Genomic DNA, 133,503 nt, shown 5'->3' on the forward strand with positions numbered 1-133,503 from the left:
GCCTTTAAAGAGGTACTTAAGTTCAAGTGGAGTTGTTATGATGGACCCTAATTCAATGTATCTGGTGTAGTTATGGGAAAAGATGAGAATCCACAGAGAGACACCAGGGGTGTGCATGCACAGAGTAAAGACCATGAGCACACAGCAAGAAGAGGGCTCTCTGAAAACCACTGAAGAAACCAAACCTGTCGGTACCTTGAGATAGCCTCCAGAACTGTGATTTTTTTTTTTTTTTTTTTTTTTGAGACAGGCTAGGGTGCAGTGGTGCAATCTCAGCTCACTGTAACCCCCTCCTCCCAGGTTCAAGCGATTCTCTTGCCTCAGCCTCCTGAGTAGCCGGTACTACAGGCACACACCACCATGCCTGGCTAATTTTTGTATTTTTAGTAGAGACAGGGTTTTACCATATTGGACAGCCTGGTCTTGAACTCTTGATTTCTCGTGCTCTGCCTGCCTGGGCCTCCCAAAGTGCTAGGATTACAGGGGTGAGCCACCATACCCAGCTATGTTAAAGGTATTTTTTAATGACAGCCCTAGCAAACTACAGGTTGAGTATCCTTTATCTAAAATACTTGGGACCAGAAGTGTTTTGGATTTTGAATTTTTTAAGAGTTTGGAGTATTTGCACTATACTTACCAGCTGAGCATCCCCTATCAGAAAATCTGAAATCTGAGCATCATGTCAGCACTCTAAAAGTTCCCAATTTTGAAACATTTCAGATTTTTAATTTTCAGATTAGGGCTGCTCAACCTGTTTTATATATATGAGTGTGTATGTGTGTAAACATATATGTGTGTGTGTATATATGTATATATATAGTGTGTGTGTGTATTTAATTTTATAAGAAATTGTCAAGCTGTTTTCTAAAGTGGTTGTGACATTTTACAGTCTCACCAGTAATACATGAGAGTTCCAGTTGCTCTGCATCCTTGTCAGCACTTGGTACTGTCGTAATTTTTAATTTTAGTCATTCCATTAGGTACAGTCATTATTCAGTGTTCACAGGGAATTGACTTCAAGACCCCCTGCAGATACCAAAATTTGCAGATGTTCAAGTCCCTTATATAAAATGATGTAGTATTTGTGTAAAACTACACACATCCTTATACTTTAAATCATCTTTAGATTACATATAGTACCTAATACAATGTAAATGCTAGTAAATAGTTGTTATAATATATTGTTTTTAAATTTGTATTATTTTTATTGTCTTGTTATTTTATTTATTTTTCAAATAGTTTCAATCCAAGGTTGGTTGAATCCACAGATATAGAGAGCTGATTATATGCCGTAGGATTTAATTATGTTTTAAATTTGTGTTTCCCTAATGCCTTAATAACATTGAGCATCTTGTATTCTTATTTGCCACCCAATATGGTTTTAATTTGCAATTTTCTGATGATTAGCAATACTGGACACATACTTATTGGCCATTTGTAAGGTGCCTGTTCAAGTCTTTCACCCATTTAAAAAATAAGATGTCAGTCTTTTTCTTTTGGAGTTGTAGCTGTTCTTTACATGTTCTGGATACATGTACTTTTTACAAGTACTTTGTTGTATATCTGTATTGCAAATGTCTGCTCCCAGGATTTAGCTTGCATGTCACTCTCTTAATGGTGTCTTTTGATAAAAAGAATTTTAATGAAGTATTATTTTCCATGTATAGTGTTATGCTTATTTTTTAATCTTTGTATGACAAATTTTTGTCTATATCAAGATTTTAAAGGTATTCTCCTATGTTTTCTTCTAAAACCATTATTTTATTCTTCATACTTAGGTCTATGTCCATTTCAAATTAATTTTTTGTGCATGTGTATATGAGATAGGCATCATATTCCCTTGTCCAATTGATTCACCACTATTTACTAAAAAAATGCACAAAATTTAACTATGGATAATATTTGCAGAATGGAAGGTGGTGGTATTCCAACATGAGAAAATGGAAGGCATTACCAGTGAAATTATATATTTAGGTCTGTTTAAGGTGGATGTCAATTTATCTTTTTTTTGTGTGAGACAGGGTCTTGCTCCATTGCTTAGACAGGAGTGCAATGATGCAATCATAGCTCACTGTAGCTTTGAACTCCTGTGCTCAAGCGATCTTTCTGCCTCAGCCTCTTGAGTCACTGGGACTACAAAGGTGTGCAACCATGCCCAGCTAGGATGTCAAATTTTAATATCCATACATATTATCTATTATAAATGTTGACTCCTGGATATGCCTCCATTCTTTTCTCTCCCTCCCTACCCCTGCAACATTCAGACCAAGAAGTCTGGTGTGGATCACAATTTGTCAGTTACCCTTTGAAAAATGCTGGTAAAATCAGGGTAGGTGCTGTACTGTCTTTCTTTCTCAGATCAAGCTAATATAATTACCTTAAAAACTTTGTGGACTTTTATAATCAGTTTATAATCCACCCATCATATAAAAGCCAAGCCCACAAACCTCTTGATATAAGTATTTATCTTCCTTAGACTCTCTGAAGCTGTTGTGGGACAATGACCTTATATTCCTGGAGGCCCTGCTGTTTAAACAGAGAAAGTCTGCAAGATAAACTCTTAAAATCCCAAGAAGACCTTCTTCTGTCTGTCTGCAAGGGCCTAGGAGATGCCACCTTAAATTTCCCTGACTTCTTAATAAAAGATCTCACAGCTCTATGCTAGATTTGGTTTCGCTCTGAAGCTATTTGATAATAGTTTCCTGCCTAACGTAGACTCCTACCACTGATGGGACAAGAGTAACTAAAAGATTTGTGAAAAGACACTGGGAAAAAAAAACGTTTAGAAATCATTCAACCTGAAGACTTGTGTAATGCTCTGGCTGTTAATTTGCACTCCTCCTTCTAATAAAAACTTTCTTTGCAAGACACCTGTTATTTTCTTTTCTCAATAATAAATGACTTTTGACAAAACTATTTATAGAACTTAGTGGAGCATTGATGCTTGAGTCTGGTCCTTTTAGCACTCTGAACATTATATCCTCTATTGTCAGGCTAGAAGCTGAAAGGAGTTTGTTGTTGCTAATCTTGGTGCTTCTGTAATGCCAATTTCTTTTCAAACTCCTGAACCAGTGGGAATTGAGATCTCCCATAACAGTCCAAATACACTCAATCGAAGAAAATTAAGTTATAAAATAATAACTTTTAAACCCAAAGAAGGAAAAACGTGGTAAAAAATATTTTTCTTTAGAAATCCCCTTCTTTGCTGGCAATTTTACAGGAGGTAGACTCTGACAAACTGGAGTGAGACTCTAAGCATAATGAATATCTTTTGGTTACAATTTAAATGGTGTCACAAATTCTGTTCTTCTTTATTGCTAACCTCAAAAAATTAGAGGACTGATTCATGAGAGCAAAATGCAAGACCAGTAGTCTATTTACCCCATTATTTGACTGAGATTAGCACCAGTGGAAGATTTGTGGGATGGCATTGTTTTATCTCAGTTGTTTCTCATATGAAATGAAATAAATCTTAATCTTGGTTTTGAGTTCTACTCTGTGGTTGGTGCTGTAAGCCGGGTCCATATGGAAGCAGATTTTTTGACAATCACGGATGTTATTACCAAAACACAATAGAAAATGGGACTTAGCAGACCAACGTCCTCATCAACAAGCTCTCATTGAGTAGTGATTTTTGATGAGATGCTAGAGAACACTGAGGTTTTGAAAGTCTGAGTTTACCATCATTATACAAGCAAAAGTAAATTACTCACTACATCAAATGTGCAAGTGTAATTTTTGGTCAGTTGAAGAAATGAATGCCTGGAGAACATGGCAAATCATAAGCCAAAACAAAAATAACGAAGTTTTAAATAATAGGGCAGTTGCAGATGAACATGAAATATTTGGGTTTGGGTTAGATGATTTCTTGATCCCTTCTTGAACATAGATTTTCCATGGTGCTGGAAAAATCAGATTAATGAGAGAATTCATTTAAAAAACTAAAGATCAAGTAGTACATCATTCTGGGAGAATATGAGTAAAGAACAAAAATCAGCTCAAGTATATGACATGTAGGGTTTTCCCTTCAGCTTGCCAGGGAAGCACTACTCCATCCTCAAAGGCATACGAGCCACTGAGGATGATGTCTGTGGATAGAAGTAAGCCAGTGAAGGAGCAAGCCAATGCTATCTGCAAACATTTCTCCCTGGGATGCAAAATAAGTTTGCATGTCATCAAGGATCTACTTTGCGAGGATTGGGATGGATTCTGCTTGAGTGTCTTCAATGTCCTAGTGAAGCTAGTTGGGCAACCAATTGTCCCAAGTTGCCTAGGAGTAAGGGATTTTCCAGCATGTGAGATTTTGAGTGATAAAACTGAAAAAGTCTTAGACGAACTGGTATGAGATGGTTAACGTAGTTATGAGAAAACTAAGCAGGGTCAGATCCCCTTGGTAGTACGGATCCACGATTCCAGTAAGAAGAGTATGTCCCTTCTCTATCTGTTTGGTGGCTGGAGAAACACATAAACGACCACCTGGAAGCCTCGACTTTCAGATCAAATAGGACATATTTATCTCCTGATAGAAGTCTTCCTCCCCTGGCAACCAAGACCTCTAAATATGCAGAGATCATTAGGTATAATAATAAGAGCCGGCGGGGTGCAGGGTGCAGTGGCTTATACCTGTAATCCCAGCACTTTGGGAGGGCGAGGTGGGCAGATCACCTGAGGTCAGGAGTTCAAAACCAACTTGGCCAACATGGCGAAACCCTGTCTCTGCTAAAAATACAAAAATTACCCAGCGTGCCGGCATGCGCCTATAATCCCAGCTACTCAAGAGGCTGAGTCAGGAGAATCACTTGAACCCGGGAGGCAGAGGTTGCAGTGAGTGGAGATTGCACCACTGCACTCCAGCCTGGGAGACAGAGTAAGACTCTGCCTCAAAAAAAAGGGGGAAAAAAATTAAGAGCCATTCTCACTTCTTCCTTTTGGTTTCTGCATCTATATATTTTGTCTACAGATTTTTTAAAAAGTCATACAGTTTTGTAGCTGATTTGAAGCACATATTGCATCTGGTAGAACAGCACTCTAATGCCATGGTCTCTGTCTCTCATTTGTCACCAAAGCTGTTTTTTTTGATAGCCATTCCAACCATTCTGTAATGTTAGCTGCTTCTTGTGAATTCTTTGCCCATTGCCTCACTCTGCTGTGAAATCAGTTTGTCAGAAGCAATGTTGTATGGTGTGTCAGAAGAGCCATGTGGATGAGGTTTCCACTGAAGTCAAGGAAAGAGAAGCATTTCAAGAAGTGATCAGTGGCATCCTATGTAACAGAGAGGTTCTACCAGATGGATGAAGACTGAGATACTTCCCTAGAGTTAGCAGCAGGAATGTCATTGATGACTTTGGTGAAAAGTGTTTCAGAATCTAGTTGTGGGTACAGAAGCAGACTACCATAATATGAGGAGTGAATGTGAGTGAAAATACTGTCAAGTAAGTGACTCCTTTTTTTTTTTTTTTTAAGAAGAGGTCTCACTCTATCACGAGGCTGGAGTGCAGTGGTGCAATCTCAGGTTACTGCAACCTCCACCTCTCTGGCTCAAGCAATCCTCCCACCTCAACCTCTGGAATAGCTGGGACTACAGGCACACACCACCATGCCCAGCTAATTTTTGTATTTTTTTTGGTAGAGATTGGGTTTTACCATGTTTCCCAGGCTGGTCTCAAACTCCTGAGCTCAAGCGATCCACTCACCTCGGCTTCCCAAAGTGCCGGGATCACAGATGTGAGCCATCACACGCATCCTAAGTAAGTGACTCTTAACTAACCAATCAGCTAGCCAACCAACCAACCAACCAACCAACCAACCAACCAACCAAAAACCTGGCTTTGCAAGAAATGAGGTAGATGGGGTGATTTGGAGTTGGAAGTAACTTTTTTTTTCCCATTTAAGTGGAGAGAGCTCTCAATGCACTAACGACTGACAGAGAGGGAGAGGTTGGAAATACAGACAGAATGGGCATTGCTAATGGAATGAGGTCCCTGAGGGGGCTGAAAAGGCTGACATCCCGAGTTCTGTGTCATGAGACTTGGCATCTAGAGAAAGTATTCTACAGCCTTCATGGAATAATGATTTGTAATGGAGCTTGGAATCTATTTACCTTTTCTCATAAATAGAAAATTTCCAAAACAATATACAGAAGTACCAAAAGGTGCCTTTAAAAAAATTGTTGACTCAGATCAAAGAAATTGGTAAGTTGGAGATGTGGTCAAAAATAAATGGAACAAAGCCTGTGAAGGTTAATCACAGAGCTGTCATACTACAGGGGGGGAAAACACTGGGTAAGGGCTGGCTGGGATACAAGCATTACCACAAAGGAGCTGAATAGGAGTCAGTAAACAGGAGCGAGGTTTAAAATGTGAGCACCACTTTGGAGCACAAAAATTTTTGAACGCGTGTTTTACATTCAAACACCTAACAGGATGCTATGCATGTTATAAATATTTGCTGACTTGATTTGATTTGTTGCTACTGATCTGCCCTTGCCTGGTCATATTAAGAGTTATTTGGACAGCAGTGGTGATGGTTTATGCTGACATATCCACATTCTCTTGCCTGATTCCTCAGGCCAGGTCCCTGCAACATAGCTGGTCAGGATGAAGGTTGTGCAGGCAGTGGAAGAGAACTTTTTTGTTTTTTGTTCCTCTCTTATATGACACGTATATGGCAGCCTGTTGCCCGTATGTTGACCAAATTTCTTATTTAGGCCTTGTTGAAGAGCTAATACTGATCAACTAAAACTGATCTAACCTTCCAAACAAATAAGACGTGTCAAGTGAGGACTAAAGAACTACAAAGTAACCTTCCCTTACTGGGAGCATTCTTTAGGGATCTTACTAGCAAAAATGTAGCATTCACTATTAAAGAGAGCCATGGAAAACCTTCCAGACTTCCCCAGCTGCACCCCAACGCCCCAAAGGCGAGGAGAGCACTGGCAGCATAAGATGCATGGGTAATTGGATTAGAGGATGAAGGCTGCAAGGTTGATTTTTAATAAACACGTTAAAGTATTTACAGAAAAAGTAACCACCACAGAAGACACAAGAAAAGGTTGCAAACCACTGGGTTTTGCTCTTACATTTTTTTTCTGCAACTTTTCTACAATAGCCATAGTTTTGTTTTCTTCTTCTTCATCTTCTTTTTTTTTTTTTTTGAGATGGAGTCTCGCTCTGTCGCCCAGGCTGGAGTGCAGTGGCGCGATCTCAGCTCACTGCAAGCTCCGCCTCCCGGGTTCACGCCATTCTCCTGCCTCAGCCTCCCGAATAGCTGGGACTACAGGCGCACGCCACAACGCCCGGCTAATTTTTTGTATTTTTAGTAGAGACGGGTTTCACCGTGTTAGTCAGGATGGTCTCGATCTCCTGATCTCGTCGTCCGCCCGTCTCGGCCTCCCAAAGTGCTGGGATTACAGGCGTGAGCCACCGCAGCCGACCTCAATAGCCATAGTTTCCTTTTGGATTTTTCCCTCAGTATTTTATTGTGAAAATTGGGAAGCATGCAGAAATGTTGAAAAACAGTGCAATGTACACCTGCACACCTACCGCTTAGATCCAACAACTGTTGACATTTTTCCATGTTATCTTTATCTATCTATATATATATATTTACTCAATTATTTGAAATGAAAGTAAGTTACAGACATCATTTACTCCTAAGTACTTAAATGGGTGTTTCTGAAACACAAGGATATTGTACATAATTCTGTAGTATAAGCACACATATAATTCCCAAGAAAATTAACAAGTCCTCTAATATTATTCAATATTCATTCCATATTCAAACACCTCCCATTTGGACCAAAAACATTTTTCATAACTTTGTTTTTTGTATGGGGATCCAATCAAGGGTAACTTACCATGTTTCTTTATTCCGTCTGTTTTAATATATATTAAGATATATAAACAGTCTTCCCAAATTTATTTGTTAATTTTAAAGTCAGAAAGAAATAGATGTTAAAAAAACCCCATGATATTATTTAAAAGTTTGGCGTGTATTACTTCATTTAGTATTTACTATCACAATTACAATAAAAGTATGCAGATATTTAAAAAGAAAGAAATAAAAATGTTACTCAGGGTTATCTCTAGATATAAAACTATAGGTGATTTTTCAAAACTTCTTTTTAATTTTTAATTTTTACTTTTTTTCACAATGAACATGAAATTTAAAATGTTTATAAGATTGAAGCCGGGTGCGGTGGCTCAAGCCTGTAATCCCAGCAGTTTGAGAAACCGAGGGGGGTGGTTCACTTGAGGTCAGGAGTTGGAGACCAGCCTGGCCAGCATGGTAAAACCCCGTCTCTAATAAAAATACAAAAAATTAACCGGGCGCACTAGCAGGCATCTGTAATCCCAGCTACTTGGGAGGCTGAGGCAGGAGGATCGTTTGAATACGGGAGGCAGAGGTTGCAGTGAGCCGAGGTTGCGCTATTGCATTCCAGCCTGGGTAACGAGAGCGAAAATCCGTCTCAAAAAAAAAAAAAGTTTCTGAGATTGAGTTCAGAGTGATAGAAGAATTACATAACTGTGAAGGACATTAAACCTTTAAACACTGGGTAAGTAGCTGTTGAGAAAGAGTGTTGAATTATATGTAAAATTTTTTAAAAATAAGGGCTGGGCTGGGCATGGTGGCTCACGCCTGTAATCCCAGCCCTTTGGGAGGTTGAGGCGAATGGATAGCTTGAGCCCAGAAGCTGGAGACCATCCTGGGCAAAATGGCGAAACCCTGTCTCTACAAAAAATAAAAAAATTAACCTAGTGTGGTGGCATGTGCCTGTAGTCCCAGCTATTTGGGGGGCTGAGGTAGGCAGATTGCTTGAGCCGCAGAGGTTGAGGCTGCAGTGAGCTGAGATTGCGCCACTGCACTCCAGCCTGGGCATCGGGAGTGAGACCTTGTCTCTCTCCCCTGCCTCCCCGCCACCCCTCTAAAAAAGGATTCCCCCCTATGTGGTGAGGCTAAGAGAGGTTTGGGCTAAAAGTGAGAAGAAAGAGATCAAATCTCCCTTTTTTTCCTGCTGTTCAAGCAGCTTGTAAACTAGCCTGTTAGCATGTAGGGAATAGTTTGGTAGAAAGGAAGGAGCTTGAACTTTGGAGTTCCAGTCCCAGCTCTGCCACTTAGTAGCCATTTGCCCTTACGCAGGTTATTTCATTCATTCTTTCTATTTTTTCCTCCTTTTGCACACTTCTCTGTTGTGAATTATTTCCTTTCCTAAGCCTGAGCGTAATTACATCCCATGAGGTTGTTACAATTTGTAATTATATGTAGTATATGAAAAGTAGCTACTAGGGTGGTTATTATTATCAGATACATTATAGGTTAAATAATGCCTATTTATATTTAGACCCTATAATAAGGTGGACTCTGTTATATAGTTATATGCTATTTTGTAGCTTAAAAATATTTTAAAATACATTATCTCATTTATTAATAATTCTCACACTAACTCTTGGAACTAACTCTTGGCCTCCATTAATTAGTGAGGAAACTAAAGCTCTGGGAAATGAAGTAACTTGTCCAAAGTCTCATTACTAGAAAGGGGCAGAACCGGGAGGAAAATCAGGTTTTGTAGTTGCAAATTCAATACCTAAAAAGAAAAAACAAATTATTATAAGGAAGTGTATAAAAAATCACAGAATCAAGCATCCAAGTGGCTTGGATTTTTCCTTCCAATTGCTAGGTGTACTTGGACAAAAATGTACACATTTCAATGCTACATTCTGTTAGAAAAATTTACATGAAACTGGTTGATAGTCAATATAATATTGCTGATTTAAAGTTACATATCTTATTATTTATGCAAGTGACAAAAAAGATATCATAAGCAAAAATTATGTATAAATGAAACTTCACATTTTAGTTGTTTGTGTACCTAAAGATTTACACCTTGGGAGTGAACATAGTATTGGGGCATGTACATGGGAATTGGAGTCAAACAGCTCTAGGTTCAAGTACCAGTTTGTGAGCCTTGTGTCTTTGCACTAGTTAGTTACCCGTGTGAGCCTGTTACTACAATATGGGGTTGTTTCGAGGACCACATGAGCTAAGATATGTTAAATACCTGGCACAGTGCATATGCACAACAAATACTAGTTTCTCTGTCATCATTTAATACATTAGCTTCTATTTCACTGGCAGCCTTTGAGGATGGGAGACATTAAGGTGGTTTTAATCATGTTAAGTAATGTTACATAATAGCTTTACCTCTCCACCTACTTCTGCCTAAATTTCCCTTGAAAGACTACAGGGATGTCTTGAGACTGCATGAACAAAGTAGAAATTTCCTTCTGCTTGAATAAGATTTCTTGCAGCTATTATTTTAAAAAGTGGAAGAAGGCTGTTCCATTTATCTATTACATGACAAATTATTAAAAAAATCGCAAAAATTATTTTATTTGTATGGGGTCAGAATTCGGAGGGTTCAGAAACTCAGGCAGTGCTTGGTTAGGTGATATTTTTGCTCCATGTGGTATTAACTGGGGTCGCTTGGTGGCATTGAACTTGTAGCATGGATGGTCTGGAGTTCAAGAAGGCTTCATTTATATTTCTGCCATCTTGGTGGGAACAGTTGGAAGATGGTCCAGCTGAACCCCTCTCCCACCCAGTGTAGTCTCAGGGCCTCTCCACACGGTTTTTCCAGCAAGATGTATGAACTTTTTACATGGATCTAAGAGGCAGTGAGTGGAACTACCTGTCTTGTATAGCCTGGACCCAGAAGTTGGCAAAGCATCACTTCTGCCATATTCATTGGTCACAGCAGTCACGGAATCCTTCTAGATTCAAGAGGGAGGTCTATAGATCCCACCTGTCATGCAATGAGTGGCAGATAATTTTCAGTCACCTTTAATCTGTTATGAAGGCACATGCTTGAAGATACAGGTCAAAGGAGCACAGTGCAGACCTTTATGAAGCACCTTTCTGTGACAGATACTTTGCTAGAATAGCTGATGACCTCTAGATCTGCAGCCGAAGAAGTTTCGATGAACTTTCCCTCTCCATTACTTGGGTGAAAGTGGACCTGGAATCCTCCAGTTGCTTCCATCATACTTTCATTTCTGCCATCCCTGATCTTGTGGAGTCAAGAGATATAATCTGTTACTCATGCATTACTCAAATCTCTACACAAGTCACCACTTATGGGAAAACTACCCTAGTCAAAACAGGAATAGTCAGCTTGTCCTCCATCTGCAGGACAGGAATGTATTATTTGTCTTTAAAACTTTCCCCAAACTCAGAAGAAAGCGTTGTTACATGCAAAAAATTCAGAAGACAGTCTTCAGTAAATTGCAATTTTGTTAAATTAAGAAAAAAAAGGATGTGAGCTCTTTAGGTAACAGTATTTAGACTTTATAGTTTTCAATAAAATTTAATTTATTAGTTGTTGCAACTAGAGGTACCTCAGATGCTGGGTGTGTTGCTAATCCTTTTTAACAAGTTAGTTGTTGGTTTCAGTGGCATTGGAGGGTAGTAAATAGCAGGCAAAGTTAATTATATCTTAGGTTAATTATATGTGTTAACTATAGCTAATTACATTATATTATACTACACTTCAAAACCTGGAGGGTTGGTGTTAATTCATAATAGGGCGTGCCTATTATGCATAACACTAGAGATGCATAGTATTTCTAGTGAATCTTTTTTTTTTTTTTTTTAAGACAGTCTTGCTCTGTTGGCCAGGCTGGAGTGTGGTGGTGCCATCTCTGTTTACTGCAACCTCCGCCTCCCAGGTTCAAGAGATTCTCCTGCCTCAGTCTCCCTAGTCGCTGGGATTACAGGCGTGCACCACCATGCCCGGCTAAATTTTGTATTTTAGTAGAGTTGGGGTTTCGCCATGTTGGCCAGGGTGGTCTCGAACTCCTGACGTCGGGTGATACGCCCAGCTCGGCCTCCCAAAGTGCTGGGATTACAGGTGTGAGCCACTGCGCCCAGCCTCTAGTAAATCTTTTTGTTTTTATGTGAATAAATAGAAAGCTTATAAAAAATAAAGCATTCAACCACTTCCCTTTCAATAGTCAAAGTTCAAACGCCAGAAAAGCTGAAATAGGTGATACAAAGTCATCCTTTAATATAGGCAGCAGTATATTTTGAGAAAATCCTAAACTCCACTTACTGTCTGTCTTACTTACAAGTGCACCAAAATATTATTGCCTGTAACTGACATTGCGGTTTTACTGGTCAGGAAAATATGATTTTTTAATTCTAATCTAAAACCTGCTTTAGTACTAACCTGAGGAAATTACATGGTTGTCTGTAAGCTAATCAAGAGCCCTTAAACTCTATTACATAAATGATACACTTCCCCTTTGTATTAAGGGACTAATGGCTTCGCTTTTCAACAAAGCTGGATCTTCTGGCACACGCTCAGAAGATAGCCAGTACTTCAGAGATAGATTGCTTTGAGGGCTCTGGAGCCGCTGAGGGGCACAGTAATCCTAATGAGAAAGGAAAAAGAGGACGCCTCTGGAGTTAAAATAAGACAGAATGCATCTGTGGAGAACGGTGACTGAAGACTGGCAGAATTCTCAATATCTCAGGCCACTTACACAGCGCGCAGTTTTCATTTGTATTTTGGAGGTGCTCTAGAAAACTTAGAAATGATTAGAATAAAAAGTATAGATACTTTTAACCAGCCCATGTGCAGGAAATTCTGTTGGTGTAGAAACGGTTCTGCTGTTCATTTCTTAATTGCTTCTGTTCCGACTTTGTCAGATGTAGGGCGAGGTGGTGGTGGTGGTGAGTCCTAATTTTTTGTATCTCTATGCAGTCTGGAAGCGTTTGGATTATTTTAAACCTTCATAACATTTGCGGAGAGCTTGGAGTGTTTTGTACATGTAGTGGGGCAGTGCCTGGCCTCCTGTGAGAGATTGATCATCTATAAACAATCCACACAAAACTCACTTGCCAGTGGACCGGGAGGATCGCTGCCATCCTTTCAGCAAAGAGCTAAACGAATAAGCAGAGATCCGGGCCCATCCATCCTCGCGCAGCAGTTTCTAAATTTTTACCTCGGCTTTATGAATGGCTACCAGCTGGCAGACACAACACTTTCATAATATTTGCACACAATTTATTTGGGTCGCTGTCTTTTCTTTCCTTTTTTTTTTTTTTTTGAGAGAAACGGAGAGTCGCACTCTCTCGCCCAGGCTGGAGCCCAGAAGTGAGATCTCGGCTCACTGCAACCTCCGCCTCCTGGATTCATGCGATTCTCCTGCCTCAGCTTCCCAAGTAGCTGGGGCTACAGGCGTGCGCCACTATGCCCAGCTAATTTTTTGTATATATGTGTTTTTTTGTAGAGACGGAGTTTCACTACATGTTGGCCAGGCTGGTCTCGAACTCCTGACCTCAGGTGATTCGCCTGCCTCGGCCTCCCAAAGTACTGGGATTACAGGCGTGAACCACCGTGCCCGACCATTATGTGGGTCGCTTTCTAATTTCTTTCTCCGTTTGTAGCTAGCGTTGCCCGAAGGAGATTTCAGAGATCCCCTGGAGAAAGGGACGGGGGATGTCGTTTTCCAGTAATTTCAGGGGGTAAATCTAGTGCCGTTTGCTTAAGTTAAAAGAAAGGCGTGGGGAGCCAGGTGGTGCCCTGGAAGGAGCGTCGCGCAAGACGAGACCAATCTCCGGGACAGGGGAGAGCGGGGCTACTGAACGCAGGAGATTCCGCGGAGCCTCCAGCTCCTGAACGTCCACCTTCGGCCCAGCTTTGGGACGCGGTCTCGGGAGGAAAGCCCGGAATCCCGAGCCGGCCAGCCGCGAGCTGCGGGTACCGGAGCGTGTGGGCAGGCGCGCGAAGGCAGAGGCGGGCCGGCGTCTGTCCCTTTAAGGGGCCGGTCTCCCGGCGCCGCCGGCCCAGACGCCGGGACGTGCCGGGGCCGCCCCGCCCCGAAGCCGCCCGTTTCCTGCCGAGCGGCGCGACGGCACCTGAGCGACTGCGGCGGCGGCGGCGGCTGCGGCGCCTCGGAGCGGGCGGCCCGGGCTGTAGTGCCGGCGCCGCCGCGTCTTCCCGGTCTCCTTCCCCGGCCGCACAGGGTGAGGGAGAGCAGGCCGCACCGGGCCGGGCACCGGCGGCAGGGAGCGCGGGGGGAGGCGGCGCCGGCCGCGGGGTCCTGGGGCAGGCGGGAGGGCCGCGCCGGGCGGGGGGGCGCGGCCGCGGGGTCCGGACGCCGCCCGCTGGGTAGGCCTCGGGCATCCGGTCGCCGCCGCCGGGCTCCTGCTGGGGCCGGGACGCCGCAGGGGGCGGGCTCGGAGGGACCTCCTCGTCCTCGCGGGGCCGCCCCGGGTCCGACCCCGGCTCTGTCGCGGCGCCCGGGGCGCGGCCGAGGGATACCCCCCTTCTCCCCAAGGACGACTCTCCCGAAGGCGAGGTCGACCCAAGAGGGCAATGGGGTGACCGAGGCACCTATTTTTAGCCAGGCCTGAGGGCCCCAGGAGGGAAGGCGGATTACCGCCTCCTCGGTCGGTGGACGGAGGCAGCGCGTCTCCGGCGGCGTCCCCGGGCCGGAGCTGGGCCACGCTTACGCCATGCTGGAATTCCAGTCTTCGCCGCTGCCTCCGGCGGCCTGGGCGCTCGCCCCCTTCCCCGGCGCCCCTCCCGCTGCCCTTTGCGAGTCCCTAGGTCAGGGCGGGAGGCGGTTGGGCACGGAAAGCAGCGTTGCGGGGACTTTGGAAAAATCCGTGGACCACCCTCGACACCGGCGAAGTTATCCCTTCCTCTCCCCGAGGGGTGTGTCTTCTTAGCGATTCGGCCTGACCCCTTCAGTTTCCAACAGTGAGACTTTTGGCCTTGGGGACCTCGCCGGAAAACTACACGGGAAGTCTAGAGAAGTCGTCTGGCTCTCAGCCATACGCCTGGTGTGGGATGTGCAGCCCCGCACGCTGGCGGTGAAGGCGCTGGGTGCACTAGAAGTGGGCAGCCCCGGACGCGGGCAGCGGCGTCCCAGCCTGGCCCAGCTGCACCTTGACTAGGTTAGGTTAAAAGTAAGCTGTTCGATGTTGGCCCTTCTTTCTTCTGGGAGGAAGGGGGAATCTAAATTCAGAACTGTGTTGTCAGACGAATTCCTTAGCAGCTATTTAAGTTAGTAGTGCTTAAAGAGCTACAGTTGAAGTTAACTGTTTAAGTTGTGTGTGTGTGTGTGTGTGTGTGTGTGTGTGTGTGTGTGTTTTGAGATGACTTTGTGGAAAGCCTTGATAAATGTAGACACCCATAGCCAGCCTAGCCGAAGATAAGCATCTTCCGGTGAACTAAACGTTCTGAATTGTATAGGAGTTAACTTAAAGCTAGAAGTTTTGCTAAATGAGGTTGCATTTGTTTTCCTTAGCTTACTTACCTAGCAGGCTAATGGCAACAGTGTCTCCAGTTTGGTCCAGAGCAATTGCTGGTGAGACTGGGGATAATGTTCCCAGGAATAACACTAAATTACTCTTTGAGTATTTTGTGTAGACACGCCTTGCAGTAGACTTTCATATTTGATGTGTTGCCTGTTAAAAAAGGCTCTTTTTTTTTCTCCCCCTTTTTCCTTTTGTCTTTATTTTAGGGATCTAACCTGAAATAGCTGGGTCTGTTGATGAGTTCCCCTTCCACCTCAACATTGAGTTTCAAATGTCTCTTCTAATTTTTTAGCCTTCAGCAGACATAACAATACCTTGGCTAGTGAGCTTAGAGAATAAGGTGTTCTACTTAATTTACTTGAGGCTGATAATGAATTTGAAAATATAACGAGATATATTGAAAAATTTTCTTAATACTTGAAAATTATAAAGAATATCAAGTATTTAACTCTTAATGATTCAGGGTCAGCATTATGAAGAGACATTTACAATTTTGTTTCCAATTTAGATCTTTATATGTTCTTTTAATACCAGTAGTCTCTTCTGTTTGATATTGTGTTTTTCCCTAAAAATGCCTCACTTCAGGCTCCCTTCTAGTTTATAGACGTTAATCTGCTTTTGGTAGGGAGATCGTTTTAATAATTATATTTTTAATATCAGTCAATATGACTTTTTAAAAGAGCCTAAAAAGTGAAAACCTTTTTGAGGCTTAACTTCTAAAGAACCCATATTAAGATTGTCGCTGTTGTTAAGTTCTTAACTTGAATTTTAAGTTATGGTTAAAAGTTCTTAATCAGCCTGTAATGGTTAAGATGACACGTAGAATACTGAATCATAATTTTTTAAATAAAAGTTGAATGTGTCTTATACATTTAATATGTGTAAGTTAAGTTCTTAACTTGAATGGAAGATGTATTTTTAATTGTGTGCTTATAATTTTTATAGCAAATGAAGTTTTAACCTAAAAGATCTCCAATGCTGTGTTAAAATATAAAATGGTTGATGAACTTAAATGGTTCTAGGAAGGTTTTGGTTCTCTTGGGAATCTGACCTGCTATGTAATAAGGAAATGAGAAAAATCATGCTTTGCAAGATCATTCATATATTTGAGAATACACCTTATGACTTGCTTGTTCTCTGTACTGTTTTTAGTGACTTTGAAGGTAAATCCAGAGTATACTTAGAGGATAGAAGCAAGTAACTATTTCTCTAGAAGTGACATTGATGATCACTCATGCCCAAAGAGAATTGCATTTCATTGCTTCCTCTTTCAGTTCCTGTGAACATGACTTTGAGTGTTCCAATCAAAAAATGTAATTCATTTTCAAATCACCGGGAAAACATTGGTCTAGATGAGATTATAAACCCTTTCCCCACCTCTGTAAATAGAAAATTAATCAGTAAGGGAAGAACGTTATGTGCTGTGAACTAAGGAGTTTAATATAACCTGTGTCTGAGGTCTAGAGAAAGAGAAATAATGACAGTTTACAACTGTGCCAGGCTGTTGTGCTTGAATGTGTTTTTGGTCTTTGACAGAGGTAGCAGTGAAAACTAGGCTATTTTTCTTTTTTAAAAAATGGTACAAGCTTTTAATTGGTTTTATGTTAAAATAGGCAAGATATACTTTTAATTCTAACAATAGTTTTGTCGATACTCTGATAGGAAAAATAATATTCCTAGGAAATGTATAAGACATAACCTAAAAAAAGTTGTGATTTAGTATTTTACGAGTCATCCTAACTACTACAGGATGATTAAAACTGTTCCATAACTTAAATATGGTTTCAGCAAAGTGATTTATACACTAAATTTAATTTGTTTGTGCTCTTCTTCCAGGACATTCTGCTTTTTGGGCTGTCTCATTACTAATTGCTTTGTTAGTTCTGTCTTACGTCTTCTACTCTTAAAGTTGACTTGCTCAGTCCTTGTTTCACTTTTCTTTTTATATTCCTCTGACAGTCTTATCCAGTGTCATGGTTTTAAATACCTATATGCTGATGGCTCCCATATTTATATTTCCAACCCAGACTTTCCACATATCCTGTTAGGCCTATCCACTTGGATGTGCAGTGGTCAGCTCCAACTAAACTTCCATATTTTTCCTCAAACACGTTTGATGTTTCCATCAAACATTCAGGTAAAAAAACGTTGGAGTCATCCCTGACTTACTTCTTTCACACTTGGCATTCTGTGCTTTGTCTTATCTTGAAAATATAACCAGAATCCAGTCAGTACTTATTGCCTCCACTGCTCACCAGCCTGGTCCAAGCCATTCTTATCTCTTACCTTGATTTCTGTAATTAACCTCCTAACTGATCTCGCTGCCTCTGTACTCTCTACAGTCTTTCCAACACAACAACCGGATCATATCACTTATTTTCTCAGAATGCTACAGTGACTTTCTCTATGCAGAGTGAAAGCTGAAGTTCTTATGTCCTTAAGGCCATACAGAATCTGGACACTTCCACTCTCCCCATTCCCCCTTACCTCTAAAATTAGCTACTATCTTCCCTCTGCTTATTTCCTCTGGCCCCATTGGCTTTCCTAGGGGCAGCTACATGTCAGACACTGCGCTAAACACTTAGGCTCCATCAATAAACAAAACAGACGAAAAGCGCTGCCCTGATAGAAGTTATGTAATAGTGTGTGTTTGAGGGCAAGGGGAAGAGATAATAAACACAATCAATGAGGAAATTATATACTGTTGACTTATATGGAGGAAACAGAGCTGTGTTTTATACTGGCTGCTGCCCCTCCTTAGATCAGTGTTTTTTCTGAAGATACATGCATGACTTGTTGTCTCCGTCCAGTCTTTGCTTTTTAAATGTCACTTTCTTAAAAAGATCTGCCTATTTTATTTAAAACTGCACTCCCCTAACGTCTGATTCTTGTACTTTGCTCTTTTTTCTTTATAGCATTTGTCACCTTCTGTTGTACTGTATAATTTCCTGGTTGTGTTTATTGTCTCTTCCCCATAACCCCCAAACAACAGTATTACATAGCTTCTATGAGGGTAGGCTTTTTCTCTGTTTTGTTTATTGATGACTCTTTAAGAGTTCAGAGCAGTGTCTAGCATGTAGCAGGTCCTCAATAAGGATTTGTTGAACGCAGTAATTAAATCCTGGCTGGGTGTGATGACTCACATCTGTAATGCCAGCACTTTGGGAGGCCAAGGTGTGTGGATTGCTTGAGCCCAGCAGTTTGGGACCAGCCTGGGCAACGTGGCAAAACCCCATCTCTCAAAAAAAATATAAAAATAGCCTGGCATGGTGGCGTGTGCCTGTGATCCTAGCTTTTTGGGAGGCTGAGGTGGGAGGATTGCTTGAGCCAGGAAGGTAGAGGTTGCAGTGAGCTGAGATCATGCGGACTGCACTCTAGCCTGGGTGACAGAGTGAGACTTCGTCTCAAAAAAACCAAAAAATCTCGCATTCCTTCCTTTGATGGATACCTCATTATTGGATACATGTGGTTTTCAGTTTGCTCCTTTACTCTTTCAGGGATGGTCAGAGCGGAAGAAAGTGGCATGGAGCCTTTGAGAATGATGTTAGAGTGTGGTGGAGACCGTCTTACATACCCCACATAATTAGGACCATTCGTTAGTTAATTCAAAAAATTGGTTAAAGCAAGGACTCAAAATATATGTGCACCTTAAATGTTTTCACTGAAAATATTTGATTTTGCTTTTATTTACCTTTTTATTTGTACTGATTTCTTAAAATAAAGATTATCCTGATTTTCCTTTCATAGATTGTACTCTAAAAGCATTATCTATGATATCTAGTATTGGCTTCTTTAAAGTGCAATGAAAAGGTAGGAACTGGGAAACTCTCCAAGTACAAAATCTTTATAGATTTTTGCAGTTATTCGTCAAGGCCTTCCAAAGGATTTAATGCTGTTTTAATAGAAATAACACCTTTTGACTCTATTTTCTTTTTTTTTTTGAGACGGAGTCTCGCTCTGTCACCCAGGCTGGAGTGCAGTGGCCGGATCTCAGCTCACTGCAAGCTCCGCCTCCCAGGTTTACGCCATTCTCCGGCCTCAGCCTCCCGAGTAGCTGGGACTACAGGCGCCCGCCACCTCGCCCGGCTAGTTTTTTTTTTGTATTTCTTAATAGAGACGGGGTTTCACCGTGCTAGCCAGGATGGTCTCGATCTCCTGACCTCGTGATCCGCCCGTCTCGGCCTCCCAAAGTGCTGGGATTACAGGCTTGAGCCACCGCGCCCGGCCAGACTCTTTTTTCATATTTGATAGATATATAGAAATAAGTAAGTAGGAGAGTAACCGCTAGCCAGAAACAGCTTTCTGAAGACACCAGCCTATGTATTTTTACAAAGGAGTAGAATGTCAGTTAATCCAGTGAGAGATCCTTTAAGACAGCTTCCACTTTGAATAGGTTTCATAGGGGCCGTAGGGTCATACCAGCCTGTGATTACTAGAGGAGAATGTTATTTACTTGTACTTCTTTATTTTGACTCTGAGTAACATCTACAATTAGTTATCAGAACTTACATGAATTCAAGTAAGTGTCCATTGTCTATCAGGAGACATGATGTTACACTGCATTTTCACTGGAAAATGTGGGACAATTATTATTCTTACACATGAGTCATTGAGTTGTCAAGGAAACAGTCTGGTCTGGTATAATGAGCTGAAAGTCAGTAGTTAGGAGACCTATAGGTCTTAGACCTTATTAATTCTAAGGTTTTTTGCAAGTTCTTTATTGTCCAGTTCTTTAATTACATAATGTTCTGTGGGGTAGTAGAAACAGTGTGGGCACTAGGGAGTCTCAAGACCTTGGGCTTGAATTTAGTTTTGCTAATCAGTACCGCTTACTGCATGTGTGATCTTAACATATATTCACCTGCCTAAGGCTCATTAAGGAATTATCTTCAGTAGTTGCCTCATAAATGATAGCTAACATTGGAGTACATATTTGCTGTCAGACTCTAAATGCTTTATGTGCATTATCATATTTAATCCTCTCAACAACCTTATGAGGTAGGTACTATGTGGTGAAAACTAGGGAGACAAATAATTTGTTCAAAGACACAACAAATGTCTTTAGGAGGAGCCTTAATTTTAACTGAGGCATTCTGACTTAGAGCCCATTCTTACCCATTGAGCTGTTTTATAAGAATGCTTTCTGAAAAATAAAATGCCGTCCATGTGCAGCTGTCTACTGTTAGGCGTTACAAAGCTAAATTAAGGTTACTGTCTACTGTTAGGCATTACAAAGCTAAATTAAGGTTATAAGGATTCCGCACCCCCCCCGCCCCCCCCAAAGGAATTAGAAGATTAATTCTTAAAACTAGTAATTTAAATTTAAAGACTTGAAGTTTTTCAAGTGGAGAAAATAGTAAAAGCTACCTAAAACACGTGCTATAAAATGTTTTAGTTATATGAAAAGCAGTAGATAGAATGTCATCCTTTTAGTTTCCAAGAAATTTTTCTGTTTCATTTCCTACATATGTTCATTATGAGTTACTCTTGTGTGATCTTACAGGCATTCCTCAATGACTACCTCAAAAAAGCCAACTCTGACCCTACCTAAAAATGTATACCCTCCCTATTCTTTGTCACAGCCTTATTTTTCTTCATTGCACCATCAGTCACAACCTGATGTTATAATATGCTTATTTCTTTCTTGGTATCTGCCTCACCTACAAGAATGTAAGTGAGGCAGGGACTGTTTTGTTCATCACTGTGAACTATGTGTTTGACACTTAGGTAGTGCTCAATTTGAATGAATGGATGGTCTGATGCTCGAAAATGATTGGGACTCATTGAGTCTTTTGCTTTACTTGCCATCCTTTATTAGCATGCCTAGCTGAGTAGTATTTGGTATGCCATATAAAGTGAAACTCTAAGAATAAGGGTTTCAGGTTTACTCTTGGGAGAGTGGAATGGAAAACAGTTTGAAACACAAATTTCAGCAAAATGCTTGTGCTTAGTCTCAGTTAATCTTGTTCATCAGTAATGTAAGTGTTCTGAGTGGAATCTCTACATAAATAATTCAGTGAATGCCTGTGTTTAGATCTAATTATCTTTTGAAATAAATTTGGACAAGCTAAGCTGTGCGCTGAAAACTCCCTAGTGTTCTGAACGCTGTGTTGCAGAACATTGAAGATGTTGCCTTAAATCTGTAATATCCACACAGGTTGAATTCACTTACGTGCTGCCAACCTTTACTTGCCCACTTTGTTAGGAAGTCATGTTCATTTGAAACGTTTCTGTAATTACGTAGTTTTCGTAATCTGGATCTCTTCAGGTTGGCTAAATGTCATGATTTCTGTGAAGGGAATGCCTCAAGCTTGTATTTAGTGCTCTTATTTCTGGGTACAGTTTCAGGTACTGTGCTGTATAATCTTTGTGCTTGGTACTCTATTGCTGGGGAGTCATTTCTTAAATAACTTCCAGTTTGACCTAGATGTTTGCTGTAATTTTAAGTTTAAATTGAATCCTTTTGTAAAAGTGGCTTGGTTCTTTTGCTCTTTTTTTTTTCTTTTAGTCTAAATAATTAGATTTAGTTTTAACTTGAAGTATTTCTGAGCTTGAAAATTTTTTCAAGTGAAAAATACAGCTTACCTTTGGACAATGTGGGAATTCGGGGCGCTAGCACCCTGTGCAGTCAAAAATTTTTGTATAACTTTTGACTCTTCAGAAACTTAACTACTAGTACCCTACTGTTGACTGGAAACCTTACCAATTACATAAATAGTCAATTAACATGTATGTTGTATGTTATATGTATTATATACTGTATTCTTATAAAGCTAAAGAAAAGAAAATGCTAAGAAAATCACGAGAGACTGTATTTACAATACTGTACTGTTTATTGATACAGTAAGTTTATATCATCTGTAAGATGAATCATCTGTCTGAAACAGTGAGCAACTGTAACTGCAGACCTCAGTCTATAGTACATATCAAGTAATTCAACTTTTCCTTGTCATGACTTTTCTCTGCTTCTTGGGAGCACTTCCAGCATTACTAGTGGCACTTGGCATGGGTCCCATGGTGTTATTCAGGGTTTATGGTGTTGTGCTAAAAATGATGAAAAATGTGCGAGAACTAAGATCACTTTTTACTGTGTTACTGTTACTGGAAGGACAGAATGCTCATGTGGAGATAATTAGAGTCATGGATAGGAGTCATGGATACTTCAGACACTTGAGCTCACAGTAATAGCAACAGGAGGTGGCTACAAAATTATTACAGTGATACAATATGTACTGCAGTTAATTTTATGCAGTTGTGATTTAGTAGTATATCTTTATATTTGTTTACATTTCCTTCTATTGCAAATGGCACCATGTACAGTCACCATATAGGGTCTCGTTTGTGTTTGTGTAAGTTTTGATAAATTTTAACTTTATAATTTGTGTATATTTTATGGTAGTAAATTATAAAATAGACTGGTATCTACATATATTTTATGCATTCATGACATGCCTTTTTCTTAATTTTTTCAATATTTGTAGGCTATGGTTTCTCTGCGAGTTTTTTTCAAATTATTGCATTCTCCAAAAAATTTTCCAATGTAGTTACTGAAAAAATCTACATGAAGTGGACCCATATGGTTTAAACCCATAATGTTCAAAGGTCAGTTATATATTCAAGATTAGCCTTGGAATTATATGTAAAATACAGCCCAGGCATTTACCTTGTCTGAGGTTTTGGGGAGAAAAGAAGTAATTCATAAATATAAGTTAGTTGTAAAGTGATGAAAGCCGAATTTTTGTCTGCTCGTCTAAGATTAATTACCTGGCATAAATTGGTAGTTATATTTCATATTCTTTCAGTGTTATGTAACCTTTATTTAAGCAGAAAGTCCTGACAGCATTCAAAATAACATACTACTTTTGGTATAAAGAGATTCTTTTTTTTTGAAACGGCGTCTCGCTCTGTCACCCAGGCTGGAGTGCAGTGGTGCAATCCTGGCTCACTGCAACCTCTGACTCATTGGAACCTCTGATTCACTGCAACCTCCACCTCCTGGGCTCAAGCGATTCTACTGCCTCCCAAGTAGCTGGGATTACAGGCACGTTCCACCAAACCTGGCTAATATTTGTATTTTAGTAGAGATGGGGTTTTGTCTTGTTGGCCAGGCTGGTCTCGAACTCCTGACCTCAAGTGATCCGCCCGCCTTAGCCTCCCAAAGTGCTGAGATTACAGGCATGAGCCACCATGCTGGGCCAGAGATTCCTTAATTGTTATTCTTGGTTACTATATTTATCTGATTTCTTTTCTTTTTTTTTTTTTTTTTTGAGATGGAGTCTTGCTCTGTCACCCAGGCTGGAGTGCGGTGGCACGATCTCGGCTCACTGCAACCTCTGCCTGCAAGCGTTTCTCCTGCCTCAGTCTCTGAGTAGCTGGGATTACAGGCATGCACCGCCACGTCCAGCTAATTTTTATATTTTTAGTAGAGACAGGGTTTCACCATGTTGGCAAGGCTGATCTTGATCTCCTGACCTTGTGATCCACCTGCCTTGGCCCGGGATATTCTTTCATCATGTTGTATGTAGCTCTAACTGATTTGGCTACTTCATGTATGAATATTTTACAACCTGTTTCCTGTTGTTGGACATTTGGGTTTCTAGGTATTTTTGTTGTTAGTATACACAGTGCTACTAGGAACACCTTGAATAGCATAGGTCTCTTTATTGCACTTGTGTCTCTAGGATACTGTTTTTTTTCAAACTTTTTGTTACCACTCACAGTAAGAAACACATTTTAAATTATTACTCATTATATTATCAGGTATACTATTCCATGCTATTCTGTTTCATTAAAACTAAAAACACTAGTCAAGACCTAAGTTTTATGCTAATCGCTAATGATACTAGAGTGTAGATAGTTTTAGGGCTTATAACTAGCTAGAAATAGAATTGCTGGATTGTAGGAGACATATATTTTCAACCTTACTAGTTAGTGCTAAATTGTTTTCTTTCCAATATAAATGTTCCAGTTTATTCCTGTCACCAGTGTATATGTGTGATGGCTCCACATTCTTCCCTATACATGATAATGGCAGAAACCAGTTAGCCTATTGTGTGTGAATTGATACATTATATGTCTTTGCATTTCTTTCTTTCTTTTTTTTTGAGACGAAATTTTGCTCTTGTCGTCCAGGCTGGAGTGCAGTGGTGCGATCTTGGCTCATCGCAGCCTCTGCCTCCCGAGTTCAAGCGATTCTCCTCCCTCAGCTGGGATTACAGGCATGCGCCACCACGCCCGGCTAATTTTGTATTTTTAGTAGAGATGGGGTTTCTCCATATTGGTCAGGCTGGTCTCCCGACCTCAGGTGATCTGCCTGCCTTGGCCACCCAAAGTGCTGTGATTTACAGGCGTGAGCCACTGCGCCTGGCCTTACGTTTCTGATTAATGAGACAAAACATATTTTCAGTGTTTGCTGGGCACTAGTTTCCTTTTCTCTGAAATGACTGTTCATTTTTCTGTTGGGTTTATTTTTTTGGGTGGCAAGATTTCTTCATATGTTCTGAATACTAATTCTTTGCCACTTATGTGTTATAAATGTCTTCCTACTTTGTGGCTTGTCTTCTGACTTTCCTATGGTGTCTCTATTAAAAGGTAAAAATTTTAATGTATAATTAAATTTTCCTTTTATAATTTGTACTTTGTGTCTAGTTTAAGAAATTCTTCTCTGCCTCACGGTTATGAAGATGTTCTCACATGTTGTCTTCTAAAGTTTTATGTTGTCTCACAGTTCTTTCCTTTGAATTGATTTTTGTTTCTTCCCCTTTGTGCTGTTTTCTTTTCTCCAAGGTTTCCACTGCTTACCGTTTCAGTTTTTAAGGGCTAAAATGTGTTTATTTATAGATGCTTTGAAATAATACTTTGACTATGAGGTTGTTTTGAGGATTGCATCTACAACTTACTTTTAGAGTCACAAGAAAATAATTGCAAGTGGCCCTTGAACAACATAGGTTTGAACTGCATGGGTCCATTTATGCGTGGCGCAGGATGGTGAAACCTGAGTAGATGGGCTATTTGACTTGACTATGGGCAGATTTTGGTATATCTGTGTGTGTCCTGTAACCAATTTTTGATGCATACTGAGGGATGACTGTATGTTTTTAGAAAGAAACTTTGGATAGTTATTCAGTAAACTTTGAAGTCCCTCCTCCAATCCCTAGTTGACATCCTAAGTGTTTTGTAAATATTTGACAGTGATGCCAGTGTTTGCATGTGGTTTTCTTAAATTGTTTTGCACATATATTGTGAAGTAGATCTTTGTGCTTGGTATTTTGAATAAATATGGACAAACTTCTGTGTATCCAGCTGGTACTCAGAGTGTACTTACAGTATGAGGAATCAAATCCTTAATTTTGAAAAATTCTTACCTCTTTAAATATTGCTTCTTTTATTTTCACTTTTCTCACTTGTTAGACCTGTCTTGGGGTCTTAGTTTATCCCGTGTCTTTGATTGTTCTATCATTTTTTTCTCTTCTCTGTGCTTCATGCTAGGTGAATTCATTACTGTCTAGCAATTTACCATTTTATTTTTCTATTTTGTCTAGAGTGTGTTGTATCTGTTGAGTCTATATGCCAGTATCTATAATTTTCATATTTTAGATTTGGAATTGCTTTTTCATAATCACCGGTTTCAATTCTCTTTTTGTTTGACAACCCTTTTGCTACTTAGAAAATTTCTATCTCTTCCTTTAACATGTTCAAATTAAAAAATCTTTGTCAGACCATTTCATAAAACATCTGACGTGAATTCATGTTTTTATATGATTGTTTTTTCTCATTAAATTTCTTGCTATGTTTTGGATTAAAAAAAAAACCTGGTTTTAACATTGGACAGACTCATTATTTTGATGACTTTTGTGTTCAAATCAAAACCCTGATATTTAATCTTGTTTTTGAGTTTACGAATTGATCAGAAATAGACCCCCCCCCCCCCAAAAAAAAAAAACTTGTTAAACACTGTGAGGGTACTATTAACAAAATTCACACTGGGAAACTCTCTAGGACTAGCTGCCTGGTTTTTGTTTTTTTTTTCCCTCCCCAACTAAAAGTTCTAAGAATTGTAAGAAACTGAAAATGAAGAGATAGGTATAGTAGGTGAAAGGAGACAAGAAATATACCAGTCAAGGAATAACAAAATACTTACAAAGCAATTGGGGAATGTGAACGAATGCTAGCTTTGTATTAAGGAATTATTAATTTTTAATTTGCTATGACATTGGATGTTTTGTTATCTTTTTTTTTTCTCCAGGCTTGGAGCTTCTATAAAGTTATAGCTCTGGATTTGCAGTGTCATTGTTTTTCTCCCCTCTCTTGCCCTCTCCTTTTTTACCTTTTTATTTTTTTAAAACCTCTTTTTACAAGCTGTGCAAATCCTGACCCCTTGGCATCAGGCAGTGAACCTGGTTCTGTTTTATTGCTGTTACTTTTAGGAGCTGAACTATCCAGCCATCTTCCTGGTTCCTTCTTCCCTCTACTCCACTTAAGATATGGGTTGCTACTTTGAATTTTTATTGCATTTCATCCCACTATGATGTTTATCTTAGTTTTGAGTTTAGCCGTATCTTTTAAATCATTTCCTTTTATATTCTTGCAAAAGGTTGGTGCAAAAGTAGTATTTCACACCATTATTAAGTTATTTGGAGTAGGAGGATCCTTATTGGAAGTCTTTATCTTCATTTCTATCTTAGTCTTACTTGTTTTTTGAATCCCAGCTTGTGTATCCTGAGTAGTATTCATAGTGTATCCTGAGCGCTCTAGTTCAGTGATCTTTTCCCTTCCTTTGCACAAATCTGTCTTTTAATCTTGTTGAATATTATTCAGCTCTACAGAACACATCTGATATTAGCATCACACTGATTTATGATGATATAATAATTAGTTAGAATCCTTAAGTCTTGAAATGCGATTCTTGCTTTTGCTGCTTGATCTTACTCATCTTGTGTTTCTTCATTCTGTTTTGGAGTTGCTATTCCCACTCAAGCAGAGTAGATTTTTTTTTTTTTTTTTTCCGTTTTTTGAGTTTGGACTGGGATCCGTTGTTGTCTGAAATATTTTTGCTTGTTGTCTCCAACTTGAAAGTCACATATTCAATGTTTTGAATTTATTTTCTTGAAAACCCTGCTGGTAATTTAAAAGCTATTAAATGAAAGCATATTTCCATTAATTTTAGTAGGGAATTATGATGCAATATTTCATCCCAAACAGTTCTCACATGTAGGTAAATATTAATCTAACAATGAAGACAAGTTTGTGTAGGTATAAACAAGTTGAAAGTAAATACACTTTATACATAAAATATAATGTATATTGAAGGCTAATTGTATTTGCCAAAGGAGAAAGAAAATTTGATGGTGGATGGTAGTCTGGTTGGTAGGGTGTCACTTTTTGGAAAGTCTGTTTCTTCTATATTGTGTTTTTTCACCAATTCACGTGTTCTGGAGTTCAGAGTTGTCTTGCATTCAGTCTGCACTTAAGTTGTCTGCGCAGAAAAGCACCACTAGGGCAATAACAGATAAACACAAGTTGTTTAAAACACGAGAAATGGAACGCAAGCAGAAAAGACAGAGTTGTAGGAGCTAGAAGCTCATTGACTTTCTTGCTCTGCGTATATACACAAAGCATATCTAGGTTCATCCAGTATACTGTATGTGCAGTATAGATCTGTTGCATATGATATACGCTGACGGGAAATAATTATGTTGAATAAAACATTGATTGTGTCTTTGCCTGAAATCATAAATGTTGAAATTTCACTCTATAGAATATTTATTTTGTGTGTGCTTAGGTAAACAGTCACTAATACCAAAAAAGGTCATTGCTTGAAAAGTGGTAATTTTCAAGAGCCATTTTGATGAAAACCAGTTAAATGAACAGCTGATTATGTGGGGTAAGTTTGTAGACTTAATAACTGATATTCCAGCTTATCTGAACTAGTTGTCAGAATTTCTGCTATTCTAACCAGGTAGCTCAAAGAGTAACACAGGATAATACAAATCTTATTTTCTGAAACCTTTCATTGGTTTGCCCTTTGTTCTCATCCACATTTGTGAACTGGCAAGATTATCTTTAAGTAATCGATTAAAATGTTAGTAAGGTTAGGCTAAGAACCGAGTTTTTTTGTACATTGTTAAGGTACTTTCTAAACATTAATTGGCAACTTTGGGATATTATTGTTTAACCTTTTAAATATTCTCCAATTTATGCCACTATTCAGCCATGTTCAGGATTTATCAATCTTGTCACCAAGGATAGCTTGTTTATTGACTGTTCTGACAAAATCAGACATTCCATAATGTGTATTGGGTTTTCCTGATTTAGTAATCCTTTTATTTAAAAAGGTACTGGAGTGATTTTTTTTTTTTTAATAGTGACTGGTTTGGCGGCCGGGCGTGGTGACTCACGGCTGTAATCCCAACACTTTAGGAGGCCGAGGTGGGCGGATCATGAGGTCAGGAGATTGAGACCATCCTGGCTAACATGGTGAAACCCCGTCTCCACTAAAAATACAAAAAAATTAGCCGGGTGTGGTGGTGGGCGCCTGTAGTCCCAGCTACTCGGAAGGCTGAGGCAGGAGAATGGCATGAACCCAGGAGGCTGAGCTTTCAGTGAGCTGAGATTGCGCCACTGCACTCCAGCCTGGGCAACAGAGCAAGACTCCGTCTCAAAAAACAAAAAAAATGGTTTATAGTGGATAGCTTTTGATGTGCCTGTATTTTTTAGTAACAATTGTCTGGATTTACCTAAAATAAATTCATCAATTTTAATTTGACTACTTTCTATATTTAGTACATGATATTTAATAGCTTTTACTTTTTTTCCCCTGACTCTTCAGGCATCTTCTTTTTTTTTTTTTTTTGAGACGGAGTCTGGCTCTGTCGCCTGGGCTGGAGTGCAGTGGCCGGATCTCAGCTCACTGCAAGCTCCGCCCCCCGGGTTCCCGCCATTCGCCTGCCTCAGCCTCCCGAGTAGCTGGGACTACAGGCGCCGCCACCACGCCCGGCTAGTTTTCTTCAGGCATCTTCTAATAGTGAGGAAAGCAGAAGCCTTTCATGGAACTTGAAATGTAGGATCATGGCAGCTGTGTCTGCTGAAGGCAACATCTATGTTTGCATGGCTGTTGAGGTGGTTGTGTTGTAAACATGGATTCTAAGGATGACTATAGGATAGGAGCCTCTACTTGTGGCTGTAATTTAGGTTCTGATAACTGATCACCTTTCAACCTCTTACTTCATATTTCTGTTGTCTGGAAGGCAGTCTTTGCGATCACAAATTTTGAAGGTTCATGGTATGCTGTGTTTTAATTATGCTAATTACGTAATTTACGTACTTAAACCAACTTTCAGTTGGTGAAATCACAAGGACTATTTCTTGGAGTTAGCTTCCTATGGTTGTTCTTAGTAAGATCTGTTCTCTCACTAATTTTTTGCCTAGGTTTCTTATTATTGTGAGTGATGTTAAAAGAGTAGAACCTTTTTTTCTTTTTTTGACAAACTTTTTTTTTTTTTTTTTTTTTGCCACTGTAGACTTAAACTTTGTTAATATATGAGAGCTACACTTATTTCCAATTCAAGGTAATTATGTCTGTACTTTCTGATGTTTTTTCTGTCATAGACTCTTGGCAGCTTCAAGAATAGAGCATTATAATGAAGACCATATCATGATAAAACATCCTCGATTTTGTGTTTCAGAGTACCAGTGAACACAAATAGAATTAGTATATACTGTATATATGAAGGATTATTTTGAAAAAAAATCCAAAGGGAAGAACTCACAAGGACCACCTATATAAAGTTATTAAATATTTGACAACACTGCGTTGGACTCTGTGTTGGGCTCCCAGATAGATGGGAGAACATATATTTGAAAAGGAGAGTTACTCATTTGACTTATACTTTTTGAGTAGTATAAACTAAACTTTGTATAAGAAGTGAGTAAAAATCTTCAGTGAATGTTTTCTTAAGCCATAGTTCTTAAGGTACAATTTCAGAGAATGATAAATACATAAGATTGTGAATGTATTAAAGCAAATGCCTCTTTATTTCAGTGAATCAGAATCAGAACATTTCTTAATTTTATCGGATTCTTCGTTTGTACTTGTTTTTAGATTGTAAGATTTTGCTGTTTATTGACGATTTTGCTGTTTGTGTAGATGTTGAATCTCTTTGCTTTTTCTTAAATAGCAATGATAGGAATTTCCCTGTGGAATATGAACATTAAAATTGAAATGTAGAAGGGCCGGCATGGTGGCTCATGCCTGTAATCCCAGCACTTTGGGAGGCCGAGGTGGGCGGATCACTTGAGGGTCAGGAGATTGAGAACAGCCTGGCCAACATGGTGAAACCCTATCTCTACTAAAAATAAAAAAATTAGCCAGGCATGGTAGCGGGCACCTGTAATCCCAGCTACTTGGGAGGCTGAGGCCAGAGAATCACTTGAGCCCCGGAGGTGGAGGTTGCAGTGAGCCAAGATCATGCCCCTGCACTCCAGTCTAGGTGACAGAGTCAGATCCTATCTCAAAAAAAAAAAAAAAAAAAAAAAAAGGAGAAATGTAGGTTGTAGAAGTGTAGAAATTAAAATGTAGACTACAGAATAGATTGTAAGGTTTAGAAAAAAATTCAGGCTTTCATCATTTAACTGGTGTACTTGACTATCTGTGAAGATTTGTCCTAATTTTATATGGCTTTGTACATGGAAGCTTGGAATCGAGGGGCCAGAGAGGGAAAACTCTTTGCTAGCACTCTTCTTTGTGCATTCCTGAAGAGTTTATTAGAGAAAAGCAAAGGTCAGCTGTAATCCCTAATGAAAGAATAAGAATATTGGTTTCTCAGTCAGGCATACTCTGGTTGGAAAGAGGTACTATTCATTAAAAAAATTACATTCTGGATTAGTAAATTTCATATAAAGTCTGAATTTTTACTATTTACTAATGTTAATCAGTTTTGTTTGTTGCATAGCTGACAGACTTATTGCTTCTGAAAACTAATAATATTCCAGTGTTCAGCAGGGTCTAGAATTCTGTGGTAATTAATGGTCATTGTTTCTATAGAGATTTTATTACATTATCCTTTGGCTTCTATTGCTAAGTACTATGTAAGTCTAAATTTCTTCTTCAGTACTCTTTTCTGTGTTGCTTTCAAGACTTGTTTGAGTTACACGGTGTTACTGCAAATATGTTTAAATATCTTTTATTCTGTTCAAATTTTGTTGCCTTTCCTGAATTGGAAGATTCATAGCTTTCAGCAGTTTTTGAAAATTCTCAGCCACTTTGTTTCTTTGTTCTTTCCTCTCCTTGAATTCCCATTTGATTCATTGGACATTCTCATTGTATCCTTTATGTCTGTTAATTTTTCTTTCATATTTTCCCTTATGTATAATTTTTTGTGGTACATTGTCAGTTTTTTAATCAAGTCTGTCTTGTTTGATAATTCAGCTTTATATAGTTATCAGGCCATTTGGCTTTTAATTTCTGGGGGTGTTTGTATGTCTGTGTGTGCATATGTATGCATACACATAATTTATAAAGTTCAAGTTCTAATTTTTCTTTTTTTTAATGAGTGTTTTCTGTGTTTCTGATTTCTTTTATAACTCTAATGGCTGACATTTTTGTTTTAATAGTCTTTCACATTCTGTTATCAGTTTTTTGGGATCTACTCTCTGTATGTGCTACTCTTGTTCATTTTGACTGGAAGTTCACCTTTGACAGGAGAATATCTGCAAATACTATACTGTACAGACTAGATTGGATAGAGGTAGTTTTTTTCCAGAGAGATTTTTCCTTCCCAAGAGTTTTTCCTGAGTCACAGGGCTTTTGTGGCCGTTGATCCATTTTTTTTTTCTTTTTATTGAGACGGAGTCTAGCTCTGTCACCCAGGGCGGAGTGCAGTGGCGCAATCTTGGCTCACTGCCAACCTCTGCTGCACAGGTTCAAAGCGATTCTCATGCCTCAGCCTCCGGAGTAGCTGGGATTAACAGGCTCCCGCCACCACGCCCGGCTGATTTTTTGTATTTTTAGTAGAGATGGGGTTTTACCATGTTGGCGAGGCTGTTCTCAAACTGCTGACCTCAGGTGATCTGTGAGCCATTTTTATGTTAGTATTTGTGGTAGGAAGCGGCAGTAGGGGAGTGTTCTGGATTGGCAGAGACTGTAGATAATAATTTATGATTGTAAAATCTTAATGGAGACTTTTGGGTTTTGGAAAAGCAAACAAGCTTTCTCTTGTGTCTTTTTCGCATTTGTGCCAACACTACTTATTAAATCTATTTTTTTTCAACTTACTGATTTGAAATGGCACTGTGATAATATACTGAACTTTTTGTTTGTATTTGGGCTATTTTGCCTTTAATTGGGTGTTCTTGGACAAGGTTTAAAAATTCTTGTTTTCTTTTTTTTTTTTTTTTTTGAGACGGAGTCTCGCGCTGTCACCCAGGCTGGAGTGCAGTGGCTGGATCTCAGCTCACTGCAAGCTCCGCCTCCCGGGTTGACGCCATTCTCCTGCCTCCACCTCCCGAGTAGCTGGGACTACAGGCGTCCGCCACCTCGGCCGGCTAGTTTTTTGTATTTTTTAGTAGAGACGGGGTTTCACCGTGTTAACCAGGATGGTCTCGATCTCCTGACCTCATGATCCGCCCGTCTCGGCCTCCCAAAGTGCTGGGATTACAGGCTTGAGCCACCGCGCCCGGCCAAAAAATTCTTGTTTTCATAAGCAAAACTTTTTTGGTAGAGTCATTTTTGACAGTATTTGATATTCTCATTTACATTTCATGTTTAGTTTGTGAGATGTTTTAGGTATTATGTCTTTTCTGGGGATAAGCAAGAATAAATGTTTTAGGTATTATGTCTTTTCTGGGGATAAGCAAGAATAAATTATTCTTGAATTCACATTTGATTTATTGGACATTCATCATTGTATCCTTTATGAATAAATTATTCTTGCTTATCCCCAAAAAAGACATAATACCTAAAACATCTGGTCATTTTTGTACTTCCATTGTTGAGTGACCTAAGGTGATCCACCTTAAATTTAATTTTGTTAAGTTTAAGCATCAGTTATTAAGACTACCTGGTGGTAGTGGGATTGGACAGATTTGTTAAGGTTAGGGTAGAGATAGGACCACTGGGAGAAGTTACAGGGTGATGCGATTTTGGATCAAAACTAAAAAGAACTTGTCTTTCTAAAGAAATAAAGGGGGTTTATGGGAGGTGTTCATCCCTGCTTTTCAAGCATGGGCTGGCTGCCTGTTTCAGCTGGGTCTAATCTCTGAGTGACTAGTTGGATTAGATGGCCCTTTCTTACTCAGGAATCTTATGAAAGGAAAAGTAGGTCAAGATGGTAGATTTTAAGGGGAGGAAAGCTTCTGTACATGGTGTAGCTGTTTTACGGTTACATTATTGGTATGAATTTCGTGTTGTAGTGTTAATTTTTGAACAGTTTTGATGACTTATGTTCTTTTGTCTTTGAAAACTGATTTTATGTGTTGATTTGAAAGACTATTTTAAAAAGTTATTAATTTTTTTGGTATTAAAGCTTTCAGTTTATCTAATTATAAATTAGATTTTTTTTACAGAATAAACTTTTAACCAGATTATTTCCTATGGAATTGTTTTAAAATGAGCAGTGCCTTTTCCTGAGAAAATGGGCTGGTTTGGGCATGATGAGTAAGCAAAAGTCTGAAAGATACTTTCAGCAGCTATCATCTATGCAATTCCTTTTCAGTTTCTTGAGAAAGCTGTTCAAATGGATTGATCTATTCTCATTAAAGGGGAAAAAGTTTGATTAAAAAATAGAAGTCTCATTTGTTGTGACATGATACCTAATGGAGAAATTAAATTTCGTTACTCATTTCTGGCATTAGTTGTATTCATTTCAGATTGGGGTAGCAGTACTTTAGAATGGATATTGCTGAAGTAAGGGGTGTGTTAATAAGATGTGAGTCATAGAAATAACTGCCTTGCAGTTTAAAAGGAGAAATTGTACCACAGCTTTGAAATTTTAGTGTGGTCTGTAGAGTTAATCTTAGAAAAGATACTGTAAATGGGATTCCCATGCTGAGGAATTCAGTGTTTGGATTTCCTGGATTGTTGTGTCTTTTGCTTACTTCGAATGTTTTTCCTCTTATTTTAAAAGATAATTGTTTAATTGTGTTGTGCACTCCGGGGCCATTATACTTTTGGTGTAGTGACTGACTAGGACAATAGGAATTTAAATGAGTTTTTGCATTTTGATGGCCATTTCAGGAAATGGTTAATGCTTTGTCTATTTTTCTCATTGAGTTTTTTGTTTTTTTAAATCGATTAGTAGAATCATTTATTTTTAAAAATTCTTACTGCAAATGGAATATGCTTACAAAAATTTAAACATATAGAACTATGTAAAATGAGCCTATCTATTTTCTTGTGTTTTCAAGTACTTTATATTTTTTCTTTTTTTCAGATAGATTTTTGCTCTGTCACGCAGGCTGGAGTGCAGTGGTGTGACCTTGGCTTACTGCAACCCTTTGCCTCCTGGATTCGAGTGACTGTCATTGCCTCAGCCTCCTGAGTAGCTGGGATTGTAGGTGTGTACCACCACACTCAGCTAAGTTTTGTATGTTTGGTAGAGACAGGGTTTTATCATGTTGGCCAGGCTGGTCTTAAACTCCTGCCTCAAGTGATCCACCTGCTGTGGCCTCTGAAGGTGCTGGGATTATAGGTGTGAGCCACCACGCCCAGCCCTCAAGTGCTTTATATTTTTTCTTATGTTTGAAACTTTATTTGGATGTTTTTAGTTGATTTGAATGATACAGCCTTCTACTGATTGGAAATAACTTAGAGTAAACTGAATTTTTGTATGTATTTGGGTTCGTTTTAGATTTTGAATTCAATTATTATTTTCTTATCTTTATCATACTGCAGTATGTTGCTGCCTTGCTATATTAGTTGAAACCGTTTACTGTCTCATAGAATTCTGTGCATGTGTATGTAAATAGAGAATAAGTGCTCTGGAATTTTAGGAGGAGAACTAGCTGTGGACATGGTACTTGAGCTGGAAGAGTAGAATCACATGGAGGCTCAAGTTAGGCTTTTTGCTCTGGTTAGTTTTGTAGATACTATATACTTCCTTTCTCAGTGAGATTATAAATTCATTTAAAGTCAGCAAATTTATTTGTGAACACTGTTAAATACCCTGCATTCAAAAACCTAAGTGGAAAATTAAAACGAGTGCAACTTACAAAGAATGAAAACTACAACAATAATTGTAATGTGTTTTATAAGACCTTCAATACTGTTTTTTTTTTTTTTTTTTTGTGTTTTTGTTTTTTGAGACAGGGTCTCCCTCTGTCACCCAGGCTAGAGCGCAGAGGTGAAATCATGACTTACTGTAGCCTTGAGCTCCTGTGCTCAAGTGATCTTTCTGCGTTGTTCTCTCGAGCAGCTGGGACTACAGGTGCATGCCACTACGTCTAGCTAATTTTTTATTGTTTGTAGAGACAGAGTTCTGCTATGTTGCCCAGGATGGTCTTGAACTCTGGGCTCAAGCAATCCTTTCTCCTTGGCCTCCCAGTGTGCTAGAATTACAGGCGTGAGCCACCGTGCCTGGCCACCATCTTTTTTACACTTATTCTCTGCTTATGACTTTGCTTCTCATTTCATAAAGAGAATCGTAGCATTAGGAACAGAATTTTCACAAACGTCTATACCATCTACCTCCTTTCCTGTCTTGGGTCTGTGCTTTTGTATTCTTCCTTCTCTGTGTTCCTACAGATGAACTGTCTGTGGTACTATTTAAGGCCAATCACTCTTATCTACTTGTCCAAATTCTGTCCTTTCTTGCTATTTGAAAACATTGTCTCTCCCTCCTGCATCATTAGTCTTTCCCTTTTTAGTGAATCGTTTTTTTGTCAGCATATTATCATGCTGTAGTTTCTCCCATCTTTAAAAACCAAACTCTTAACCTCATATTCTCCTCCAAGTTCCATCTTATTTCTCTGCATCCTTTCACAGGAAGGCTGCTTCAAAGAGTTGTCCACACTTGCTAGAGTTCTTTTAACTTTTAAATTCGTTTCAATCAGGTTTTGATCACCACTACTCTACTGCTTTGGTCAAAGTCACCAGTAATGTCTATGTTGCTAAATTCAGAAGTCAATTACTAGTTTTCATTGTGTTTTACTTACCAACCCCATTTGACAAAATTGATCCATCTCTCCTCCTTAATAGACTGTATTCATCTGGTGTCCAGGACAGCACACTCCTGGTTTTCTTTCTACCTCTCCTCTCTCCCTTGAGAGTTCTTCATCTTCCTGTTGTTGAATTTCAGTGCTTCAGTCTTGAGACCTGGTCTCTATCTATACCCATTTGTTTGGGATTTTATCCAAGTTTATGGCATTAAGTATAGTCCATTTGCTGAATACTTCCAAATTTATATCCCTAGCCTTCACTTCTCACGTGACAACTCTTATTATTTAGCTGTCTACTGGACATTTCCACTTACCTAAAACCTAACTCCTTATCTTCAACCTTAACCATGTCCCTGCCACATTTCCCCTATCTCAGTAAAGGGCAGCTCCTTTGTTTTTGGCCTAGTCTAAAAGCTTTGGAATTGCCTTTGGCTTTGTTTATTCTCTCATACCCTATATCCAGTCCATCAGCAAATCATCTTGGCTCTACCTTTATAAAGTATCTAAATTTTGACCACCTCACCTGCTACCATCATCTCTAAATTATTTCAGTTGTCACCTAACAGTTTTCCCTGATTTCACTTTCTCCCTACACCCTTCCCTAGTCACACCCCTCCAGTAGTTTTCCCATATTACTGAGAGCGTTAGCCACAATCCTTTTCCTGTAAGAAACAACATGAATTGTTAACCACATCCCCTCTCCCTTTCAAATTCTCTTTGACCTCATCAGTTTATCCTTCTGTTCATTCTGCCTCAACCATGTTGTCCTTACTGCTCTTGCTCATATATAGCAGGTATGTTACTGTCTCATGGTCTTTGTGCTTGCTCTTCTCTCATTCACCGTATTTTGCTCTTCACTTAGATACAGATAGCAACATGGCTCTATCTTTCACTTATTTCAGGTCTTTATTGAGATGTCATTTTTTAAAAATGAAATCATCTCTGACCATTCTACTCTAAATTTTAACCATTGGGAGTTTCAGACCAGCCTGGGCAACATGGCAAAACCCTGTCTCTAAATAATTAAAAAAAAATAAATAAATAAAATTTAACCGCTGTCCACATCTTCCTGTTCTCCCTATTTCTCTTCCCTGCTTATCACTATTCTTGCTACTTATTGCCCTTTCATATACTGCATACTAATTGTTGGTCCGTCTTACCACTTAGTAGAATGTTAGCTCTGTAAGTGCAGGGTTTGTGGCCCTTTTACTGCTGTCTACTCAGAATGTCCTAGAGCAGTCCTGACATATGGTCAGTGCTAAATAACAAATGAATAATAAAGACTATTGTGGAAGAGAGTTGAAATTACATATTCATAGGTTTGATTTAAGCTGGGTTTTGAAGGTTAGGTGGAGATTTCATACAAAGGACAAGGCAAAGATTTTTAGATTTGATTGCAGGGATGAGGTGAGGTGCTTTAAATGGAACTTTAGAAAGTGGTTCCTCTGATTGCCTGATTTAGAATCCATAGTAGCCTCCTCCTGCTGATTTTTCCCACTTGGTTGACTGCTGATCTTTTCTAGCTGGTGGTCCCATATTTTCTTCAAAATCTGATCTACAACTCCCAGATAGGAACGTATTCCTGTATTCTTAATCTTGGCAAGGGGTTTTTCTCTTTTATGGAACCTTCCAAGCATGACATGTGGGAATTGTCTTACTAGAGTCCTCACTCACTTTCAAATAGTTGAGTTTTCTTGTTAGTTGTTCCACCCAAGTATTTCTGTGTTGAAATTGATTTACTGTCATCAGATCTACTTAAACTATTGAAAGTCATTTTAATTGATCTCTTTGCAACTATTTTTAACCTATCCATTTGGTTTTATTTATGTGTTTATTTTATTTATTTATTTGAGATGGAGTATTGCTCTGTCTCCCAGGCTGGAGTGCAGTTGGGGATCTAATTCTTTAGCTTGTTTCTTCTGCCTCTTGTTCATGATGGCTTGTCACATGTTCTGTTATTTTTTTGTGGGCTCATATCTGGATAATAATTTTTAAAAACCTTAAGGAGCCTGACTTGGGGAAGGATTCCACGGAAGAGGTTATGCATTTGCTTCTACCATGGCTACTCTGGGCACCACCAACTGGGGGCCACTTGGATCTTGGCATATCCAAGATCATGCAAGTAGTTTGGACCCTAAAGCCATGTGAGAAGAAACTCATGGTTAAAATTTTTAAGTAAGACTGAGTGAAGGCCGAATTGGAACTAAAAGTCAAGACTCTTGCCTTCCATTTTACTGCTTCATTATATTGCTATTCACTAATCTTAAAATAATTTACTTTTGCTCAGGATGTATCTGCAATATAACACGCATACTATATTCGAAGGTTATCAACTACATGATGCCTAATATTTAATTGTAGCAGGAGGAGTTCATTGTAGCTAAACCTTTTGCGGAATGGAAATTTAATTAAATGATACTTGGCTACCAATAGTAAACTTTTTATTACTGTAGAGAACTTAACCATAAATCATTTTTCTTAAAAAAAGATTAACGTCTGTTTAAAAAAACATGAGATAGTATTGTGGGTTTAAAGAAAGGTAAACATGGTATGAAGAGTGGCACGTTTGGAATGCCAAGTATTTAGATTCAGTGTGATCAGATTACAGATAGCTTTTTTTGTTGTTGTTTTTTTTTTAACCTATGAACATTATTTTTACAGATAACCTATAATAATAGCTTTCAGCTTAGGCCTCTCAGCTACTTCTGTCATATTTTAACTGTATTCAAATAACGAAATCAAGCTCTTATAGGCTGCTCTGGGAGCCTGTATATCTTAAGGGTGTATTCGTTTAGTTGTCCATTGATTTATACCGGAACTTTTATGGAATTTTGCATTCCTATGTTGAAAATTACCTTTCCCTCAACTTACTGCTTTTGTTTTTTTTCAAATGTGTCTGCTTGCTTTGTATGTTTTTTGGTGGAAAAATACTTTCACTGTGTTCAGATTTCAGTCTTGAATTTGATTTGTTAAGTTTTTGCTAATGGTTTTTTTGAGTCACCCTAACTGATAAAATTGTGTCAATTGAAGGACAGAAATATTGATAAAATTTTTTTTGTGTCATTTGCTTTCAATGTTTTTAATGTGAAGAAAAGGATAGCAGAAGCAAGAGCAAGTGAAACCCTATAGTAAGAAAATAAAATTCAAAATTGTTGTATTACTTGAAATTTAATAGTATACTTATCAAACTGCCTCAGTTTTTTTCTCATAATATGAATAATTCTTATTTTTATGTTGAAAAATTCTTAATTTTATTTTTATGAATAATTTTATGTTAAATAATTCTTATTTAAGCTGTTGAAGTTTAGTACTGTGCATTTAGATTGGTTATTGTTTTAATGTGAAATTTTAAAAGTTGAACAATTAAAACAGTAAAATGTTTGTAATAATCTCCCTTCAAAAAAATGTAATGATTCTCATTTTTTAGGTATCATCTATGAGTGTATATAATACTCAACACAAAAATTTTAATCTTTCTTCTATGTAATGTATTTTGCTGCATTACAGTCTTAATTATTTTAAATGGTCGTATGATGTTTCTTCACATGTCCCACACTGAAACAGTTTCATGGTTTTATTATATAAACAGTGTGGTCTGTCTTGTATATACATAAATATATTATCCTTTTTGGTTAAGCAGTTCTATTGAAATTCTAATAATTGCCACCAGATTTTTGTATCACTTAAAATTTTAGGGCGTGGTGGCTCAAGCCTGTAATCCCAGCACTTTGGGAGGCCGAGAGGGGCGGATCACGAGGTCAGGAGATCGAGACCATACTGGCTAACAAGGTGAAACCCTGTCTCTACTAAAAAAATACAAAAAACTAGCCGGGCGAGGTGGCAGGCGCCTGTAGTCCCAGCTACTTGGGAGGCTGAGGCAGGAGAATGGCGTAAACCTGGGAGGCAGAGCTTGCAGTGAGCTGAGATCCGGCCACTGCACTCCAGCCTGGGTGACAGAGCGAGACTCCGTCTCAAAAAAAAAAAAAAAATTTTAGGTTTCACCTCTTTGTTATATTAATATAAATGGGTCATTGTACCTTCTGAGAAATTTATAGAATTTAACTCAGTGATGTGTCTCAGTTTTTATATGAACAAATGTAAGTTATAGGAGGGCAAGTAAATAGAATTTTAAAACTATTTGATTAGTATTTGTAATACGTACTCTGATGAAACACAACTTACATATCATGCATGTTAACTTATAATTATTTTTGTAGTTCTTTTAAGATAGGGCAGGAATGAAAACTCTCATTGTAGAGCAGGATTTTAAACTTGGGGCCCGGGCATATTCTTCAGGGAATCCAGAAACCTTCTGGAGATTATATGTAAAACTTAGTGAGTGTGGATACTTTTTTTTCTTTGAGAAAGAGGGTCAGTATCTTTATCAGTTTCTTGAAAGATTTATGTCCAAGTAAAAGATAAAAGACAATGGTGTGGAATGTGGTTTTAAAATAGTTGGACTTACTTTCCTATCATTCCATGGATATTTCTCTCCTGGTTCTCTTGACAGAGAAACCCTATTTACCACCACTGGCTGTTTATTGCATTCAGATTGGAATCTATTATGACTTACGTGTGATGAGGTTAAAGACGTAACTAATACTACAAAGGGTTAGCCAGGCTAGGTGGTACATGCCTGTAGTGTAGTTGCAACCACTTGGGAGGCTGAAGTGGGAAGACCTCTATAGTTTGATGCTGCAGTGCACTATCATAGGGATTGTGAATAGCCAATGTGGTCCAGCCTGAGCAGTGTATATATAGAGACCCCATTTCTTTAAAAAAAAGTGTAAAAATATTATAATTTTTTTGTAGTAACTCAGGTTGTGAGTTAGCAAAAATCAACAGTGTTAATGATTTCTTCCATGTGTGAAAGAACAGCATAAGTGTCTACATGTCTCCATTTTTCAACTCAACAAACATGTATTGAATTGCATACTGTGGACTTAAAAAATTTTAATGACCTGGTTCTTATCACCCAGAGCTAAATTAACGTTTTCTCAGCCTCTTTCCTTTTATTTTTCAATTTTGCCTCCCTGCTTTTAAATCTTTCTGTGTTTGTTCTTCCCTGAATTTTCCTGTTTCATTTTCAGTTCCTATTTGTCTCTTGTTTTTTCCTCCTTGTGTAATTCTGATGCTCGTGGGTATAATGTGAATCTGAGGTATATTAATTGGTATGGTAGTATTTATTCAACAGACACTCATGTTTTGCCTTTTTAAAATAATATTTTAAGAGTTTCTCATAAACAAAGTTTAAAACTAGAGTATTAAGGCAAATGAGACTGTACCCATGATTTTGGCACAACTCCTTAGTTACTGAACTTGCACATATAAAATGTTTCGATCATATAAATACATATGATTTTGACTTTTTAGCAGCATTGAATTGAAGTTTTAGGTTCATGGTTTAATACCTATACTTTGAGTTGATATTTGCTGGTTGAAAACATTCTGATGTTGAACGTTTTCTTTTTTCAGTTTTTATGTAATGTTGCCGTGAACCTTTTTTAAATTTTTTTGGAGACAGAGTCTTGCCCTGTCGCCCAGGCTGGAGTGCAGTGGCGCGATCTCGGCTCACTGTCACTGCAACCTCTCCCTCCTGGGTTCAGGTGATTCTTTTGCGTCAGCCTCCTGAGTAGCTGGGATTACAGGCGCGTACCACCATGCCCGGCTGATTTTTATACTTTTAGTAGAGATGGGGTTTCACCATGTTGATCAGGCTAGTCTCAAACTCCTGACCTCAAGTAATCCGCCCGCATTGGCCTCCCAAAGTGCTGGGATTACAGGTGTGAGCCACCGCACCTGGCCTGTGAACATCTTTCTTTTTTTTTTTTTTTTGAGACGGAGTCTCGCTCTGTCGCCCAGGCTGGAGTGCAGTGGCCGGATCTCAGCTCACTGCAAGCTCCCTCTCCCGGGTTCACGCCATTCTCCTGCCTCAGCCTCCCGAGTAGCTGGGACTACAGGCGCCCGCCACCTCGCTCGGCTAGTTTTTTGTATTTTTTAGTAGAGACGGGGTTTCACCATGTTAGCCAGGATGGTCTCGATCTCCTGACCTCGTGATCCGCCCGACTCGGCCTCCCAAAGTGCTGGGATTACAGGCTTGAGCCACCGCGCCCGGCCGTGAACATCTTTCTATATGTTTTTTTTCTTGCAAATAAATTCCTAAGGATAAAGAATTGGGATTATTGGGTTAAAGGAATGCAAACATTTTCTTCTTTTTTATTCTTCTAAAAAAAAAAAAAAGCAGGATATACGTGGAGAACGTGCATGTTTATTACGTAGGTATATGTATGTCATGGTGGTTTGCTGCACCTATGACCCATCCTCTAAGTTCCCTCCCCTCAACCCCCACCCCCCAACAGGCCCTGGTGTGTGTTGTTCCCCTCTCTGGGTCCATATGTTCTCAGTGTTCAACTCCCACTTATGAGTGTGAACATGCATTGTTTGGTGTTCTGTTCCTGTGTTAGTCTGCTGAGGATGATGGCTTCCAGCTTCTTCCATGTCCCTGCAAAAGACATGATCTCATTCCTTTTTATGGCTGTAGCAAACATTTTCTTGATTCTTAATCTCTTTGTGTCTATGTAGGTTCCTCTAAATGCATAGTGAGTCTCACGTGAGCTCAAGTGAAGGTGAATTGAATTGCGTGAAGAGGGACTCCCATGAAAATTCAGAGATAGAAAGCTTGATTCCTTCAGGCCTATATATGGGACCTGGAAAAGGAAACTAGAAAATCATTAAAACGTTTGAAGAATCGGTGTTTCAGAATTCTTGTGGTCTCGTAGCCTCTCTTCTCCTTGAACATTTGCTACTTTTTCTTTCTATACAGGTGAATTTGCTGTGCTTGATCATAATTTCTGCTTTCCTAAGACCTAGGTTTGTACAGGGCTGCAGCTTATTCATTAGGCCTTTTTGACTTTTGCCCCTTTTTTCAGCTTCTGTTATTGCTGCTAAGTGCCTCAGCGCCTCTTCCTCACCAAAACAAAAATTTGAAGCATTCCAACTCATTGTTTTGTGCTTTTTCTCCCTTGGCTTCCCAGCTTATGTTGAATAGGCTGTGTATTCTGTGGATGTTATGTTTGAAAAGAAAATTCTGGGCTCTTTAAAAGCATTCCTGGGTGACGAATCACACTTAACGCAGGCACAATAAAATATGTCTAATTTTAAAACCTGGACAGTTCATGTTAATTTGAATTATCAGGGAAACAATTCTGTATGGAGTTTCTTTTAGTATTTTGTTAGCACATGATTCCTTTTCCCCCTTAACGTGTTAAAACTTTGTCTTAGTAAATCTAGGGTTTAACTAATACTATTTAAAAATTGGTTATGGAAGTATGAAATGTTACTTCAGTCATATAGATTAATAACATGTCTGTGGAACAAACGACAGTCATTCCTTGGCATATGCGGGAGATTGGCTTCAGGACCCCTGCATATATCTAAATCTAAGCACGCTCGAAGTCTTGGAATAGTCCCTGTGGAACCCAGGTATACAAAGTTGGCCCTCCATATACTTAGATTTCATGTCCAGTGAATACCGTATTTTCAGTAACAATTGGTTAAAAAAAAAAATCCATGTGTAAGTGGACCAGTGCAGTTCAAACCCGTGTTGTTATAGTTCTGGCAAAGTCTTATATTCAATAAACTCACATTTGTCCAATTTAAAATCAGATGTTTTCTTAGGTGTAAAATAATTCTTAGAGTAAGTCCCCTGTTTAGGTAGAATTAATTTCTTTATCTAATCATTACGTATCAAGATTCTCCAAATCAATAATTTGAAAATTTTAAACATTCTTAGATTTATTTTTACATTAAAAGTGCAGAAATTAACTTTAATTTGCTTTATCCTAAACATGTCCTGATGTTTAATTATATCTGTATTATATACCTTGTCTTTTTCTACAACACACTTGAGATGACATAAGAATACAAGTCACTTTTATGTGGCTTATGCATGTTCATAAGGAGCATCAGTATGTAGAATCTCAACATCAGAATCATTTTTACTTTGAGATTTACTTTTAGGGGAAACTACCCTTCACGTAAGTGATATAATGTCTGTATTCAAGGCAGATGTTGGTAGTCAAGTTACATCTTTCCTCCCTGCCGCCGTACTTACTGAGTCAATCTAAAAGTAGGGCCTATGTCCTATTGATGAGGCAAAGCCTTTTATTTAGCAATTTAGGTAGGATGTTGATGGCAGCCTCGCTTTTGCTGTATAACTTGTTTTGTGCAGTATGGGGTGCCTTTAAAAAATTGAGATAAGTTCCCAACTTGTAATTTATTTCACTACTTTATTTTTTTGGGACAGGGCCTTGCTCTGTTGCCCAGGCGGGAGTGCAGTGGCAGAGTCACAGCTCACTGAAGCCTTGACTTCCAAGGCTCAAGTGATCCTCCCACCTCAGCCTCCAAGTAGCTGGGACTACAGGCTCGTTTTAACTATGCCCAGCTAATTTTCTTGGTGTTTTTTTTTTTGTTTGTTTGTTTTTTGTAGAGACAGGGTTTCACCATGTTGCCCAGGGTGGACTGGAACTCCTTAGGCTCAAGTGATCCATCCGCCTCAGCCTCCCAAAGTGGTGGGATTCAGGCGTGAGCCACTGCGCCTGGTCTGTAATTTATTTTAATGCCAAATGCCACATCCTAACATTTGGATTTTGATTATATTAGATTTTTATATCCTTGATAGATCCCACCGCATCATGAGGCTGATAGTCACTGGTGTAAAGATGCAAGCAGTTTGTGACTGGTCTTAATCTGTAAATAAACCACCTCTTTTTGTGTGTGTGTGCATTTCAGAATATGACACTTTTAATGAATGTCCATTGAGTTGGTAATAGTGCCTCTTTATTTTCACATGTAGTTATCAACACTGTACAATAAACAAAAAAAATTAACTACTAATAAAATACCAAAAGTGGATATTTGGGGAAAAGAAAGTAATGAATATTTAAAATTTTTCTCTTCAATTAGGATATTTTCACATGATTTAGAAATGGAAGGATGTGTTCTACTCTTTCTAGTTACCACTAGTCTTATTTTTCATAGTATGTATGAATTGTTGGCAAATAAATCAAGAAATGTGATTTAAAGAACTAACCTGTTTAGATTTATAGGTCAGGTTAGATTTGAAATGCCACTTGAAAGAGCAGCAGTTTTGACTTTAATTTTTATGAGACTGACAGGTTCTTTTTTTTGTCCCTACCTTCTTCCCTATTTAGGTTTTATAGGATCACATTGACAAAAGTACCATGGAGTTTTATGAGTCAGCATATTTTATTGTTCTTATTCCTTCAATAGTTATTACAGTAATTTTCCTCTTCTTCTGGCTTTTCATGAAAGAAACATTATATGATGAAGTTCTTGCAAAACAGAAAAGAGAACAAAAGCTTATTCCTACCAAAACAGATAAAAAGAAAGCAGAAAAGAAAAAGAATAAAAAGAAAGAAATCCAGAATGGAAACCTCCATGAATCTGATTCTGAGAGTGTACCTCGAGACTTTAAATTATCAGATGCTTTGGCAGTAGAAGATGATCAAGTTGTACCTGTTCCATTGAATGTGGTTGAAACTTCAAGTAGTGTTAGGGAAAGAAAAAAGAAGGAAAAGAAACAAAAGCCTGTACTTGAAGAGCAGGTCATCAAAGAAAGTGATGCATCAAAGATTCCTGGCAAAAAAGTAGAACCTGTCCCAGTTACTAAACAGCCCACCCCTCCCTCTGAAGCAGCTGCCTCAAAGAAGAAACCAGGGCAGAAGAAGTCTAAAAATGGAAGCGGTATTGTAATCTATTTAATCTATTTAATTTTATTGTATGATTTGGAGCTTGGAATTGAGATATTCTGTTAGGTACATACACAGAAGTTTAATACTGAATTTGAAACCGAGATTATTCTTTTCATTATGTGTTTGCTTCATTAACATTAATTGCTGGTAGAAGTTAGTATTGATCATAAAATAGCACTTTAAACTTCAGAGCCCGATGCAGTGGCTCATGCCTGTAATCCTAGCACATTGGGAGGCTGAAGTGGGAGGACCCCTTGAGGCCAGGTGTTTTAGACCAGCCTGGGCAACAAAGAGAGACCTCATCTCTACAAGAAATTAAAAGAAAAAAACCCAACAAACCCATACATCTTATAAATATCCAACTTTGACTATTTTACTAAAACCACTTAGGACCTGTAAATATCAGCAGTTATGAACTTCACTTTCTAAATGATGTGGTAAGAATTAAAGGTGGAAAGCTAAAATCAGATATCATTTCTCACCTTTGATTGCTTCATTTTGCTAACATTTATCATATATCTGTTATGCTAGGCATTATGCTAGGTAGTAGGGCTACGGAGATGAATAGTGCATTTTCAAGGTAGTCGTGTGTTAGCTGTAGACACAAATAGGTCATTATAAAAGATTTAGAGTAGTGGTCTAGATATGTCTAAACCAGTGTAGGAATTCTAAGGTAGACCACTTAAAGCATGTAATGCCAGAAATTTTTAAAGTTTGGGTAAGTACTAGTTAGGTTTTTTGGGTGGGTGGCGGGGGAGGGAGATTCCAGGGAAAGGGAGTTGATAGGTACAGTGGAAAAGCCTTGAGAAATGGCGTGGTGATGTGTGCAACTGTAAACAGTTTGTTTTATTTGAAAGGACTCGTATGTACCATTAAGTAGTTTGTGTGTCTTAACTTGTAGGAGGTTATATTGGATTTTTTTTTTTTTTTTTTTTTTTTTTTTTGAGACAGAGTCTCACGGTCTCGCCCAGGCTGGAGTGCAGTGGTGCGATCTTGGCTCAGTGTGTCCTCTGCTGCCCAAGTTCAAGTGATTCTCCTGCCTCAGCCTCCCGAGTAGCTGGAATTACAGGCGTGTGCTACCACACCCAGCTAATTTTTGCATTTTTAGTAGAGATGGGGTTTCACAAAATTGGCCAGACTGGTCTCGAACTCCTGACCTCAAATGATCCACCCGCCTTGGCTTCACAAAGTGCTGAAATTACAGGCATGAGCCACCACGCTCGGCCTGGTTATATTGGATTTTAAATATTTGCATGTCAGCTAGGATCAAGACATAGTAAGGGTAAACACTACATGTTTTAGTTGGGAAAAAGGACATGTAAGCCAGTAAAAAAAAAAAAGTGATTTATGTAGGAGATAGAGAAAGTATAGAGGAAATATAGAAGCTAAAGCAACTACTGCTTATGCTGGAGGAAAGGCTTTACAGAGGAGGCAGTGCCTGAGCATTGAATCGCTTCATCAAGCAGATAATGGAGTCTCATTTCTCATTGGCAGGATATCATGTAAAGGCACAGAGCTGCAAGAGTACAGTGTATTGTTGAACCATACAATGTGAGGTGTAGAGAGTGGTAGGGAACAGAGCTGAAAAGATGGCAGTGGCTAGATCATGATGGGCTTTGGATATCGTGCCAGGGAGCTAGGACTTCTTAGGTTAGCCATTGTTGAAGATTTTCAAGCAGTTTAGTTACATGGTCATATTTCTGTTTTAGAAAGATTTTTTGGCAGAGCTAGCAAGAACAGATTTCATGGGGCGGTATTTGATGCCAACAGACTAGTTAAGAGGTTATTGTAGTTTTCTAAAATGAAGATGTAGGCCTGAACTATGGTAGTGACAGAAGAAACAAAGTTGAGAAGTATGCAAAGTAAGAATGACACGAATAACCTCACTATATAGAAGTGTGGCAGATAAAGGAGGAGACAGGATTAAAGCTGATCTCCCAAGTTCTAAGTTAGGTTGGGGTTGGCAGACTGCAACCTGTGAGCCACATGTAGCTCACTTCCTTTTCTTATGCCCATGAACCAAGAATAGTTTTTACATTTTAAATGGTTGGGAAATAGAATAATATTTTGAGAAATGTAAAAATGTAAAAAAAGTCAAGTCTCAGTATTCATAAAGTGTTTTTACATGTAGCTACATTCATTAACTCATTCATAATATGTTTATGACTGGCTTTCATGCTGCAGTAGCAGACTTGAATAGTTGTACCAGAGTCCATATGGCCTATAAGGCCTAAAGTTTTTACGACCTGGCCCTTCGCAGAAAAAGTTTGCCAACTTGTGCTTGGCAGATGGTTGGTAGCACTAAAATGGGTAATACTGGAGAGAGACTAGATGTGAATGGAGAACACCCCCAGTTTGTGTTTCCAGTACCTGTGGGGCCATCTACTAGAGCAACTCAGGATGCAGTAGGGTATGTAAGTGTAGAAAAGTAGATTCAGAAGCCTTAAGCATGAAGGTAGTAGAAGGCATGGGGGTAGATAGCTTATCCAAGGAAAGTATTTCAATTGAAGCCCCAACCCTGAAAACTAGCAGCATTCAGTAGAAGCAGTTCCCAAAGGATACTGCAAAGGAATATTTCAAGTGTAAGAAGAGAATTATCATGGGAGCTGATAGGAGATAATTTATTTTATTTTTATTGTGGCAAATTACATATAGCATGAAATTTACCATTTTAACAACTTTTAAGTGTATAGTCGTGTGGTGGTAAGTACATTCACATTCTCATATAATCATCACCACTAGCCAAGTCCAGAACTCTTCATCTTCTCTAAATGAAACTCTGTACGCATTATACACTAATTCCCCATTCTACCTGCCTCCCTGTTTTCCCCTGTCCCTCCACCTTCCCGCATATCTCGACAATTACCCTTCTGCTTTCTGTCTTTATGAATTTGACTACTCTGGGAATGTCATATAAGTGAAATTATACAATATTTGTCTTTTTGTCACTGCCATATTTTACTGAACAAAATAGAGAGGAGAGAATTTTAAGAAAGGGGTAGAGACCAGAAGTATAAAATGCCAGAGTAGTCAAATAAGGATTAATGGGTATTTGTAGAATATGGCATTTGGGACACTGGGGGATCTGAGTTAATCCTTTCATGGAATGAAAGAGATAAAAATCAGGTTGCAATTAGTTGAGGAATGATTGGTAGAAAAGGAACTAAGAGTACTTTGTCAATATGTAAGGAAATGTATGTGGGATGCTGGGAATTATGGTGATGGGGAAGGATTTTCTCTTCCTTCCTTCCCTTCTTTTCCTTCCCTTTTCTTTTTCTTTTTCCTCTTTCTTTCCTTTCTCTTTCTGTCTCTCTCTCTCTCTTTCTTTCTTTTTCTTTTCTTTTCTTTTCTTTCTTTTCTTTTGACAGGGTCTTGCTCTGTTGCTTAGGCTTGAGTGAATAGTGCGATCTTGGCTTACTGCAGCTTCAACCTCCGGGGCTTAAGCTGTCCTCCCACCTCAGCCCCAGAGTAGCCAGAACTACAGGTGTGTGCCACCACACCTGGCTAATTTTTTTATTTTTTTCGTAGAGATGGGGTTTTATAGAGATTGGGTTTCACCACGTTGCCCAGGCTCGTCTGGAACTACTGGGTTCAGATGATCTGCCTGCCTCAGCCTCCCAAAGTGCTGGGATTACAGGTGTGAGCAACTGTACCTTGCTGTTTCTTTTTTTAGATGATAGAGACTTGATCATGCCTATTGGCTCAGTAGGGTTGAAAATAGCTGAGGAATGGGAAAGGAGGAGTAAGTACATTGAAGAGCTGGTGTAGTGGAGTAAGAAAGCTAGAATAAGTTATTAGTAAGAGTGTTATATGTCACACTTTAAATTTTTAGTGGTAAAGCATTCTGGGAATTACTCAATGATTGCATCTTTTCTGTTATGTTCATTGTTTGCTGCAATTATTTTTTTCATTTGTGTTTAATAAAGATGACCAGGATAAAAAGGTGGAAACTCTCATAGTACCATCAAAAAGGCAAGAAGCATTACCCCTCCACCAAGAGACTAAACAAGAAAGTGGATCAGGGAAGAAGAAAGCTTCATCAAAGAAACAAAAGACAGAAAATGGTGAGATGTTTAGATATGTATTTTTGTAATGCTAATTCTAAAGAAGTACACCAGCACAAGGACCCTGGAAATCTCACACACTCTTTAGCTCCCAGTTTAATGTGTGCTAATGACAACTATAATACTTACTAATGCAGGTCTAAAATTATCTTTAGCCTTATGACTTTGTAGTGCTTTGACAGATGGGCAGAGTATACATTTGAGGTGAAAAAGTTTATATACCATTTACAAAGGGCAAAGCATTTATAAATATTCTTAACTCAGTTTTGAAAAAAATAAATAGCATACAGACCATAAAAGAAAAACATTCTTGAAATATTTGTACTTTTTAATATCATTTAAAGATTATGCTTAAGGACATTAGCTAGATCTGGCATTAGCATACATTTCTAATTAATTCCTAAACAGAACTCGCATGTGTATATAGCAGCCATCAAATGATAAGAGATGGAGCAATCTTATTTGTTCACAGTTTTCCAGGGAAAGCTTGGCTGTGAAATTTGTGAAGACTAAACAACTTAAAATTATTACATATCAATTAGGTATGAGAGAAATATTACCTGAATATATTTGTTAAAATTAAATGTTAAACAATTTTAATTTTAAATAAAAGAAGAGACATATATAAGTACAAAAGTTCTTTTTAAAAGGTAGGAATGAAAAGAAAAGAGATTTTCATCTGGGTGTGGAAGTTTGTATCTCTAACCAGCAGACGTTAGACTTTATGTTCAAACTCTTTAAATTCTTCCCATTACAATTAGGAACAAAATAAAGAGGCTTCCTTCTTTCACTTTTAATGTTATTTTGGAAGTTTTAGCAAGTGTACATGTGTCATAGAAATTAGAGGCATAACTAGTGAGAAACGAGAAGCTATCTGCTAGGAACAGTGTGATTTTTGCACTTAGCAAGTACAAAGAACTTGATTAAAAATTATCAACTACAATAAGTTGGTACAGTACCAACATAAATAAAAACTAATAGTTTTCCTTGAGCACTAATTAAGTGGAAATAATTCTTATATTAAAACAAAAATTAAATGAGACCTAAGGATGCGTAAAAAGTTTTTAGATACCATTAGAGGATATACGCTATACATTTTTAGAGAACTTAAATGATTTACTATAAAATAAGGCTATTGAGCTGGTACTGCTTCATTAGAATGAGTGTTTTGACTTGTTAAATGATGAAATAGGAATTTAAAACCAATTTGAACTACTATTAGAGGTTTCAAAATAACTGCATTTATCATTAAAGTATGCTTGCATGTCATTTACTCTGTTTTGTAAATATTCTAATTACGATTTTGTTGAACTTAAATTGCAGTCTTCGTAGATGAACCCCTTATTCATGCAACTGCATATATTCCTTTGATGGATAATGCTGACTCAAGTCCTGTGGTGGATAAGAGAGAGGTTATTGATTTGCTTAAACCTGACCAAGTAGAAGGGATTCAGAAATCTGGGACTAAAAAACTGAAGACTGAAACTGACAAAGGTAATAATGTATGGGATTTATAGTCTTCGTTGTACTATAAAAACACATTTCTGAGTTTTGATGGAGTCATATATTTCATTTTCTCATAGAAACAATGCATTGCAAAAGAATCAAATCCTCATAATAGAAGATTTATTGGTAGTCTTTTAGTCCAGCCTCCTCAGTTTTTTAGATCTGGAACTTGAATTTGACTTATTAAAGGTCCTACAGCTATTTTGCTATCTGATGATTATTTTCCAGCTACTACTGTCTCCTGTGAGGTTTCTTGGCTAATTCATAGCTGTTTTTTTTTTTTTAATAGACTTTTCTTTTAAGAGTAGTTTTAGGTTCACAGCAAAATTCATTGCAAAGTTCAGAGTTCCCACATATCTCCTGTTTCCACATATGTACACAACTACCTTTTAAAACTTATAATTTAGCTGAAGTATTAAAAACCCTAGGCTCCTTTGAGTCTGATGGGTGGCAGTTTCTTTTTAAGAAGAGGTTGTTAATGCCTAATACGAGAACCTTGGGAAAATAAGGGTGGATGGGTCAGGAGGTGCTTGATGCATGGATTTTTAAAATGTCAGGATGGTTTGCCTATATTTGATCTTCATAGAATCAGGTTTCCTTTTTATAATTATCTTAGAACTTATTTTCTCATGTGTGGAATTTGGCTTATATATCTCTCAGGATTATTTTGTTTTTCACAGTTGGTTGTCAGTGTGCAAGGATTATTGAAGTTCATTGAGATTATTGTTAATATAATAGTGCAGATATTAGCACATACTGGACACCTAAATGATTTTTTTTAAAGTGAGGGTATATTGGCATTTTAGTATTTTGCAATTTGAGCAAACTTTTAGCTAATGTAATTATTCCGTATTATAGATGATAAACCCTTTTTTTTTCCTATTGACTGGAGTATTTGTTTTATTTGACCTGAAGTATATATCTGTTTTCTTTTGGTTATTGACTTTCTGGGCCATGAATTCTTCATGCTTACCTTTGCTGAAGTTACTACTTGTGTTTTTTTAATGCCAACTCTTTTTTTTTTTTTTTCAAATTTAGAAAATGCTGAAGTGAAGTTTAAAGATTTTCTTCTGTCCTTGAAGACTATGATGTTTTCTGAAGATGAGGCTCTTTGTGTTGTAGATCTGCTAAAGGAGAAGTCTGGTGTGATACAAGATGCTTTAAAGAAGGTAAGCATGTTTTTTGATTGTGGGCATATTTGTGAGCGGTCATTAGAAGTTCACCAAAGAAGACTTTAGCCAGAGCAATTAATATCTACTCCCATCCTTAACATCTCAGAACATATAGTCTGGAATGCCTTCAGAAATTACTTCATATATTGTATTAGTCCATTTTCATGCCGCTGATAAAGAGATACCTGAGACTGGGTAATTTATAAAGAAAAAGTTTAAATGACTCACAGTTCTGCGTGGCTGGGGAGGCCTCACAATCATAGTGGAAGGTGAAAGGCACGTCTTACGTGGTGGCAGGGAAGAGAGAATGAGAACCAAGCGAAAGGGGTTTCCTCTTATAAAACCATAAGACCTTGTAAGGCTTATTTACTACCATGAGAACAATATGGGGGAAATCGCCCCCATGATTCAGTTATCTCCCACCAGGTCCCTCCCACAACACATGGGAATTATGGGAGCTACCATTCAGGATGAGATTTGGGTGGGGTCACAGCCAAACCATAACATTCCTCTCTGGACCCTCCCAAATCTCATGTCACATTTCAAAACCAATCATGCTCTCCTACTGGTCCCCCAAAGTGTTAATTCATTTCAGCATTAATTCAGAAGTCCACAGTCCAAAGTCTTATCCGAGACAAGGCAAGTCCCTTCCGCCTATGAGCCTGTAATATCAGAAGCAACTTAGTTACCTCCTAGATACAGTGGGGTACAGGCATTGGGAAAATACAGTCACCCAAATGGGAGAAATTGGCCAAAATAAAAGGGCGACAGGCCCCATGCGAATCTGAAATCCAGTGGGGTAGTCAAATCTTGAAGCTCGAAAATGATCTCCTTTGACTCCATGTCTCACATCCAGGTCACACTGATTCAAAAGGTGGGTTCCCATAGTCTTGGGCAACTCCACCCCTGTTGCTTTGCAGGGTACAGCCTCCCTTCAGGTTGCTTTCATGGGCTGGCATTGAGAGTCTGTGGCTTTTCTAGGCTCACGGTACAAGCTGTCAGTGGATCTACCATTCTGGGATCTGGAGGATGGTGGCCGTCTTCTCACATCTCCACTAGGCAGTGCTTCAGTGGGGACTTCGTGTGGAGGTTTCAACCTCACATTTCCCTTCCTCACTACTCTAGCAGAGGTTCTCCATGAGGGCCCCGCCCCTGCGGCAAACTTCTGCCTGGACATCCAGGTGTTTCCATACATCCTCTGAAGTCTAGGCAGAGATTTCCCAAAACTCAAATTTTGACTTCTGTGCACCCTCAGGCTCAACACTATGTGGAAGTTGCTAAGGCTTGGGGCTTGCACCCTCTGAAACCACGGCCCATGCTGTACTTTGGTCTCTTTTATCCATGCCTAGAGTGGCTGGGATGCAGGACACTAAGTCCCTAGGCTACATACAGCAGGGGGGCCCTGGGCCCTGCCCAGGAAACCATTTTTAATTCCTAGGTCTCCAGCCCATGATAGGAGGGCCCTGCTGCAAAGGTCTTTGACATGCCCTGGAGACATTTTCTCCGTTGTTTTGATGATTTACATTTGGTTCCTCATTACTTCTGCCGCTGGCACAAATTTCTGTGCTGGCTTGAATTTCTCCTCAGAAAGTGGGTTTTTCTTTTCTATTGCATCATCAGGCTGCAAATTTTCCAAACTTTTATTCTCTTTTTCCCTCTTAAAACTGAATGCTGTTAATAGCACCCAAGTCACCTCTTGAATGCTTTGCTTCTTAGAAATTTCTTCCACCAGAGACCCGAAATCATCTCCCTCAGGTCTCCCTCAGATCTCTAGGACAGGTGCATAATGCCACCAGTCTTTTTGCTAAAACATATCAAGAGTCACGTTTACTCCAGTTCCCAACATGTTCCTCATCTCCATCTGAAATGACCTCATCCTGTATTTCATTGCCTGTGTCATTATCAGCAAAGCTATTCAGCAAGTCTCTAGGAAGTTCAAAACTCCCACATCTTCCCGTCTTCTTCTGAGCCTTCCAAACTGTTCTAACTTCTGCCTGTTACCCAGTTCCAAAGTCACGTCCACGTTTTTGGGTATCTTTACAGCAGTTCCTCACTCCTGGTACCAATTTACTGTAGTAGTCTATTTTCATGTTGCTGATAAAGACATACCTGAGACTGGTAATTTATAAAGAAAAAGAGGTTTAATGGACTCACAGTTTCATGTGGCTGGCCTCAAAATCATGGCAGAAGGTGAAAGGCATGTCTTACATGGCAGCAGGGAAGAGGGAATGAGAACCAAATGAAAGGGATTTCCCCTTTTAAAACCCTCAGATCTTGTGAGACTTATTCACTACCAGGAGAACAGTATGGGGGAAACTGCCCTCATGATTCAATTATCTCCCACCAAGTCTCTCCCATAACATGTGGGAATTATGGGAGCTACAATTCAAGATGAGATTTGGGTGGGTACACAGCCAAACCATATCATATATTCACACTAATCAATTCACTTATTTAAAATGTCATCTGATGTCATCTGATCCTTTGACAGAGCCAATTGCTTAAAATAAGATGATTTATATTACTTTTTTTTTTTTTTTTTTGAGACAGTCTTTCTCTGTCTCCCAGGCTGGAGTGCAGTGGTGTGATCTTGGCTCACTGCAGCCTCCGCCTCCTGGGTTCAAGCAATTCTCATGCCTCAGCCTCCAGAGTAGCTGGCATTACAGGCATGCACCACCATGCCTGGCTAATTTTTGTATTTTTAGTAGAGACGGGGTTTCACCGTGTTAGCCAGGATGGTCGTGCTCTCCTGACCTCGTGATCCACCCGCCTCGGCCTCCCAAAGTGCTGGGATTACAAGCGTGAGCCACCGCGCCCGGCCAGATTTATATTACTTTTAAAGTCATTTGGCCCTTGGCTAAACTGGACTGTGCTTTGCTCTGACCAGAAGTGCTAAAGTCAAAGTCAGGTGATTTCTGGATAGCATATATGAACTGTTTTTGTGACTGAAGATCACACCGTTCAAAGAACTTCAGGGCTGTTGTTGTGGGGGTGTGTGTATGTTGTGTTTACTTTTCTAAAAGAAATAATTTGAAAGGCATAGTCACTGCTATGGCTGATTTTAAAAAAAATTGTAAAATAAAAATCCCATGCAGTTAACATCTATATTATGGGTCATATTCACTATAATATCATATGTGCTATGTCTGTAAAATAAAAACCCCATGCAGTTAACATCTATATTATGGGTCATATTCACTATAATATCATATGTACTATGTCTGTAAAATAAAAACCCCATGCAGTTAACATCTATATTATGGGTCATATTCACTATAATATCATATGTACTATGTCGTACTGGGAAAGGTGAAGTTTTCAAGGGTTACCTATGTAAAATAAAGTGATGTGGTGTCTGCTATTCAATATTAGCATTTAACTGTCATTTAAATGCTATGGTGCATTTAACTGTCTTTATTCTAAAAACACACACATGCACACCTCTTTTCCCATAACCTTTCAACTACTTTCAAACCTTCAGTGGTTTGATTTTTTCTTAGACTAGTCTAGACCATTACCTCTCACCTGATTACCTGCAGTAGTCTCCAAATTGATGTTTCTGCTTTTCTTCTTAGTCCTCTAATTTTGTTTTTTTCCCCCCACATAACTGTAAAGTGACTTGTAGGAGATAAATTAGGTTATATTACTGCTTTAAAAACCCTTTGGTGTTTTTCTGTTTTGCAGTTAAAACATAAATCCAGATTCCTTAACAGGTCTATGTCCTGCCTGTCTCTGCAGCCTCACCTAATGACATTTTTTCTTACTTCTTCACTAAATTTCACCCATATGGAGTCTTCTCTGATTCTTCTCTCATATCAGATTTTTTTCTTCTGTCTGTCCTGTCTCCCCTTTCCTCCCAAACCCTCCCCTCCAATTTCTTTCTATGCCCAATTCCTCCTTCAAGTCTCCACTTAAATGTCATTTTCTCATATAAGGCTAACCTGAATTCACAGTCTAAATTGTTTGTCCTTCTATTCTTTCTTACAACCGTCTGGATGTTTTTGCCATAGCATTTATTGTAGCATTATAAGTCTGTCATACTTCTATTGACAGTGCATTTTACAAATCTGTGGCAATTTTACGATGTAGCATGCTTGTTAGATAGTCTCCATGTGATGCCAGCAATGGCCCAGAGTAAAAAGGTAATCAGTAAATACGATAAATGTGACTTTAAATACGAAGACAGGTGTTTTGTTGCACGGAACTTTCTTGATTATTTTTATTTTTATTTTTTTGAGATGAGGTCTGGCCCTGTCACCCAGGCTGGAGTGCAGTGGTGCGATCTCTGCTCACCGCAACCTTCACCTCTTGGGCTCAAGCGATCCTCCCGTCTCAGTCTCCTGAGTAGCTGGGACCACAAGCAATGCCTGGCTAGTTTTTGTATTTTTTGTGGAGATGGAGTTTCACCGTGTTGCCCATGCTGGTTTCAAGCTCCTGAGCTCAATCAGTCCTCCTGCGTTGGCCTCCCGAAGTGCTAGGATTACAGGTGTGAGCCATGGTGCTTAGCCTTGATATTGATTAAAGAATTTGTCCTTTGGTTTATTTTATTGTAATTGGGTGACTACTTTTCCCATAACCTTTCAACTACTTTCAAACCTTCAATGGTTTAATTTTTTCTTTAAAAAGTTGTTAGTTATATGTGGGGATTGAGAACAGCTCCTAGCAGGGAAGAACCTTGCTGAAGTTACTGTGTTACTATATTGCTGTTTAGAGTTAATGCTTTTTAAGATTAAAAATAATTGCTTTAAGTGTCTCTCTTCTAATTAAAGATGTTCCTGGTAGCTTATGGGGGCAAGAGTAATAATTTTATTGTCTGAGACAGCTTTGAACTCTAGAGTCTGGGTGGTAAATCAGACTACCCTTTGTCTATTTTAGGCAGGCCTTGGAAGAAGTTGGAAACTGTTAAAGATAGCATGGAGCAAGTGTTTTGAAACTGTTGATGTTTTTCCCCTTTTCCTTGGAGCCATTTGGTTTTAAATTAAAATCTTTTTGTTTTTGGTTTCTCATGGGGCGGTTCTGTTCTCTACTGAAGGAACTCTGCCTTTGTAGGTCTCCTGTATCTGAGTAAGACTAGGTAAGTTTAATTTCTCCCTTTTCCTGCCTTAGAACTGAGTTGGTCAGACCTTTTCACAGATTGTTCAAAGTCTCAGAGGTAATTGAATCCTTGTGCCGAATAAAGACCACTTTAGAGCAAGGGAAAGATAAATACAGGGCACTGGCATAGGATAGAAGAGTTAAGGGATTTGCTGAGCAGTTGTATGTAGTGGCTAAAGAAGAGTCCATGGTGACTGCTTGTTTTCTCTCTTGAGTAACTGGATAGATTGTGGTGAGTGTGGTTTTTGTGAACACTTTGTAGAGAGTAGAGGATTGAGAAATTTCAGAAAGCTGTTTTAGGTGTCCCTTGTGCCATTTAAGTGGGTATAGTCATTTTACAATTAAAAACATATTTCTCTGGAGTAGAAGAAAGGCTACAATGGGAGTGATAGAGGAAGATAATCCACTATCATCAGTACATATGGTAGATGTATATTAGATCAGGGAGGATGTGAGAGGTGATAGAAGGCTCAAGAATGAACCCCAGGAAACACCAACAAGTAAAGGGCAAGGAAAATCACCACAAAAGATACTGAAGAGACGTGAAGTGGGAGGAACACCAGGAGATAGTGGAATCACAGAAACTTTGAGTTTGAATGATCAACAGTAACATGCTTTAGAGATGAGTTTGATATCCTTAGTAAAAGCAGTTTCATTGCAATACAAGATTATAAATAAGTACCAAATGAATGGGAAAAGTGACAGCGAGTGTCCGCTATGAATAAGCTTAGGTGGGAAGGGGAAAACAGAGCAGAAGCTAGAAGGGTTGGAGCAGAGATGTTATGTTGTGTGAGTGCACACGTGCCCTTGTATTCGAGTTATGAGGCACTTGAGAGTGTACTTAAGATCCTGAGCTCTGGAGTCAGACTTCCTGAATTCAAATCTGGACTCTGCCAATTGCAGCTTTGTGGCCTTAGGTAAGTTTCTTAGCTTTAATGCCTCAGTTTTCCTGTGTCTAAAATGGGAGTGATCAAGTTTTGAGAATTAAATGATAGTGCATGTTAGGTGCTTAGAGTCCCTAGCATATAATAAATGCTGAAAAATATAAACTATTAATATAATTATTAGTAAAATGTTTAATTATTAATTTTTTATTATTGACGTTTAAATATACTTGCTTCAGTTATATTTTAAACTTTAAATTATTAACAATTTGGGCCTCATGCTGCGTAGCAGGAGGAACTACTGTTATACCACTTCAATTTTTTTCCCCTAGCTGCTTTCTTCTACCCCTCTCAACTTTTGTTAATAATACTTTTTCTGTTTGTCAGATACTTGTAATATTTAACATCTCTTCTGTGATTATAATTTTCATGTTTTAGTTTTAATTTTATAGTTTAATGGTAGGTCCAGATCTAAATATTAGTATTTTTGTCATAGCTTCTTTATTCATCTCTTGGTTAGCTGAAGTTGCTTTTCCTGGGATTTCTTCAAGAAATTTTCCAAATTTTGGCAAGTTAACATGCTTTTGTTGTATTTATACTTAAATAATAGTTTAGGGTATAACATTCCAGAGTTTCATTTTCTTTCCTTGAAACATTTTATGCATTTGTTGTTTCACTGTTCTCTTTATTCATATTGCTGGGTAGAGGTCTGAAGCCAGCCTGCATTTTGCACCCTTTTCATATATTTTTGTTAAACTGCACTCTCACAATAAAACATTCTTTGAATAATCAATCACATTTTTATTATTTACTGGATTTTTTTCAGTGTCTGACCGACTCTACACACATCAAGGGATTCAGTTTCTTTGGCATTCAGTAATTGTACTATAATATGGCTTGATGTTGACTGCTCTGTTAAACTTACCTTGGATACAGTATGTCTTTTTAATCATTAGATTCAAGTCAGCTTTTATTACTGGGAAGTTATATATAATGTTCTTGAAATAAGTAAAATAATGGAGATCAGTTAAATACATGTGGGCTCTCCTCTGGCTACCTTCATTATCTTTCATATCTTTAACAACAAAAAAAACCTAACACATTACCAAAGAAAACTTTATTTCTCCTTTTTATTTACTTCTCTCTACCATGTACTCTATGGCCCTTACTGTGTTTACAGCGGCATGTGCTTTTCTGTTTGCTGTTTCTAACTATAGTATATTTCTGGGATGGTGTTGCTTTTGCTTCCACTTTAGTTTTGCGAGCTCACATTTCATCTCATTTTGTGTTATCTTTTCTCTGAGCTCTTTTATTTTCCAGAGATGATTCCTATATTAGATTTTTAATCACAATTTTTATCTGCTGTTTGATAACCTTTTTCTGGTGATTTTTCTTCACTTGTTATTTGTGTTTTTCTTATTTTCATTTTTTTGATATCTAGTATAGATCCTGTTTTGTTTTATTCTATTTTATTTTATTTACTACTGTTCTTCCAATGAGGGGTGTTTTTCTTGGATCATCTTTGTGCTAAGGCTTGGTATTACTAAAGGGTCAAGGCTGACTGGTGTTCTCCTTGGGGACTGTGTATGTAAAATGAGTTTTTTTAGCCTTCGCTGCTTTTCAGATAAGAGACTTAGGGCCTCCCTCTAGAGAATCTTTTGACTGCCTCACTGGCTAGTTGCTCCCTTTGAGTGATTTTTTTCTGCTTGAGATGTGTGATTTTATCTGTGACTTTTTTTTTTCCTTCTTGAGACCTTCTGAGAAAGTTTCAATCTTTGCACTTGTTTGTTGTTTCCCATGTCAAATTGGGGATTGCTGGTTTTACCTTTCAGGATGTGCCTGTTAATTTCAGAGAACTACACATTTATGGCACCTCTATAGCCATGGGTGTATTCTGATGGGGTCGTGGAGCATCTGATTTTGATTTTTACTGTATTTGGTGATCTTTCCTCAGATGCTTTGAGATTATAGGTTACTGTTTCATTCATAGCAGCTTACATTTTGGTTTCACATTGTCTCTTTCGATCTGGTAGGAGAAGGAGGAAATTACTGTCTTGACTCTGAGTTTAAAACTAGAATTCCCATAATTCTTTGTAAAAATCTGTTTTTTGATTGATATGTATCTAGTTGGAAATTTCAGAATATACAACTTTAAAGAGATTTTTCTGAATATTTCACTGATCAGTATTTGGCAGTTATTTTACTTTTTATGTAATACAGAACTCTGCATTGACCCAGGAACACTTAATGTTAGATACTTTATTTTCATAATTTCTTAAATCTTAGCACCTTTTATTTTTTATTTTATTTTTCTTATACTTTAAGTTCTGGGATACATGTGCAGAACGTGCAGGTTTGTTACATAGGTATACACATGCCATGGTGGTTTGTTGCACCCCTCAGCCCGTCATCTACATTAGGTGTTTCTCCTAATGCTATCCCTCCCCTATCCTCCCACCCGCCGACAGGCATGTTCCCCTTCCTGTGTCCATGTTCCCTTTTCTGTGTCCATGTGTTCCCATTGTTCAACTCTCACTTATGAGTGAGAACATGCAGTGTTTGGTTTTCTGTTCTGGTGTTCGTTTGCTGAGAATGATGGTTTCGAGCTTCATCCATGTCCCTGCAAAGGACATGAACTTACCCTTTTATATGGCTGCATAGTATTCCATGGTGTATAGGTGCCACATTTCATTTTCATACTTTTTTTTTTCTTTTTGAGACGGAGTCTCGCTCTGTTGCCCAGGCTGGAGTGCAGTGGCACGATCTCAGCTCACTGCAAGCTCCGCCCCCCGGGTTCACGCCATTCTCCTGCCTCAGCTTCCTGAGTAGCTGGGACTATAGGCGCCCGCCACCATGCCTGGCTCATTTTTTTTTTTTTTTGTATTTTTAGTAGAGACGGGGTTTCACTGTGTTAGCCAGGATGGTCTCAATCTCCTGACCTTGTGATCCGCACGCCTCGGCCTCCCAAGGTGCTGGGATTATAGGCGTGAGCCACGGCGCCCAGCCCCATTTTCATACTTTTTATTAGCCCTTGGTAACTATTACTAATTCTGCGTTGCTTTCTCAATTGCAGTCAAGTAAGGGAGAATTGACTACGCTCGTACATCAGCTTCAAGAAAAGGACAAGTTACTTGCTGCTGTGAAGGAAGATGCTGCTGCTACAAAGGATCGGTGTAAGCAGTTAACCCAGGTGAAGACATTCTTATGTATGAGGGATATACTTCGCAAATCAGAAAGATTTTAGAAATTATCTATTGTCAGTAGTTTAATTATTTATAATTTATATCCAACTAAAGTAACTTTCTTTTAGAGTTTTGGGAGAGTAGATAGAGCCGTCTCTCTCTTTTGTGATATTATAACCTATAGTTGAATTATTTAAAATAAGAGTACTTACAGATATCCTAACTTCAGAATAACAAAAGCATTCTGTACAGAAGCATGGGAATTTGTTTTAATTGGATCTGACCTAGATCTGTTCTTTATAGAAACACAAAATTTGGTGTGATCTTGTTTAAGTCTGATTAATGGAATAAATGTGAAACTCTTAACATAAGTAATTTTTTTATGGAGCTTCTTGTGATAAGTATAATTTTTTGTCTAGTTCTTCAAATCTCAGAAATATTACTCTCAGAGGTTAATAGTAAAAAATACTGGAAAAGCCAATCTTTAAAACATCATGAAACTGAGAGAACGGAATTGAAACTATAGAAAATATGGTTTCATTATTCCTGAAGTGCTTGTTTCTCTTTCTAGGGATTAAATGCAGTAGAGTACATGATGTTTATTTACTAGTCGTTCACCTAGCCACTTGATGACATTGTAAGAATGAATGACCTTGTTTGAATATAAATCCTTTATGTGAATTTGAAGTAAATAAAAAAAGTCAATGGAAAAAGTTGGCAAGATTAAAGTTGTTAATAAAATTAGAAACTTACAGTTTTATGTGACTATATGACTGTATTTAAAAAAATTAGGATAACTAATTTGATAATTCATTGAGCTGTGTACTTACGATGTATATACTTCTAAGTATGTCATACAGGAGTATAACAATTTGTGAAGATGAATGAACAAACTCAGGCAAACATAAATTATGTAATATCTCAAATTTTGTCGAAAAGTTGCTTTAGAGCAGGGACATGATTAGTCCTAATCATACCTGCAGCTGATTTTAAAATTGCTTGGCTTTCATGTACTTCGATAATTAATATTTGTTCTAGGAGTTCATAGTACCAGCAAAACAAAATGAAATCCCTCATTTAAGATTTGACTTAGGGGCCAGTTGCGGTGGCTCACGCCTGTAATCCCAACACTTTAGGAGGCTGAGGCGGGCAGATCACGAGGTCAGGAGATCAAGACCATCCTGGCTAACACGGTGAAACCCCGTCTCTACTAAAAATACAAAAAAAATTAGCCGGGCATGGCGGCGGGCGCCTGTAGTCTCAGCTACTTGGGAGGCTGAGGCAGGAGAATGGTGTGAACCTGGGAGCGGGAGCTTGTAGTGAGCTGAGATTGCGCCACTGCACTCCATCCTGGGCAATGGAGCGGGACTCCGTCTCAGAAACATCTTATCCCTATTTCTTCCCTTAGGAAAGAGACTTTTATTTCCTTCTAGGCCTTTTTTCCCTGAAAGAGAATGTACCTGGGAATGATAGAGAAGGAACTATTGTGCTTTAAAATGTTCTTTCGTGTAATCAAGTTAGAATGTAGGATTTATTTTAGGTTCATAGTCTTTAACTTATAATAAACTAGAAAGTGCATTTGAATTAGTAGTAAAACAGTGGCAAAGTGATTATGAAGGGAATTGGTGTGAAGAGCAGATGAGATGCAGAAGACTGTTTTTGAAATCTTTTGACCTCGCTTTTTTAAAGCAAGTACTTAATGTTTTATCATTCGTGATTATTTTACTGATGTTACATAACATCATTGTTTATCATTGTTGCAGGCTTATGATACTTATTAAATAACAAGTTTTTAAATTTCTGGGATATTCTTTTAGGAAATGATGTCAGAGAAAGAAAGAAGCAATGTGGTTATAGCAAGGATGAAAGATCGGATTGGAACATTAGAAAAGGAACATAATGTATTTCAAAACAAAATACATGTCAGTTATCAAGAGACTCAACAGATGCAGATGAAGGTATATTTTCATTCTTTGAAAACAAGATGAAATGTTTGCATTCTTTTAAATGACTAGTTAGCAAACTTTTAAGTGACTAGTATGTGCAAGGCCCTTTGCTGGGCTATCAACATACAGTGGCTAGTGAAATTCACTCTCTGTCCTAAGTAAAACAACTTTTCTAGGTGGGGATGAGGTAGGGAGGCTGGATGCAGATCAATATGATGATAAAGATAAGTATTGGCTACTTTAGAGCAATGGTGATGGGAGGTAGGGAAGAGAAGGATTTGATAGGGAAGACTTTTTAGAAGTGATAAGACTGTGTTCAATCTTTTAAAACAATTAGGCATTATCAAGTAAGAGAGTAAAGAAATGGGCACTGAGGATAAGAGTTACTTGGTGTGATTTCTTAGTCCATCTCTGGAGATGATAGTTCAGTGGGTATATTCTGGGACCCAGGATTGAGCTTTTTAATTAGTGCAATCCAGGTGCTACCAGTACAGATTGTCTGGAGTAACTGCTCTGTGAGAAATACAGTAAGAGTTGTGGTATTTGGGAATGAAGAAGGGATATTGAGAAGTAGATAGAGGCCCCATCTTAAAAGGGCCTTGTATACCTGAAGACTGGGGAGCCAGGGAAGGAGTTTAAGCAACACAGCAGTCGCTGGAATTACACTGCTATTTTAAATTTTTACCTTGGTAGCAGTGGGGAGAGTGGAGCAAAGGATGGTTGGAAGACTTTGCTAGAATTCAAGTCAAAGAACAAGGGCCTGAAATTAGATGTTGACAATGAGAGAATGAGTTTGAGTATACAAAGAGTGAGTTAGATAGGGCTTGGTGTTAGTGTGGAGGGGAGAGGTGATAGTGAAGAATGACTTCTAGGGTTTTGGCCTGAGTGATTTTGTCTGTTGTTACTTCCTACCGTTTCACTCATCTTCTGTCAGAAGGCTCAGTTTTTACAGTCTGTCTCTTGTATATATTTTCCATTTTCATGATCCTAGTTAGGACTAGACCAGTGCATTTTTTTTTCTTATTTTTAAAAAGATTGAAATATCTTTATTACTGCTAAAGAGGCTATTGAAGAATATGGCTTGGGTCTGCTTGCTTAGGGGTCATGTAATACTTTCCTTAATTTAACTTTCTTCACCAGTGACTTTTTGAAATTGTTACTTCCATCTGCTGGCTGATCCTTCAATTTGGAAGGTCTGTCATTACCTCAGATTTAATATGTGTCTAAAACTCTCACCTATTGATCAGTTTGATTTTTTTTTTTTTTCCCCCAGGCCAATCATGGTTTTTATATTTTGAGGCATTGTTATCTTTATGCTTGAATCCCGTGACTTCTCTCTGCCTCGCTTAGTCTACAATTTGCTCTGAAATCTTAAAGACATTTTATTTCTGTGGCCAGGTGCCGTGGCTCATGTCTGTAATCCCAGCTGAGGTAGAGGATCAGTTGAACCCAGGAATTTGAGAACAGCCTGGGCAAAATAGTGGGACCCCATTCTACAAAAAAATTAAAAAGTTAGCCAGGCATGGTGGCATGCTCATGGTCCCAATTACTCAGGAGGCTGAGGTGGGAGGCTTGAGCCTGGGAGGTTGAGGTTGCAGTGAGCCGTGATCACACATTTGCACTCCAGCCTGGGTGACAGGGTGAGACCCTGTCTCAAAAAACAAAAAACTCCAAACCACTTTATTTCTAGTTACTCTTGCATTCAATTCTTAGACGTGTCTTTAGTTTATTATTACATACTAGAATAATTACAGCTCATATTAATAGGTTTGTCATTTTCATTCTGTCTTGCATTTGGTACCAAATTTTTTTTTTTTTGTAAAATATTGCTTTGATAATATCGCTAGTCTGCTAAAAATTTAAAAATATTCTTCGCTGCTTTCAGAGTCCCACTATTTTCCTCTGAAATGCCACTAATAGCAAAAAAGAAGTGAATGATGCTGTTTTTGTGTTTTTGCCTTATCCACTGCTTTTAGCATTTGTTTAACCCATTCCTTCATCTTCTCATCCCCCAGCAATTTGAGTTATTGAAGAACTAATTTTCCTAGCCTCAAGTGATCTTTTCTTCTTAGTTCCTAATTCCTGTTAATTTGAAAATTAGTCAAATACTTGTAGCAGCATCTTTTGTTGAAGGTGAAAGGTATTTAAGTGATTCATCCTGTTTTACTTGATTACTTACAGAGGTCAGGATACAGATTCCATATGATAACTTCTGTGAAAAATAGAAACATATACCTTAATTTCTCTTAATAAGCAACAATTTCTTTTGAAAGAATTATTAATAAGATTATTTCATATAAAAACATGTTCTTATGAGAATGTAAGAGTCAGTGTGCTTTGTCTTTAGATTCTTTAATCCAAAATTTTAAAATTAGAAGAAGAAAGTTAAGAGTGGTGGTCGCCAGGGGTTTCAGGGAAAGAAATGGGAGTTATTTGTTAAAAGGTGCAGAGTTTTGTTTTACACAATGAAGAGAGTTATGGAGATGAATGGTGGTCATGATTACACAGCATTATGGATATATTTAATACCAGTGAACTGTATACTTGAAAATGGTTAGAATGGTATGTTTTATGTTATATGTATTTTATAATGTAAAAACTTGGAAAAACAATTAGAGGTCAGAATATTTTAGCAAGCAGGTTTTTGTGTTATCTATATGATTATGGCTCAATTTGTAACTTAATATGAAGTATACCAAACATATTTTCAGTTTTTAAACTTTGGCTTACTAAAGACTTTAAGAATATTGCTAACATACAGTTGACATAGGATCAGGACAAGCTTAATTCTGTATGAATCTATTTGATAGGAAAGAAGTCCTAAATCATACTTAGTTCTGAAACATCATCTCTAAGCATGTTTATCTTGTATGTCAAATATGATAGCAGCTAGCATCTACTTGTATTCTTGAATGTGGTGAGAGTTTGTATTTAATTTGCAGTCATCACTAACAGTATATTTCTTTTAAATTTGTTCATGTTTATTTGAGAAGAAGGATTCAAACTTCATTCTATTGATGCTTTTTACATTCTCATTTTAATAAAGTTTATTTTGAAAGTTAGCTTTGACAGTCTTTGTTTTCTAAGTTTTATATATGTAAAATTTTAGTTTCAGCAAGTTCGTGAGCAGATGGAGGCAGAGATAGCTCACTTGAAGCAGGAAAATGGCATACTGAGAGATGCTGTCAGCAACACTACAAATCAACTGGAAAGCAAGTATGTTTCCAAATACCTTATTTTTAATTGAATGGCAGAGTATTTTCTTGAATCATCAAAATATTTATAGTGTTTGATAGTAATTGGTTAGACTTTTTTTTTTTACATTTGTTTCTAAAATGAGTTACTTTTTTTTTTTTTTTTTTGAGACGGAGTTTCGCTCTTGATGCCCAGGCTGGAGTACAATGGCGCGATCTCTGGCTCACCGCAACCTCCACCTCCTGGGTTCAAGCAATTCTCCTGCCTCAGCCTCCCGAGCAGCTGGGATTACAGGCATGTGCCACCACACCCGGCTGATTTTTTTGTATTTTTAGTAGAGACGGGATTTCTCCGTGCTGGTCAGGGTGGTCTTGAACTCTCAACCTCAGGTGATCTGCCTGTCTCAGCCTCCCAAAGTGCTGGGATTACAGGCGTGAACCACCACACCTGGCTTAAAATGAGTTACTTTTAAAAACAATTCTCTTTTGCTTTGTGAAGAACTTCTTCAGTTACATATATGTAAACTATATATGTTATATTAATGTCATACTATTATATACTTATACAAACACATTAATATATATCATATATTACATATTTATATAAACATGTATGTGTATATTATATATAAACTATGTAATAAATACTAGTACCACCAGTGGAATGGTCTATGAAATTTATAAGTTTTAATCCATCTGTCGCCTTTCACAGTAGCTCCTAAACTTCAGTATTCTGAAGAGCACCTGGCATTCTAGTTAAAAAGTGTATTCTTGAGTCCTACCCTTAAAAGATTATGATTCACTGACTCTGAGGTAGAGCCCAGCAATCTATATATTAAGACACTTTCAGGCTGAATGTGATGGCTCACGCCTTTAATCCTAGCACTTTGGGAGGCCGAGGTGGGCAGATCACCTGAAGTCAGGAGTTCAAGACCAGCCTGGCCAACATGGTGAAACCCTGTCTCTACTAAAAATACAAAAATTAGCTGGGCGTGGTGGCATATGCCTGTAATCTCAGCTACTCGGGACACTTAGGAGAATTACTTGAGCCTGGGAGGTGGAGGTTGCAGTGAGCCCAGATTGCGCCACTGCACTCCAGCCTGGGCAACAGAACCACACTCTGTCTCAAAAAAAAAGACACTTTCCTTGTGATAGTGATTGACTCTGAGGCCATACTTTGAGAAATAGTACCTTAGAGAGATTAGTAATATGAGTACACAGTACCCTGACTGGTTGATTTTTAATACATTTTCAGAAGACCAGTTTGAAGGTGACACTGTCTATTTATGGTCATCTATTTTTCTTGATATTTTACAGTGATTTTAGAATTTGTATAACTCGTTAGAATTATATAGGAATTACCCACCTAAACTTTATTGTTAGTAATCGCTTGTGTTCTGTTTCAGTTGGGCTGTAAATAGAACTACTAGCTCAGCTCAGCGAAACTACCAAAGTATGTTTTGTTTATTTCTTATATCTATTTGTAATAATGGAAGGCTCCTAATCCAGTTACTGTTTTCAGGCAGTCTGCAGAACTAAATAAACTACGCCAGGATTATGCTAGGTTGGTGAATGAGCTGACTGAGAAAACAGGAAAGCTACAGCAAGAGGAAGTCCAAAAGAAGAATGCTGAGCAAGCAGTTACTCAGTTGAAGGTGATATATTCCCACCTTTGTCATTTCATGAATAATATAGGTGTATTCGTTCGTTTTCATAGTGGTATGAAGAACTGCCTGAGACTGGGTAAATTTTTAAGGAAAGAGGTTTAATTGACTCACAGTTCAACATGGCTGGGGAAGCCTCAGGAAACTCACAATCATGGCAGAAGGTGAAGAGGAAGCAAAGCATCTTCTTCATGAAGCAGCAGGAAGGAGAAATGCCGAGTGATGGGGAAGAGCCCCTTATAAAACCATCAGATCTTGTGAGAACTCACTCATTATCACAAGAACAGCATGGGGGTAACCATGCCTTTGATTCAATTACCTCCACGTGGTCTCTCCCTTGACACATAGAGATTATGGGGATTACAATTCAAGATGAGATTTGGGTGGGGACACAAAGCCTAACCATATCAGTAGGTATTTAATTTGATGACTTAAATGTGTATATAGATTTGAAAAATATAGTTTGACGCTTAGTGGGACCTGTAGTCTAAATGCTATGCCCTGATGAAAGAAAAAGAAGCATGTGCCCTGTTGAAAGAATTGAATATAGCCTTGAATTTGAAGTTAAAGACTGTTTGAAGATACGGTAAATGATGTTAGCTGATTGACAGGTATAAACTGTAGAAGTTTGTCTTATATATGGGGGTTAGGGTCTACATATATAGGGCAGAAATCATGTAGTTAAAAATTACCCTTAATACCACTTTATCACCCATAGCTGGGATTTTTCAGTAGGTCCAGTAGAACCTAGTTTTCTTTCAGCACTGGAATAGGTAGTTTTTCCTTTGTTTAAGCACAAGACTAAGTGGTGTTCCAGTGGCTTGCACTCGACTCATGATGTACAAAAAAATCACATATTATGTTTTTAGACACCAGTGTGTCACTTGGTCCAATGAGATACTTATACTGTGAAGAGATGCATGGCTTTGCTCAGGCTGACTGAGGGAGGAGCAGATTCATTTATCTCATTTTATATGCATTCTGGAGCATATGTACATTGAATAGAATGATGAGTATAATTCTCTATTTCTCCTTTTATTGAAGAGGAGATTTGTTGAAAGTATAGTTCAATTTGTGTAAGTTAAATGCTACCTCATTATAATAGATTCCTACCTAGGTCATTGATACAGTTGTACTTTGATACCAGTTCCAGAGTAGGAGTTAAAAAGGCTTCAAGGGTAATTGAATATGGAAAATAGTGTGAGTAACCTTTGTTTTTCTTAAGTTTTCTTGGGTCTTGTTGGGAGATTAATATAAGTATCCTTTCTTTTATTTAATACTGATCTTGCTGATGGATTTACTACTGGCATAGATATGGAAGTCTGTTTTCTGTGGATATGGATAAATAAATGACATTAAAGATTATAGTCATGATTGGAGTGTTGTGTTATAGAAATACCTCAAAATAAGAATTTTTAGCTACTTAGATTTAGCAATAAAGATACTATCCTGTCCTTCGGAAGCTTATCAGCTGAGGAGGGTTAGTGGGAAACAGGTTATTGCTAAGTGGATCAGATATGTATATAGTAGTAGCTATCTTGGTCTAAACTCAGCACAAATACTGAGTCTCTGAAATAATCTCTAAACTGTAAACCCTGTAATGTTGGAGGATAGGATGGCTATGACTGATAAATAAATAGCTTTTAGACTGTGTTTATCTGCCTGTCTTATTGAAATGTAGGAGACTAGTTGTAATAAGCAGTTTTATGATACAACAGTAAAGGTAGAGGATGCTTTTTTTCCCTCTTTTTCAAAGTAGAAATTCTGTGTTTGTGCTAATTTATCCTTTCTCCCTTTTAAAATACCAAGGTTCAACTACAAGAAGCTGAAAGAAGGTGGGAAGAAGTTCAGAGCTACATCAGGAAGAGAACAGCGGAACATGAGGCAGCACAGCAAGGTAAGGGGAAGAGGTATTCATGTAAACTTTGTATATAATTTTGGGTAAAATTTCCTTTCTCTTCCATCTGTGAAGAAAGTATAATTTGGTATTTTGGTTATAGCTTAGTAAAAATAGCTTTTATACTTTCAGAATATCTTTCTTTCTTTGACATTTGTTAGGGTTTTAAAATAAGTTACCTACTAGTTTTGCCTGAAGCATTAAAGTTGCAGGCAAAATTGTAGTACATGATAGGGTAATGGGGTCCTGGCTGTGTGTTTCTTTTCTGTAGTTATTCTCTTTGGTTCTTTGGTTAATTCTTCATTTTATTTTTTGTTCCCAAGAAAATAGTTCTTATTTTGAAGAGAAAAACAGAGCATTACCATCCCAAGTAATTTACTTAAAACTGCCCATTTAATACATGCTAACTTTTACTCATTTACTCTTAATTTGATGAATCCATCTGGGAGATAATGGAGTACGTGTTATGTGTGTTGTTTATTTCTCTACTACTGCCTTTCTGCCATGAAAAACAAGTATAGGCTGCTACAGGAGCATGCAAGAGTAGAAGCAGGAGAGATTCAAAGGAGGTTTTCTAGAGAAGAGAATGCCTACACTAAAGATGTGTATGAGAAACTAGGCAAAGAAAGAGACCTCTGTAAAATGTAATGTTTTATTACAGATTTACAGAGTAAATTTGTGGCCAAAGAAAATGAAGTACAGAGTCTGCATAGTAAGCTTACAGATACCTTGGTATCAAAACAACAGTTGGAGCAAAGACTGATGCAGTTAATGGAATCAGAGCAGAAAAGGGTGAACAAAGAAGAGTCTCTGCAAATGCAGGTTCAGGTATTTTTTCTTCTTTTTTATTAAAAAAAAATACAGGTGGTCAGTTATTAGATCTGTGTGTCTAGAAGAGAGAGTAATGTCTACCTTATCCTAATTCTGAAATGATGATGAATAATAATAACTTTGAGCACTTGTCACAATATGGTATGTTTGAAGATGTGCTCATCGACAGTCTTAGGCTCTTTGTATTAGATTAGGAATAGCACAGACATATCTTTAACTTCTGTCTTATAAGCTAACTCAGAATGTCTAATCATTGTTTAAAATAATGCATTTTGGAATCTAAGAATGCCTTAAAAAAGAAAAAAAGATAAAGATAAACAGATGTACCTATAATACATTGTGTTCATATACATGGGGTTATTTATTAGCATGCTTTTTTTCTTTTTGATTGCTATTTATGAAAGGATATTTTGGAGCAGAATGAGGCTTTGAAAGCTCAGATTCAGCAGTTCCATTCCCAGATAGCAGCCCAGGTAATGACGCTTTCTTATTGCTTATGATTCAGCCATTTAAACACTCATCTGAATGCCCGTTGAGTGCCAATTACTGGATTAATAGCTGGGAGACTAGTCATTGAATCAACAAATGATGATCCTGAGTGCTAAACACTTGCTAATTATGTACGGTGCTGAGGGAAAACACTCAGAAAGAAATCCATACCAACTAATCGGATGAGGGGAAGGTTAGAGAGCTTTTATTATACAAAAATATCCCCAGTCCTGTCACAAAACAAGGAGAGAGAATTGGCCGAATGCTGTCTAGAATAGTGGCTTATGTATTACAGATGTTCATTAAATATCAACTAGCTCTGGAAAATCCTAATATATCAGCAGGGGGAACAATATGGTAACCATAGATCACAGATTATATTTGCAAAAGAATCAATTGAAAATTTGTACCTCAGTTTAGTGACTCAACCTTCCAAAGTTTTCAAGTGATAGTGTAAGACCTGTTATTCTTTGACGTGACGTACACGTCTTTATAAATAATATAAAGAAAATCAAGTAAAAAGCAAGTTAAGTATTGCGAATTTTGAGCTTCAGTTTTTCAACTTGAAAATTCTGAGAGTTATTTGTAGCAAAAAGTATTGGCTTAGAAGTCTGACATTTCTGTATAAAAAGTGGTTTTTACATTAAAATTTTGTTTTTAAGGTTCAGAGAAGTTCAAACTCCCAAAGCTTTGACCCTATAAACATATTTTTCCCTATTGCTTTGTCTGTAGAAATTGTAGTCTAAAATAATTGGGGAAGAATTAACACAGGAAAGGGTGCTGGTATGGATGTGTATGTATATGTGGATTACAAACTCAAATTGAATTGTGATCTTGGGTTATCAGCTGAGAAGTAGCTCTAAAAAATTTATCAGGAGTTAAATACGTAGAGAGTGCTTGTAAGAATCTTTTAAATAGTAAACATGAACATGGGTATTTCCAAACTATATTAGTCATGGAATGGATAATTTTATTATTAAAAGTTGTTAATAAGGAGAAGAAACACAGGATGACAAATGGCCTTTCTGGCTGTTTTTCCTATTCATTTGTTGCTTGTCAATTATTTAGTTTCCAGACCTGTCAACTTGTTTTATTCTAAATGGCTTGTGATATGTAATTCCTGACTACTGGCTGTTGGTGATCAGACTTGCTTTCAGAATAGTAGTTACTTTTTATTGAACACTCACCATGGGCCAGATACTTTCTTAACAATTTATATACATTAACTTCTCTTAGAATTTAAAGCTCTGTTATGATTATTGTATAGCTTTAAAGCTTTCTCTTAAATACTTTTATGTTGACACTATTTTTCTTTCTTAGACCTCCGCTTCAGTTTTGGCAGAAGAATTACATAAAGTGTAAGCCTATCTTTTCACACTCTTATAATTGTGTAGTCACCACTAACTGATACTTGTTAGATGCGACACTTAAGATTAACTTTATACCTCTGACCTGTTCAGAAAATACTCTGAACTAGATTTGAGCAACTTTTGCTTTTTTTTTTTTTTTTTTTTTCCTTTTTCCCATTAGTGATTTGGGTCCCTAAACATTATATATTCTGCTTTTATTTATGTTTTTATTTTAAAAAGAGTTGGGGAGACTTTCATTTGGGTGTTAGCAATTATGTGGAAGAGGTAATTGTTTAGAAAGTAGTGGAAGTAAATTAGTTTTTGTGTCTAATAAGTAGTTGTAGTTCTTCTGTGTCCGACTCTGTGGTTGTATAACCAAAACAAAGTTATGTGCTTTTTTTGTGCCGTGTAATTTTGCATGGACATTGATCACTTGAGTTCGGAAGATCTGAAATCTGGTTTTGACATTGCTAGCTTTAACAAATTAACCTCTTTTATTTCGAGTTTTAAAATAGGGTTATGTATTTTAAGGAGTTATAGTAATGTGTATGACAGTTGTTAGTAAACTGAAAGGGGCTATAGAAATGGAAGGTATATGAGAACTACTGAAGTAAGGATGATGCTTTTTAAGGCTTTAAATCCTTTTGATTTGTGACTTCTGAATGTTTATTGAATGTACAAATATCTTCTAAAGGATTGCAGAAAAGGATAAGCAGATAAAACAGACTGAAGATTCTTTAGCAAATGAACGTGATCATTTAACAAGTAAAGAAGAGGAACTTAAGGTATAGTAATTTGTATAAATGACTGCAATATTTTACAGGACTGAAATTTAAATTACTTTTATCCACATAATCAGTAAGTGTATATGAAGAATGGAAAATAGTCTAGAGTTCATTTGAAATAACTATTTTTCTAAACTACAAAATCCTCTAGCTCTCTATGAGGAAAAATTCAAAGGGCTTCTCTTGTGATATAATTTACAATAATTTACAATAGTTCGATAGGACTATGCTAAATAACAGAAATTGGTGATTTTATTTAGGAAATTTTATAAGTTGAGACATTTGCTTAACTCTTCTGTAGAAAAGATGCTTTACAAACTTTAAAATCAATTGTATTAAATATTTTAAATGCTATTTTTCCTTGTTCTAGGATATACAGAATATGAATTTCTTATTAAAAGCTGAAGTGCAGAAATTACAGGCCCTGGCAAATGAGCAGGTAGATCTTTATTGCTTTAGAGCATTGACCTCAGAATTTCAGTTTGCGTATTTTTATTTTCACTGGTATTGTGAGCCCCAATTTGATTGTGTAAGTAAAAAATATGATGGTTTCTTATCTTTGGCTGCATGATTTGATGTTACTATTTTTATGTTGAAATAAATGTTTGATCCAATGAATTGATCACTTCAAGAGGCAGTTAAAATGATCTTACTATGCTGATTTGAGTCTTTGAGCCATTTAATTCAAAAAAGATATACCTTTTACTAGGATAAAAGTGAGAAGTAAAAAATATCAAACAGCAAAACATGTTACAGTAATGTATGGTATTGCTGTAACTTCAAATATATGGAACTATAACTTTTTAATATGTAAAAATTAGTGAAAAAATAGTTTTGAGCACTTCCTGAGAAGTGATACCATTTTCTTCTCATTCCATACACAGGCTGCTGCTGCACATGAATTGGAGAAGATGCAACAAAGGTGACTAAAGTATTGTACATCTAGTCATTCATACATTTATGTTTAAGTATAATCGTTGCAGAAAATGTTGCTACTTATAATTGATAGTTGTGCCCATAATTCCTGTAGATTTTCTGAATGTATGAGGTATTTTAATTTACTTTTTTTCACCCTTATAGTGTTTATGTTAAAGATGATAAAATAAGATTGCTGGAAGAACAACTACAACATGAAATTTCAAACAAAATGGAAGAATTTAAGGTGTGTGATTAAGCTTGTAAACTCAGGTTTCTTAGAACAACCTTGCATACTTTTCAGTTGAGTGATTCCAGAAATACTAGATTTTATGTGAAGTCACTCTGAAACAGTGTTTCTGTAGTTCATTAGGGGACTTATGCAAACCATGAATTTTATCATTTTTCCTCTAGATTATCTGTTCTTTTAGTAGAGCTTAGAGATTTATTTTGCTCCCCCCCCAACCTTTTCTCAGCTGATAGTTTCTATTTGGGACTGTCTTACTTGTCTCCACTATTGCTGTAGTTCTGGTTTCTGGTCATGGCCAACCAAGTGCTAGGGTGCATCTCTGTGTCCAGTGAAATTTGAATTATGTCAGTGTATAATTGACCTGTCACTTTGAGTACTGAAAGCTGAGATAAAGGTTTGATTGTTCAAAAACCCATTCAAATGATTGCTTTATTACCTTTTTTCTTAATAAAACAGTAAATTGAGATTCTTTCTTCCAGATTCTAAATGACCAAAACAAAGCATTAAAATTAGAAGTTCAGAAGCTACAGACTCTTGTTTCTGAACAGGTAAGGTTTTTCCTAAATTACAAAGTAGAAACACTTGATATATAACAAGATCTGGTTCTTCGTATTTAGGTACCAAAAGACTAATTGAGAAATTTTGCTTAAGCTTGGATATGTCTGTTATTGCCTTTCTATTCATCCTGTATCTAAATTAAGGACATTTTTTCTTCCTGAGATGAAGCTTATGCCAGTCTGCTCAAAAGCACATTCCAGAAAAACAAAAAAGTGTAATAGGATATGCATAAAAAGAATTTAAGCCGTTTTGATACATTTGACTCTCAGAATAAATGTCCTGCCTTAGACTTGGAACCTCAGCTTTTTCTTTTAGGGAGCATGGTATCTTTAAAGGTTGAAACTTATTATTAGCACTTAAAAGCAGTGTGATGTTGATCAAATAGCTTAACCTTTGTGACACCTCTCATTCCAAGCCTTTCACGTGGAGATTATATTTACACTATGAGGTTGTTAGATTTGAAAGGAGAAGCTTATGTATCATGCTTAGTCTAGTGCTTTGTTTATGGCAGGTATCTAAACCTTAATTCTTTTCTCTTAGAGTATTTATTTTATCCGTCTCATCTCCATCCGCTGCCACCATCACTATTCATTTCATATTTATAGCAAGGCATCTAAACTATAGCAGCTTTGAATAAGCATGGTTCCATAAATTAGAGCCCAGTGGTATCTGTTCTCTGCCTATTCCTAAGTGGTGCCTTCATACTCTTCTCCTACGCAGCTCTTACAATTACAGTTTATTAATAAAACACGAACTCTTGGTGACACATTAGAAGGTTTGCATTTGTTCCTAATACTAAGTTTTTGAATTGTACTTTTATTGGAAGCTGAAATGTAAAGCTGTTGCAAATGATAGCACTTCTTTTAGCAAATCCTTGCATTCTTTCATTTATTTTAAAATTTACGTTTATGCAGATATTAAGCTGGTGTAAGTAACTGTGCCTCTGTAAGTATTAACTTGTCAAGAAATAATCTATTTTACCTCCGCATATGATATTAAGTGCATTATTACATAGTCTTACTATGTACTTTGTATTTGCTTTATCCTTGTAAACTAAAAGTAATAGAGGAGAAAATGCTGAAGGGATGATATTTAGTTTAAATGGCATTTAAGGCTTATTCTTTTTTTTTTCTTGAGACAGTCTTCCTCTGTTGCCAAGGCTGGAGTTCAGTAGCACCATCTTGGCCCACTTTATCCTCCGCCTCCCAGGTTCAAGCCATTCTTATCCCTCAGTCTCCTGAGTAGCTGGGACTACAGGCACGTGCCACCATGCTCGGCTAATTTTTGTATTTTTAGCAGAGACGGGGTTTCGCAATATTAACCAGGCTGGTCTTGAACTCCTGGCCTTAAGTGATCTGCCTGCCTTGGCCTCCCAAAGTGCTGGGATTACAGATGTGAACCACTGTGCCCAGCTAAGGCTTATTCTTGTCTTATTTCCTTTTCTGGTATAGCTTACAAAAGATATGATATCAATTATAAGGTTTCTCCCCCCCCATTTCTGAAATACGAATGTATCTTGTAGTCTCTGGTTACATTTTAGTTGTTTAATTGGCAGCATTTTAAATTTTTACTGTTAAATAGCAGTGGTGAGATATAACATTGGTGACTTGGATTAGATGTAATAGATTTTTGTGTGTGTGTGTTCTTACTTGGAACAGCAGAGTATATAGTTTCTGTGTGTTAGTTACCAGAGATTTTTGAAATGCTGATATCAGTGTATGAAGTTTTAACCTTTCTAAAATTAACTTCATGGAGTTAAAACAGATGCTTAGAAACTTCTGAATCTGTCCTAGAATTCTTGTATTCTAGTAGTATCCAGGTGTTGGTGACTCTTATTTAAACAGAAAACTTTTGTTCTTTACTAAAAATGGTATTTTCCATCATTAGATAAAAGTAAAACCACCAGCCTTAAATTTTTCTTTTCCTTTAAAGTCATACAATACCTTGAGAAATGCCATTGTAATAACCTTATGTAAAATTCCCAATCATTCATGAAAGTTAATATTATTGCTATCTTATTAAGTCAGCCTTTTATTATAAGATTTCTGCGTACTTTTAGATGTTCTGTTAAAGTGACAACTTTTAGTATGAGATGTGCTTTTGATAGGAAGAGTAATTAACAATTCACAGGATAAAATTTTATAGCCACATTTTTTGATTTATTTAAAAGAATTAGTTGATAAGGGGGAAACTTATTTTGTGACACCAGTTTAAGATCTGCTACCGGGTAATTCTTAAGAGTTGTTCTGACTCTGAAAGCTTTTTATTAATAGTCTAGAAAGCATATGACTGAGGTTTTGGTTATAGTTGTGACTTCTTTCATTTTGGCAAAGAATCATCTTTGTGGCTTTTCCTCTAGTCGTTTTCATTGTTGCTAGTGAAAGAAGAGAAAAGATGGGTATAATCTTAATTTCTGTCGTTTCCACTTTTCTTTAACCCCTTTCTATCCCTCAGTCAGAATTCCAAGTGACAGTTGAGAGATTGAACAGTTTAGTTATGTAAAAATTTCAGTCCTTTTACCCCATGGATTTTTATTCTGGAGGAAAAGATTGAGCTTATGAAAGCAGAAACCAATAATGGTGCCAAGTTGTTGTTTCTTCAGGTGTAGGAAGCAGAAAGACAGCAGGTACCAAGTAAGGTAACCTGTTGATACCCTAAAGGAGAGAAGGCTGCATTTGGATTTAGGCTTGCAGATGGTCAGATAATGCAAATAAATCATTTACTAATATTTCATTAACTCAGAATAAGACTTTTTTTACTTTTTTTTTTTTTTTTTTTGCTGGACGAGAGCACATCCTGACCTTTAGTGAAAGAGCAGCATGACTTATTTATTCTTACTCCAGTAGATTTTTAAGATTCAGTGGTCAAGATTATTAAGTAAAAACTGTAGGAAGTTTCTTCTTTTTGCTCTGCTGCCTTGTTAAATTGTATTGCAGAAGAATTTATTGTATATGGTGTAGTTTTGGAAATCATCTAGGGTGGAAACAGTAGGATTGGATTAAACCAATAAAGTATGAAGTGAAGTAAAAATGTTGGAGGAGATGCAAACTAAGCTGGGTCAGTTTTATGCAATAGAGTATTTGATGAGCTGAAGACCAAGAATTTCTAAACTGTAACTTCATTAAAAAAAATTCAATTCATCAAATACTTATTTACTAGTTGAGTATATTACTAGGTACTTATCTACATGCTGAGCCTACAGAGATGAATGAGACTTGATTCCTGCCTTCCTAATATGGAGATAGATGTGTTAAACAGAAAATTATGGTGAATGAAATTTTGGAACTCTGTGTACAGGTTTAGAGGAAGAGATAATGCATTCTCTTAATATTTGAAGGAGGTAGGGAGGTAACACAGGGAACAGCTAAACCTGATTTTGAAAAATGAGCATGAATTTGCCAAAGAGCTAAGAGACAATCCAGGCTGAGGGAATACAATGTTCAAAGACATGGCAGTGTGGCCAGATTGGCATATTCAGAGTGTTTGGTGTATTGCAGAAGTACAAAATACAGGAAGGATGTAAGGAGTAGAGAAAGATTTGCTAAGACCTAATTATGAAGGGCTTTGTATGCTGTGTGAGGACCATGAACCTGATGTAGCATGTGGGTAAGCCACTAAAGGGTGTTGGAAGGATAAATGAGCATTTAGCCTAACATTTTAGAAAGAAGACTCTGGTTGGTAGGACTGACTAAAGGTACAATACAGTAAATGGTTAAGGTGCAGTTAACTTAGACTTAATAGTGTTATGTCTTTTTCTGAGGTGGCGTTCATTGAAAATAAATATGGACAAAAACTATCTTCATGAATGATTTAAAGGCTTAATGTATGATTTGTTTTTCATAGTATAAACCTGATTTAATGTACTTTTGACAATTCCTATTTCCCTTCTGATATTTGGATTATTTTTTCCCATTGGGAACTTTTTTCCTGTGCCTTCTACAAAACAATTCTTACGAACTAGAAGCAGGGAGAAGAATTAGGGTATTATGATATTTGAGATGAGTAAGCTGAGGGCCTAAACTTAGGCATTAAAGAGAAGGGTTTAATTTCATAAGTATGTACAGAGTGGAATTTTAGGACTTGGATAGGGCAATGGAAAAATTAATACTATTTGTGAAAAATGATTGTAATAAGATTGGGAAAAACAAAAAAAAGATTGGGAAAAAAAGAAACTAGCAAGATTGGGAAAGGGGCGCACAGAAGAGAATGTTCTAGGAGAAAGACCGTAAATCTTTTTGGTCAGGCTGCTTGGCTGTCTGAAGATATGGGAATACTGAGGGAGAAATCCTGCTTTGGATATAAGATAAATTTTAGCACTGGGGACTTCTGTGTGTACCGGGGGATGCCAGGAGAAGTTTCAAGGGGGACTCACCTTACATGTCATGTTCTAATGCTTTATAAAGAATGTATTCCTGTTGCTTTTGCAGTTTACAATCAGTTTTAAAACATTTTATATCTTGATCTGGTTGGTAGTTACATAATATCTATCTAACAAAATTCACTGAGCTGTAAACAGGATTTGTGCACTTGTCTATGTAAATGTTACACCTTAGTATAGAAAAAAAAATTCAAATCAATTAAAAGAGCCCGTTTGCCTGCCTTTCTCTTTTTCTTTTTTTCTTTCTTTTCCATTCTTTTTCTTTTTCTTTTCCTTTTCTTTTTCTTTCTTTGTTTTTCTTTTTTCTTTCTTTTCTCTCTTTCTCTTTTCTTTCTTTTTTTTTTGGATTTGCAAGGTCTTAGAGTCTGTATTCTTTGAAGAATTGAATTAATGTAAAGGAAGTGAGGCAAGTTGTCTTAAGGTTATCTTTTCTAGTGATTAAGATTTTCTTCATAAGATACTAATTCATTTTGCCAGCCCATTTTATACTGCTGCTTTTTCTGTGTCTCTTGTGTAGATGTATCTCTTTGTTTTGTTTTCTGAATTCTTTAATTATCAAGTCTTCAGATAAGTTATTGTCCTAAATTTTGTATCTATTTAATAACCCTAAACAGTTTTCACAAAATTAATTTCTCATCTGGTTTTTCTTTATGCAAATTTGGTAAAGTTAAACTTTTTGGTGATTTTTATTTTAGCCTAATAAAGATGTTGTGGAACAAATGGAAAAATGGTAAGAGTTTAGTTTTCTTTTTATATTTTGATGAGTTACTTCTACCAAATTAACTACATTAATCATATTTTAAAAATTCTCTTTAAACTTTGTAATGGAAGAAAATGTGGTATACTGTTGATTTGGGATTACATTACCGTTTGTGGGTTTCATGTGTGGCAGTAATTTTACTTGTTGAGGCTAGCATGTAAGCATGAATTACTTGAGTACATTTTACTTGTAAAGAGGAAGTATCCTGAGACCATGATAAACCATCACTAGAAACCTAGAAACTTTTCTAGAATTAAGTTTATAAGAAATGATGGACAGAGGTTGATCCACTTAAAATGATTAGAAATAATACCATTAACTGGCCGGGCGCAGTGGCTCACACTTGTAATCCCAGCACTTTGGGAGGCTGAGGCGGGTGGATCACCTGAAGTCAGGGGTTCGAAACCAACCTGGCCAACATGGCAAACCCTGTCTTTACCAAATATACAAAATGAGCCAGGCATGGTGGCGCATGCCTGTAATCCCAGCTACTTGGGAGGCTGAGGCAGGAGAATCGCTTGAACCTGGGAGGCAGAGGTTGCAGTGAGCCAAAATCGCGCCATTATACTCCAGCCTTGGCAGCAAGAGCGAAACTCTGTCTCAAAAAAAGAGAAGAAATAATATCATTAACCTTGAAAAATAGTTAATACATGTGTTATAAACTTATAATTTCAGCATTCAAGAAAAAGATGAGAAGTTAAAGACTGTAGAAGAATTACTTGAAACTGGACTTATTCAGGTGGCAACTAAAGAAGAGGAGCTGAATGTAAAGCATTTTGTAGTTTTGTTTTCCTTGTGTTTATTCAGTGACATAAAAGGATTTCACTGTAATTTGTGTAAGGTTTTCCCCATAGATCTTAAACTTAATAGTACCTCTCACATTTTATAAATTTATATAATGCTTTTTTATTAAAGATTTTTTTAGAAGTTAATGCATAATTGTAACATTGACTGCCTTAATGAGGTAGATACTATTGTTATAGTTTGTCAGTTTCCCCACTTGCACCCTTGTCCAAATTATAACCAAATGATAACTAGCAGACTTAATTCATGAAATGGTATTGGAGGCCAGAGAAGAGATTGCCATTCTATTTTATGGTTGTCATTAGCTTTAACTAACTTGATTGGGAAAAGGTTGCTGGAAGAAGTAAGTTAAAAGATGTATTTGAATTTAGGGAGAGGAGTAACTCAACTAACAAGTGGTATACTATGTATTTTTGAGGTTGTTCAGATATAAGTAGAAATATATGTGGGTGTAATTGAATTAAAAATTCATTTGGGTAGCTATTGAAGTTACAGAATTATAGACATGGAAAAAAGTGAGAGTTTTGGGCCTTCTAGAGTGGAAAAGAAGCAGCTAAAGAAATGAGAAGCTAATGTATTTTGAAGCTAGCTGTATTTTTCAGAAAATAAAAGCATGTTTTGCTTATGTGTCTTTGAAAAAGGCAATAAGAACAGAAAATTCATCTCTGACAAAAGAAGTTCAAGACTTAAAAGCTAAGCAAAATGATCAGGTAATGTACATTTTTACAACTGTTCTTTGTCTCTGTGTTTTTTGTTTGTTTGTTTGTTTTTTTGTTTGTTTATTTAAATTAAAAGAAACGGGGTCTTGCTCTTTTGCCCAGGCTGGAGTGCAGTGGTACAATCATAACTCACCATAACTTTGAACTCCTGGGCTCAAGTGATAACTCCTTGCTCAGTCTTCTAAGTAGCTAGGACTATAGGCTCATGCCACAATGCTCAGCTAACTTTTATTTTATTTTTTGTAGAGATGGGGTCTGGACATGTTGTCCAGACTGGTCACAAATTCCTGGCCTCAAGCGATCCTCCCACATTAGCCTCCTAAAGTGTTGGGATTATAGGCATGAGGCACTGTGCCCAGCCCATTCTCTTTTAAACAGGGGGCAAACTGTTGCATAGAAACAAGTCTGTTGTTTCTCTTCCTCCAGGTTGGAATTTGTCAATTATAGTTTTAATTTATGAATGATAATCAGTAATAGAGGCTGCAATGTATATAATACTGATTGTATGCCAGGTACTATGACGAATACTCCAGATAGGGTGCCATTGCCTCTTACTAGAGTGATAAAAAGTTCTAAGTATACAAATACAAAGTAAGACTCTAGTAAAAGAGGCTGCCTGAAATTAGGCAGTTTCTTAGTTGCATTTTCTCTATGGTTGGAATTATTGATTAAATAATTTTAACATTTATCTAATGATTTTTTTCTTTTGACATATTTACAAGTGGCCTTAAAGCTACCTCTTTTCAAAATGCTATTTATTGTCATTATTATGACATTAAAAAAGTCTCGAAAGAATGCCTGGGCTTTTCCTATTTGGATTTTGATTGTAGTGGAAAATCTAAGGATAATGTGCATTTCTATTTCTGACCCATTTCTATTTTGAATAAATTACTAAGTAGGATACTTTCCTATTTCCAGGTTTCTTTTGCATCTTTAGTTGAAGAACTTAAGAAAGTGTAAGTGATAACATTATTATAAACTGGTTTTTCTTCTTTGGTCCATTTTTTGTGTGTGTGTGCTCAGAAATCTAGTTTTATTGTGCAATTGGGACAGCTGATGTATGTTTAACTTTCACTCTAGAATTTTTCTTAATGGAATAAGAGAACTTAGCTGTGATTTCCCAAATTCAGTATTATAATAATAATTAACACAAAACAAAACAAAACCTGTTTCCAGAGGATGGGAGTCAGTATAGTTGAATGGAACTTGATTCTCCCCTGTGTTCCTCAGGGTACAAATCTTATATTTCTGATGTACTTTTGAAGCACTTAACTGACTTCTTGTGTGCATAGGCTTCAGCTGTCTGTTAGGAGGAGCTTTATATTTGCCCTGGCCCTTCTACAAAGACATGTTGCTATTTTATTTAAAATGGGAAAGGGTTGATTTGGAGAGCCATTTCATTATTTGCTGCTATTTTTATATCTTTGATGGGTCTGGTGATTTCTAATCAAATTATACTGCATTTCTTTATTGAAGGATCCACGAGAAAGATGGAAAGATCAAGTCTGTAGAAGAGCTTCTGGAGGCAGAACTTCTCAAAGTTGCTAACAAGGAGAAAACTGTTCAGGTATTGGGAGACATAGAACTGTGTTTTATGTTTTTGTTTATCAACTTTAGTTAATATCATTTAATTTCATGTGTTTGTCTGTGCATTGCATTTTATGTCAATTTCTGTGTTTCCATTGTCCAATCTTGTCTGTTTTGTCATTGTCAAGGATTTGAAACAGGAAATAAAGGCTCTAAAAGAAGAAATAGGAAATGTCCAGCTTGAAAAGGCTCAACAGGTAAAAATCCCAGAGCCATAGCATGACAGATTTATTAGTTATGTGTTATTTACGAGCTATTTGATTTTTTTTCTTGTTACTCAGAAAACACGTTTAGTAGTATGCTGTAAGTATATTGGGTTATGTGCTTTTAATTTTATTTTTTGCCTGATTTGAGAAAGTGTTCTTGATATTTTAATATATATATCTTAAAAATTTTAACTGTTCATAGTTATTTTCTAGAACATTTTTTGTGTTAATGTTTCATTTTAGTTTTCCAATTAAAAATGAAACATGAAACACTTAGGCAATTTTTTAAATCCTCCCCACCCCTTTTAAAAGAAAACTGCATGGACCAAAATGTTATCTGAATATACATTGCTTGACCTCTGCCTTAGAACAAAGTACAAGTTTCATTGGGATTTCAGACGTAGATGTGATTACTGGAAATTGATGAATTTTGCTGATTTTAATCTGATAAGGCTTCCTTGAAAAAATGGTGAGATTTCATTGAAGAGATGATTCATTCATCTCATAGATTCATTCAGCAGTATTTATTGTCAAAGCAGTTCTCATCAAAGCACTGTACTCATGATTGGTGGATCACTAGTGATTGGAGATAATGTGTTGAGCGCAATAGGTAGGATGAAAAGATCATACTTTTCTAATATAGATTGAGAGTTCAGGAAAGTCTCCTCCCAAGGAACTGACATCTAAGCCAAGAATCTGAAGGGCCTGTGAGAAGAGAGTGGAGGATAAAAGGTATTATCAGACTGTGTATGACTAAGAAAAAATTAAAAAAAGACATCATAGAGTACTGTTGAGTAATTGGCCTTGAAAACTGGGATGGAGAACATCTCTGATAATGGTAGGGAGGTGTGTGGAGAGTTAATATTTTAATTTTTCACAACTGTAGAAGTATGGCTGATCTGAGTGCAGTGGTATTTACAACTGATTGATCACAACCAGTTAGAGATTTCTTTATTCCTTCTCCATCCCACTGCTTCACTTGACTAGCCTAAAGAAAAAAAGCATCACATTAATTAGACTTATTATTCATGACTATTTTCCTTGTCCCTCCCCCTTATTTTTAGTTTATTAATTTTTGTGTTACTGGAGTCAAGAGGAGGTAAACTCAAAACACATCTCATTTTGTCATGAAAAATTTAGCTAGTTTCTTTGTAATTTGAAATGTACACATTATAAAGACTTATAAAGCTTAATAAGTTAAATCGAAAGGATTATTAATAGATTTTTCTGTCCTTTGTATTTCAGTTATCTATCACTTCCCAAGTTCAGGAGCTTCAGAACTTGTAAGTACCATTTATCTCATTTCCTTTTACTATTTCTTTTTCATGAGTTAAATAGAAGTATAATGAAAATTATAGCTTCTTGATTTCAAGTGGTGTTTTAGAAAATACAAAAATACTAATTATCTCAAAACTCCTAAGGGCCCTAAGTTTCTTATTTGGCTTTAACCTGTAAGTTATTTTGTGGGAAGGAGGTAGGAAGTCTTTTCATGATTTATAATCTGAATATAACCTCAAATTGAGATGTTGCTCTTTGCCTATTTTAATAGCCATGTGAAATTGGTATCTTTCACATCCAGAACAATCTTAGTAAGTTTTCCAAATTTGTTTGTATAGACTTAAACAAGGTGATACAGGGTTGAGGTAGAGCTAAAATAACTTACTCATATCTGGATATTCAGTGATAGAATGATTTTCCTTAATCATCCTCTACTTCCTGATTTGATTGTCTCCAAAATCTTATATGCCTCTTTTTTTTTTTTTTTTGAGATGGAGTCTCGCTCTGTTGCCCAGGCTGGAGTGCAGTGGTGCGATCTTGGCTCACTGCAAGCTTCACCTCCCGGGTTCAAGTGATTGTCTTGCCTCAGCCTCCTGAGTAGCTAGGACTACAGGCATGCATCTCCACGCCCGGCTAATTTTTTGTATTTTTGGTAGAGACAGGGTTTCACCGTGTTAGCCAGGATGGTCTTGATCTCCTGACCTCATGGTCCGCCCGCTTCGGCCTTCCATGGTGTTGGGATTACAGGCGTGAGCCACCGCGCCCAGCCTTGTATACCTTTATACTTGTTAAGTTTTAGTTTATTTTAATCAGCTGGACTGTGAGTACTACCCAAAATATACTTTTTTCAGTGTCTTAAGATTTTTGCTTTTTATGGTCATGTAACATTTTCATTTAGAGTTCTAATTAATTTATTATCAGATTAAAAGGAAAAGAGGAACAGATGAATACCATGAAGGCTGTTTTAGAAGAGAAAGAGAAAGACCTAGCCAATACAGGGAAGTGGTTACAGGTGAGAAGTTAAAAACAATAAAAAATAGCCTTTTTATACTTGACTGTCAATTTAATTTATACCTATTCTTTTTAAGGATCTTCAAGAAGAAAATGAATCTTTAAAAGCACATGTTCAGGAAGTAGCACAACATAACTTGAAAGAGGTATAGTATAAACAAATTACCAGCATGTTACATAAGGAATGAGAAATCTTTGTTTAAGGTATTAGAAAGTCAAGATGTTAATATGTTCTGAGTTTCTTTGCCAGAAAAATTATGTTGTACCATGGTTCTGTTGTTGTTTAAATAAGTTAACTTTTATTTCTGGCGAATCATACTTAACTGCTTAATCTGTCAACCTGAGCCTACAAGCATTTCCTTATCTCTGCCTTTTCAAATAGACTCTTAGCTCATTCTTAACTATCTGTTTAAAGTATTAGTCTTTAATCTTTTAAGAAATAAGTATTAAAAATTGTTTAATAAAACTCATTCTGTCCTTGCTTTATAAATGGCCCAATCTTAAATTTACTGCATGTAATTATGTTTTTTTTTTTTTTTATTGGTGGGTGATTCTATATATGTGTCGTAGCACCTTTTTTTTTTTAATGTTAGCATTAAAAATGTGATTCTGTTTGTCAGGTCTCTTCTGCATCACAGTTTGAAGAACTTGAGATTGTGTAAGTATGCTCTAAGACAGCATTTTGAAGAGAAGCAAACGTCTCATTATTTTCCAGAGTGTGTTAGAATATAATGATGGGTTTCCTGTACATGATTAACTTTATTGTTAAGTGGAAATTATAATCCAGAGGCAAATAGGCTAAGTCTCTGTTGGGTAAAATAAAGGTTATAAATGCTTTCAGATACCTGGATTCTTTATCCTTTCCAAATCCATCAAACTCATTTTTTCAATTATTCTTTCTGCAAATATAGACTGGTTTTAAGTTATTTTTTAAAACAAAGTATGCAATTATTATAGAGATTAAACTTATTTCAAATGAAAATTAGTATTTGAAAGTGTTAGTAACATCTCTGAATTAACCAGAAGATAATTTTAGCCATAATCTTGATAATGAATTTTAAACCTTTCTATAATTTTAATTTATTTATAGGGAAAATGGAACTTGTCATCCTGTGCTGAATAGGAAAAATACTGAATCTAGTCAGCATAAGAGGCGTCAGTTTTTGTAGATATTAATCTTAGAAAATGTTTTATTCTAGAGAGTCTGTTGTCTTAAGCTACAGCAGGTTACAGTGGTGAGAAGGGGTATCTGGACCTGATCCTTTTGGCCCCCTTTAAAATTGCTCTTAACAAATTTTTCTTGGTGATACCATTACTCTTTATTGATATTTGTTTTAAAGAAGTGTCCCCTTTTAAACTGTCAAGATATTGAGTATATTTATTAGGTTATTATCTTTTTAAAAACAAGGGAGATTACTCTGTTTTTGGAAGATTGCTCGTTTGTACAATGATTGTTTGTCTTTTGGCTATTGTGTAACTGTCAAGGTGCTTATCTCTTATTTGCTTGGAAAGCTTAGGGCAGCATTTCTGGCCTATTTATAGTAGGGATATGTAGACCATTAAAGTAGGTAATTTTAGGTATATTTCTGCCTTACTTTTTTTTTTTGCCATTTTCTTTTTTAAATTAATAGATTTTATTTTTTGTGGTGGAGCAGTTTTTATATTTATAGGAAAAAATGAGAGAAATACAGTTTCCATATACTCTTCCCAATTCTCCCTACTGTTAACATCTTGCATTAGCGTGGTACATTTGTTACAACTGATGAGCCAGTAGCAGTATACTGTTATCATTGTTATTAACTGAAGTTCATAGTTTCCATTAGGATCACTCTCTGTGGGTTTTAACCAACGTATAATGGCATGTATCCATCATTACAGTATCATACAAAACAGTTTTACTGCCTTAAAAATCTCCTGTGTTTTACCTGTGCATCCCTCCCTCCCTTCCTCCATACCTCTGCAGCACCCCCCCAACCAATGACCTTACTGTTGTCAGAGTTTTACCTTTTCCAGAATATCATAGTTGAAATCATACAGTATATGGCTTTTCTGGATTGGCTCTTTTCTTTTCTCTTTTCTTGGAACAGAGTCTTTCTCTGTGGCCCAGGCTGGAGTGTGATCATGGCTCACTGCAGCCAGGACATCCTGGGCTCAAGTGATCCTCCCACCTCAGCCTTTTGAGTAGCTGGGACTACAGGCACATGCCACCATGCCTGGCTAATTTTTTAGAGACAGGATGTCCCTGTGTTGCCCAGGCTGGTCTTGATATCCTGGACTTGAGTGATCCTCCCACCTTGGCCTCCCAAAATGCTGGGATTACAGGTGTGAGCCACCATGCTCAGCCTTGGATTGGCTTCTTTTACTTAGCAATATGTATTTAAGTTTTTCCCTTTTTATATATTTCTCTCACTCTTGATGTATGCTGTTTTGTCATTTTTTCATATAGATTTATAAGCATCTTGAAATTCTAGATCAAGGTGCGGTAAAAATAAGTGTTCAGCTCAACGAATACTTGAGACTCTATTATGTGCTTTCTGGCATTGGGGATACTGAAATGGATAAGATTTCCTGTCCTGAGGAAACTGTTAAACAGATCATTTTGATGGTGGTGTTATGCTATAGGTCTATTGCTTAGGATGACCAGGGCAATTGAGATTCACTTGGGCTAGATAAAGATTTACATCTGCATTGGGTAAGGGAAAAACAGATTAAATTATCCATAGCATCTCTTCAGTACAAAGGTTATACATATTTCATAATTTCCAGGGTCAACAAATTATGACTGAGATTCTTAGGGCAAAATTCCTTGCTTTTTAAGTGGTAATTTTTGCAACAATTAGATAAAATATAGTTTTGTTCTTAGTTTTTGTTTTAGAGTTTCTTCCTAGATAAAGCCACATTTGCTTAAGAAATGTTAAGTATGACTGAGTAAATGATCCTAGAAATATCTTTTAAAACAAACTTCTAAGTTGATATAATATGGGGGATAAAAGCTGGTTTGTATTGTTTCTGCCATCTTTTTTATTAGGGGTGATATTGGAGTCTGGTTTTCTTTTTTTATGTACTTTAGTAAATGTAGATATTTGTAAAAAATTCTAGGTTGAAAGAAAAGGAAAATGAATTGAAGAGGGTAGAAGCCATGCTAAAAGAGAGGGAGAGTGATCTTTCTAGCAAAACAAAGCTGTTACAGGTGAATATGGTGACTTAAAATTAATTATTTTGTAAATTATTGTCTTTGCATGCTTTAAAATAATTTTTAACTGCTGCCAAAAAATAGAGTACAGAATGAATCTCCCTCCCACCCAGATACTAGGTCTCATTATTGGCATATTTTTTGAGTAAGTACCCATGCATAAAATGTGTGTATGTGTGTATACTTGCTTATAAAATACTCTGTTGAACTATACTAACTTGTGTATTTTGCTTCCTTCACAATTAACAGTGTTTTCAAGATCTTTCCATATAAAGCACATTTCTGCCCTAACTTTTAATAGTTTTATGATATTGGATGATTATATCATCATCTTCTATTTTTATTTTTGAGACAGAGTCTCGCTGTGTTGCTCAGGCTGGAGTACAGTGGCGTGATCTTGGCTCACTGCAACCTCTGCCTCCTGTATTCAAGCAATTCTCCTGCCTCAGCCTCCAGAGTAGCTGGGACTATAGGCGTGCACCACTATACCCAGCTACTTTTTGTATCTTTTGGTAGAGATGGGGTTTCAGCATGTTGGCCAGGCTGGTCTCGAACTCCTGACCTCAGGTGATCTGCCCGCCTCGGCCTCCCAAAGTGCTGGGATTATAGGCGTGAGCCACTGTACCCAGCATATATCACTTATATAACCAATCCCGGCTGATGGATACCTAGATTATTTAGGGCTGTTTTTTTCTTCACAAACAATGCAGCAGTGCATATCCTTGCACACGTTTTGAATAGTGTATCTGTATCCTAGAAGTGAAATTCTGGATCAAGGCTTATGTCGGTTTTTTGTTTGTTGAAAGAGATAGTTAAATAGAAAATCAGTATCTTCTCACCTTCATGCAGTTAGTATTCAAATTAGTTACAGAACATTGATTTGAAGTAGTAGCAAATTTGTAGATGCCTACATTGTCTTGGATTAATCTGGCTCACATTACATGCTTCAAAGTTTGAGTCTGTCACATTCCTTCTCCCTCTCATGTAGGTTCATTTTAAATTTTGTTAGACAGTGCTAAATAGACCTCCAAAAGTGTTTTTACTAATTGACACTCTCACCAACTAAGGGCCATTTCCTCTTCTTCCGTTCCAACACTGACAAGGGTAAAAATATTTGATATTATACTTGAAAGATGGTAAGATTATTTTTAATTTGCATTTGATTGTGAGAGAAGTTAAGCGTTTTTCATATGTTCAAGCCATTTTTATATGAATTGTCCTTTAATTTTTCCCACATTTTTTCCACTGGGTTGACTCTTTTACTAATTTGTAAGGTCTTTTTTATGTAATAAAGGAAATTAAATAACCTTTTGTTATTATACGAGGTGATTTATTTTCCCCATTTTTTCTTCTGACTTCATTTGTGAAGGGGAAAAACCTTTTTGGGAAATTTGAAACTTTTATGTACTCAAATACAAGTAATTTCCAGAGTTTTAAGTCTTGGGAAGAAAGATGTCTCTCTACGATCATAAAAATACATTCATCAGGGTGTGGTACGTTCACACTAGTAATCCCACCCAGCACCTTGGGAGGCCGTGGCAGGTGGATCTCTTGAGGTCGGGGGTTCGAGACCAAACATGGCCAATATGATGAAACCCCGACTCTACTAAAATAATATAAAAATTAGCCAGGCATGGTGGCAGGTGCCTGTAGTCCCAGCTACTCGGGAAGCTGAGACAGGAGAATCACTTGAACCCGGGAGACAGAGGCTGCAGTGAGCCATGATTACAACACTGCACTCCAGCCTGGGTGACACAGCGAGACTCCATCAAAAAAAAAAAAAAAAACATTTTCTTCTAATATGTTTATAATTCTTTTTGTTTGTTTAGGTTATTTCATGTAACTTATATCAGTAAGCTGTAACAATAACATTGTAACCATTAAAAAGAGAAGGCTAGCCACATTGCTAAATAATCCATCATAACAATAGTGATTCTGTTCCCCAGGGGACATTTGCCAATATCTGAAGACATTTTTGGGTGTTACAGCTGGGGCAGCGGGGCTGGGGCATCTAGTAGATGGGTGCCATGGATGCTTCTAAATGTCTGGCAGTGCATAGGATAAACCCCCGACAGCAAAGAAAAATATCAAGCCCAAAATGTTACTGGAGTTGAGGTTGATTTGAAATGTCACTTCATACTAAATTCTTAGAGCTATTTGGGTATATTTCTGGATTCTATTTTGTTCCATTGAGACATGCAAACTCTGCTGCTAGTACTAATATAAATACTCTAATTTCATCATATGTTTTAATATAGAGCTTATTACACACTTTAAAATTATTGCTATTTTGGAATTTTTCTAGCTTGTATGATCTGTTTCTAGCTTGTCTGATCTAAGTTTATGTGGAAAAAAATGTTTAGATACTGATGTTTAATTTTTATTTAATTAGGATGTACAAGATGAAAACAAATTGTTTAAGTCCCAAATTGAACAGCTTAAACAACAAAACTACCAACAGGTAGGTACTATTAGATGTCTTGCCTTTCAGTTAGGTGGCAAAAAAATTATATAACCAGTGACATATAAGTATTTTTGCCATTTCTGCATTTTTATTGAGAATAAAGTATGTTTTATTTATGTTTATCAAATTTTATATAAAAAAGCAACTTGCTATGTCATATCCAAAGTAAAACAAATCTATAATTTATAATGTATACACAAATAATATTATTGCCTGTACTCCAGCTCTGTTTTGTATCTGTGTGTTTTCTGATCCTAGAATTCTTAGCAAGTCAGTTTAAATACTGTAGCGGTTGGCTTAAAGATGTGTGTACACACTCTGTCTTCCCAAATGAAACATTGGTAACTGGAGAGAAACTAACAAGTGTATCATAAGCGATAGTGTACTAGTATTTAAAAGAGGTTTTCAAGTTATAATTCTGCTTGGTAAAAACCAAAATGTGTTTTTATAAAAGATGCTACCCAAAATAGCCTTTAAATTAATTTATGAATGTATATGGATAGACTTGATAGTATTTTGAGAAACAAATAAATTGGAGTCCTTGCAAACAAGAAGCTTGAGAGATTATTGTCACCAAGGAATAAATACCATATATGAAGGGCTGTGTACCTTTGCATGTTGATGTATAATTAACTTTTTGTTAAACGTGAGGAAACATAACTTATCTTAGTTTTTCTTTTGATTTCATTTCTGTTTTTTTTTTTTTTTTTTAACTTGGAAGCTTAACATTTTTATGTAGTCAAATATGAATTGTGCAGATTGAAAATTTAAGATATGCTTCCATACACATAGTGGGAAATTGATAAATACTTACTAAATGAAGAGTTTAAGTATGCTGCAACAGTGAAGATTGGATTTAGCATTCAATACATTTTACAGATTTGTACATGTTTTTATTAAAATTATTTGATTAAAGTCAGGGTGACTTTTATATGAAATATATGCTATTTTTACTTTTGTTGTTTTCTTAATTTATATCTGAGAAAAGCTTCAATATTTTTAAGTCTCCTGAAAAGTTTCGTTTTGAAATAACATTTAACTCTTTTGATAGGCATCTTCTTTTCCCCCTCATGAAGAATTATTAAAAGTGTAAGTAATAAGTTTGATTCACAGTATATAAAGTAGTGACTATTTTTATGTGATAAACCGTTCTCAAATAAGCAGTTTAGTGTAACTGCAAATGGCACCTGATTTTTACAGTTCTATTTGGATATCTTGAATTACAGTTTAGAGTTGAGCGGTACCTTTGGCTAAGATACTTTTTTTATAGTACTTGGATTTGAATATTTTGTTGAGGGAGATGTTTGTTTTTGTTTTTTTAGGCATTCAGATCAAGTTAAACTATGCTTTGCAGGGTTTTCTAAATCACCTTCTATTATCTCAGTTATCTTACTGGGTCTTCTTCTAGGTGTGATTGTGTAATTGAATGATGCAAATTTTGGCTTAGCTTCATTTTTTAAAGAAATTTTAGGTTAGATGTGGTAGCTCACACCTGTAATCCCAACACTTGGGGAGACTGAGGCGGGAGGATTGCTGAGCCCAGGGGTTTGAGATCAGCGTGGGCAACATAGTCAGACCTTGTCTCTACAAAAAGTTTAGAAATTCCGGATGTGGTGGCATGCACCTGTGGTTCCAACTACTCCAGAGGCTGAAGTGGGAGGGTCTTTTGAGCCCAGGAAGTTCACACCGTTGCACTCCAGCCTGGCACCAAGAAAAAAAAATATATATGTAGTCTTTATGATTGTGTTTCTTAAGGAGATTTTTTTTTTAACTGATACATTTTTCTTGTTAGCCTGTAATTTTCTCTGTGAGGCTACATTTAAGGTCATTTCACATAAGTTAGTGTGTTTCAACATGTTAAAATGTCAACCACATTAAGTATATTAATAGATGATGTAAGTGATCTATCATCGGGAAAATTGTTAATTTTTTTTTTTTTTTTAATAATCTAAATGTTTTTCCATCTTGGTTTACAGAGTTGCTTGTTTACTAGGTTAGAATTATTGACTGTTAAATCGAATCTTGAGTTTGACTATATAGAGCAAAGGTTGGCAAACATTTTCTGTTAAGGCCTTGATAGCATTTTAGGCCTGTGGGACACATAGGTCTGTTTTATACATGTGTATATATATGTGTATATGTGTGTACATGTATATATAAAACAACACTTTTAAAATGTAGAAACAGCTCTTAGTTCGAGGACCTACAGAAACAGACTGTGGAGTGGGCCCATAGCCTTAGTTTGCCAGCTTCTTATATAGACACTGATTCTAAGCGAAGAGCTATTTGTTATTTAACTTTCTACTCCAGCCACTCTCAACTATAACAGAATCAAATTATGAATCTTTGCCATTGCATTCTGCGTTTCTGGGAAACAGTAGCAGAAAAAAACATGAATGCTGAGATTGGTATGAAAATGGCAAGAAAACACTGAGCTCACTTTAATATTATACTTGTGTTGTGGGTTAGCCATTTAAAGTTATAACTGATTTCATTGCCCTCTGGGAAGAAAAATATTTAAGGGACTGCTTCTACATCCGTTTTAACTCCTCTGAAAATAGCTACTGTGTACTGACCCAAGTAAAAATATAAATAGCTACAACAGTTAATATATTCATAAACTGTTTCTTAGGGAATGAGATTTCTCTTTAGCACAAGCCTAAGCGTACCATATTAGGTATAAAAACTTAGAAATCATTTCTGAAATTCATAGGATGGGCTTTCTATGTTAAACAGTAGGTAGACTCTTTAATGTACTTTTCAAGGTACCATTTCTTGATATTCTTATTTTGTAGTAACAAATGTTGATAGGTAGGGATCTGAGTTGTATTACTGTTTACCTAAAATCTTGCTACACGTATTCATGTTCTGGTTTAGAATTTCAGAAAGAGAGAAAGAGATAAGTGGTCTCTGGAATGAGTTAGATTCTTTGAAGGATGCAGTTGAACACCAAAGGAAGAAAAACAATGTAAGTAAATCTTAATCAGAATGAAGCTTTTCTTTTTATTACTTTAACACTGAAATATGGTCCAGGAATTTTTTTTAATCTACTTTTACTTTAGATTTCTTAATCTTTGTGAGAAAGTACTATTTTCCGTGTGTAGTTTTTCGGGGGGTGGGGCATTATTGGAGAACAGTTTTTTTAAAATAAGTGAAAAGACGAATTCTTATTCTTATAAATATTTAAATGTTAAGTTATAATTATTACACCTTTAGTTATTTTTAAAAACTAAAAGTGCAGTTGACTTTTTGTGGAACTTTTATTTGGAAAACATGTTTTTCAGCTTGGTATTTTAAAATCAAAGATATTTCCTCTTAGATTGGGCTGGCCTTTTTGTAAACCAAAAGTAATACCAGTATTCAAACCCAGTATACTCAGTAATGAGGTCTTTTGAAAGCCTTCTGGTTTTTTTTTTTTTTTTTTAAAGACAGGGTCTTCCTCTGTCGCCCAGGCTGGAAGTAGCATGAACTCGGCTCACTGCAACCTCTGCCTGCTGGGTTCAGGTGATTCTCCTGCCTTACCCTCCCGAGTAGCTGGAATTACAGGTGTGCACCACCATACCCAGCTAATTTTTTTGGTATTTTTAGTAGAGATAGGATTTTACCATGTTGGCCAGGCTGGTCTCGAACTCCTGACCTCAAGTGATCCACCTGCCTCGGCCTCCCAAAGTGCTGGGATTATAGGTGTGAGCCATGGCACCTGGCCAGAACCTCTCATTTTTAACTGAGAGGTGGTTCAAATTTTGGTAATTAAGTGTGTTAGAGGCCATAGAACCTAACTATGTTTATACTAGAAAGGGGAGGGATAGTGCTTTCAGAAATATGAATCTTAATAACTTACTGAGTAGACAAATAATGAATTTAGTAGAATTTCTTAAATTTTCTCATACCAGAGGACAACACCTATAAAGTAGAGTCCAAGCATTCTTGCTAGAGAAGAAATTTTTGTACACTGTACTGTGATTGCTAACACTTGAGCAAGGGTAAACTGTTACTGAAATCTAAGGGAGTATTGCTAGTAAATGGATGTGTGTTTTCTATTTTTCAAAGTTTGCATTAAATTCTTAATTTAACAAGTTGACATTTTCTTGTACCCCTGAGTTTGTCAAAATTAGGTACATGAATTGCCGCTTGTGTGTTGGTATAACAGTACTAACAGCATTGCTTAGCCACAAAACTTGAGGTGAACTTGCCGATATACTGCTAACATCTTAACTGTGTTTTATTATTGGGATTCTGAGATAAGGAGGGCATGGTAATGCAGCAGCAGCAGCATCAGCAGCAGCAGCGCTGGAGACACTGAACCCGTGTGAAAAGAGCCAGGACACTGGAGGCCAGCAGATAGCAGTGTCAGTCTTTCCTTTTAGTTCTGCCACTTCATTTTCTGTGTGTACTTGGCTCAGTTTCCTAACTTACTTGAGCTGTGGTTTCCCTATCTATAGAATGAGAATAAATACCTCATGCGGTTGTTGTAACGATGAGAATTTGTGAACTGCCAAGTACAGTGGTTGGCATATATTAAGTAATAAATGGTGATTATTGGCTTTTTATTTTTTGTTGTTGGTTTTTATCTGTTTAGATTTCTCATTCTGGAAAAAAGACTGAAATATAGAAGATTATATTTATATTTGTGAATGAAATGTTGTTAAAATCCAGATCTCTCAATTTTTAATAACCTCTGTCTCCTCCAAGAGAATCTATTTTATAGCCTTCCAGCCTTCCCCTTTGCTTTGATCAACTAGCTATACAATTCATGTAAGGTTGTTTTGTGGCATGAATGTTAGGCCATGCCAAGAAAGACATAGAACACAGTGGGTTACTATGGGATTCCTAGGTAGATTTGAAACATGTTAATTGTATTAAAACATAGAGAAAAAAATGTTACACTGCAGTGGAAAGTCCTATGAGTGTTATTGAGCCTTGTTTAAACATCAGATGAAAAGCTTTTTGTAATACTTCTATATTTGCTCTGTCTTTAATCTTCTAATGTTCAATGTACCTGAAATTATGTATGTATTCTTGGTTTGTGTCTTTACTTTTGAATGCTTTCTTCTTTGTCACATGTGCATAGTAGTTATTTTAAAAGCTGGCCTATTTGGTATATATACTAAAACATGGAAAGTGGGCGTCTTTATTTTCTCATTCAAACTTCTGAACATTGCTTTTTATTTTTTTGCTAATATGCATATTTTCCCATTGAAATAATTTTGCAGTAACCAGCATTTAAATGCAGTGCAAAATACTGATGAAGTAAAAAAGCAAAAATCTTTCAATAATGGATAAACTGAAATCATTCTTTCTAAAAATGATTAGGACCTTCGGGAGAAAAACTGGGAAGCAATGGAAGCATTGGCATCAACTGAAAAAATGCTGCAGGACAAAGTGAACAAGACTTCCAAGGTTGTAATGCTAACTCCTAGAAACAATCCACTGAACAGAGAAAATCTGCAGCTTGTCTTAAAATCAGACTAAACTTTAGCATTTACTTTTACTGCAATTTAAATATAAAATCTCCTTGTCCACATTTATCATCTCTATCATCTCTGCTTTTTTCATCTACTCCTTGAAGCTTTAATTTTGGGCATGCTGATTTGTTGTGATTACCTGATTGTTTGGGCTTTGTTGAGCACAACTTTAAGCTGAAGAGTCTCAGAAGACTGATGTTAACCTCTTGTCAGACAATATGCGCCTTTTGGGTTGGTTAAGATAACTTTCATGAAAACTTTGAACCAAAGAAATCTAGGTGAATTAACAAACACATTTGAATATGTAGGATGTGCCATAAACTAGGTGTTTTGGAGGGCACACCAAGATGTCACAGATAAGGTAGAAAAATGTTAAAAGTCTTAAATACAGGAAAGGCATCAACTTTCGGTATGTTGCTGGGAATGATTCCTTAGAGGTGGTGGACTGAAACTTCATATATTACTGGATAGCAGTGACATATATGGCATGTTTAGGTGAAATATTACTGTCAAGGGATAATTCTCTTGACCAGAGTATGTGAAGTACTCTTGAAATATATAGCCCCCTTTGTCTTCAGAACAATGGAGGACATTCTCCTTGAGCTCAAGTTGTACCATTGAGTGTGAAGATTTCTAATGAATTGTCATAGAGAGGTTGTTTTTAAAGATCGAAAAAATTGAATCTGCCAGTCCAGTCAAGTATTTTGAAAATTCCTGCCAAAAATAAATGTGAAACAGGGGTATTGAATTTTGCAGATAGGTAAATGAAGGAACCTACATGATTCATTTTAGCACTGTGAAAATATTTTGTGTGCCACGGTACTCTATTGAATCTTTAATATAAGTCTTAGTGACACCTGAAGGAATTTTTAAGTATAAAATAGTTCTGTAATTTTTTTTTTTTTTTAGCAAGTATACGTTTATAGTTATATTTCCTATAGCTTAGTGGATTTGTGTTTAACTACATCCCTATTCATCTAGCCATAATTTTCAGTAAAGCTTAAATTCGAGATAGCTGGGAGGTATATTGGGACCACAGAGTAGGAAAATCTAGGTCAGATAGGACGTTTCATTGGGACATTTCATTATTTCATTGGGAGTGGTTGCAATTGTACAGTCATTTCTGTCAGGGTTTTAGTGTGGTTTCTGGTTGTTTCTATTACTTTGTTTTTGACGGTTAAGAGCCACCTTTTTGGTTTTATTTTGTTAGTGAGACTGGGTATCTGGGTGCTTATCATGCCATTCCTACAAGAAGTTACATGCTACTTGCCATAGGCATTTTTGCATTTTATGATTCTAAAAGAAAGCTAGAATTCTTGTGCATGATGCCTTCTTGCATAGCTAAAGATCTGCAGAGAATAGAATAGAAAGTCTTCTATATTTCAATGGAATTTAGACAGTCCTTAGATAGCATAGGTGAGAGAGATGTTGATTGACCCAGTGCTGTAAATTATGTTGTGATGAGAAGGAACTATGTGAAACACTTTCAGTATTTTAACTAGAAATAAGTTATGGTCAGCTTACCTAAAATGTAAAGAGGATGATATATGCTGTCTTTACAGGATTATTTTTAAAGGCTAAATACTCTTGAGGAGCTACTGAAAAAGACTTGTATACATTTCATTTAAAGATGGTATGCAAATTATAGTTCAGTTTCAATATTAGATCTTTCCCAGATGTTAAAGTGGAATGGAAATTGCTATCTATAACCAAACTACTATGTCAGATGAAAACTTCTTAGATAAAATTGTTGATACCAAATAAAAGTAACTTCCCATGTTTGTGGCTCTTGGTTATGTTAGACACTTTGTTCTTTTAGTCTGTTTTTTTCCTTGGAAAGTTTTCAAAAAGCTGTTCCTCAGTGTTTCTTTTGCTAACCGGTTTTCTTTAAAGATCACTGCTTTGGTCAAATGATAAGAATTACCTCTTAATATCCTTGAAGTAGCATTAATTATTTTCCTTATTTTATGTAGTTAGGTATATTCCTGAAAATTAGTGGACTTCATTGAATTGAAAATACCCTATTAAAACACCTATTGTAAAAATCTGCTGATCTTTAATTAACAGCTTTTTGTGTGTATGGAAAATGGCAAAATCTGCAGCTGTTTATTGTGTAAATTTTCATATGATTAGATTTTCTAAAATTGAAGTGTGTAGACCTTAAATCAGTGATAGATTTCAAATTTCACATCTAAATGTTGGGGGAAAGATATGGTTGAGAAGTTTCTAGCTTGCTTGCCTTCCTGTCACCTGTTGAACTTTGTGACTGTTGTTTTTAGATGATTTTCTTGGCTTGGTTTAGATGTGCATTTTTATAGGGGTCTTTTTTTTTTTTAAATCTCGTGGAGGTAGTTTGAATTAGATTTTTTTTTTTTTTTTTTTTTTTTTTTTTTTTTTGGTGTGTGATAAGTCATTACCCTAATTTTGACAAACCATGGTTTTGAGTTATAATTGATATGCATTAGACTTGGATTTAATATCAGCAAATTTAGACTTACACATTTGTAATACTTGTAAATTTATAGCAGAGTCCATATACAAGTGTCAGAACTAGTTTTTATGATGTGTGGCATTAGTGAAGTAATATGCCATCAGTTGCTCCTTGTTCTTTTTCCCATTTATATCATCCATCAGATTTTGATGGTCCTCCTTGTTTAGCATAAATACTTCACATGGCCTTGAAGTTGGAAATAAGGAAGTTACCATTTTAATGCCATGAGATTATATGGTCCATAAGTGATGCATTTTTTTTAATAGAGATATACCAGCCAATAAACCTCAGTTATGTTCCTCCAATGTGTATTTTCTGCTATCGGTAGTTTATGAAGTTTTAGCTATAAGAAGTGTTTTTTGTGTGTCTATTTTTGAAGTGTTCTGGACAGGCAAATCACTTGATTTCTAAATGCCAAGGAAAATGTCCATATTGTCAGATATTGCTAAGGCATTATTTGGTATTTAGGATGCTTTAGAGATTTTGCAGATTTTTTCTTACGGGAGCATTTTAATATCTTAAAGTGGGAAATTTTAACATTTGTCAGTATTAAACTTTTTTTTTAACTTTTTCTTCCTGTAGAATTTAAGACACCATAGTTTTTTATTTTCTGTTTTTAAAAAATTCTGTGATCTTATGAGTTTGATTTGGTTCATCTTCTGCTTTAGGAAAGACAACAACAGGTGGAAGCTGTTGAGTTGGAGGCTAAAGAAGTTCTCAAAAAATTATTTCCAAAGGTGTCTGTCCCTTCTAATTTGGTAAGACTAATTTATTATTTTTTTAACATGATGACATTATTCAGGAAAGGTATGAATAAGCAACATCATTTGCACTCCTCTTGGTTTCAGTAGAGTGCTGATTCCTTGATCTTTCCCATTGTTAAGCTGGTGCTTTTCAGTAAAGATTAATAACTTGATTTGAAACTGATTTTTATTTACCTGATACTTTTGTTTCTATAACATTTTATGAGACGTTATTTAGGGGATTAAAAACATCATTTGGGAAAGAAGTGTTTTTTAATGCTAATAAAACCAATATGGTAACATTATTAATGGCTTTATTTAAAACTTAATTTTAAGTGATTGCTTCTTAGTTTTAGCAACACTTCCTTAATGTACTTGATACTATGAACCAGGCTCTTTGCGTTTTAAAACTCAAGATTTTTGGTCATCTATTACCTTCTTCAAGCAGAAATCTTACAGATAATATAGAACAACTTGGTTTATTTGAGGGTAGTACATGTTCTTGTTTGTTCAGAGAATTAACAATAATTATTTGAGGACAGAGAAAGTCAGTGAATGTGCATGTGAGTTTCCTAAAATAGAGTGTAGGGTCTTTTTTTTTTTTTTTTTTTTAATGGAAAACTGTTCAACAGTAGAGAGACAAGCATAATGAGGCCCGATGTACCCAACATCTCTCCATGGCACTTATCAGTGCATGGCATGCATATAAGCAATCATGTTTTACCTCCTACCCTGTACTCCCTAGATTATTTTGAAGGAACTCAAACATCAGAGCGTTTCATCCGTAAATATTTCAGTACACATTTCTAAAACATAAGTATTTGTCTTTAAAAAGTATCATATTACACTTCAAAACACACTCTTAATTTTGTATAGTATGCGTTTCTCCAGTTGTCATATAAATTGTCTATTTTATTAATAATAACTTACTGTAGTTTGTTTTAATCAGGATCCAAATAAGGTCAGTATATAACTGGTTAGAGACATCTCTTAGATATTTTTTAATCCACGGGTTCTCCCACCCTTTCTCAGCAACACCCCACCTCCTTTAAAAAAAAAAACAAAAGACTTAGTGGTTTCCTATGAAGTTTCCCACAGTTTGGATTTAGTTGACTGCATCCCTGTGGTGGTAGCATGTTCCTCTTTTCTTTATATATCTTTTATGTGTCAAATCTGTAATCAGGAATCTGATTCCTGGTCAGATTAAGGCTCAGTATTTTGGGGGTAGGGTAGAGTAGGGGCAAGACCACTTCATAGGCAGTGGTGTGCACTTTCATCAGGAGATTCGTAATGTCTGCTTGTCTTCCTTTGGCCCATTGGAACTTATTTAGGTTGGTTACCAAGTCGTTTTGACACAATGCTGCTAAACTTTGATAGCTTCTATGCTTTGTGGTATGATAAGGTGCTCCTGATTTATCATATACATTTCCTGCCCCAAACATAGAATCAACTATTTCTCCAAGGAGCTCTGTGGGTGCTAGGGGTGGGGTAAGTAAACTTAATGGCTTGTTCTATTTGTAGTCTGAGTTAAGTATAGCCTACATTTATTTCAAGTAAGGAGATAAAACTCCTTTGTTTCACATTGTAACTATCGAGGATATGTTCAGATTTGATCAGTTTCGGAGATCTCTACCGCTTTTGAGTTGAACTGATGAGATATCTAGCACCGAGTAAATGTATAGATACGCTATCAGTTCTAGTGCTGTTGTTAAATCAAACCTAAGAGAAAGGGTTATTATTAATATATTTAATTTTTTTTCTTTGTGGCATAACCCGTTTTTGTTTCTACTTTATATTTTATTTATAGAAATAATATTGGGGGATGTATTTTTTGGCAGTAGTTTATGAACCAAGAGAACTAATGATTGATAATTTCTGTCCTTCAAAGATTGTATAAGATCACCAACAGTAAAAATTTTCTTTTTTAACAGCAATACTATCCACTGTCAGTAACCAAATCTTTTTGACACTATAAATATTTATAAGTCATCATAAGATATGGATGATATTGTTTGGCTTTTGTTCATATACTTGTTAAAAGTTGAATATTTCTGCATATAGTCTACAGGAAATGTACTAAACTTTCTGTGTGCTAACATTAGACTCTGGCATTTTAGATTTGTAAAGATATGAAGAACAATAAACTATTTACCTTATAAAATAATAAAGCAATAGGCTTCATTAACATTAGGATAAGTCAAGATAATCAGTAGATATAAAAATATATAAATTTTTTTACTGTTTTCTTTTATTGTTTTGCTGAGCAGTCAGCATAGGAGAGATCTAAATTATATGACCTAGAGGGAGATTTACAAACTTTAAGCAACGAAACTAGTTTTTTAACTTATTTTAATTTATGTTGGGTACCAATAGTTGAAACTGTTAAGTAGGATTCTGATAGTGTACATTTAGTCTTGGTTCAGATTTATATTGTAAGAAAGTTAAATAGTGTTTTAAAACTAATTTGATATTATTAAAGGTATTGTACTATGGAGTGACTCAGCATCTACTTGTTTTTTGTTATTTGATAGTTTGCAGAGAATCCTGATTCAGCTGCATATGTAACAGTTTATATTATAGCAGTTAATAAAAATTTCATGAGTTTTTTTATCTTAAATTTAATCCAAAGACTTAAGGAATAAGAGGAAATTTGATTTAAAGTATCTGACACACAGATACTCTTTATCAAAGTGTAAAATTCAGATAAGCATCAATAATGTAGAGTAATTTATTCTAAAATTTAGAGTAAATGCCAAAATTGTAATAGATGCATATTTACATCAGCTCACCTGTCAGCACAAATTGAGTTTTTGTTGGATTTAAATAAGTAAATGTGTGTGCATATCACTTCTCATTAGGATTTTAAAATACTTAATATTTCCTAATTTGAAATATTTTTAGAGTCCTTGGAGCATTTTCATAGAATTTGAAGTCCTCCAAATGGAACATCTTCAGTTGAACTTTCACTTTATGAACTCAAAATACTTCATTTTTGAGAACTGTTTTATCTGGAAACAGTTTTGAAAAATCATTCTGGGTTTTTTGTGTTTTAAAGATTATTTGTCCTGGTGCTAGTAAGTGGTAGAGGCCAGATTTGAACCCAGGTTTTTCTACCTGCAACTGCAGAATTCAGTTGAAAATATTCTTGGTTAGGTATATAATATTTTATTTTGATGGTAGGTACGTAGGTCTGTTTTTAGTGCTTGTTTTTAAAAGTGGGTTATGTCCAACTTACATAGTAGTTACATTCCTCTTTGAAATTTGTAGCAGTGTCCTGTTTGTCTGTGTAGGTTTCTTTTATAATTATCTAATTTGATTATTTTAAATGACCTGTTTTATTTAGATTTTTGTTTTTGAAAATTAATGATTTTAACTTTTCTCATCCACAGAGTTATAGTGAATGGTTGCATGGATTTGAAAAGAAGGCAAAAGAATGTATGGCTGGAACTTCAGGGTCAGAGGAGGTTAAGGTTAGTTCAAGAAATGAACTGTTTGTAATTTAAACATAGAAAAAAGAAGCAAATAAGATTTTATCTTCTTGAGCTTGGAAAAGATAAAAGATAATCAAATAAGACTCTTTTGAGAGAGTGTAAGAAGGTGATTTCATTTTGTTTAAATTTTAGTTGAAATACAGTAGGTCGTCTTTGCATTTGGTTTGTTTACAAAGCTAGTGTTTGCCATTCCTTTCATTCTGTATTTTAATTGTTTCTAAAATTGAATATTTATCTCTTACTATCTTTTTAGCCTAGATTTAAAAAGTAAAGATCAGTCGAGATAGGTAGAATCTCACTGGTTTGCTGAAGCATCCCCAAATACATCATTAGAGGTATTTAGAAACTGGATTGGTTTTTATCCTTGGCTACTGAAATTGGGGAGATTTATTATTATTGTTTTCTTATATCTCAAGTGGCATGAATAAAACCCTGTTTCCCATGTGTGTAGTAGCATAGGCATTGTGACTGTACTTCACATGTGGGTCTGCTTTGATCTTACCACCTGACTAAAGACTTTAGTACCAAGACTTTTTATTATAGCACTGTTTAATAAAAATGACCAAAGGGGTCATTGAATGAACTTTATTGCTACTTAGAAAGGTCGAAATGTAGTGTGTCATTGTGAAATACTTTGAAACCATTTATCATAATACAGTATTAAGTACTAAAACAAACTTGAAGCACAAAACTTTCTGGTAGGATTATGGGAGTTTTCTTTATTTCATTCTTTGCAGGTTCTAGAGCACAAGTTGAAAGAAGCTGATGAAATGCACACATTGTTACAGCTAGAGTGTGAAAAATACAAATCCGTCCTTGCAGAAACAGTAGGAAATGATTTTTAATCTACATTTTGATTTTACTTTAAATCATTACCTTCTTCCTTCATGGCTTAAATAGTTTTTATCTTGGCATTAGAACATGAATTTTTCAAAACAACTATACTTTTGTCTGTAGGAAGGAATTTTACAGAAGCTACAGAGAAGTGTTGAGCAAGAAGAAAATAAATGGAAAGTTAAGGTCGATGAATCACACAAGACTATTAAACAGGTATTTACAAAAGAAAAGCTTAAAGCAGTGGTTCTCAATGTGTGGGGCTTGCCCCAGCAGCATCAGCATCACCATGTACATTCTTGGGCCCCAACCCAGCTACCAAATCCAAAACATGTATGTGGGGTGGCAGCAGTCTGTGTCTTCATGAGCCCTCCAGAACAGTCTAATGCCCACCCAAGTTTGAAAATCACTGGTTTTAAAGTATGACTAAAGGGTAATCATATAGAATGTAGAGTGCTAGTTATAGAACTATTGTGTGATAAGGTAAAGAATAGTGGGTTCAAAATCAGTTTTAAAGTATTTAACCCATAATACAGAATTCAAGAAAAAGTTAGTCATTCTTCTGTTTGTGGGACCTGAATGTTATTGTGCAACCTTAATTTTTCTCCCATTTACTTCAGCGTGATAAAGAGTACCATCTGTTACTCACTTATTTTTTGGGACCAACGTGCAGAATTTACAGTTGCTGATAGTACTCTACTTTAATGCACTTGCAGAATAAATACAGCTGAATATCAGTTAATATTAATCAAAAATTAATCACTTTTAGCTGAGCTTAATATACAACTGGAGTAGGTTTTGACCACAATTTAAATTGAGTTCAATGTGACTCTCATGTTTAAGGTCTTTTAAAATTCAGTAAGACTTTAAATGAGATGCATTTCAAAACCTTGGAAGTGTCTTTTAATTTATTCAGAATTCTACAGGATAGAAACCGCTATATCCTTGGTGGTTTACTTGGCCATATAATTGTTTCACATTTCAGATGCAGTCATCATTTACATCTTCAGAACAAGAGCTAGAGCGATTAAGAAGAGAAAATAAGGATATTGAAAATGTATGTTATTTGATTGTTTTACTTATAACCTATAGATTTGTTTTTAGCATTAATGGTTGTCTGAAGATGTATGGTTTAAGATTAGTTTATAGTTATGCTCTTAATATCTTGGGTAGTGTTTGAGTTGATATAGTTTTATATTAATAAGTGTCATAACTTTGCCTTGTGGGGAAATATTATGAAAGGAAATTTTAAGTGTGTTAACTTTTCCTTTGTTGAATTGCTAGCTGAGAAGAGAACGAGAACATTTGGAAATGGAACTAGAGAAGGCAGAGATGGAACGATCTACCTATGTTACAGAAGTCAGAGAGGTACTTACAACAGAATCTTTTCAAACTTGCTTCACAATTCAGATTAAGTTTATAACAGTGATATTTCAGTATAAGTTGTTTGTGGCAGAGCTTCCGAGTAGAATACAAAACATGGGCTATCATAAGGAGATCAATCTTAAACTCTAAACTTCATTGCAGCTGAAAGATCTGTTGACTGAATTGCAGAAAAAACTTGATGATTCATATTCTGAAGCAGTAAGACAGAATGAAGAGCTAAATTTGGTAAGATGCTTGTCCTCCACTGGGTATCAAGTAGGCACTGAAAACACTTTGTTGACATGTGGAGAAACCATCAAAGCTTTTTTTTCTTTGCTAACATCTTTAGCTTGGCCTTTTTGTAAGTCTAAGATAATCTTCATATTCCGATGATTCCTAAGATTATCTTTCATTTCTTGACTCCTAAAATGATCCTTCTTTTCTTAGCTCTTAACAATGGCATGTTTGGCTTCCAGCTCTTTTTCAAAATTTTCCATGTTTTATAAATCCTGTTTTCTCAAACAGCAGTCTTTTCTGTGAATAAAGAAATGAAATAAAGGTTGGCTGAGTTACAAAGATTTTCTTCTCGGACTATCATAATTAATGGGGCCTTTTATTTTCTAACCTGGGAGAAGATTATATTGAAAGCCAAAGACACATATTCTTCATTCAAGGACAGTAATCCAGTTTCTAATTTTAACCTAGTCTCTCTATATATTACAAATATTAAAAAACATATTAAAGTCTTTATTATCAACATATTTCGAGCATGGTGATCCTGAAAGCATAGACTTTGAGATAAAGTTAGTTAAATGTCTTAAAACATATAGTACCCTGTATTCCTATTCTTAAGTTTTCTAAAAACTGTGCTGATTGTGACAGACTTAGCTATTAGACAAATATAGCTGTCTTGCTCTCTGTTTCAAACAATTGTTATGTCTTCCTTGTGAGTTAAAAATTGTTACAGCACAGGGATTAGTTTTTTTTTTTTTTGAGTACCTTAATAAACTCTCAGAAGATTACAGTAAGTTTTCTCCTTACCCAGAGTTCACCCTGCCCAGTTTGGAATTTTCTTTTTAGCATTACTCCATGTACCAAGAAAACTTTAACTCATTCTTTTGTGGTTGGTATCCTGTTATGGCAAAAATTTATGGGAATCAATTTTTAGAGCTGTATGAAATACAGGTTGTGTATCCTTTATCTGGAATGCTTGGAACCAGCAATTTTTGGGGAGAGTTTGGATTATTTGTATTATATGCTTGCTCTGTATGTGTCCCTTATCTGAAAATCCGAAATCTGAAATGCTCCAATGAACATTTCCTTTGAGTGTCATGTCAGTGCTTAAAAAGTTCAGGATTTTGGAGCATTTCAGAGTTTTTCAGATTAGGGATGTTCATACACACACAGCCCTATACACGCAGAGCCCTACACCTCTAATTTTTAAATCTTTGTTTTATTTACCAATGTTTTGCTTTAATTGAACTCATTCACACTGCATTGTGAGACTAGTTCTGTGCTATACATTGCACAGATTAAGACTGTGATATGTCATGACTATAAGTCCTCACCCTATAATATGTTTTTAAAAAATCATTTCTAACTAGTTGTTGGAGATTTTACTTATTAACTTTGTGCTTAGTGGCTGACTCAACAGTTACATGGTTACATCTCCACTCAGCTTAATACTTTATTTTGATTTTTTGTCACTCTAGTTCTGTCAGGAGATTATTTTGAGTGGTTGATACTTACTTTTTTCCCCTAGTCTTGAGTTTGGAATCTTTATTTTGATGTTTGTTTGCTCAGGATAACTGCTGCTACTTTTTGTGATAAAATAGCTTTGTTTACCTGTATGTACTTTATGTATTCTTCCACCAAAAGGTTCATTTGTCTGATGGAGAATATTAAAACTCAAAGTTATATAAAGGAGCAAAATTTATTTAGGTACTTACAGAGTTCCTCAGATAAAATTTCCAAGTGGAATTTCCCTCTGCCCCACTGCTGCCCCTTTTTAATTCTCCCTCCAATTTTAAATGTCACTGCCTTGTATTTCCACCTTTGGGCCTCCAGAACTGTTTCAAAAGTGCCCATGGGTGGGAAGCAAAAACAATTACCTTATGAGAATAAGTAGAAAGTTTTTTGGGAGCAATATAGTTCATTTTCCTTGCTCATATTTAATTGGAAAATCAGAGAAGTGGCATTATATATTTGCATTGGAGTTACAGAACTTTCTGTTTTGACAGATTGGTTATTCATAGGTGTATCGTAAGGCATTTCTTGATGGTATAATTTAGGCCAGTGTGGTCTTGTACTACCCCTTAGTGAAGCCTTAAATGATGGTCAGTATTTTGGGAGTTTTAATTTGATTGGATTTGTAGTCTTCTGTTCAATGTCTTTAAAAATATTATATAATTGACTCTTAACTGTATAGATTAAGAAAACCTTTAGAAACTAATGGGTAAAGTATCTGTTTGGTTTTTAATTTGGAATAATTTCAGTGACTGTAAATACCGATACCTTTAAAAGGCACTTTACTGGAATTTGATGGTTTTGTTTTTGCATTTGTGGTTTTCTACTCTAAACTAGTTCATTTCTGTGGCTTTTCTTATGTTTAGCTTTACAGATGGAAACCTCTACTGCTTAGCCTTTCTATACATCTGGTGCAGCATATTGGCTAATCCACTGTGCATAATAACTGTTAGCAATCCCATTCATTCTTCAGTCCTATAGGTATCAGCATAATCAAAGAATGATGCAAATTAAGTTAATTGTGATGTTCCTTTATTTTTACAGTTGAAGGCACAGTTAAATGAAACACTCACAAAACTTAGAACTGAACAAAATGAAAGACAGAAGGTAGCTGGTGATTTGCATAAGGTAGGCACTGTTTGTCCTAGAGATGTAGTATCATGAGCCTATGTTGTGTGTTGAATCTTAAGCAAAGTTATGCTGCTAATTCTGGGTTTGTTGTTTTGCATCATTATATTAACCTTTTATAAATTTAAGCTGCTTGTTATTAGTTACTATTTTGGAACGAAACTTTTTGGCTTGTTTTTCCAGGATTCTTAATTCACCTCATTATTTCATCACATTTCTATATTTAATTGCTTTATAAAGTACAGAGTAAAATTTAGTTGGAGTTATTAAAATTTGGCTGCATCCATATATTTTTTAAAATTGGGATTTGGCTGTGTATTCATTTACAAAGTATTTTTCTCTTGGTCTTTTGGATAAAACAAAGTTATAAATTTCTGTTTTTTTTTAAGAAGTTTTTCCTTCATTTATTTCTTCATACAAATATATTTTTCCTAATCTCAATGCAAATGAATGATTTTTAGGACTGCATTTCTTTGCATTGGCTTGACAGGTTATTTATAATTCTATTTTGAGATATTTTTAATGGTAGAATTCACATATGCTTATATCAAAGCTGTTTTAGAGCTATGATAGTGTTTATGGGATATATCATCATTAGCAAAACAAATGTCACTCTTTGGAATTGCAAGAACAAGAGGTACGCACATCTTAAATTTTGATAGTATAAAATGGAATCCCAGAAACCCAACAGTAATACTTTATACTGTTCCCAACATGGTATGAAGACATGTATTTCCCTATACCCTCACTAGTATTGGATATTGTCTAACGTTTAAATATTTGATATTCTAATAGATTTTAAAAGTTATCTCATTTTTAAAAATAATACTCCTTTTAAAGAGTTGAATTTTTTTTTGATTCTATATGCTTATAGTTTATAATTGTTATGTAAAAGTCTAGAAATCCACTAGTGTTTCAGATTATTTTAGTGTAGACAGAATGTGAATTTGGGTCTGTTTTAGAGGACAAATTTTCATGCTTACTGCACTGTCATGGTTGAGCAGTCAGTTTACTTTGATACATGATTTTAATTTTTGACCTCTGGATCAAAATAAAAAACATGCAATTTAGCCTAGCAATGTAGTTTCCTAGAAAGTACTTTAAAAATACTAAACAAGTGCTTAAAGTTACAGATATACCATCTTATTTACTTACATACCATCTTATGGCAATGATAGGTGACAATTAACTGTCCCATACCTATACAGTAGAAATATTGTGCAACATTTGATTGGAAATACACATAAATATTTGACTAAAAAAAGTTAATAATGGCTGGGTGTGGTGGCTCACGCCTGTAATCCCAGCACTTTGGGAGGCCGAGATGGGCGTATCACCTGAGGTCAGGAGTTCAAGACCAGCCTGGCCAACAGGGTGAAACCTCTCCATCTCTACTAAAAATACAAAAATTAGCCAGGAGTGGTGGTGCACACCTGCAGTCTCAGCTACTCAGGAGGCTGAGGCAGGAGAATCTCTTGAACCCGGGAGGCAGAGGTTGCAGCGAGCCGAGATTGCACCACTGCACTCTAGCCTAGGCGACAGAGCAAGACTCTGTCTTTAAAAAAAAAAAAAAAAAAAAAAAAAAAGGTTAATAACATACTTTTTAAAACAGGTAAGTATAAAGCAGTATGTATGTTAAAGCTCATTTATGTAATATTTTCTATAAGCACATAATATGTAGAGAGGGATCTAAACTAGGGGTGGACAAATCCCAAAGCTTTTTTAGGGTTTGTGGGTCACACGTGATCTCTTTAGAATATTTTTGTCTCTTTTTTAACATAACCCTTTATTTTATTTTTTTTGAGATGGAGTTTCGCTCTTGTTGCCCAGCTTGGAGTGCAATGGCACTATCTTGGCTCACTGCCACCTCCGCCTCCCAGGTTCAATCGGTTCTCCTGCCTCAGCCTCCCTAGTAACTGGGATTACAGGCATGTTCCACCACACCCAGCTAATTTTGTATTTTTAGTAGAGATGGGATTTCTCCATGTTGGTCAGGCTGGTCTGGAACTCCCAACCTCAGGTGATCCACTCGCCTCGGCCTCCCAAAGTGCTAGGATTACAGGCGTGAGCCACCGCGCCCCACAGCATAACCCTTTAAAAAGTAAAAAACGTTCTTAGCCTGTGTTCTGTACAAAAACAGGCTTTGGGCCAGATTTGGCTAACCTTTAATCTAGATTAATACTAACCTAAATATCAACTATGGTTATCTCTGTTTTTAAATTTCTTTATATAGTTTCTATATTACTTAAGCTTTTAAAAGCAGTGAACATATATTCTTATAATCTGGTGGGGGGTGAAGCTATTTTCATTTTGGAGGGAAAAACCTTATCGTTTGAGAGGAGCTTTTATCTTCTACAAAGTGAATAAAATTATTCATTTTTTATGTATTTATCAACTGTATTATTTAGTACCTACCATATTGCTTTCCTTATAGGCTCAACAGTCACTGGAGCTTATCCAGTCAAAAATAGTAAAAGCTGCTGGAGACATTACTGTTATTGAAAATAGTGATGTTTCCCCAGAAACGGTATGTATTTTCTTCATCCCCAGATCTCTGAGCTAGTTACCTTGTGACCTGTGTGAAGACCAAAAATGTATAAGGTCCGTCTCCTAAAGTCATCTTTCTTGAAAATATCCTGTCCCTAAAATGTAGTGATGTTTGATCTCATTTTTGCTTAGTGAGGTATGTTAATTTTAAGGTTTGTGTTGAGAGGTATGGAGCAGGGGTCCCCAATCCCTGGACTGTGGACAGGTAACAGTCAGTGGCTTGTTAGGAACCAGGCCACACAGCAGGAGATGAGTGGTGGGTGAATGAGCATTACTGCCTGAGCTCTGCCTCCTGTCAGATCAGCGGCAGCGTTAGGTTCTCATAGGAGTGCAAACCCTATTGTGAACTGCATGCTCCTTATGAGAATCTAATGCCTGATGATGTGAGGTAGAACAGTTTCATCCCGAAACCATCCTCCCTCACCCATCTGTGGAAAAATTGTCTTTCACAAAACTGGTCCCTGGTGCCAAAAAGGTTGGGTGTCACTGGCTTAAAGTATATACTCTGGAGCTAGACTGCCTACGTTTGAATCCTGGCTCTGCCACTTAGTAGCTATGTGAATTTGGGCAAATCTTTAGCCACTCTGTGCTTTAGTTGCCCCATCTGTAAAAGGCAATGATAATAGTACCTATCCTGTAGGGTTTTTGAAAGAAGTAAATGAGTTAATACATAAAAACACTTAAAATAGTACTTACAACAGTGCCTGGCACTTACTTAGTAAGAGCTCAGTATATATTAACTTTTTTTACTGTTTGGAGTGTGCTTTCTTTTGTGGGGCAAATTTTTTCTCTGAAAGAAAAAATGGATATGTTTCTGATAGTCATAGATTCTAGATTTTTTTTTCTTTTGTGGCCAAGTGACAACATTTGTAACGCAGTTTTCTTTGGTGCCAACTAGTTTGCACCACTAGTTAGCAAACAGTATTTCTCTGTGTGTTTTTTGCTGTTGTTGATTTTCGTGTAATTGTTCAGATTTTTATGTGTTTGTATTTAAATCAGCAATATAACATTTTCTGTTGTTTGGTTGTACATTTCTTTTCCTTGTGTATGGAGTTTATCATCACTTCCATCTTCTTTTCAGGAGTCTTCTGAGAAGGAGACAATGTCTGTAAGTCTAAATCAGACTGTAACACAGTTACAGCAATTGCTTCAGGCAGTAAACCAACAGCTCACAAAGGAGAAAGAGCACTACCAGGTGTTAGGTAAGGACAACTGAAATATTGTTGTCTATGGGTAATTGACATTAGGTGTATATGTAATGTATATTTACATAAATAAAGGAAACTCACTTCACTAGAGGAAATATTTCTTCTTTATCTGTCTCAGAACTTCCAGATGATAGCCTTTAGCTTTCTTGGAGCTTTAGTTCTATTTTGTGCATATTTTGAAGGTCTTGTAGCTTGGAGGGGTTATCTTTGCCTCCGTTGACCTTTGTATCAAACAGATTCTCTTGTAACTTGGCTGCCTGGGTTTGTGTTTGTTGCCTTAATACCTGCAACTGCTTCGGTAGTTGATTCTGTCTGTGACCTTTTCTCCCCTCTCCCTTCCTTCTTCCTTTTCTCCCTCCCAAAATAAAATGACCATAACATTTTAACTGAGGTAAGATTGCTGAACTGAAAGTAAAGTCACCACATTTTCTTAAAATTGAAAGCTGATTTTTATTTAAGTTTGCTTTTGTTAGGTAATCTAAGAAATTCATTCATTAGCTCCTGAAGTGAGATTTTTACTTGAGGATAAGTAAACCCGTAATTAACCAAGTCATGTTATGAGCTTTTATTGTCTATATTACCTTGGAAGGGTCAGGTTTGGTAGCATTTTAAAATGACTTGTATTCTAGCTGGTGAGTGCAGTTTTTGTTTTTCTGGTTGTAGGTTTTTTTTTTTTCCCCCCCCAGTTGCTACCTGGATTTTACCTGTTTTATGAATAACTGAAGTCACACTGCCTAGAGCGTAATTAGAGTATTCAGATATGCACTGAATAGTTCAGATATTCTTCTTTTGAAGCTATTTTCTCTAAAATAATCCTGATATCCTGGAGACCCTGAGGGGCAACTCATCACTAAATTATCCCTTTCAGAACCTCTGATAATACTGTGTTGGGCTAGACAAGGCCTCAGGGAGAGCTTAGGTGTCCTGGAAAAGTTGGGATGGACTTCCATTTTGATGTTACAGGAGCATTTTGTCTCACTTTAGAGTGATCATCCTCTGGCCTACCTTGACACATGCTCTCCTTCAAAATGCTAATTCAGGTCAGTTATTTCACACATGACTTTCCATATAATAAGCCCAACATATCAGCAAAAGTAATTAAGCTTCATCCCAAATCTTTTATCCTTGGTAAGCTGACTTCTCCAGCTTCCCAGTGTAAAAATTCTGCCGCATTTCCTCACTTTTCCAAATTAGGAAATAACCTTGCTTCCTAGGGAAACTGTTCCATCTCTCCTTCCCAGGACTTCAGCCTTATTCTTTCCACTGGCTCCCTCTGTTCAGTCTTGAAAACATGCCCAGATGGCTTATTTTAACCTTGTACTTCCTTCAGATTACCACCCTTATTTTTGACTTTTTTACTATTTAGTATTCTTAAGAAAATACTCTCTTAGTATCTACTTATTTATTGTTATTGATTACTTTTATCTGCTCTAGAATGGCTTTTCTTCCTGCTATTCCAATGAAATCATTTTTGCAAAAATCATTAGTGATCACTAATTGCTAGATCCAATATAGGCCCTTCTTTTGCATATGATAAGATACTGAAAGTACTTATGAAATATGTCAAAAATGCTGACGTTAGACCTTTGTGTTATAAGGGAAGGGTTTCATTTCTAGAGAGCTTAAACAATGAAAAGATTGCCTATTATCCTTGCTTTTAGACCTAAGCAATATTCTCTCTTCAGCATCTCATAGGTGTTCTTTAATGTTTTCCTTTTCTTCCTAAATACATAGTCTACTCATTTTAAGTCTTAGGAACTATTTTTGGCTTGTCTGTTGCCACATTTGTTTTAATTGTATTACATTTGAGACTTATATGAGTCATTGATATTAACACTTTTTCTTCTTGATTTAGAAAATTGTAGTAATTTATTAAAATATATCTGTATACCCTCACAACACAGTTGGCAGGCAGCTCCCCTAAGTGATAGTGCAACATTCTTTTGTCAACTGATAAACATAAGTCCAGGTTTGGCAAGTGGGTGGTTGACAGTATTATATCATGAATGATAGGCTGGATTGTTATGAAAATAGAGGCCCACCAGGCACTCTTTTTTTTTTTTTTTTTTTTTTTGAGACGGAGTCTCACTCTGTAGCCCAGGCTGGAGTGCAGTGGCCGGATCTCAGCTCACTGCAAGCTCCGCCTCCCGGGTCCACGCCATTCTCTTGCCTCAGCCTCCTGAGTAGCTGGGACTACAGGCGCCTGCCACCTCGCCCGGCTAGTTTTTTTTGTATTTTTTAGTACAGACGGGGTTTCACCGTGTTAGCCAGGATGGTCTCGATCTCCTGACCTCGTGATCCGCCCGTCTCAGCCTCCCAAACTGCTGGGATTACAGGCTTGAGCCACCGCGCCCGGCTGACACCAGGCACTCTTGAACTTCATTCCTTAGGCTCTACCTGGCATTGACGTTGATAATTCTTACTTATGTACTTATGTTTTGGTTCCAATAGCTCTTCTTTATGCCCTTTAAATGTTTGTGTTACCCTCAGGTTTTTATCCTTAGCTATCATTTTTGCTACATATATTCTCCCTCCTGTGTACTCTATTTAAACTGACACGAGATAATTAAATTGAAAATGCACATTTCTTAATCATTGGAATGTAGGTAGTAGGTTAATATATCTGATGTCAAGAAACCTTTAAAAATATACACAAGTACATATGAATTGTTTATGATAATGCTGCACATATTTCAATAAAGGGAGAGTTGTTTTTAAAAACAAATATGTAAGAGATAATATGCAGTAATATGGTTTTTCTAAAACCTGATACATAATACTTAGCGTTTCTTAGAGCTGTAGGGGTAGGTGTATTTAACTGATATCTTTAATTTGTGAAAACTTTTCTTTTGGAAATTTTTTTTCCCATTGCCTATTTTTCCTCCCCACCCCCCCCCAATCAAAAAAAGAAAAGGCTACCATTCTCCTCTTTCCATTTGGGGGGAGTGGGAGATTGATTAAGATACCTTTTATATGAATTGACAGTATTGGCATTTTATAATATACTTTTTTGTTCCCAGATATCTCCTCTTTTTGTTTCACATTTGCCTGGTTTCTAAGTATTCTAGGTGTGTTTCTAACCAAATGAGAAAACTTTATTATCCCAGGTTACCTTATCTTGGAACCAGTTTGTAGAATCCTGTTGAGGGAGGATGATAATTTAAATAGCTGATACTTCATGAGTATGTCTGTAAGCATAAGCATGCTTCCAGCATGTAGCAACTCGTTTAACTTCACAACCACCCTGTGTGTTAGGTAGGTAGGTATTATTATTCCCATGTTACAACAGACCCAAAGAGATTCTATAACTTGTCCATGGTCATACAGCTAATAAATGGATAAGCTGGGGTTTAAATCAAGGTAGTTTGGGCACAGGGCTTGTGTTCTTAATCAGTGCTTTTCTTCTCCCTAATTCAGGCACTGTGTTCCCTGATCCCTTTTGTCACTGTTTTCTTTTCTCCTCATTTTGTCTTTTTTTTTTGGCCAGCCTCTTACAAGTTTTGTCAGTCGATTCTGACTTTTTCCTAAAGTTGATATTTGATTTATCAGTAGTGTATTGGAGAGGCTTACAGTATTATCCAGAAGAAATGGAGGTGAAGCTCTGTGTGTGCTCTCTGTACTCCCTGTAGCAAGTAGATTCTTATGTGATTCAGTCATCTGTTGTTTCTGAAAGAAAAAGTCCTTTCATAGTGCTCCTGAAATACAAGAGTTAATGCTGTGGAGAAAAACTTATCTTATTTCTACACTGAACCTTGGCTATCATACGGATCAGGTTTTCATTTTCAGTAATATGTTTACATAGCACTTTAGAGTTTAATGTCCTAGTGATCTTTTTAGACTTTCTGATCAACTGTTAATAGCCAGGGATAACTTTGCTTTTTAATTTTCCAATTGCTTCTTTCCTCCAAACTTTTTATTTTGAAAAATTTCACACATAAAGTTGAAAGAATAGTACAGCACCCGTAAATCCTCCAGCTGCTTCATCTCTTTCTATACGTCTACATATTTTGTTGTTGTTAAACTAATTGAAAGTAAGTTTTAGTCATTATGACATTTTATCTCTAAGTACTTTAGCACGCATCTCCGAAAACAAGACATTGTTTTACCAATCAGTGGTACCATTATTACATCCAAAAAGAGGAAACAGTAGTTACGTACTATCCAATATTAAACTTTTATTCACATTTTGTCAGTTGTACCCAATATAGCTTTTTAACTATTTTCCCCGAACTAGAATCCAAGGCAAAATTTAACATGTTGTGTTTGGTTAAGTCCTCTTAGTCTCTGATGGCTTTTGAAGTTTAATTTCTGTAGTCATCTGACTTAGAAAACTTCGTATGACTTAAAAAAAAAAAAAAAAAGGTATGTCTGCTCTTTTAAATTATTTATTCACTGGGGTAAGATTGTATTCAACCTCTTTTCAGTGCTACTCAATCACTTTAGCTTTACATTCTCTTAGTAGGACTAATAAAAATGGATTACCAGTGTTGTTCTCTTAAATGTTTTCTAACATAATTTGGCTCACATTTAAAAATACCTACCTAAAAGCTTGTTTCCTTTGAATCCTGAGAGTTTTCTCATTTTGATTACCATTAGTGTGAATTGCTTTGAGCCTAGTTCAAAGGGCCATGCTAGATCAAATGGAATAATGTACTTTTGGTGTTTGACAGATGTCTTCTGATTGCCTTCTGTTGCTTTGTTTTAAAGTGAAATTCATTCTTTCTGATCTTTTACAGAGTGAAGTAATTGGCAAACTGTTCATTTGAGGATAAAAAAGGCATTGTATTATATTTTGCCAAATTAAAGCCTTATTTATGTTTTCACCCTTTCTACTTTGTCAGAAACACTGAACAGAGTTTTGTCTTTTCTAATCCTTGTTAGACTACTGATTTAAAGAAAGAAAAAAAAAAGCCAACTCTGTAGACACCTTCAGAGTTTAGTTTTATAATAAAAACTGTTTGAATAATTAGACCTTTACATTCCTGAAGATAAACATGTAATCTTTTATCTTATTTTGCTCAATAAAATTGTTCAGAAGATCAAAGTGGTAAAGACAATGTAAAATTTAACATTTTAATACTGATGTTGTACACTGTTTTACTTAACATTTTGGGAAGTAACTGCCTCTGACTTCAACTCAAGAAAACACTTTTTTTGTTGCTAATGTAATCGGTTTTTGTAATGGCGTCAGCAAATAAAAGGATGCTTATTATTCAAACTTGACTTGTTCTAATTTTTATTGAGCTTTAACAATTTCATTAGTAGTACAGAACATTATAATTTAGAATACAGCTATTAATTGCAACTATTCAACAAGGTAGGTTTATGTAGCTTCTATAACCTTTCTAACTGGTGCTCTGGGTCCTCTTCAGTTTGGTCCAATGTAAAGTGCCCAGGAGTGCTGGGATTTCAGAAAGGACAGAGCAAGCATTTAGGATTTCAGACTTACCACCCACATTTCAGGTAGAGAAGCTCTATTTTTACCATTTCTATAATTTTTTTTGAAGTAATAATAATTAACTTTTAGTTTTCTTTTTCAGGCACTGTTACACTGTTTAGATGTGTTACCTTTTTTGTTGAAAGTTTCGTCGTCGTCATTGTTTTTTGATAGAGTCTCACTCTGTTGTCTAGGCAGGAGTGCAGTGGCGTGATCTGGACTAACTGCAACTTCCACCTCCCAGATTCAAGAGATTCTCATGTAGCTGGGATTACAGGTGTGCGCCACCATGCCTGGCTAATTTTTGTAGTTTTAGTAGAGAGGGGGTTTCACCATGTTGGCCAGGCTGGTCTTGAACTGCTGACCTCAGGTGATCCACCCATCTTGGCTTCCCAAAGGGCTGGGATTACAGGTGTGAGCCACTGTGTCTGGCTGATGAAAGTTTTTTTAATAATTGGTTAAAAACACTTCAGATGCTAAATAACTACTGAGAAATACTTTGTGCCATTCAGTACTAAAGTACCCATTAGGCTGCACTGTGGTCATCTGGTTATTTTTGTGCACGTAACAGTCATGCTTCTGTCATGGGGCCTTTGCATTTACTGTTCTCTGGGCTTGGAACTCTCCTCTGGTATGTCAGCTTTGGCTTGCTCCTTCACTATGTTGAAATCTGCTTAAATGTCACCGTTCTCATTAAGTCTTTCCTGACTATCTACTATCCTTCCTGCCCTCCCTATTCTACCTTATTGTCTGTCATACTTGATATCTACTCCCCTTGCTCCCATCAGTAAGGAAGCTCCACAAGGGCAGGAAATATCTCTTTGGTTCATTGCTGTATCTGTAGCCTGAGACAGTGCCGGATACTTCATTGTGCTCAACTATTTAAATGAATGAATGGATAAAATTCATTTTTGGAGATTGAAGATTATCTAAAGTGGTGTTTCCTAACACTGCACATACAGTATTTCTAAGGCATATAGAAATCAACTGAAGTGACTTCTTAGGGCCAGTGAGGACTGGTGTGGGGATTCACATTACCTTTTGCTACCTTTGCTGCTTTCAGCAAATCATTAGGAAATTGATCTGAAGGTCAGATATCATATCAGCCTCTTAACTTTGTCGTTTGCCATTGCCTAAAGGTGCTCATGTTGCTGCCACCTGTAACAAATTCTGCCTTCCAAGTTATGGTGTCTTCTTACTACTCTTTCTCTCTTCAGAGCTAAGTTCCTCAGAAGAATTGTATAATTCTATTTTTTTTCAACCTCTCTGTATGTTTTAATTTAAAAAAATAAATGTCAAAGGACTCTGGGGACACAGTCCAGTCTCCTGTCAGTTTGTATCCCTTCCCTCAACATCTCAACCTTACAGTCATTCATCTTTTGCCTCTGATGTAGCAGGAAGTTCACAACATTGCCTTTTCTAACTTGACAGCTCTAATTGTTAATGGTTCTTGTATGACATTAAAAGTTGTGTCCCTGATACTTGCATCAATCTGTCCTTTCTTACTACAGAATCACATAGGAAAAAGCTTATCACACTCTCAGTGATTGTTCAGATATGCAAAGATAATTCTGTGCTCTACGTTCATTTCCCTTACAGTTAAATATTCCCAGCTCCTTAGTTGCACTGAGTGCTTAAAGGCCAAACTAGCCTCCTTGCCTCATTAATCCCCGACCGTTCACCTTCTCCCAGTATATTACAAACCTGTCTCCAGGAGAGGAAGGGAGCATCAAAAGAGAAGGAATCCTGTACCATCAAACTTGAATGGCTCTCCTTGCCACTATCACAGTCTACTGAGGCAGAAAGCCCTAAGAAAATTACACATTGAAGAAAGCTTACAGGAAGAGAATAACGAATAGTTAGGGGCAGACTTCTTGATCCCCAAAAAGAGAAGAGAGAGATGTGGAAGGGAGGAGTGGGGATGCCTGTGAAACTGGCCGTACCCTTGGGTTTGGTGTAGGAAAACTAATTCATTTCCTGGAGGTAGTGATATTGTGTAAAGCATCCAGGCTTGAGCTGTCTTGCATGTGTTTCACTCTAGCTGCAAGAGGCTATGTGGTGTATAGCTGTGGGCAATAGCTGTATTGCTTACAGAGTTACAGCTAGATTTTTCATGTGTCTTGCATCCCAGGACAGAGACTGCATATGGGAACCTGCCACTTGTGGAATCTGCCCAGGATGAGATGTAGGGAGAAGCAGTTACCAACAGAAGGAGGCCGCAGTTACACCCTCGATTAAGACATGTTTGTCCCTTGACCTCATTTGGGTCCCTGGAAAAGGGAGGGCAAAGGAGGAATGAAAGAAAAGATGATTCCTTGTTGACATTATTAAAGCCAGGGGGCAGATGGGAGATGGGTTATTACACTGGATTGGACTGGACTTGTATTAACCAAAGTTACAGAACAGCTGTCGGGTCTGCTTAGGATGTCCAGAAGAGGGAGACTCCGCAAAGCATGGTTGAAGACCATGGTTGGGAAAGGACACTAAGTTCTTAGGCTGTTCTGCAACCTGAGTGGTAGATTTTTTTTCTTGACAAAATTTTTGTTTTATTTTCCTAAAAAATCTGTCCATTTTATATTTGTTGGCAGAGTTCTACCAGGCAACCAACGTACTACTTGTACAACCTATCACATGCCAGACTTTTTTTAAGCAGTTACGTTAGTTCATTTAATCTTTCCTAGAGTTTAACTGGCCAGGGGATTGTGCTTTCATCATCTTCATTTTATAGATAAGGAAACTAAGGCACAGGGAGGATAATTAAATTATCCAAGGTCTCACAGCTACTAAGTAGAGGAACCAGGTTTCCAACCTCCAACCTAAGCTGTCTGGCTTGATTGCCTTATTTATACTCATTAAAAAAAAATATTTTGTATATATGTATGTATGCATTTATAAATGTGAGTGTAACTATGTATATAACTTACTAGAGTAATTTTTAAAATTAGACTATACCTAGTCTTATAATTTTAAAATTTACTCATTTGTTCCTGATGTTAAGGTACCTTCTTTCATTTTGTCTTGATTCTACTTTGCAAGGGATTGCCTACCTTTGTGGTTGTCAAAAGTATGGTTTGCAGACCCCTGGGAATCTCCAAGACCCTTTCTAGGAGTTTGCAAGGGCAAACTTAATTTTCATAATAAGACATTATTTGCCTTTTTCACCATACTGACATCTGTGCTGAATGGTGCCTCAGCAAGTGTTAAAGCAGTGGCTCCCAACTGTGGTGTTAGTTACTGTATTTACACCACTACTCACCCCAGTAAAAGTCCTGCTACAATACCAAAGTCACCTGAGAATGTCGTCTGATGAGATCAGCAGTGATGGTAATGAATGTGGTTTTGTGATATGTGTAATGAAATGTGTCAACATTTGGAAGATCTGTATAACTCAGTGAACCAGTATTTTCCAAATGATCAATGCACAGTGTTACAAAGTCATGCGTGGGTGAAAGATCCCTTCAAAAAGCAAGACAGGGCTGGGCATGGTGGCAGGCACCTATAATCCCAGCTACTCGGGAGGCTGAGGTGGGAGAATCACTTGAACCTGGGGGGTGGAGGGTGCAGTGAGCCAAGATTGTGCCACCGCACTCCAGCCTGGGTGACAAGAGTGAAGCTCCATCTCAAAAAAAAAAAAAAAAAAAAGGCAAGACAAACCAATGGATTTTAATGTAACAGTGCAAAAAGTTCATTGATATCGTTATTGTGATTAATCTTTAATAAATTACCGCTTGAGTTTGACTGTAGCATTAAAGAATATCCACAGTTGTCTGAATGGCTGCTTTTTTCCCAAGGATATATGTCTGTGTGAGGCCAGATTTTTTTCATACACTTCAACCAAAACAACATATCACAACAGATTGAATTCAGAAGCAGTTGCCTTCTATTAGGCCAGGAATTAAAGAGATTTACAAGGCCAGGTGCAGTGGCTCATGACTGTCATTACAGCACTATGGAAGCCCGGAGTGGGAGGATACCTTGAGGAGGCCAGGAGTTCAAGAGCAGCCTAGGCAACATAGGGAGACCCCTTCTCTACAAAAAAGATTTGCAAATATGTAAAGCCATGTCACTTTTCTCATTTTATCTTTTGAGTTTTGGAAAATGAAGTTATAGTTCATGAAAATATGTTCATTATATTGTTATTTTAAATTAGTAAACTTCCAATTTTCTTGGTTTTAATTTCTAGTACATTGAATATTGATAGAAACAACAAAAGTTTTTAAGTCTAAAGCAGTTCTGAGATCAAAAACTTGAGTCACTGATCTGGCATGTTGGTTTATTTTTCCAACAGTTTTAAATTATACTGGACAACCTAGCACTATTTTTTATGTATTTTGTTTTATATTAAATTCATTTATGTTTTTATACTTTTTATTCTTTTTATTTTCTTTGCCAACTTACCTGTAAATTTTAATTCATTTATTTTCAGTTCCTGTTTTCTAATAATTTAGGCTATACATTTTCCTCTGGACTTCTTTACCTGCATCTCAGATTTTGATACATAGGTATTGTGTTGTATTTCAGTGTTGAAATACTGGAATTCATTGAAATACTCACAAGTTTTTTTAATTTGTGAGTATTTCAAACATATAGAAAAGCATAGAAAATAAGAGAAAAAGCCGTGTTCCTCCACCTTCTGTTTGCTTGAATTTTTTAAATAAAAGAAAACATTAGCTACAGTTGAAACATCTTGTAAAACCCCCATCCCATTTCCCTCCATTTTCGGAGGTAGCCACTGCACTGAGGCTGAGATTTATCATTTAATTTCATGTTGTTATCAATTAATACCATAGCTAGGTATCCATAACTAACATAATACTATTTAGCATGTTTTCAAAATTTATATAAATCGTTCTGCCATTTGCTTTATTCATTCAATATTGACTTGAAAATTTCTTCATTTTAAACTATGAATATGCCACAATTTATACATTCCTCTGCTAAGGGACATGTAAGTTGTCATCAGTTTATGCAAATTTTATGTAACTTTCAGTTGGGCTTTAAGCTTTTTTTTTTTTTTTTGGAGTGTGTTATATATTTTTCACATGCATAGATTTTTAAAGGATCTTTTTCTAATACTGCGTTTGTGTCAGTGAATATGACCTATATGACACCAATTTCCTGAATTTGTGGAGACTTCAAAAAGAAATTATAAACCAAAAAAAAATTATTTAGTCTTGATTTAGAATGTGTCAAGAAGAATGTGAAGCTTTGGCAGGAAATGATCTCATTATCTGAAAGTTTGAGTTTTCAAGTTACTATACCAGGCTGGTTATTGCCTTCTTCAGTTAAAAAATAAGAGGGAGTTGGGGAATATTTATTTTCCAGTGATCTCAGAACACAGGAAACAAAGTCAGATAGGTGGGGAAAGGTCTTATTTACATTTGCATTTCTGCGTTGTCTCTTGCTTTTGCTATGAAGAATCTAGCAGTTACGAGTTTATGAGTCAATAGCAGGTTCTTCCTGAGCTATTCAATACAGAGTTCTTGGGATTTCATCCAGTGCCAAATACAAAGTTCCTGTTTATCTAGTGAATGCAGTATTCATTTCAAAATACATAAAATATGTCATTGTTGAGTTAATCCACAGACTGTAGTTATAGGAAATGGAAATTTGCTTACTTATGTTGATGAATTGTGTTGGTAAGTTCCATTGCCACCTAAATTATGCAGGCTTATCAAACCTCTGCATCTAGTTTTTCTCCTTGCTAGCTATGTAAATAAAATAAAAACGTGACCGTGTTAGTCACTTTTTTTTTTTTTAATACTTTAAGTTCTAGAGTACATGTGCATAACGTGCAGGTTTGTTACATATGTATACTTGTGCCATGTTGGTGTGCTGCACCCATCAACTCATCAGCACCCATCAACTTGTCATTTACATCAGGTATAACTCCCAATGCAATCCCTCCCCCCGGCCCCGCTCCCCGTGATAGGCCCCGGTGTGTGATGTTCCCCTTCCCGAGTCCAAGTGATCTCATTGTTCAGTTCTCACCTATGAGTGAGAACCTGCAGTGTTTGGTTTTCTGTTCTTGTGATAGTTTGCTGAGAATGATGGTTTCCAGCTGCATCCATGTCCCTACAAAGAACACAAAGCCTTTTTGATGGCTGCATAGTATTCCATGGTGTATATGTGCCACATTTTCTTAATCCAGTCTGTCACTGATGGACATTTGGGTTGATTCCAAGTCTTTGCTATTGTGAATAGTGCCACAATAAACATACGTGTGCATGTGTCTTTATAGCAGCATGATTTGTAATCCTTTGGGTATATACCCAGTAATGGGATGGCTGGTTCATATGGTGCTTCTAGTTCTAGATCCTTGAGGAATCGCCATACTGTTTTCCATAATGGTTGAACTAGTTTACAATCCCACCAACAGTGTAAAAGTGTTCCTATTTCTCCACATCTTCTCCAGCACCTGTTGTTTCCTGACTTTTTAATGATCACCATTCTAACTGGTGTGAGATGGTATCTCATTGTGCTTTTGATTTGCATTTCTCTGATGGCCAGTGATGATGAGCATTTTTTCATGTGTCTGTTGGCTGTATGAATGTCCTCTTTTGAGAAATGTCTATTCATATCCTTTGCCCACTTTTTGATGGGGTTGTTTTTTTCTTGTAAATTTGTTTCAGTTCTTTGTAGGTTCTGGATATTAGCCCTTTGTCTGATGAGTAGATTGCAAAAATTTTCTCCCACTCTGTAGGTTGCCTGTTCACTCTGATGGTAGTTTCTTTTGCTGTGCAGACGCTCTTTAGTTTAATGAGATCCCATTTGTCAATTTTGGCTTTTGTTGCCGTTGCTTTTGGTGTTTTAGACATGAAGTCCTTGCCCATGCCTATGTCCTGAATGGTATTATCTAGGTTTTCTTCTAGGGTTTTTATGATATTAGGTCTAACATTTAAGTCTCTAATCCATCTTGAATTAATTTTCGTATAAGGCGTAAGGAAAGGATCCAGTTTCAGCTTTCTACTTATGGCTAGCCAATTATCCCAGCACCATTTATTAAATAGGGAATCCTTTCCCCATTTCTTGTTTTTGTCAGGTTTGTCAAAGATCAGATGGCTGTAGATGTGTGGTATTATTTCCGAGGGCTCTGTTCTGTTCCATTGGTCTATATCTCTGTTTTGGTACCAGTACCATGCTGTTTTGGTTAGTGTAGCCTTGTAGTATAGTTTGAAGTCAGGTAGCGTGATGCCTCCAGCTTTGTTCTTTTGACTTAGGATTGTCTTGGCAATGTGGGCTCTTTTTTGGTTCCATATGAACTTTAAAGCAGTTTTCTCCAATTCTGTGAAGAAACTCATTGGTAGCTTGATGGGGATGGCATTGAATCTATAAATGACCTTGAGCAGTATAGTATTCTCTGATGGTAGTTTGTATGTCTGTGGGGTCGGTGGTGATATCCCCTTTATCATTTTTTATTGCGTCTATTTGATTCTTCTCTCTTTTCTTCTTTATTAGTCTTGCTAGCAGTCTATCAATTTTGTTGATCTTTTCAGAAAACCAACTCCTGGATTCATTGATTTTTTGGAGGGTTTTTTTGTGTCTCTATCTCCTTCAGTTCTGCTCTGATCTTAGCTATTTCTTGCCTTCTGCTAGCTTTTGAATGTGTTTGCTCTTGCTTCTCTAGTTCTTTTAATTGTGCTGTTAGAGTCTCAATTTTAGATCTTTCCAGCTTTCTCTTGTGGGCATTTAGTTCTATAAATTTCCCTCTACACACTGCTTTAAATGTGTCCCAGAGATTCTGGTATGTTGTATCTTTGTTCTTACTGGTTTCAAAGAACATCTTTATTTCTGCCTTCATTTCGTTGTGTACCCAGTAGTCATTCAGGAGCAGGTTGTTCAGTTTCCATGTAGTTGAGCGATTTTGATTGAGTTTCTTAGTCCTGAGTTCTAGTTTGATTGCACTGTGGTCTGAGAGACAGTTTGTTATAATTTCTGTTCTTGTACATTTGCTGAGGAGTGCTTTACTTCCAATTATGTGGTCAATTTTGGAATAAGTGTGATGGGGTGCTGAGAAGAATGTATATTCTGTTGATTTGGGGTGGAGAGTTCTGTAGATGTCTGTTAGGTCTGCTTGCTGCAGAGATGAGTTCAATTCCTGGATATCCTTGTTAACTTTCTGTCTCGTTGATCTGTCTAATAATGTTGACAATGGGGTGTTGAAGTCTCCCATTATTATTGTATGGGAGTCTAAGTCTCTTTGTAAGTCTCTAAGGACTTGCTTTATGAATCTGGGTGCTCCTGTATTGGGTGCATATATATTTAGGATAGTTAGCTCTTCCTGTTGAATTGATCCCTTTACCATTATGTAATGGCCTTTGTCTCTTTTGATCTTTGATGGGTTAAAGTCTGTTTTATCAGAGACTAGTATTGCAACCCCCGCTTTTTTTTGTTTTCCATTTGCTTGGTAGATCTTCCTCCATCCCTTTATTTTGAGTCTATGTATGTCTCTGCATGTGAGATGGGTCTCCTGAATACAGCAGACTGATGGGTCTTGACTCTTTATCCAGTTTGCCAGTCTGTGTCTTTTAATTGGAGCATTTAGTCCATTTACATTTAAGGTTAATATTGTTATGTGTGAACTTGATCCTGCCATTATGATATTCACTGGTTATTTTGCTCGTTAGTTGATGCAGTTTCTTCCTAGCCTTGATGGTCTTTACATTTTGGCATGTTTTTGCAATGGCTGGTACCAGTTGTTCCTTTCCATGTTTAGTGCTTCCTTCAGGGTCTCTTGTAAGGCAGGCCTGGTGGTGACAAAATCTCTCAGCATTTGCTTATCTGTAAAGGATTTTATTTCTCCTTCACTTATGAAACTTAGTTTGGCTGGATATGAAATTCTGGGTTGAAAATTCTTTTCTTTAAGAATGTTGAATATTGGCCCCCACTCTCTTCTGGCTTATAGAGTTTCTGCCGAGAGATCTGCTGTTAGTCTGATGGGCTTCCCTTTGTGGGTAACCCGGCCTTTCTCTCTGGCTGCCCTTAAGATTTTTTCCTTCATTTCAACTTTGGTGAATCTGGCAATTATGTGTCTTGGAGTTGCTCTTCTCGAGGAGTATCTTTGTGGCATTCTCTGTATTTCCTGAATTTGAATGTTGGCCTGCCCTACTAGGTTGGGGAAGTTCTCCTGGATGATATCCTGAAGAGTGTTTTCCAACTTGGTTCCATTTTCCCCCTCACTTTCAGGCACCCCAATCAGATGTAGATTCGGTCTTTTTACATAATCCCATACTTCTTGAATGCTTTGTTCATTTCTTTTTCTTCTTTTTTCTTTAGATTTCTCTTCTCGCTTCATTTCATTCATTTGATCCTCAATCGCTGATACTCTTTCTTCCAGTTGATCAAGTCGGTTACTGAAGCTTGTACATTTGTCTCGTGTCATGGTTTTCATCTCTGTCCGTTCGTTTATGGCCTTCTCTGCATTAATTATTCTGGTTATCAGTTCTTCCAGTCTTTTTTCAAGATTTTTAGTTTCTTTGCGCTGGGTACGTAATTCCTCCTTTAGCTCTGAGAAGTCTGATGGACTGAAGCCTTCTTCTCTCATCTCGTCAAAGTCATTCTCCGTCCAGCTTTGATCCGTTGCTGGTGATGAGCTGCGTTCCTCAGTTGATAATGCAGAAATCACCTGTCTTCTGTGTCGCTCGCGCTGGGAGCTGGAGACTAGAGCTGTTCCTATTCGGCCATCTTGCTCCGCCCCCCCGTGTTAGTCACTTCTTGCATTGCTGTAAATAAATACCCATGGCCGGGTAATGTATAAGGAAAAGCTTAATTGGCTCACGGTTCTGCAGGCTGTATAGAAAGCAGGGTACTGGCATCTGCTTCTGATGAGACTTCAGGAAGCCTATAATCATGGCAGAAAGTAAAGAGGGAGCCAGAGTATTGCACGGCAAGCAGGAGCAGGAGAGAAGGGGAAGGGGCCACGCACTTTTAAGCAACCAGTTCTCGCCTCAACTAACTGAGCAAGAACTCACTCATCATGCTAACTAAGCAAATCATGAGGAGTCTGCCCCCGTGATCCGAATGCTTCCTGCTAGGCCACACCTCCACTGAGGATTACAGTTCAACATGGATTTGGAGGGGACAAACATCCAAACTGTTATCAGGGACTAGCAAATTCTAACCCAAATGCAATAATACAAGTTTTGTTTAACAATTCCTTTGTTGCCAAGTATATAGTCAATATCTGTAAATGTTCCAAACTATTGAAAGTATTTTATATTTGTTAAATTCAAATTTGTTAATTGATACATTCCCAGTTCCCAAACTGTGTTTCTGGTTCAGTGGGTGTGGGTTAGGGTTCAAGAATTTGCATTTCAAACAAATTCCCAGCAGCTAATGCTGCTGGTTTGGGGAACACACTGAAAGTTATGCATATGGTTTTCAATTTGCCTTTCTTCTTTTGCAATTTCTTCACAGTTTCTTATTAAATGAGTGTTCTTGTTTTCAAGGTTTTAAAATATTTACTAAGTATTTTTATACCATGTCTATAAATTCTACAGATTTGGAGAGGAACAGAGATTGCAACATGTGCTTGGCTCCGGTTGGTGGTTCTCTAGGTGTTTCTTGATATTTTCTCATCATGTCACACGGGGAATATTTTTTTCAGAAATAAGTCAAATTTAAGCTTTTTTCCTCTTCAGTGAATTTCTTTATTATCCACCCCCACAAAGTCTGAATATGCATGGATGCTGTTCTCTTCCAATTGACCAATATTATAATTTTTATCCCCTTGAAGAAGGAATTGCTTGGAATAAAGTAAGATGAGAAAAATGTAAGTTTTTCCCATTTTTGGGAGCAAGGACAGGGTGGTTTATTCACCTAATACTATGAGGACAAATAGGAACCCAGGAACAAAAGTTTTTATGGAATCTTAGCCCTAATGTTCTGTTAGGTAACAGTCTCTATAGACTTAGTCTTCTGTTAGAATAGATAAACATGTCCAGTCAGATGAAACAGGTTTTTTCCCTGACAACTAATCCTGGTAACTTTCTGCCTGTATCTTGACACCTATTTTGAATAAACTAGCTTGCATTTCCTACCCACATTTGCATGGAGAATAGAGGACTTTTGCACATGTGCTGAGCACCTGGTTTTAATATCATGAGTAGCCTTAACACATAATTGCCCCAGTTTCTATTCACTCTTACAATGGCCTAGGAGTTAACTTTACAATTTTTAACTGGATTGTGACTGATGCTTCTATAAAGCGATTAACAAGTATTATTAGTAATAATTACAACAACAAAATAATGGCAGTTATAATAATTGCAAACATTTATTGAGTGCTGTTTTCCAGGTGCCATGCTTAGTGTTTTAAATGCATGTTTCATTTTGCTACTGGTATGTTGGAAGGTTATCTAGAAAGTTGTATTGCTTTAGGAGTTTATTCTTTGGAGTCTTTATAGAGCTTTCCAGTGCCTAAGTTGAATATTCGGTAATAACTGTTTCTTAAAATTACTTTTGTTTAATATTGATTTGATTGAGAATGACAGTTACAAAATACATGTGAGGTATAAATAAGAGTGCAATGAGCACTTGGTTGCCTGCTATCCTATTTAAAAGAGAGAATGTTACCATTACTTTGAATTTCCTTGGATATCCTTTTCCAATCCCATCCAACTCCAACCACTCACAGACATAATCACAATTCCAAATTTGTGTATGCTATTCCTTTATTGTAAGTAGTGTTTTTGTATAGGTTTACACATCCAGTAGTACATTATTTAGTTTTATATGCTTTTGACCTTTACTAAGATGGATGATTAATGTGATGTGCCTTTTTTGTTCAACATTATTCTATGAGTCATAAATATGGTTGCATATAGTTTGAGTTCCTTCTTCTTTTCCCTTTCTCTTTCCCCTCTCTTTTTCCTCTTCCCCCTTCATCCTCCTATATAATGTTTTATTGAGGGAATACACCAAAATTTCCTTATCCATCTGTTCTAAATGGACAGTGACAGGGTTCATTTTTTAGAATATGAGCTATTGTGAATAATGGTGCTATGTATATTCTGGTACATATGTTCTTGGGTATGAGGATATGAGCTTTTCTAGGGTATATACCTAGGGATGGAACTTTGGCTTATAAAATATGCACATGTTCCATTTTAATAGGAACCACTAGACTGTTTTCTATAGTGATTGTTTTAATTTTTACATTTCCATAAAAAGTATGTGGGAGTTTCTATTGCTCTATAACTTCACAACACTTGGTATTATTGTACAAATCATTTTTCTTTTGCCAATATAGTGGGAGTTAACTGAGATCTCATGGTTTGTTTTTAAACCGTTTTATTAAAATATAATGAATGTAGAATAAATCGCACATATGTGTACAGTTGGATAAATTTTGCAATATGAACCACAATCAAGATAATGAACATAAACATTACCCACAAAAGATTTCTTGTGTATCTTTGTAACTTGTCTTCTCCCCAACTTTCCTGTCCCCAAGCAACTCCTGATATGCTTTCTGTCTCTCTATGGTAATATGCAGTTTTGAGAATCATATAGTAGGTGCTTATTTTTTGTCTGGCATCTTTCACTCAACATAATAAAAATCAATAGTCCCTTTTATTTCTGAGTACATGGCATTGTATGTACATACTACAGTTGATTTATCTGTTCATTTATAGATGAATGTTTGTATTTTTCCAGTTTTTGCCTACTATAAATAAAGCTGCTATCAACATGTATATACAAGACTTGTACTTAAGTGTTCTTAAAAACATAAACCAAAATACCAAGCTATAATTGAACATTAAGAGACGTCCACCAGGATAATCTGTATCAGTCTTTTGCACAGATCATTATTTTAGTAAACAGGGCTTCTCCAGCCATCAAATCATGGAAAAGGAAGATTATGAGGGAGTGATAATTTGGGATATGGTGGGCAGGAGGGAGTCAGGGGACAGCATCGCTGCATTGCCCATCAGTCTCTCCCCTTCAGAAGTCACTCTTTGACTTCATTTTCATAGCTCCCTCCTGCCAAGCCACTGTGTCTGGAGCTGATCCACCTTCCTATTGATATTCTTTGTGATCTTTGTTTTTTTTTTTGCTACAGCGGTAATAACAATAGTTAACATATGTCTAACTTTCCATGTGCTACCTCCTTTCTCCCTAATGGTTTATCCTCACCTCATTTTACCCTCACAGCAACTCCAGGAAGTCAATAATGTTTCTCATTCTCCCTGCCACATAGGGCTGCTATAAGGGTGAGGTAAGAGAATGCTCATAAAGCACTCAGGCTAGTGTCTGGAACATAAACTTAATGTATGTTAGCTGTTACTATTGTTTTTAAAATGGTTGCCTGGATACTAAACCTCTCTCTGTAACCATTATCTTTATAAGAAATGTACCCTTTATCTGGCCCCTGGCCTCTGAGGGCTTTGGGCACCAGTTCGTGTTTTCCAAAAAATCTTTTCCAGGATTGCAAAGGGCTGGGAGAGGCCAGGAGTGAAACAGAGAATCCCTCACGGTCAGGCTTCCAACTTTGCATTAAAGAAAGCATATTGAATAAAATTTTCTCTTCTCCCTCCTAAGATCTCACTAAAATGATAATAGAAGAGTTATAAAGAGGTATAAACCTGAGACATTTTCAGATAAATGAAAACTAAGAGAATTTATCACCCACACACCAGCACTATAAGAAGCGCTAAACACAGTTCCCTGTAGCTGGAGGTAAAGGTAAATGACACCAGATGAAAACTTGAATGCACAGGAAGAAATGAAGAGTTCCCAAAAGGCAAAATATGTGAAAATATAAAGACTATCCTTTTATTTTTAAAAAACTTATTTAAGGGGTAACTAAAGTTTAAAGTAAAACTGTATAGATGTAAAATACATGACAGAAAGAGCACAAAAGACTTGGGACAAATGGAATTATGTTACTGTAATGTTCTTGCATACATGGGGCAGTACCACATTAATTTCAAATAGACTGATAAGGAGGCGTAATGTAATCTCTAGAGCAACAAGTAAAAATAATTATACAAAGGGGCACAGCTGAAAAGAAAGAGAATAAAACATAATACTAAAAAGAAGACTGGAAAAAAAAGCAACAGTAGAAAATAATGATGACAAAAACAACCAGTAACTAAAAAGCTGAACAAAATACAGAATCCACCATTTTTAGACATTGGACAACAGACAACAGGACCATGGTGACTGAGAAAAAGGGGACAAATGAGATGAGCTTTCACTCCCCAGAGTCTCTGCCTGGGAGCCACGTCCAAAATATGGTGTGAGGAAGGGGATGTTAAAAGAGTTATGCAGCCTCACGGAGTTGAAGAGATAGAAGTCAGAATTTGAGATAGCCAAACCAACTATAATTTATGGAGAAGAATACCCAAGAGGAGGGAGCTATAGAGTTTCAGAAATCCAACAGGGATTCCCTTGAGTCTTTGGCTGAATACAAATCTGTTCGTGCTTAGGGCAAAGCCCCACAAAGCTAAGCCAGGATAACTTCCAGAGAGAGAATAATTACTGCTCATTAACAATTCAAGTGTTTATGAAATAATTGGCTTATTAAACATAATTTGGGAAGTTGTGGATTGGTTCTTTGATGCTTGTTCAACCTCACAGCAAAAGATTTAAAAATCTTCATTCTGTTCCAGAAAAAG

General features: G+C 36.8%; 1 protein-coding gene across 18 annotated transcripts; it reads left to right on the forward strand.

The window, feature by feature from the left end:
* Nucleotides 1–13,886: 13,886 nt before the first annotated feature.
* Nucleotides 13,887–118,663, forward strand: KTN1 (kinectin 1). Of its 18 annotated transcripts, none has more exons than XM_065548831.1 (44): nucleotides 13,887–14,025; nucleotides 45,687–46,239; nucleotides 50,174–50,311; nucleotides 51,635–51,805; nucleotides 52,856–52,986; nucleotides 62,041–62,157; nucleotides 63,967–64,107; nucleotides 67,205–67,311; nucleotides 68,812–68,944; nucleotides 70,763–70,850; nucleotides 71,512–71,678; nucleotides 72,086–72,154; nucleotides 73,491–73,528; nucleotides 74,214–74,304; nucleotides 74,675–74,743; nucleotides 75,189–75,226; nucleotides 75,385–75,466; nucleotides 75,949–76,017; nucleotides 81,101–81,135; nucleotides 81,841–81,931; nucleotides 82,611–82,679; nucleotides 83,607–83,644; nucleotides 84,165–84,255; nucleotides 84,404–84,472; nucleotides 85,727–85,764; nucleotides 86,681–86,771; nucleotides 86,848–86,916; nucleotides 87,391–87,428; nucleotides 89,870–89,960; nucleotides 92,356–92,424; nucleotides 93,479–93,516; nucleotides 95,305–95,395; nucleotides 97,741–97,827; nucleotides 101,052–101,141; nucleotides 104,516–104,596; nucleotides 105,355–105,444; nucleotides 105,575–105,667; nucleotides 106,437–106,508; nucleotides 106,736–106,819; nucleotides 106,979–107,062; nucleotides 109,607–109,690; nucleotides 112,125–112,217; nucleotides 113,319–113,439; nucleotides 118,182–118,663. In XM_065548831.1, the coding sequence occupies exons 2-44, from the start codon at nucleotides 45,717–45,719 to the stop codon at nucleotides 118,184–118,186; spliced, it is 4,074 nt and encodes a 1,357-aa protein (XP_065404903.1). In that variant the 5' UTR covers nucleotides 13,887–14,025; nucleotides 45,687–45,716; the 3' UTR covers nucleotides 118,187–118,663. The 18 variants fall into 18 exon arrangements, 16 of the variants coding, with proteins under 16 accessions (XP_065404903.1, XP_065404906.1, XP_065404908.1 ...); XM_045396460.2 differs by lacking the exon at nucleotides 13,887–14,025 and adding an exon at nucleotides 14,764–14,973; XM_045396459.2 differs by lacking the exon at nucleotides 13,887–14,025 and adding an exon at nucleotides 14,764–14,961.
* Nucleotides 118,664–133,503: the final 14,840 nt, after the last annotated feature.

The sequence above is a fragment of the Macaca fascicularis genome, chromosome 7 (genome assembly GCF_037993035.2).
Source record: "Macaca fascicularis isolate 582-1 chromosome 7, T2T-MFA8v1.1".
Lineage (NCBI taxonomy): Eukaryota > Metazoa > Chordata > Mammalia > Primates > Cercopithecidae > Macaca > Macaca fascicularis.

What these genes read in the sequence shown, in the direction of transcription:
- KTN1 (XM_065548831.1), top strand. Translation starts at nt 45,717, where the DNA reads ATGGAGTTTTATGAGTCAGCATATTTTATTGTTCTTATTCCTTCAATA. An exon ending in AGGCCCTGGCAAATGAGCAG is followed by an intron (nt 74,744 to 75,188) that starts GTAGATCTTTAT and finishes TTCCATACACAG; the next exon opens with GCTGCTGCTGCACATGAATT. An exon ending in ATACAGGGAAGTGGTTACAG is followed by an intron (nt 86,772 to 86,847) that starts GTGAGAAGTTAA and finishes ATTCTTTTTAAG; the next exon opens with GATCTTCAAGAAGAAAATGA.